Source organism: Bufo bufo, chromosome 1 (assembly GCF_905171765.1).
Source record: "Bufo bufo chromosome 1, aBufBuf1.1, whole genome shotgun sequence".
Classification (NCBI taxonomy): Eukaryota; Metazoa; Chordata; class Amphibia; order Anura; family Bufonidae; genus Bufo; species Bufo bufo.
This window is the reverse complement of record NC_053389.1, coordinates 559,030,077-559,174,255: the sequence shown is the minus strand read 5'-3', so window position 1 is coordinate 559,174,255 and position 144,179 is coordinate 559,030,077. Positions and strand designations below refer to the sequence as shown.

At 45.0% G+C, this 144,179-nt stretch overlaps 1 protein-coding gene across 1 annotated transcript; it reads right to left on the bottom strand.

Moving 5' to 3' along the window:
• Nucleotides 1-41,948: 41,948 nt before the first annotated feature.
• Nucleotides 41,949-122,777, bottom strand: GNAI1 (G protein subunit alpha i1). The gene is made up of 9 exons (XM_040413100.1): nt 122,253-122,777; nt 80,967-81,009; nt 80,741-80,882; nt 78,169-78,326; nt 62,165-62,293; nt 52,286-52,415; nt 46,902-47,055; nt 44,129-44,334; nt 41,949-43,019 (listed from the first exon to the last, which is right to left on the bottom strand). The coding sequence occupies exons 2-8, from the start codon at nt 80,969-80,971 to the stop codon at nt 44,144-44,146; spliced, it is 909 nt and encodes a 302-aa protein (XP_040269034.1). The 5' UTR covers nt 80,972-81,009; nt 122,253-122,777; the 3' UTR covers nt 41,949-43,019; nt 44,129-44,143.
• Between the last annotated feature and the right edge of the window lie 21,402 nt (nt 122,778-144,179).

Genomic DNA, 144,179 nt, shown 5'->3' with positions numbered 1-144,179 from the left:
TGCTCCAGTTACTTTGCTGGATTCTCTTCAGTCGGGCAGAATAGAGGGCATGTCCTTTCTCAGATTGGGCAGGTAGTAGTTGAAGTATGGAACTGAGCATGTGTGTCCAGTAAGAGAAATGAGCAAAAGAACAAACAGCAGGTGGCACTACAGATACATTTTACTACACAACTCAGTGGCTATACTACATTTTCAATGACATGCAATTACGAAATTATTTAGATCCTGGTGCGGGTTTGCAAAATATAGAATGTTTTTGTTGGGACAACTCATTTATTCATCGACCTGTCTAAATGGATATTTATACCCATCCAAACATCTGGGCTCAGGTACATGCTCACTGTTCTAGACTCAGTTCCAGGGTTTTGTTCACGCATCTGGACATATGCTAACTCACATCATATACGTATATATTCATTGATCTACATAAACACAATGATATACATACAAATCCATGTGCACTGTATTGTCACTACTATTATCATACATATACTGTACAAAATAAATTGTAGCCTCAATGCATTTTGAAATAGTTGAACAATAAACATTTAATGCAAAAAAAAAACAACACAATTTAAGGGCCCTGTTCACGTCTCCACAGTCCACATAATCGACTCCACCTTCACCCGATTGTACAAGTAAATGACTTAAGCCTCAGTTCACACATCAGTGTTTGGGGGGGGGGGGGCAAGTGAAATTCCTTCGGAGCAATTATGAGCCAAACCAGGATTGGAGCCTCACAGACATAAGGTAAGGGAAAGTATCTGCACCTGTTCTGTGTTATAGAGCCGTACCTTGGGTTGGCTCAAAATCACTGATGGAAATCACAACACTGACATGTGATTGAGGCATTGTAAGAGGTCCTTTGGTTCCACTAGTGTCTGTCTTTTGCATGCATCACCATTGTGCCATTAAAATTTTACTGACTCTCTGATGAAGCCTCCAAAGCAGATGTGAACACAGCTTAACAATTTTACATTTTTATGTGTTAAACATAAAAAATAATTTTATCATGTTATGCTTTTACGCTGGACAATTATTGCATCGATTCTTGGAACACTTAAAAATAAAAAGGATAACTGATATGCATAAGCATGCCTTTATACAACTGATCAATAAATACATAATGCATACCTATTTATACACATACAGTGCCTTGAAAAAGTATTTATACTCCTTAAACTGTTCCACATTTTTCATGTTACACCCACAAACAAATGTATTTTATTGGGATTTTATGTAATAGATCAACACAAAGTAACAAGTATGTGTGAAGTGAAAAGAAAATGATACACGGTTTTCAACATTTTTAATAAATAAAAATCTGAAAAGTGTGGCATGCATTTGTATTTAGCCCCCTGTACTTTGATATCCCTAAATAAAATCCGAGTGTGACCAATTGCCTTCAGAAATCACCTGATATATTCTCAATATAAGTACAGCTGTTCTGTGAAGGCCTCAGAGGTTTGTTAGAGAATATTAGCAAACAGCATCATGAAAACATAGGAACACACCAAACAGGTCAGGGGTAAAATTGTGGAGTTTTAAAAACTTTTTCAAGACACTTAAAAGCACAAAGTACTTATCTATCACTTATCTGTTGACCACCCACAAATCAGTGGTCCAAAATTTTCTAAAGACAGCAGATACAAAGGGATGAGAGGTTAGAGGGAAGAAAAACTTATCAAGAGACATGGGGCTGCAGAAGGATGCCAGGGAGTGAGGAAGAGAAGAGACTGACTATAAGACTGTTTAAAAGATTACACTGGCTGTCCTTGTTAATACTCTGCTGAGCAGTGGGCCTCGCTGAGTACAGTAAGCCCCAGCATCTGCCCAGCTTTGCTAGATGCTGATGCTGGCCCTGCTTTATGCACTTATCAGTTTTTCTCCCTGCCCCCACATTCCCAAACTAAGATTCACTCTGAATTATCTGATAAATCCACCTGGAAAGGCCAAGATGGACTGTCAGGTCACTGAAGGATCTAATTACAGCTGCCTATAGAAGTCTATGGAGAGTTGAGGAGGAAAGAGTTAAAGTGAGAGAGACACAAGTACAGACACAGGCACTAGTAGCAAATAATAAGTATTTACTGTCTTACTACAAGTGCTTTATTCATATCTATACTGGTCAGAACTTCAATATACTGTTGTTCATGCTCTTCTGCTTCTTTGTTTCCTCCATATGAAGTTCATGGGATACATCATATTAGATAGTCTCCACCCACCAGCTCAGGAAAATCTGAGAATTAGAGATCAAGCCTACAGAGTTGAAAAATGCAGAATACGAGACATATAATGGCCAGACACAGTGTTATCACTCATGCAGCTTATTCTGAGAAGTCATTTCAATGCTGCTTGTTTTACCATAGAAATCAATGGAGAAAACAACAGCAAGATTCCCAAATTTTGTGGAGTAGTAATGGTGGGGAAACAAATAAAATATACAATGTTTATTCATTTTCTTTCTACTTATCATACTTATTTTATACAATATGCATATTGGTTCTCATTTGGTACCCAAACAAAGCCATAATCTTTAACATATTGTAGATCAAGAGGAGTTGAAGTCTGAAAAAAAAAAATCTGGTGATGAATTGGTTAACACAATCATGTTCATAAACAAAATACCATGGATAAGTGCAAAATTTGCGTTGCTTAGGATACATGTATACCAAAGCGTTTTTCTTTCAAAGGCTACAGCTGGGCAGAAAAAGGGGATATTTTTAGAAATGAATCTTGAGTATTCACTGCTGATGTCAGGGCCAATGCAGTTTGGTTGAGACAAGATCTCTTGAAAAAAGGAAAACAGATAAATTGAGAGACAGTGCTCTTTATTACGTGGAGACGTGTGCTGAATTCTTTCTGGCTGTTGTCTTCCAGAAATATTTCCAAGCAAGCAGCAGTAATAATTAATGTCAAGATGTGAAGATGTAAACATGCTGTAGCATGGCTGTAGAAATATGTATTTCTATGGGCTACATCCAAATGTATGGCAATACCTCCTGAAAGGAAATGGCATTACAGCCACAGCGTAATACTGTGTATACCAGAAGTACAAAGGGAAAAGCAGTTTCAGCGTAATGTAACAATTTTCTGCATAATATAAAACATCATCAGTCTTTCAGTTGTCAGCTGGGTAACAACCATTAAAGCCAACATTCTTGTTCCTAAATGAGCTGAGCTGTGCAGCCATATGGGAGTGGAAAACGTAACACTGCATGTTCTGTAGTCAGTAGTCTGGAAAAGCTAGGTGATGACCTATACAAGAACTATAATGGCAGCCGTAGAGTTAAGGTAGGTTGATGGTTGAACAACTGTTGAAGGCAGGGGCGTAGCTACAGGCTCATGGGCCCTGGTGCAAGAGTTCAGCTTGGGCCCCCCTTCCCTCAGTGCTTTGTGGTCAGGGACAGGGAAGCACATAGCCTTCGTGCTGCCTGAGGAAAAATCAAAAGCCCCCCCATGCCAAATTCTTGACCTTACCCCTTCCCTCCAGCCAGAGGTGTAACTTGGCCAGCATGCACCTTCTATAATACCAGTGTCTTCTTATGTGGCACAAGGGTCTTTGGGTCCCCTCAAGCTCCTGGGCCCAGTAGCGACTGCTACCTCTACACCACCTATAGCTACGCCCATGGATGAAGAATCATTTAAAACACACACTTTTTGGTCCATATTGGTCGTAAGAGTCGTTCTAATGGGCCATACATTTGCCAGAGATGCTAGGCAAAAAAGGAATAATCTTATAGAACAATCTTTAGTAAAAAAATTTGTCAAACAATTGGATGAAAGTTTCAAACACAATCTTTTCAGATGATGATGGTCTGTCATCAGTTGGCTATAAAAAAATATTTTTAAATTTAACCAGAGGAACAACCGCTTCAGATGAAAATTTCTCTTTTGATCAACTTTAGACTAGTGTGAATGATGAGTACCTTTAACCCCTTAAGGACACAGGGCGTACCGGTAAGCCATGATGTCCCAGGACTTAAGGACACAGGGCGTACCTGTACCTCCTGTGTAATTCCGATCACTGCCGCGCGGCGGGCGGTGATCGGAACAGAGTGCTTTCTGAAATCATTCGGCAGGCACTCTGGCACAATGCCTAGGGGGATCCTGTGACCCCCCCCCGCATCGGCGATAGCAGCAAACCGCAGGTCAATTCAGACCTGTGGTTTGCTGCGTTTCCGGGTTATTCGGGTCTCTGGTGACCCGATAACCCCGAATAGGATGGTGATCGGTGGTGTGATAATACACCACCAATCACCATCCTTAGATTCTGTGAGGTGATGGTGACATCACCTCACAGGATCTCTACTGATTGGCTGCACGGATGGGTGGGGGTTAACTCCCCCGTGCTCTCCTCTCCTCCTCCATTCAGCCGTTGGAGAGAGCAGAGATCCTGCACCCCTGATCTGTGCCCAGCACCCCCTCTTTTGATCCTCCACAGTGCCATCTGGCACTAAAAGGTAGGTTAGGGACAGGGTACGGAAAGGTTTAGTTCAGGCAGGGAGACTTTAGGGAAAGTTGAGTTTTTTAGTGTTGCATCATCCTCTTAGGGTGTCTGGGGTCCACAGCACAGCTGTGTGCCCTAGACCCCCCAGGGGTGCTGCAGCTTGCCACCTTGCTCCCCCTCACCCTTTTTTTTTTGCGTACACTGACAGTGGCCGGCACTCTTTAGCGTCCGGCCACTGTTAGTGCATCGCCCACCCCACAGCTGATCAGCTTCGGACGACTGATCAGCGAGTTAGAATTTTTTTTTCTTTTTCACATTTTTTTGGGCTCTTTTCTTTTTTTTTTATTTAGTTTTTTTTTTGTTATTTTTCCCTGTTAGATTTAGGGAAAAGTCCGGGAACACCCGTGCCCCCACACACACGCACACCAAATAAAGATTTACACGCACGCACACACACACACACACACGCAGACACACACTCCCCTATGGCCCGCTGGACGTTCTCGGCCGAGGAGGCATACACCATCCTTGCCTCCGAGTACGAGAGTCCCAATGAGGACGAGGATGACCCCACGTTCCTTTTGTCATCCGCGTCCTCCTCATCATCAAGCGATGATGAGCCCCCAAGGCGGCGGAGACGCCGCCAGGCGGATCGAGGGGACCCCCATGCTAGGGTCCCTGTGGCCCACCCTAGTATGAGCAGCTCTGGGGCTCGTACTAGTTTTCCGGCCCACCAGGTCATTTCACCTGACCCCCTGCAGGTGAACTTGGCTGGTGTACCCCAGAGAACTTTGAGCCCGCGATTCCTGATTTTGTTGGACAACCAGGAATCCAGATTTACACAGTGGGCTTCACTGAATACGACTTTATTAGTCATTTTTTCAGTGACCAACTGGTAAATCTAATGGTGGAGCAGACGAACCTGTACGCCCAACAGTTCGTCGCTCAAAATCCAGGCTCCTTTTTGGCTAGGGCCGGTGGCTGGACTCCGGTCAGTGCAGCTGAGATGAGGACGTTTTGGGGGCTCGTGCTGCACATGGGCCTAGTCAAAAAACCTGGCTGTACTGGAGTGGGGACGTCCTCTACCAGACCCCACTCTACAGTACAGCCATGACATGCTCCCGGTTTGAGGCCATCCGGAAATGCCTGCATTATGCAGATAATGCAGCATGTCCCCCCCAATTTTTGGAGGCCTACGTACCTGGAAGGGAGGTCGCCGTTGATGAGTCTCTCATTGCTTTCAAGGGGAGACTCATTTTCCGCCAGTATGTTCCCTCAAAGCAGGCGAGGTATGGCGTGAAGCTGTACAAACTTTGTGAGAGTACCTCAGGGTACACTTACAAGTTTCGTGTGTTCGAGGGGCGAGATTCCCGTATTCAACCCCCAGTATATCCCCCCACTCTGGGTGTTAGCAGGAAACTTGTGTGGGACCTTATGCACCCACTGCTAGATAAGGGTTACCACCTTTACGTGGATAACTTTTATACTAATATCCCCTTGTTCAGGTCCCTCGCCGAAAAATCAACGCGGCCTCCATACCCACCCCCTCCAGGGGTGAGACCCGTGCCCTTACCAGTGGAAACCTGCTGCTGGTCAGATATAAGGACAAGAGGGATATCCTTGTACTGTCCACAATTCACGGTAACGGCATCACCCCTGTCCCTGTGCGAGGTACCATGGCAACGGTCCTCAAGCCCACTTGTATCGTCGACTACAATCAGTATATGGGAGGAGTTGATCTCTCTGATCAAGTCCTCAAGCCATATAACGCCATGCGCAAAACGCGGACATGGTACAAAAAAGTTGCGGTCTACTTGGTGCAGTTTGCCATGTACAACTCTTTTGTACTGTTCCAGTGCGCTGGCAACACAGGGAAATTCCTGCAGTTCTATGAGGCAGTCCTCAAGGCCCTGATCTTTTCTGACTGGGAAATAGCAGGCCAGAGTACCTCGGGAATTGGAGGCGCCCGGATCGTCCCTGGCCAACACTTTCCAGGTGTGGTCCCCCATACTGGAAAGAAGGGACCGGACCCCAAAAAAAAGTGCAGAGTGTGTCACAGGAGGGGGATACGGAAGGACACCACAACTCAGTGTGACACGTGCCCCGATCATCAGGGCCTCTGCATTGACGGTTGCTTCAGGGAGTACCACACTTCCATGGAGTACTAAATTCAGAATCCCCTTTTCCATTTAGCCACTGACAATCGATAAAAACTATCGTTCTCAGACTTGAGACACCAAAAAAAATTTGTTCAAAAAGATTGTAAAACTAAAATAATAAAAAACAGTAGACAAATTAGGTATTGCCACGTCGGTAATAATCTCCTCTATAAAAATACCCCATGACCTAACCCCCCAGATTAACAAGGTCCAAAAAATAAAGTGCAAAAAAAGGATTTTTTTTGTCACCTTACATAACAAAAAGTTTAATAGCAAGTGATCAAAAAGTCATATAGCCCCCAAAATAGTGCCATTAAAACCGTCCCCTCATCCCGCAAAAAATTAGCCCCTACCTAATACAATTGGCTAAAAAACTTTAAAAAAAATGACTCTTAGACTTTAGAGATACAAAATATTATTTTTTGTATCAAAAAGTATAATATAGTCTAAAACCTAAATAATTGTAAAAAAGTTGACTTATTAGGTATCGCCGCGTCGGTAATAATGTCCTCTATAAAAATACCCCATGACCTAACTAGTGATGGACGAACATCTGCCGGGGCGGTTCGCGAACGCCCATTCATTTTAATGGCAGGTGAACCTGAAAAACCTTCAGCTCATATTTGCAGCCAAGAAATAATTACTAGAAGTGCACAAATAGTCCCACAACATGGACAGTGACATACCAGATGTATTATTCAAATTTGCGATCGCCATTCATTTTTGTTTTCAATGAGAAATATCGGCAATATAATTTTCGCGTACGCGCATGCGCAAATGCACTATGCAGTACCCAAATGCACTATAAAGAAAGTATATTGGTATATAACACCCCGCTTCAATCAGTTTTTTTTGGGGGGACTGGTATTTCACACCAGTAGAAATTATTTGTTCCAATAACATTTGTCCCTCTATATACTGCAGTATCGCAGTAGAACCGCACACAACTGCCGCACAATACAAATACACTATAATATACTTTCTAGCATAGAAAGTATATTATAACATTGTACAAGGAAGGCAATCCATTAGAATATACATGAAGATAAAACATAACCTTTAATAATTTTACTATGAGGGTCCATTCACACATCCGTAAGTGTTTTGCGGATCCGCAAAACACGGACACCGGTAATGTGCATTCCGCAATTTGTGGACCGCACATCGCCGGCACTATAATAGAAAATGCCTAATATTGTCTGCAATTGCAGACAAGAATAGGACATGTTCTGTTTTTTGGCGGAAACGGAAGCACAGATGCGGTAGTGCGGATCCGCGGATGCGGACAGCACATTCCGGCCCCATTGAAAATGAATGGGTCTGGACCCGTTCCGCAAAATTGCGGAACAGATGCGGACCCATTTTGCAGACGTGTGAATGGAAAAGATATCCCTCAAAATGAAAATAAATGAAATTATTAAAGTTAACCAAAAAGCATAGATGTGGTAGGCAATAACAAGTGCTCGGCGGCATTAAATCAGGTGCTCGGCGGCACCAAATCAGAAAACATATGTCCTACCACAATCCAGTGCACATCGATGAATCCAGGAGGGAAAGCAAAAAAACATCCATCCCTGGGCTAGATGATGATGTGGTATTGAAGGACAGGGTGGGCAAAGAACTGTCCCTGATATTGCCCTACAGGGGGTGCTATTCTGGCCCTGATATCCTAACCACAGACCACCCGCCCTGATAAGAGCGACCCCGTCACGAACCTTACCCTATATAAAAATGGCCCTAGTAAGCCCCTAGCCCCCTGACTTCGAGGTGATCACTATATAGATCTATGTGTTTTTGACTCATTATAAAAGTATATTATAAGTATATCGCACCCCTCTGTGTATCACACATATTGATAGCACACCTATACTAGTGCTTAAAATGACTTTTGTGGCCCTATTAGCTAGCGTTTGGTGTCCCTAACAGCCTGTCCCTGCTCCACACAGCAACCTCTCCCTACACTGGCAAAACACTGAATGTAAAATGGCTGCCAGATCAGGTTTATTTATAAGGTAGGGGGTATGTCCATGTGCTGAAATGTCTCAATTGGCTGTCCTGTACAACCTGATGGATGTGTCATGGGTCAAAGTTCTTCACAATGTAAAAGAATATGGCGGGCGCAAATTTCTCCATATGTTCGAATGTTTGGCAAATCACGAACACGCAAAGTTCGCCGCGAAACGACTGCCGGGCGAACCGCAAGGCCATCTCTAGACCTAACCCCCCAGATCCAAAAAAAAAAAAAAAACAAGGTGCAAAAAAATAGCAAGCGATCAAACAGTCATATAGCCCCCAAAATAGTGCCGGCTAAAAAACGGAAAAAAAAAATGACTCTTAGACTGTAGAGATACAAAAAAATTTTTGGGGTATCAAAAAGGATAATATAGTCTAAAACCTAAATAATTGTAAAAAAAAGTAGACTTATTAGGTATCGCCGCATCGGTAATAATCTCCTCTATAAAAATACCCCATGACCTAACCCCCCAGATTAAAACGGTCCAAAAAAAAAATGCTATTTTTGGCACTTTTCCATTTCAATCCGTTTTTTCCGGTAACAAAGCAAGGGTTAACCAAACAAAACGTAATATTTATTACCCTGATACTGCAGTTTACAGAAACGCCACATTTGTGGTCGTAAACTGCTGTATCTCAAAAAGGCAGGGCGCAAAAGGAAAGGACCGACATGGTTTCTGGAAGGCCGATTTTGATGACCTTTTTTATTGACACATGTCCCTTTTAAAGCCCCTCTGATGCACCCCTAGAGTAGAAACTCCCTAAAAGTGAGCCCATCTAAGAAACTACACCCCTCAAGGTATTCAAAACTGATTTTACAAACTTCATTAACCCTTTAGGTGTTCCTCAACAGTTAATGGCAAATGGAGATGAAATTTCAGAATTTTAAATTTTTGGTAGCCTTACCTCACAAAAATGTAATATAGAGCAACCATACGTACCCTAAAAATAGTACCAACAAAACCGCCACCTTATCCCGTAGTTTCCAAAATGGGGTCATTTTTAGAGAGTTTCTACTCCAGGGGTGCATCAGGGGGGCTTGAAACAGGACACGGTGTAAATAAACCAGTCCAAAAAAATCAGTCTTCCAAAAACCACACGGCGCTCCTTTCCCTCCACGCCCCGCCGTGTGGCCGTACAGTAGTGTACGACCACATATGGGGTGTTTCTGTAAACTGCAGAGTCAGGGCAATAAAGATACAGTCTTGTTTGGCTGTTAACCCTTGCTTTGTTAGTGGAAAAAATGGGTTAAAATGGAAAATTTGGCAAAAAAATGAAATTATTTGCCAATAACTCTTATGGAGCAGCTAAAGGGTTAACCACGTTTGTAGAATTAGTTTTGAATACCTTGAGGGGTGTAGTTTCTAGAATGGGGTCATTTTTGGGTGGTTTCTATTATGTAAGCCTCACAAAGTGACTTCAAACTTGAACTGGTTCCTAAAAAAATGGGTTTTTAAACATTTCTGAAAATTTTCAAAATTTGCTTCTAAACTTCTAAGCCTTGTAACGTCCCCAACAATAAAATGGAATACCCAAAATGATCCAAACATGAAGTAGACATATGGGGAATGTAAAGTAATAACTATTTTTGGAGGTATTTGCTCATTTATTTTTGGAGATATTTGCTAATTTTTCCCAAATTTTGGTAAATTTTGTATTTTTTAATAAATAAAAATGCATTTTTTTTACTCCATTTTACCAGTGTCATGAAGTACAATATGTGACGAAAAAACAATCTCAGAATGGCCTGGATAAGTAAAAGCGTTTTAAAGTTATCACCACATAAAGTGACACTGGTCAGATTTGCAAAAAATGACCTGGTCCTTAGGGTGAAATATGGCTGTCTCCTTAAGGGGTTAAATAGGCTGTCTGGTTTCATGATATTGATGACCTAACCAAAGGATCGGTCATCAATATCAGATCAATGTGGGTTAGAATCCCGGCCAATCATCTGTTTGAAGGGCATGGTGCTCTTGAAAGCATTGCGTCCTCTTCAGTGTTTAACTACACACAGTCTACAGTATAGTGGAGGCTCAATGTAATTACAGCTTCCTCTCCCATTCACTTGAATAGGAGAGTAAAATGCATCTACCCTGCACCACCACTGAAAAAAAGCATAAAGTTGATGACAGGTTCCCTTTAAGTCTTAAAATCATGCTAGGTTTAACCATTGTATGCATTAAAAGAATCCATAGCCTTAACAATTTGACAGCTGGAGAACACTGTGTGTTGGGTTATGTACTGGGCCCTCCAAATTTAGTACATTGTGGCAGTATGTTTTTAGGGTGTGTGGACTGTTGGGGTGTGATTTATGTTTAATTTGGAGTATAAGTGGAAGGTGAGTGCAATGCTGAATTAGACTGAGCCCTTACAGTTGTGTGTATCATATGATGGGACTGTGCATGTGTACTAATAAATAACAAGTATCTTTGCCTTTGAGTTTTCAGAATACAAATCTGATTTGTTCATCTCAGAACTGGTAAATTCTACCATTGCAAATTACTGATAAAGAAAAAAAATTTGAAAAGTTAAAGGAATAGTAAACATAGAAAATAAATATCCCTTTGTATATTTAAAGTGTACCTAAACTTTCAACAAACATTGCATTAATCAACATTACAGAGTGTATACATGAGGAATAACAATATGTCTAGCCATCATTTGACTTGGTTCTGGCAATTAAAGCAGTTTTCCCTAATGTGTGCTGAATGTCTAGTTTGCAGTTCTCCCAGAGATGGTGGCTGAAGACTAGCTGTCATCCACTGCACATAGAAAGTAGAGGAGAATCTACTTCCTAACCTTCTCTTATTTAGAATCAGCCCCAGGATCATGGTGGACATTACAGAGAAGTACTTACCGGCATGGTTGTGACTAAAGCGCTTGGGCTGAGTTATAAATGTCATATTGAGCTGCAGCAGTCTCTTTAATGTCTCTTCTGGAGTCCTGTCTCAGTCTACTCCTACCTACTCTCCACCCCCTCCCCTCTCAATAGACTTGCATTAATGTGTATTTTGATCCTTCAATAGGAGCTGATCCATCCTAGATGGATTCGAAGCATGTTTCAAAGAGAAAAGCATTTAGCGAAGGTGTGACATTACTCTCTGAGAAAAAAAAATAGTTTCTTATGATCGCTTTTGATTTATGCAAAGTTTTGTGTAACCCCTTCCTGACATAGCGATTTTCTATTTTTGCATTTCCGTTTTTCACTCCCTGCCACCTAGAAGCCATCATTTTTTTTTTTTTTTCTGTTAACATAGCCATAGCCACGTTTTTTGCGGGACAAGTGGCACTTTCTAATGGCATAATTTTATATTACATACAATGTAGTGGAAAGCTGGAAAGAAAAATCCGAATGGGGTGGAATTGGAAAAAAATTACCTGCAATTCCGCCGGTTTTATGGGTCAGTACGATTACAGTGCTACCTACATTTAGATAGTGTTTCTTGTATTTTAATACTAAAAACTTTGCATCACCATATTCTGACCCCCAAAATTTTAAGGATTTCTGTGAGGACTATTTTGGATTGTGTATGCCTTAGGTCTCATTTTGCGACTAAAACTGTAGAAACTAGAAATATATAGACAAATAGGGTCACCACCAGAAACTGGTGTAAAGCCCTGTTTTGTGACTTTGAATGCCTGTGTGCCCGAATTTAGGCAGACATGGCAGTTTTATGCTGCCCTAGCCACTGGAGAGGTAAACACCAGTGTTTGATAAATGACCCACAAAATCTTTATGTATCCCAGCAGGTCAGCCATGTAATTCTTCTGTTTTCACACTGTCCTGTGTCTGTAAGACATCTGGTTGCAGCAGGAGCCTCCCCCTTGCCCTGTCTGAATTAGATCACATAAATTGTTAGGCCTCAACCCTTTAGAAAGTTTATGCGATCAGCTGAAAATTAAAATATTTTACACTTACTTTGCACATAAAAAGAAAATACTTTGAAGATATTTATTTGCAAAACATTTTATTTCAGTTAACACAAAGATGAACAGTTTGCTTTTGCTCCTTGGAATTTAAAGATGAGAAAGCCCAAATCCTTTACAGTTATGTTATAACAAAGGCATGCTTTGCATATTGCTGAAGCTAGCAAAACACTCCTTGAAGGAAAAATAACCAAAAGCCACTTCTTCACTAAAATGTGTTTAACAGCAGTTCTAACATTGTTATTTCTGTCTAAGCTGAAAGTTCAGGGCCTGTTCTATTCAACTTACAGATGAGGACAGACCCCACAAATTCCAAAGTTAATTTATTGTAAGAGGATTACTAAATCTCAAAAGGATTAATAGAACTTTTATGGGTGAGAAGAAAAGGTTAGTTACTATTCTAATTATTGAGCGATGTATGTTACATAGCGACAGTGTTTCTGTTTCTTACAATTTTCAAGAATATAATTTTCAAGAATATTATTTATAAAATGTGTTTGCTGTCAATAAATCTTCACAATCAGAGAAAAAAGTGAATACAGACCTAGTCCTGATTACAGCTGCAATTATATCCAGGTCAAAGTAACTCTCTTAATTAAAGAGGACTTTGACACTGATTTCCTATCCTCAATATCAGATCGGTGGGGATCTGACTTCCAGTGGGTTGAAGAGACTTTCTTACAGCTTAACAAGCACAGCGATGTACATTATATAGCGGCTGTGCTTAGTCTTGCAGCTCACATGAATGTGACCGAGTTGCGCCTAGGCCATGTGACCGATGACATGATATCACTGGCCTAAGAAGCTGCAGCCTTTACCAAAACCTCTTTAAACAGCTAATTGGTGGGGATGGCGGTTGTCCTTAGAATAGGCCATCAATATCAAAATCACAGACAACCCCTTTAAAAGAGGGGTCCCAGTTCTCTGTGTGCACAGCAGTTTCCATCACAAACACCTGCCGCACCATTTAAAGAGTCTTTCATTTCCAAAATCAGTTTCAAAGTGAGCATATGGCTATATAGGGCAGGTACCCCCAAAAAATAATCATAGCTTTCTTGAAAAATCCATCCTCTGATCCTGACAAACTCTTTTTATTTTGATGCAAATAAGGTTGGGCTCCTAAGAAGAACCTGGCTTCCCTCACGTCATTGACAGTCCCAGCGATTTCGGAACTGGTATCAATCAAACAAGGTAGGGAGGCAGTGGCTGGTGTTACAGACAGAGCAATCGTGCACTGCACAGAGCAGCTCTGCCCATGGTGCACCGAAAACCTTATTTGCATACAAATAAAAAGTTGCATTTCTCAGGATCAGAGTACTAGATTTCACAAGAAAGAAATGGTTAATGTACTTATGCTTACTGTGAAACTGATTTTGGAGGTGACATACACCCTTTATCTTCTTTGCCCTGTGTGTCTGGTGGCTCTAACGATTGGTGGGGAGCTCCAGTTGTCAGACCGGCACAGATGTAGTATTTATCTCCCATCCCTAGCGGATAGCTGACAAATGTTTTAGGCTATATGAATAGGTACATTTCGCACATATGATGAAGCTTAAAAAGGAAATGCCCTAGATTCCCATTTAACTTACACTTGTAAGCAAGAAGTGATGTCACTGCTCTAGTAATTTTCTGAAGAAGCAGATATGAATGTGCCTGGACCAAAAAAATAAAAAAGATCCCAAAAACATAGTGCAACGTATGTAGCGCCTGTACTTGGTATTAAGCTCATCCCCATTCACTTCAATGGGACTGAGGGCGATACCAAGCACGGCTGCTATACAATGTACAGCGCTGTACTTTGTGAGCTTCGAAAAGACTGCAGTGCTGGTGCCTTCTCAAACAGCAGATTGGCGGGGATCCAGGCAGTCAGACCCCCACCGATCAGATACTGATGACCTATCCTGAGAATAGGTCATCAGTATCAAAATCCTGGAAAACCCCTTTAACTTCCTAATAAATGCTATTTGCCAAAATGAGACAACCTCTTTAATATTTAAATCTTTTTATAAACTTAGTAGAATATGGAATTAGTAGCGGGATAAAGTGAAGAAATAAAAGAACTTAACAGAAATACAATCTTGTCACTGATACTTAACAGATGCTCTAGTTTTCACATTATCTATGTAGGAAAAGAGTAACAAGTGTCAAACTGACTGATAACAGGAAGCAAAAGATTGAGAATAAATGACAAAGGTTAATTCATATCCAAAAATATATTCAAGTTAGAAATATAAGAAATGTAACTGATTAGACGTTCTCCTTTAACACTTCTCTACACTGCACCTACAGTATATGTTCAGGCAAGGGATTATCTTTTAAATACACTAGTAACGATGGGAGGGATTGTAGGGTTTTGTGAAGAACATCCTGTATCTCTTATTTAAGTAATGCTATTTTCTATAAGAAATACTTGAAGGAATCATCACTGCAAGTAAATAAATCATATTTCTAGGAACAATCAGAATCTCATATTAATTGGCTGTGGCAGTGGATGCGTGTCTGCTGCCTCCTCCTTCAGTACTAGCTGGTGTGCAGCTGTAATAAACTGAAGTTTTACGTGTCTAAGTGATTGTTTACAGGGAAACATTTAGTCTCTAAGGGACATTTCTGTGTATCTTGTATCTCCAAAGGGACCAGAACACTATCATCATGTCATTTTATATGTAAAATTAAAGACAACTGTGCATCTACAGATCCCAGAATACACAGTGCACATTTTATAAACAAGATAGCAGTTAGCACTGTGTTCTCTTATCTGCTACATGTAGCCCGAGTAAAGCCTATTTCCTCTTCCAACAAGTTTCAAGACAGTAGTAGTATGATGAAGAACCCATATACAACCCCTGTAGCTTGCAAGCACAACTGATAGCCCCTTGTGAAAAAGTCATACATTACTTAAAGGCTATGTACACCTTCAGAAGCAATTTTACTCATTTTAGACTAAAAATCTTTTTTTTTTCAGTTGGTCTTTATTAAAAAAATATTGAGCCGTTCTGTCACAAAGGGCTATCTGTCTAGCTGTGTGAATCCTACTTTATACTTTCACTGTGTGCCATCTAATAACCCTTATCTCTAATTTACTAAGAGGTCACAAACACTTATAAACACTCATTATAGCTCAGTTCTTATCTTACTGATAAGAATGTGGCTTAAATAAGGTTAGAGAGCAGAGATAAGGAGCCAGTCAGGTGATCTGGCTGAAGGGGCAGAGAGAAAATTCTGATCCTGCTACTAGAGCATCTCAGCCCTGTACAGAAAAAAGGCTCCATATGTTTAATAAAGACCAATTAAAAAAAATATTTTTAGCTCATAATGAGTACAAAAGAATAATAATAAAAATGCCCCCTAAGGTGTACATAGCCTTTAAAGTGCCCATACAGATTAGAGTTTTTATGAAGAGGGCACAGTGTGCCTTATATCACCCCTGGACCCTGAGGACACCAAAGTTTTTGGCCTATTTTACCTTGAAAATGACATTTCAAACATGAGAGAGGGAAGTACTCTAGAACAGTGTTTCCCAATCAGCGTGCCTCCAGCTGTTGCAAAACTACACCTCCCAGCATGCCCGCACAGCCAAAGGCTGTCCGGGCATGCTGGGAGTTGTAGTTTTGCAACAGCTGGAGGCACGCTGGTTCGGAAACACTGCTCTAGAAGGCCTATGGGCCACAGGCAGATTAAAAGTAACAACAGTCAAGGTCGCATTGAAGCCACATGCTGTTCTCCCATACAAGCCGCAGTACCCTCTCTCTATAGCCCAGACAGACTCCATATCAAGACAACTTAAGGCCTACCTTGCTGTTGGTGCCATCATCCCTACAAAGTCACCTTGTAACACTCCTCTGTTCCCTGTGAAGAAGAAAACCAAAAAAGGAGAACCAGCAGCATACCACATGGTACAAGGCCTTCGGGCTGTTAATGAGGCTATCATTTTGGATACTCCAGTAGTGCCTAACCCTCACACCCTGCTGGCATAAATCCCCTCTACTGCAACTTATTTTACAGTGACAGATTTGGCAAGTGCATTTTTCAGCATTGTTCAGTGGGACATGACTTTGATGCAGTGTTATGTGTATTCGTGTGTCCTGACTCTTCCCCAGCAGCAGGTGTTGGGGGAAAAAAGAATCAGGCAGATTTGAGTTAGCATTAGTGTTGGGCGAGCATGCTCAGCCGAACACTAATTTTACTCGAGCATCGCGATGCTCGGCACATCGTGGTGATTGGTCAAATACCGCGTGTGCTCAAGCGCGATGCTCGAGTCTCCTCCCCACATGTTTGTTGGCTGCTGCGCAGCCAATAAACGTGCAGGTAAGTACTGCCATTCACTGTAATGCCGTAGCCATGATTTTAGCCTTGTTATAGACCCAAAAGTCCTTTTAAGGACTATTGTTGTGTGTGGCAGAAATATATATTTTTAGCGCTAAATTGCTAAAACTTGTTAGAGACCCAAAAGTCTTTTTAAGGACTATTGTGTGTGGCAGCAATATACACTGCCCATCCAAAAAAAAGTCGGCACCAAAAATATTTAGTTGGACCGCCTTTAGCTTTGATTATGGCACGCATTCGCTGTGGCATTGTTTCGATAAGCTTCTGCAATGTCACAAGATTTATCTCCATCCAGTGTTGCATTAATTTTTCACCAAGATCTTGCATTGATGATGATAGAGTCTGACTGCTGCGCAAAGCCTTCTCCAGCACATCCCAAAGATTCTCAATGGGGTTAAGGTCTGGACTCTGTGGTGGCCAATCCATGTGTGAAAATTATGTCTCATGCTCCCTGAACCTACTTCTTTCACAAATTGAGCCCGATGAATCTGGCATTGTCATCTTGGAATATGCCCGCGTGCCATAAGAGAAGAAAAAATCTATTGATGGAATAACCCTGGTCATTCAGTATGTTCAGGTAGTCAGCTGACCTCATTCTTGGAGCACATACTGTTGCTGAAACCTAGACGACCAACTGCAGCAACCCTCAGATCATAGCACTGCCCCCACAGACTTGTACAGTAGGCACTATGCATGATGGGTGCATCACTTCATCTGTCTCTCTTCTTACCCTGATGCGCCCATCACTCTGTAACAGGGTAAATCTGACCTCACCAGACCACATGACCTTCTTCTATTGCTCCAGAGTCCAATCTTTATGCTCCCTAGCAAATTGAAGCCTTTTTTTTCTGGTTTGCCTCACTGATTAGTGCTTTCCTTACGGCTACACATCTGTTCAGTACCAATCCTTTGAGTTCCCTTCGCATTGTGTGTGTGGAAATGCTCTTACTTTCACTATTAAACATAGCTCTACTGTTGTTTTTCTTCGATTTGATTTCACCAAATGTTTAAGTGATCGGCAATCACGATCATTCAGGATTTTTCCCCTGCCACATTTCTTCCTCGAATACGATGGGTCCCCTCTATCCTTACAGTTTTTAATAATGCGTTGGACAGTTCTTAACCCAATTTTAGTAGTTTCTGCAATCTCCTTAGATGTTTTCTCTGCTTGATGCATGCCAATGATTTTACCCTTCTCAAACAGCCTAACATCTTTTTCACGACCACGAGATGTGTCTTTCGACATGGTTGTTTAAGAAATGAGAAGCAACTCATTGCACCAGATATTGAATGAAAACAGGCAGGGCCAGCAGAGAACGATTCCGTTCCCTGGCCCTGTCAATCACAATGCGGAGGGGGCGTCATTAGGATCGGAGGATGCGGCTGCTACCAGCAAGTAGCCGCCCTACTTGCTGGTAGCAAGGTAATTTACATATTATAAAAATAGCGTTTTATCAAATTCTACTAAACGAAAATTATTATTTTACTTATGTATGCAGAGATCGCAGTGTAGGGATTATTATTAAACAAAAAAAAAAAAAACGGTTTAGTGGGCTGACAGAAGCCCTTTAACCACCTCAGCCCCCATAGCTTAAACACCCTTAATGACCAGGCCACTTTTTACACTTCTGACCTACCCTACTTTCACCGTTTATTGCTCGGTCATGCAACTTACCACCCAAATGAATTTTACCTCTTTTTCTACTCACTAATAGAGCTTTCATTTGGTGGTATTTCATTGCTGCTGACATTTTTACTTTTTTTGTTATTAATCGAAATTTAACGATTTTTTTTTTTTGCAAAAAAATGACATTTTTCACTTTCAGTTGTAAAATTTTGCAAAAAAAAACGACATCCATATATAAATTTTTCTCAAAATTTATTGTTCCTACATGTCTTTGATAAAAAAAAAATGTTTGGGTAAAGTTATAGCGTTTACAAACTATGGTACAAAAATGTGAATTTCCGCTTTTTTGAAGCAGCTCTGACTTTCTGAGCACCTGTCATGTTTCCTGAGGTTATACAATGGCCAGACAGTACAAACACACCCACAAATGACCCCATTTCGGAAAGTAGACACCCTAAGGTATTCGCTGATGGGCATAGTTGAGTTCATAGAACTTTTTATTTTTTGTCACAAGTTAGCGGAAAATGATGATTTTTTTTTTTTCTTACAAAGTCTCATATTCCACTAACTTGTGACAAAAAATAAAAACTTCTATGAACTCACTATGCCCATCAGCAAAATACCTTGGGTGTCTTCTTTCCAAAATGGGGTCACTTGTGGGGTAGTTATACTGCCCTGGCATTCTAGGGGCCCAAATGTGTGGTAAGTAGTTTGAAATCAAAAATCTGTAAAAAATGGCCGGTGAAATCCGAAAGGTGCTCTTTGGAATATGGGCCCCTTTGCCCCACCTAGGCTGCAAAAAAGTGTCACACATGTGGTATCTCCGTACTCAGGAGAAGTTGGGCAATGTGTTTTGGGGTGTCATTTTACATATACCCATGCTGGGTGAGATAAATATCTTGGTCAAACTGCCAACTTGTATAAAAAAATGGGGAAAAGTTGTCTTTTGCCAAGATATTTCTCTCACCCAGCATGGGTATATGTAAAATAACACCGCAAAACAATTCCCAACTTCTCCTGAGTACGGCGATACCACATGTGTGACACTTTTTTGCAGCCTAGGTTGGCAAAGGGGCCCACATTCCAAAGAGCACCTTTCGGATTTCACCGGCCATTTTTTGCAGATTTTGATTTCAAACTACTTACCAACATTAGGGCCCTAAAATGCCAGGGCAGTATAACTACCCCACAAGTGACCCCATTTTGGGAAAGAAGACACCCCAAGGTATTCCGTGAGGGGCATGGCGAGTTCCTGAAATTTTTTATTTTTTGTCACAAGTTGCGAAAATGCTGATTTTTTTTTATTTTTTATTTTTTTCTTACAAAGTCTCATATTCCACTAACTTGTGACAAAAAATAAAAAACTTCCATGAACTCACTATGCCCATCACGATAATACCTGGGGTGTCTTCTTTCCAAAATGGGGTCACTTGTGGGGTAGTTAGACTGCCCTGGCATTCTAGGGGCCCAAATGCGTGAGAAGTAGTTTGAAATCAAAATCTGTAAAAAATGGCCAGTGAAATCCGAAAGGTGCTCTTTGGAATGTGGGACCCTTTGCCCACCTAGGCTGCAAAAATTGTCACACATCTGGTATCCCCGTACTCAGGAGAAGTTGGGCAATGTGTTTTGGGGTGTCATTTTACATATACCCATGCTGGGTGAGATAAATATCTCGGTCAAATGCCAACTTTGTATAAAAAGGGGCCCACATTCCTTTTATGAGGGCATTTTTAGACATTTGGATCCCAGACTTCTTCTCACGCTTTAGGGCCCCTAAAAAGCCAGGGCAGTATAAATACCCCACATGTGACCCCATTTTGGAAAGAAGACACCCCAAGGTATTCAATGAGGGGCATGGCGAGTTCATAGAATTTTTTATTTTTTGGCACAAGTTAGCGGAAATTGATTTTTAATTTTTTTTTTCTCACAAAGTCTCCCTTTCCGCTAACTTGGGACAAAAATTTCAATCTTCATGGACTCAATATGCCCCTCAGCGAATACCTTGGGGTGTCTTCTTTCCGAAATGGGGTCACATGTGGGGTATTTATACTGCCCTGGCATCCTAGGGGCCCTAAAGCGCGAGAAGAAGTCTGGAATATAAATGTCTAAAAATTTTTACGCATTTGGATTCCGTGAGGGGTATGGTGAGTTCATGTGAGATTTTATTTTTTGACACAAGTTAGTGGAATATGAGACTTTGTAAGAAAAAAAATTATAATTTCCGCTAACTTGGGCTAAAAAAATGTCTGAATGGAGCCTTACAGGGGGGGTGATCAATGACAGGGGGGTGATCAGGGAGTCTATATGGGGTGATCACCCCCCTGTCATTGATCACCCCCCTGTAAGGCTCCATTCAGACGTCCGTATGTGTTTTGCGGATCCGATCCATGTCTCAGTGGATCCGTAAAAATCATACGGACGTCTGAATGGAGCCTTACAAGGGGGTGATCAATGACAGGGGGGTGATCAGGAGTCTATATGGGTGATCACCCCCCTGTCATTGATCACCCCCCCTATAAGGCTCCATTCAGATGTCCGTATGTGTTTTGCGGATCCGATCCTTTTATCAGTGGATCCGTAAAAATCATACGGACATCTGAATGCAGCTTTACAGGGGGATGATCAATGACAGGGGGGTGATCAATGACAGGGGGGTGATCAGGGAGTCTATATGGGGTGATCACCCCCCTGTCATTGATCACCCCCCCTATAAGGCTCCATTCAGATGTCCGTATGTGTTTTGCGGATCCGATCCATGTATCAGTGGATCCGTAAAAATCATACGGACATCTGAATGCAGCCTTACAGGGGGGTGATCAATGACAGGGGGGTGATCAGGGAGTCTATATGGGGTGATCACCCCTCTGTCATTGATCACCCCCCTATAAGGCTCCATTCAGATGTCCGTATGTGTTTTGCGGATCCGATCCATGTATCAGTGGATTCGTAAAAATCATACGGACATCTGAATGCAGCATTACAGGGGGGTGATCAATGACAGGGGGGTGATCAGGGATTCTATATGTGGTGATCACCCCTCTGTCATTGATCACCCCCCTATAAGGCTCCATTCAGATGTCCGTATGTGTTTTGCGGATCCGATCCATGTATCAGTGGATCCGTAAAAATCATACGGACATCTGAATGCACCCTTACAGGGGGGTGATCAATGACAGGGGGGTGATCAGGGAGTCTATATGGGGTGATCACCCCCGTCATTGATCACTCCCCTGTAAGGCTCCATTCAGACGTCCATACAGTTGTGTTCAAAATTATTCAACCCCCAATGCTGTAAAGGGTTTTAGGGAATTTAGTGTACATTTGTAATTGTGTTCAGAATGAAATCTTACAAGGACTTTTTAAAGAACCAAATGCAACTAAAATGACATCAATTGTTTTTGTATTACAGTATTAAATGTTTTTTTTGTGATTTCTTCATTGACACAATTATTCAACCCCTTAAAGACTACCACTCTTAAGAACAGAGGTTCATTCAAGTGTTTTCGATCAGGTATTGAAAACACCTGTGGATGTCAAGGAGCAGCAATCAAGCATAATAAGCACCAATTAGGTTGATTTAAAAGGACTGTGATACTCAGCTCCTTCTAGACATTTACTGGTGTGTTTACAAACATGGTGAAGTCAAGAAAATGGTCCAGGAAGACAAGAGAAGAGGTGATTTCTCTTCACAGGAAGGGCAATGGCTATAAGAAGATTGCAAAGATGTTAAACATACCAAGAGACACCATAGGAAGCATCATTCGCAAATTCAAGGTAAAGGGCACTGTTGAAACGCTACCTGGTCGTGGCAGAAAGAAGATGCTGACTTCGACTGCTATGCGCTACCTGAAGCACAAAGTGGAGAAAAGTCCCCGTGTGACTGCTGAGGAACTGAAAAAAGATTTGTCAGATGTGAGTACTGAAGTTTCAGCTCAGACAATAAGGCGCACACTGCGTAATGAAGACCTCCATGCCAGAACTCCCAGGCGCACCCTCTTGCTGTCTCCAAAGAATAAGAAGAGTCGACTGCAGTATGCCAAAAGTCATGTGGACAAACCACAAAAGTTTTGGGATAGTGTTCTGTGGACTGATGAAACAAAATTAGAACTGTTTGGGCCCATGGATCAACGCTTTGTTTGGAGGAGGAAGAACAAGGCCTATGAAGAAAAGAACACCTTGCCTACTGTGAAGCATGGCGGGGGGTCAATCATGCTTTGGGGCTGTTTTGCTTCTACAGGTACAGGGAAGCTTCAGCGTGTGCAAGGTACCATGAATTCTCTTCAGTACCAGGAGATATTGGATGAAAATGTGATGCAGTCCGTCACAAACCTGAGGCTTGGGAGACGTTGAACCTTTCAACAGGACAATGATCCCAAGCATACCTCCAAGTCCACTAGAGCATGGTTGCAGATTAAAGGCTGGAACATTTTGAAGTGGCCATCGCAGTCACCAGACTTAAATCCGATTGAGAACCTCTGGTGGGACTTAAAGAAAGCAGTTGCAGCGCGCTAGCCTAAGAATGTGACTGAACTGGAGGCTTTTGCCCATGAAGAATGGGCGAAGATAACCCGTAGATCGCTTGCAAGACACTTGTGTCAAGCTATGCTTCACGTTTAAAAGCTGTTATAATTGGAAAAGGATGTTGTACTAAGTACTAAGATTGAATGTCACTTGGGGGTTGAATGAAACCTATAATGATGTGAGCACAGAAAAGACATTTGTGGTTATTTCATTATAAATGTTATGTTATATTTGTCTGACTTACAAGTGCCCTCTTTGATTTAATGTAAAACAAGATGACTGAAATGATCAAAATCAATGTCAAACTGGCCAAAACACTCAATTTCAGTGGGGGTTGAATAATTTTGAACACAACTGTATGTGTTTTGCGGATCCGATCCATGTATCAGTGGATCCGTAAAAATCATACGGACGTCTGAATGCAGCCTTACAAGGGGGTGATCAATGACAGGGGGGGTGATCAGTGAGTCTATATGGGGTGATCACCCCCCTGTAAGGCTCCATTCAGACGCCTGTATGTGTTTTGCGATCGTTCCATGTACCCGTGGATCCGTAAAAAACATACGGACATCTGAATGCAGCCTTACAGGGGGGTGATCAATGACAGGGGGGGTGATCAATGACAGGGGGTGATCAGGGAGTCTATATGGGGTGATCACCCCCATCATTGATCACCCCCCTGTAAGGCTCCATTCAGACGTCCGTATGCGTTTTGCGGATCCGATCCATGTATCAGTGGATCCGTAAAAATCATACAGACATCTGAATGGAGCCTTACAGGGGGATGATCAATGACAGGGGGGTGATCAATGACAGGGGGGGTGATCAGGGAGTCTATATGGGGTGATATGGGGTTCATAAGTGACAGGGGGGGTGTAGTGTAGTGTAGTGGTGTTTGGTGCTACTTTACTGAGCTACCTGTGTCCTCTGGTGGTTGATCCAAACAAAAGGGACCACCAGAGGACCAGGTAGCAGGTATATTAGACGCTGTTATCAAAACAGCGTCTAATATACCTGTTAGGGGTTTAAAAAATCGCATCTCCAGCCTGCCAGCGAACGATCGCCGCTGGCAGGCTGGAGATCCACTCGCTTACCTTCCGATCCTGTAAATGCGCGCGCCTGTGTGCGCGCGTTCACAGGAAATCTCGCGAGATTACGCATATATGCGTGACTCTGCGCAGGGCTGCCGCCTCCGGAACGCGATCCTGCGTTAGGCGGTCCGGAGGCGGTTAAATAACTTTTTGCTAGCTGAAAGATAATCGCCCATGCAGTAATTATCCAATAGGAGGCTCATAACTATTTGCTTAGTTAAATCCAGGTGGCGACTTTTTAGTGCAACCTGCACCAAATTGCTAAAACTTGTTAATGACCCAAAAGTCCTTTTAAGGACTATAGTTGTATCTGGCAGCAATATATATTTTTAGCGCAACCTGCTCTAAATAGCTTGCAATTGTTTGGCCGCTGCAGAAAGCGACATTATCTGCGCTACATCCCCTGTCTAAAGTGTACGCAGCCTAAAAATATCTGCGACATCCAATGTACTTTTTCTGGAGACGGTGACCGCAGCGGACAGTTACATTACCTGCGCTACATCTCCTGTATAACGTTTGTGTATCCGAAATATCAGTGACATTCATTCAGTGTAATTTGATATTAGGAGGTGGTGACGGCGACATTACCTGCGTTACATCTCCTATATAATGTTTGCCCATCCTAAATATCAGTGACATTAAGTGTAATTTTTTATTAGGCGGTGGTGACGGCGACATTACCTGCGCTATATCTCCAGTACAACGGTTAGCGCAATCCGAAATATCAGTGACATTCAGTGCAATTTTTTTGCTGCTGGTGACAGCGACATTACCTGCGCTACATCTCCAGTATAACGTTTGCGCATCCTGAAATATCAGTGACAGTTTTTTCGCTGGTGATGACAGCGACATTATCTGCGCTACATCTCCTGTGTAACGTACGTGCAGCCTAAAAATATCTGTGACATCCAGTTTACTTTTTCTGTAGACAGTGTCTGCTGCGAACAGTTACATTACCTGCGCTACATCTCCTGTATAACGTTTGCGTTTTTGAAATATCAGTGACATTCAGTGTAATTTTTTTGCTGCTGGTGGCAGCGACAATACCTGCGCTACATCTCCTGTATAACGTTTGCCCATCCTAAATATCAGTGACATTAATTCAGTGTAATATTTTATTAGCCGCTGGTGACAGCGACATTACTTGCGCTATACCTCCTGTATAACGTTTGTGCATCCTAAATATCAGTGACATTAATTCAGTGTACTTTATTATTAGCCGCTGGTGACAGCGACATTACTTGCGCTATACCTCCTGTATAACATTTGTGCATCCTAAATATCAGTGACATTTATTCAGTGTACTTTTTTATTAGGCGGTGTACTTTATTTGAGTATTCACTTACAAAACCTGCGCTACTGTACGTGTGACATACTTGCAAGCATATACAGTATATGCCATTTAATATGCGCAAGGCGAGCAGTAAGGGACGGGGAAGTGGCCATGCTGCTGATGCTGCACGCAGAGGCCGTGGTCCTGAGTCTTGGCAAACAAGTGATCCCACACTCGGATATTCCGAGGAGCTGTTTTCATCACTATTCCTTAATTTGGGCCTCTCGCCAAGCTCACTTGAAGAGGGACATGAGGAGATCTTGTGCCCTGATTCCCAAACTCTGGAGCATCCACAGTCAGAAGAAGATGACGGTGGGGAACGGCAATTAGTGTTTCACAAGGTGGATGAGGATGATGAGACACAGTTGCCAATAGGTCAACCGCAATTGGTGTCTCAAGAGGTTCTAGATGAGGATGAGACACAGTTGTCAACAACTGAGGTTGTTGTTAGGTCAACAAGTTGGGAGGATGACCAGAGTGAGGAAGTGGAAGAGGAGGTGCTGGACGATGAAGTCACTGACCCAACCTGGGAAGGTGGCAAGCCGAGCGAGGACAGCAGTACAGACGCTGGAAGAGACAGTAGGGTGACAAAAGGGAGAAGGCGGGCCACACCAAACAGGCCCGCAACTGTTCCCCGGAGCACCCCCTTGCGGCAATCTTCCTTGCCATGGTGTAGGTGTTCCGCAGTCTGGTGCTTTTTTGAGGAAAGTGCAGACGATAAAAGAATTGTCATTTGCAACCTGTGCCGTACCAAAATGAGCCACATGGCATCAAAGCACCCTAATAGGTGGGCCTAATGCCTGGGTCCACAACCAGTGTTTGCTGATCACATCACCCCTTCTCCTCCTCCATCTCTGAATTATCATCTTGCAGCACCAGTCAGTAGCTGGAAGCAATGAAGCACTGCAGTGGGGAAGCGGCAACAGGCCGTGCTTAAACTGATCTGCTTAAGTGACAAACAGCACACCGCCGCAGAGCTGTGGCAGGGAATAATGGACCAGACTGAGCTGTGGCTCTCGCCACTCAACCTACAACCAGGCATGGTTGTGTCTGATAATAGCCGTAACTTGGTGGTGGTTTTGGAGCTCGGCAAGCTCACACACATACCATGCCTAGCCCACGTTTTTAACCTAGTGGTTCAGCGGTTTCTCAAAACCTACAATTTGCCTGAGCTACTGGTGAAGGTGCGCCGCGTGTGTGCCCATTTCTGTAAGTTATCGTCAGCTTCCGCCGGTTTGGCAACGCTGCAGCAGTGCTTGCAATTGCTAGCTCACCGACTCTTGTGCGACGTGAGCACGCGCTGGAACTCGAAGTTCCACATGTTGGCCAGACTTTGTAAGCAGCAGAGGGCAGTAGTGGAATACCAGCTGCAACATGGTCGTCGCCTTTCCATTCAGCTTCCGCTCTTCACAAGCGACGAGTGTTCATTGATGTCTGACCTCTGTGAGGTTTTACGCAACTTTGAGGAATCAACACAGATGGTGAGCAGCGATAACGCTATTATCGGTGAAACTATCCCACTTCTGTGTCTACTCAAACGCTTGCTGCTCACAATTAAAGGGATTCTGTCACCTCGTATAACACAAATTCAGATTTTAAACCAGTCATGTTCCACAGCTTACCTTGAATCGGCTGTGCTGTTTTTTATTGTAATCCGTCCAGCAGTTTTGCAGAAAAAACGACTTTTATAAAACCCTGAAGGTGCCCAGAGGGGCGTTATGTTCCCCTTTGTGTGCCCAGTAACGCCCCTCTTACAGTGCCCAAAACGCCTTCCTCCAGAATCCCTAACCGCCCACAGCATCTTATCCCTCTCCTCCCCCTCCCTGACGGCCGAGCGAAGTCTCGCGCGAGCATCGGACGTCACTGGGCTCGGCGCATGCCCAGTGACGACGATGAAGCTCCTGCCCTCAGTCTCCAGCAAATCGCACTGGCGCAGCCCTCAGTGGGTACTGCGTCTGCGCGAGACTTCGCTCGGCCATCAGGGCCGGAATGAGACGCTGTGGGCGGTTAGGGATTCTGGAGGAAGGCGTTTTGGGCACTGTAAGAGGGGCGTTACTGGGCACACAAAGAGGAACATAACGCCCCTCTGGGCACCTTCAGGGTTTTATAAAAGTCGTTTTTCTGCAAAACTGCTGGACGGATTACAATAAAAAATAGCACAGCCGATTCAAGGGAAGCTGTGGAGCATGACTGGTTTAAAATCTGAATTTGTGTTATACGAGGTGATAAAATCCCTTTAAGGTGGACGCTTTGCATGTGGAAGAGGTGGAAATGGGGGAAGAAAGTACACAGGGTGATATCCAGACCACCCTCAGTTCGTCTTCTCAGTGCGAATGGGATGATGAGGAGGAGGAGCAGGAGATGGTTGCCTCTGCTACAGAGGGAAGTTTTATTCCATCTTTTCAGCGTGGATGGGTAGAAGAGGAGATTGAGAGTCATCCTCCTGATGAGGACAGTGAAGTCTTGCCTGTTGGGGCTCTGACACACATGACTGACTTCATGTTAGGCTGCCTTTTCCGTGACCGCGAACACCGATGGTTGTTCAACCTTCTCGACCCCCGCTACGAAGAGAACTTCTCATCTCTTATTCCTGTGGTGGAGAGGACCAGCAAAATTGTGCAATACCTTAAGGTCCTTGTGGAAAAATTGCTCCAAAAATTTCCAGCTGACAACGCTGGCTGCAGAGTACGTAGTTCCTTGGCCAACCGAGGAGGGGAGACGAGGGGAACACACAGCAGTTCCAACACAGGCAGGGCAACACTTTCCAAGGCCCGGGACTGTTTTATGAAACCCTGCCAGCACCCTTAACCTGATGTGCGGCCTAGTGTTGCAAGAAGGGAAAAATTTGGTAAGATGGTGAAGGAGTATGTAGAAGACCGTGTCAGCGTCCTCAGTGATCCCTGTGTGCCTTACAACTATTGGGTGTCCAAGTTGGACATGTGGTACGAACTGGCGCTCTATGCCTTGGAGGTGCTGGCCTGCCCCACCACCAGCGTTTTGTCAGAGCGTGTATTTAGTGCTGCTGGGGGGCATAATAACTGATAAGCGCATCCACCTGTCAACTGAAAATGCTGACCGGTTGACTCTTAAAAAAATGAACAAGGCCTGGATTGCCAATGACTTCTCTACTCCACCAGAGGAAAGCGGCTGAACATAAAGGCACTCTAAATGTGGCTTTTATGGTGTATTAAATACACTGTATTCCCATGCACCCCTTTCACCACTAAAAAGGGCATATGGTTCAATCTCCCTTTTCTCATCCTCCTCCTCCATCATATTATTATTATTAAAGCACCATTCATTCCATAGCGCTGTACATATGATAAGCAGTGCACATACATAATACAGACAATTGCACTAATCATAAACAAGACAAGTTACAAACTGGTACAGGAGAGAGGGCGAAGGACACAGTAGGTGCGGGTTAAGTTGGTCATGGCGGTATAGAGGCAGCAGGGTCACTGGTTGTAGGCTTGTCTGAAGAGGTGGGTTTTCAGGTTTCTTTTGAAGGATTCCACTGTAGGTGAGAGTCTGATATGTTGGGGTAGCGAGTTCCAGAGTATAGGGGATGCACGGGAGAAATCTTGGAGGCGATTGTGGGAAGAGGCGATAAGAGGAGAGGAGAGAAGGAGGTCTTGTGAGGATCAGAGAGTGCGTGTGGGGATGTATCGGAAAAGTAGCTCAGAGGTGTAGGGAGGGGACAGGTTATGGACGGCCTTGTATGTATTTGTTAGTACTTTAAAGTGAATTCGCTGGGCAATGGGGAGCCAGTGAAGGGATTGGCAGAGGGGAGAGGCAGAGGAGTAATAGGGTGAGAGGTGGATTAGTCGGGCAGCAGAGTTGAGGATAGATTGGAGGGAGTGCTCGATGGAAGGCCACAGGGGAGAATGTTGCAGTAGTCTAGGCGAGAGAAAATGAGGGCATGTACAAGAATTTTCGCAGATTCAAAGTTTAGGAAAGCGCAGATGCGGGAGATGTTTTTGAGTTGGAGGCGGCAGGTGGTGGAAAGGGCCTGGATTTTCGGTCGGAAGGAAAGGGCAGAATCCAAGGTCACTCCAAGGCAGCGGACTTTGTTGACTGGGGAGAGTGTGCAGCCATTGATCATGATAGGTAGGTCTGTTGGGGGGGGGGTTGAACAGGATGGGGGAAAGATTATGAATTCTGTCTTATCCATGTTAAGTTTTAGAAAGCGAGAGGCGAAGAAGGATGATATAGAAGATAGACATTGTGGGATTCTTGATAGTAAGGTGGTGACGTCTGGACCAGAGAGGTAGATTTGTGTGTCGTCAGCGTAGGAGTGATACTGAAAGCCATGGGACTCTATGAGCTGCCCCAGGCCAAAAGTGTAGATAGAGAAGAGCAGGGGTCCTAGGACAGAGCCTTGCGGGACACCAACAGAGAGGGAATGAGACGAGGAGGTGGTGCGAGAGTGGGAGACTCTAAACGTCCGGTCTGTGAGGTATGATGTGATCCAGGAGAGGGCCAGGTCAGTGATGCCCAGGTCAGTGATGCCAAGAGATGAGAGAGTTTGCAACAGAAGGGAGTGGTCAACAGTGTCGAAGGCAGAGGACAGGTCAAGGAGAAGGAGGACAGTGTATTGTTTCTTGGTTTTGGCTGTCAGTAGGTCATTGGTTACTTTGGTAAGGGCAGTCTCGGTCAAGTGGTGGGGTCGGAAGCCAGATTGTAGGCGTCAAAGAGGGAGCAGGAGGAGAGGTGGGAGGACAGTTCTGAATGGACATGTTGTTCAAGTAGCTTTGAGGCATACGGAAGAAGTGATATGGGGCGATAACTGGACAAGGAAGATGGGTCAAGTGAAGGCTTTTTGAGGATGGGTGTAATGGTAGCATGTTTAAAAGCAGAGGGGAAGACACCAGAGTTTAGTGATAGGTTGAAGAGATGAGTTAGGGCTGGGGTAAACACTGGTGAGTTTAGGGATGAGATTGGGTCAAGTGCACAGGTGGTCAGATGAGATTTGGAGAGTAGAGTGGAGTGTTTTTCTTCTGTAATGGTGGAGAAGAGGACTGAGCAGTTGTGTAGAGGGTCTGTGGGGACTGTGTAGTAAAGCTTTCCCTGATGTTGACTATCTTTTGTTAAAAATATTTGGCAAAGTCCTCAGGTGAGAAGAGAGGGTGGGGGCGCTGGGGGACGGAGAAGGGAGTTAAAAGTGCTAAAAAGTTGTTTAGGGCTGTGTGACAGTGAAAATATGAGAGATGAGAAGTAGGCCTGTTTTGCATCAGCGAGTGAGGATTTGAATATGAGGAGGGATTGCTTGTATGCAGTGAAATGATCTTTCGAATGGGATTTCTTCCATCACCGCTCGGCAGCCCTGGAAGCTTGTCTGAGTTTTTTGGTCAGGTTGGTGTGCCAGGGTTGTCTGTTGGATTTTCTGTTTTTTTTTGTTTGTGAGGGGGGCAACAGTGTCCAGAGCTGTACTTATTGTGGTGTTATATAGGGTGGTAGCAGCATCTGGGTCTTGGAGGGAACAGATGGTAGAGAGTGGGAGAAAAGAGTCAGAAAGCAAGCGAAAGTCGATATGTTTAAGGTTCCTGCGGGGGTGTGCTAGTGTGTGGACCGGGGGAGCAGCAGAAGAGACTAGTGAAGAGAAGGTGAGTAGGTTGTGGTCGGATAGGGGGAGAGGCGAATTAGAAAGGTTAGATAGGGAGCAGAGGCGGGTAAAGATCAGATCCAGAGTGTGGCCATCTCTGTGGGTGGGAGCTGAAGACCACTGTGATAGGCCGAAGGAGGAAGAGAGTGACAAGAGTTTAGAGGCGGCCGAGTGGCATGTGTCAATAGGGATGATGAAGTCACCCATGATTATAGTGGGGATGTGACAGCCACACAAAGTCCAGGGAATGCAGGTGCAGCATGCACGCCAAGCACACTCTGCTTTTAACCCCGTCCGGTGCCATTACAGCTTTCATCGGATCCAGGGATGCAAGTACCAACATGCATGCTGAGCCCACTATATACTTCTCCTGGAGCCAAATGGCTACTGGTAGGTGCTATATATGCAGACTCAGTTTTATACTGACTTTAAAACCAGCCTCCAGGACAGATTGACTGGTCAGGTGTGCATGACTGCATGGAGATCACCACGCCTCCAATATATACTACAAAGAAAAAATGTGGGGGATTCAATCAGCACAACCCTATATGTAGGTGCACATTGCTATGGCGAAATACATATACAAAGAAAAAGACACAAATGCAATGGCACTCTGCAACCAGCATTCTGCCCTGCCTCTATGTTGGATGAGGCATTGGTGTACATTTTGGCCAAAGCGTAATAAGCCACTCACCACGTCAAGGTCGCCTGTATGGAGTGGTCCCTAACACTAGTTCCTACCTGTTTGTGGGCCATGACAGCCACACAAAGTCCAGGGAATGCAGGTGCAGCATACACGCCAAGCCACCTGCATTCCCTGGACTTTGTGTGGCTGTCATGGCCCACAAACAGGTAGGAACTAGTGTTAGGGATCACTCAGAGGCGACCTTGAAGTGGTGAGTGGCTTATTACGCTTTGGCCAAAATGTACACCAATGCCTCATCCAGCATAGAGGCAGGGCAGAATGCTGGTTGCAGAGTGCCATTGCATTTGTGTCGTTTTCTTTGTATATGTATTTCGCCATAGCAATGTGCACCTACATATAGGGTTGTGCTGATTGAATCCCCCACATTTTTTCTTTATAGTGGGGATGTCGGCAGAAAGAAAGTGTAGTAGCCAGGTGTTAAAGTGGTCAAGAAAGATGGTGTCTGGGCCTGGAGGGCGGTAAATGACTGCTACTTGAAGGTTGGAGGGAGAGTAGATGCGAACAGAGTGTACTTCAAATGAGGTGAGCGTAATGGAGGGTGGCAGTGGAATTGGGCTGTAGGAGCAGGTGTCTGATAGGAGAAGACCAACTCCTCCACCATGGTTGCAGCCATGGCGGGGGATGTGAGTGAACTGAAATCCACTATAAGAGAGTGCAGCAGGGGAGGAGGTGTCTGAGGGTGTCAGCCATGTTTCTGTGAGGCCCAGAAAGGAAAGGTTTTGAGAGATGAAAAGTTTGTGAATGTACAACAGTTTGTTACAGACAGAGAGCGCGTTCCATAACGCTCCTGCAAGAGGAACCAAAAGGAGCAGGGGTCAGAGGAATGGTTATTAGGTTTAAGGGGTTGCAGAAATTTGCAGAAGGAGATTTGTAGTGGGACATGGAGGGGATAGTGGGGATTTGCTGAGGGGGTCCTGGATTTGGAGAGATATCACCAGCAGTAAGGAGAAGCAGAGAAAGTGTTAATAGATGAGAATAAGAGAGGGCATGAGGTGTCTGTGTGTGTTTGGGAAGGAAGTGTTTTATGTTGGCAAACAGGTTTGTGCAAGCGGTCAGATGAGAAGGTAAAATGTAGGAAGAGATGAATAGTTCCTTGGTGGGTGAATGGATGAGGGGGTATTTCAGGAGGTGTTGGAAAAGTGGGAAGAGTAAGAGGAAAAAGTAAAACATTGTTAGCATTGACTATGTCTGTAGTTACCTGTGGTCCCCTTCTGGTATAATTCAGTATGTGCACTTAAGAGTTGCACTTGAGAGATGTTGCATTTGGATAAGACCAATCATATCAACATGCTTATTAGGCTGCCCTCGCTCCTAATGTTTGAGGGTCAGCTAAGCAGCGGGCCCTCACCTATAATGTTTTAAAGGGTCACCAGCAGGCCCTTATCCATAATGTTTTTGAGGGTCACCAGCAGGCCCTCAACCATGTTTTAGAGGGTCAGCTCAGCAGCAGACCCTCACCCCTAAATTTTTATATGGACAGCTCAGCAGCAGGCCCTCGACCACAAAATATTTTGATAGCTCAGCAGCAGGCCCTCGTTCACAAAACTTTTTAGATGGTCGGCTTGGCAGGTCCTCGCCCACAAAATGTTTAAGATGGTCAGCTCAGCAGCAGGCCCTCACCCCTAATGTTTTAAAGGGTCACCAGCAGGCCATCAATCATAATTTTTCAAGGGTGTGTATGATGCCCTCCTTTATGTGTTAAAAGGGGTGTATTGAAGTGCTGGTTCCTTGCAATTTTTGGCAGCCCTTTCCTTTAGTGCATAGGCTCTATGAGTGTAGGAGTCCCACTACCTGAACAATTTTACCACAATGTGAATGAGGCCCTTCTTTATGTGATATACAGGTTGCATCGGAGTGCCTCTTCCTTGTAGTTTTTGGCAGCACTTGCACTTTATATACAAGTAAATATACAGGAAAGAATGTTTCCAAATAATTTTTCCTCTAAAATCGATCTTATCTTCACTTTTGTGAGTATTATTGTCAGTCTGTAAAAGTGGCATACTACTTGGACAACATTGTTCCCAGCAGCGACCTGGGAGTCCAAGATACATCCAGACATCCTCCCCATGCTGTTCCTGAACCATTTCAGTGGTTTTCCATCAATTTCTGACCTTTTCCTATGAACCAGACACCCTCCCCTCTTGAGAGCAGGGGGGTGCCTGGTCTAATGCTCGGGTTCTCCCATTGACTTCCATTGTGCTCGGTAGAGCGCCCGAGCTGCTTTCATATGTGTCTGACAGCAGCTTATACCCTTTTGCCTACTGAAAACACATGCCTATGTCTGGGCCCACTCTTACAGTTATGGGAGGAGATTTATCAAGACCGGCGCTTTCCATGCTGGTCTTGATATCCCCTGCACTGCCAGAGGATGCTCCTAATTTATAATGAGGTGCACACTTCGTCATAAAGTATGTGCACCTTCCGGCACTCCGTGCGCCTAGACAAATCTACGACAGCTCAGAGCTGCAGTAGATTTCTAGCTTCATTACACCAGTTTTCTGGTGCAAAATTAAGATACATTTGTCATAAAAAGTAGTAGAAAAAAGAAAGGCGGCACTCAATTCGTAGCTTTATTCGGGTTAAAACATAGGGTCACAATTTGCGGAAAAGAAAAGCCGGCTTGACAAAGCGCGATTGTTGCGCGAAACGGCTGTTGCCTTTTCCTTCCACAAATTGTGACCCACACCCGCTATGTTTTAACCCGAATAAAGCTACGAATTGTTGAAGATTCGGTGAGTGCCGCCTTTCTTTTTTTCTTCTACTTTTTATGACACCATTGGTCTATTTGTTCTGGCTGAGCACCACTCGATTAACTGCATGGTTGCTGAGAGATACGTTACAGACACTGTACTGCATGTAGCAGTGCCAGCTGTGTTTTCTTCTTTTTACTGTAAGATAAATTTGTCTTGGCTGTTGGTCATGCCCCTTTCTTGCCCCCTTTTGGAAAAGTGGCAAGTGTGGCGTAAAAAGAGGCACTTGAGACTTTTTTTCTCCAAAAAAATAAATAAGCATTTAAAAAAGACACAAACTGTCACTAGTGGGGTACCTCAGGGGTCAGTATTGGGCCCTATTCTCTTCAATATATTTATTAATGATCTTGTATAAGGCTTGCACAGTAAAATATAAATTTTTGCAGATGACACTAAACTGTGTAAAGTAATTGACACGGAAGAGGACTGTATACTGCTACAAAGGGATCTGGATAGATTGCAGGCTTGGGCAGAGAAGTGGCAGATGAGGTTTAACACTGACAAATGTAAGGTTGTGCACATGGGAAGGAATAATGCAAGTCACCCGTACATACTAAAGGGTAAAACACTGGGTAAGACTGACATGGAAAAGGACTTAGGAATTTTGGCGAACAGCAAACTAAGCTGTAGAAACCAGTGTCGGGCAGCTGCTGCGAAGGCCAATAAGGTAATGGGTTGCATCAAAAGGGGCATAGATGCCCATGATGAGAACATAGTCCTGCCACTTTAGAAATCATTTGTCAGACCACACATTGAGTACTGTTTACAGTTCTGGGCAACTCTGACCAAGGCAGACATAGCAGAGCTGGAGAGGGTTCAGAGGAGGGCAACTAAAGAAATAACTGGAATGGATGGACTACAGTATCTTGAAAGATTATCAGCATTAGGGTTATTCACTTTAGAAAAAAGATGACTGAGGGGAGATCTAATGACACGTGTTGATTGCGAATATTCTAATTGCTAATTTTTATTGCGAATATTGGCACTTCGAATATTCGCGAATATCTAGAATATAATGCAATATCTTCGTTATCACGAATATTCGAAAAAAAATTTCAGTACCCATGATCCCTCACTGCTTCTTGCTTGTGGGCCAATGAGAAGGCTGCAATATCTTTGACTTTAGGAGTAGTGTTGATCGCAAATTTTCCGATTGCCGCTTTTTGCAATCAAGAAAATAATGACTGGAGATCACGAATTCTCGAATATATGACAAATATTCGTCCAAATATTCCCGAAATATTGAATATTGCCCCTGCCGCTCATCACTGCTAATGACTATGTATAAACATATCAGGGGTCAGTACAGAGATCTTTCCAATCATCTATCCCCAGGACTGTGACAAGGGGACATCCTCTGCGTTTGGAGGAAAGAAGGTTTGTACACAAACATAGAAAAGGATTCTTTACGGTAAGAGCAGTGAGACTATGGAACTCTCTGCCTGAGGAGGTGGTGATGGCGAGTTTACTAAAAGAGTTCAAGAGGGGCCTGGATGTATTTCTGGAGCGAAACAATATTACAGGATATAGCTACTAGAGAGGGGTCGTTGATCCAGGGAGTTATTCTGATTGCCAGATTGGAGTCGGGAAGGATTTTTTTTTTATTTTTTTTTGTCTTTCTCTGGATCAACTTGCAGTATAACAGGCTGAACTGGATGGACAGATGTCTTTTTTTCAGCCTTATAAACTATGTTACAAACTCACAGCTTGTGACTTTTAGGCCTCTTTCACACTACCATTTTTTTTTCCCGTTTTCCGGGGCATTTTTTGCGATCCGTATACGGAACCATTCATTTCAATGGTTCCGCCCAAAAAAAAACGGAATGTACTCCGTATGCATTCCATATTTCCGTTCAAAGATAGAACATGTCCTATTATTGCCCGCAAATCGCATTCCGTGGCTCCATTCAAGTCAATGGGTCCGCAATAAAAATGGAACACATACGGAAATGCATCCGTATATATATTCCGTATCCGTTCCGTTTTTGCGGAACCATCTATTAAAAATGTTATGCCCAGCCCAATTTTTTTTCTATGTAATTACTGTATGTGCCATACGGAAAAACAGAACCGGAAACAAAAAAACAGACTGCAAAACACTGAAATAGCCATACGGTAGTGTGAAAGAGGCCTCAAAGTCACTTTTCTGGCGCAATGGAGATGATTTATCTCCCCCATTGCGTTATAGCAATCTAGATGCAGATTTTTCTCTTGCCTTAGGATCATGTTGGTATATTGACAGCATATTTATCACACAAAAACCACACGTAAATTGGATCCCTTCTGCACACCAACCTCCATGCCACTGAAAAACAACCAGCTCTCCAGCTTGCCCTTATTGGTGAGCAGATGAAGGACATCCCATGCAATTATGAAGGGAAATATATATTATTATATTAATCCATTGGAATTTTATTTTTTTGGGTGATTTTAGGGTGGTACAGCATAGCGTGCCATATAAACTAGCATAAGATGAGCAGCACTCTAAGCACTTATATGTAAAAAGGTTTAAATCATTATACAAGAAAATTAAATTATTCCCCATTTCTATTGTTCTGCATGATGTCTGAATGGAAACAAACATTCTTGTAAAAATACAGAAGATTAAAACCTCTACAGACCTAAGGTACCAGCCTTACAGCTTTTATTGTGAATAAATCCAATTCTGGCATCCCGGTGAGCTAAACAGTCATCACTCCAGGCTTATGCACTTTACCTACACAGATACATTGTAGCAAATTATAGTTAAAGCAGAAAGATTTTTTTTTTTAATCTTTATTCATTACTCAGGTAATTGCCTAAAATGGCTGCAATTTCTCAGCTGTATATTCACATGTGGAAGAATTGTTTCAGAGATTTCCAAGAATGAAAATCTGTCCCATACCTGTGAATGGGGTTGTTTTTGACAAACCCATGTATTTCAACAAGTGACATTCAAATGAATGAAGCGGACACAGAAATTTCTGTGCCGTGTGTATTTACTTTCCACATTCAGGTTTTTGATGCAGTATTTGAAGGCAAAGACAGGAAAGGATTCAAAAACAGGATTTCCTTTACACATGCCCTATGTTTATCATCCTTTCTTGGCTTTGACTTCAAAAAATTCTGAAGGTGAAAACCCTGACTAATGGTTTCCATTCAGGGATGGCAAACAGTTCTAGAAATCAGTGAGGAACTGAAACAAACTTTATTAGAAAGAAGAAGAAAAAAAAAAAAAAGACAGCTATGCATAGGACACTATAAGAAAAGTAGTTCTTTGACGGAAAGAGGAGTTCATGGAGCTGTTGGGAAAATGTGGACCTATATTTCCAGTTATAGGGGGAGATTTATCATCACCCTATGCCATGGATTTGAAGGGGGGGGGGGGGGGGGGAAAGCAAAACCCAGTTTTGTAACTTTTTAAATTCCACTGCGATTAGATTTAGTGATAACTGGCCTTCTTACGCCAACCTGGCCATTTTCTGAAAAGGGAGTGCGATAAAGGCAGGTGTGGGCAGAAACTGTAATGGGATGGGGGGGGCACAGAATGACTGCAGCAGCTACAAGCTTGAGTAGATTTCAGTCTGGCGCATGGACTGGTGGTGGAGGCATTTAATTTATGACAGGGCCCATCAAGACCGGCGAAGCACACACCAGAGTAATGCCTCGAGAGCAAAAAGCCATTGTGGTACGAAACTTCCCAATTGTAGCTGCATCCAAATAATGAATGCCTTAAACGGGTTGTCTCAGTTCAGCAAATCACATTCATCACCTAGACAAAAGTTAACAAAAGGCACTTACTAATGTATGGTGATTGTCCATATTAGGGCCGCAGTAAACTATTATTTTAGGAAGAGTATTCTATCGATTATTTTTTACTATTAATTGAATAATCTAATAAGAAAACATGAATTAATAGACAGTCCAACACCCTTCGTTCCCCACTGTGCGATCAGCCCAAGTACATCAGGTCCCCCCCCCCCCAGCACCATCAGCTTTCCCCCATGCCACCAGGTCCATTCCCCCAGTGCCATCATCTCTCCCCCCCCTTGTGCTATCATCTGCCCCCCCGTTGTGCCATAGTCTCTGCTGCCCTGCTCCTCCTGACACCCGGATTGCACAGCGCCATTGGTTGCTATGACGCTGTGCACTCCAGGTTCCTGGCTTTAGTCGATCCCCCACCCCCTCGGTTTCACCAACTTACCTTTCCATAAGGCGCGCCACCAACACTCCATCGTTCCGCGCTGCTCTGCACCTGACGTCACACAGCACGGCAGGTCATGGTGTGCGTATGCCAGGAAGTCAGTGCAGCACGGGACCATGGACGTGCTGTGAAGTGTCCGGAGGCCCCCTGCTGGAGAGGTGAGTAGTCCAAGTGCAGCGGGAGACCACGGAGAGGGAGTAATAGCAAGCACTTCACTCCCGCTCCGTGGTCACCTGACACAAATGAATCTTCGATGCAAAAAAATTGCATCAAGGATTTTTTGTGTCAAATTACTCTATTTAAATCGAGTAATCGTTTCAGCCCTAGTCCATATTGCCTCCCCTGCTGGCAATGCTCATTTCCATGGTTACGACCACCCTGCAATCCAGCAGCGGTGATTGTGCTTTCACACTATAGAAAAAAGCTCCAGCCTATGCACACTTCCAAGGACCCGGTCACCAGAGAGGTTGGCACTTTTTCCTATAGTACGCCTACTGCTGCTGGATTGCAGGGTTGTCGTAACCATGGAAATGAGAAGTGTAAAATGCAATGGAAAAATCAATCAAGCCAGCAGAGAAGGCTGAATTGAGACAGCCCCTTTAAAAATGACAACAAAAGAAACATTGTAAAAATTTATTATAAGAGGTTACGTACCTGCTGCTTACTGTGCTTAATATAATCAAATGGGACAAAAAATTATAAAATAATAATCATATAAGAGAATATAATGCTGAGTGGCCTGCAAAAAACAGACAGTTTGCAGGTGCCCCATGTGTTGATATAGTGAGACCTAGTAAAGGAGCACTAAACTAGAAAGGAATAATACATGCAAACAATACATAGAATGGCAAAATCATCATATCTTACGGATCTGTTCCACCTCCAGATGGAGAAGGCAGGGTTTAATTCTTCTTATCCTGCTGCACATGGGGACAGCAGAGAGGCTCCTACTTCAGAAAGTTGTCTTAGGTCTCCTGCACACAACAGTAACAGTTTTGTGGTCCACAAATTGCAGATCCATAAAATACAGATGTGATTCGTGGGCATCCACCAATTTTAGCGGGACCTACTGTAAAAAAAAAAATAATAAAAAAAATTGTCTGCAAAATGGACAAGGATAGGACAGGTTCTATAATTTGTGGCTCAGCACAAAAAATGCGAATCGGACACTGACAAAAAATATGGTTGTGTGCATGAGGCTTTACAGACCGTGAGGAGGACGAGAAGGAGTGAAGGACATGGCTGAGCTCTTGGGACACAGATATTTCTTTGTTTCTCAGGTGTAATTATAATATTAGGCGTAATAGGATCAAAGAACAAGAGGAGATTAAGAGGGGAATTGCTGGGATTTTTTTTGTTCTCCTGTTGATCCAGCCTTAAAGACTCATTAGCATTCTTGACATGTATTTTTTTAAGTAAATATTTAGCTTCTGAAGCTTTTATGACAACTGTTTTATGCCACTCTCCTGTTATTGGTCCTAAAATTGTAGGAATACATTCACAAAAATATTTTACCACTTTGGTGTGTGTCCCTACGCCGATGCTGACAATGCCAGAGTGTGTAGAGTTCGAAGAAAATATGATCAAAAATTATTTCATGGGGAATGCCAGTATTTACTAAAACGGATGCCAGGAGAGTAGACAGATTTAGTATTCCCCCTTCCAATTTACACAAAGCGCGGACAAGAATAGGACAGGTTATATTTTTTTTGCAGACCACGGAACGGAGCAACGGATGCACACTGAGTGCTGTCCGCATGTTTTGCAGCCCCATTGAAGTGAATGGGTCCGCATCCGAGCCGCCAAAACTGCAGCTCGGATGCAGACCAAAACAACGGCCGTGTGCATGAAGCCTTAATATGTATTCTGGGGCTGTCAGGTTTAAAGAGGAGGAGGAAAAAAAATTAGGGTATCGATCTGTAACAAAGAACAGGCTTACTTACCTAACAGATCCTGCATCGCAGCTTCAGTTCTCCCAGCAGCACACTGGTTTCCCAGCTACAGTGGAGATGTCGCGCTGACATCTGCAGCCCATGACTGGCCTCAGAGGGGCACTGAAGTGGTCAGTGAGTGGCTGTTGACGTGATGTCATCGCTGCAGCTGACAGGATCTGTCAGGTAAGTAATTGTCTATTCTTTATTACACCTTGTGAGTTGTCCTGTTTGTTCTTCAAACCAAACCTTTGGTGGTAATAAACCTGTTATGAGATTGCTCATAAAGGTCCATTATGTTCAGCAAATAAGACATTTTAGAAAAGGTAACCCATAAAATGGTTATGAATTGGTTAATCTCTGTTTTTTTTTATTTCATTACTTACAGTTTACTTACATTAGCTTCTTAGAATCTGAAACAAAAATACCTCTCTCAGCTTATGTTCTTATAGTCTGGGGGGAAAAAAATTACACTAGTTTCCCAAGGCAGAAAACCAGCATAATTTCTAGACGACTACTTTCAACAGAGGTCAGCACTACTATGACAGATTACCTACAGGGCACGGATGAGGTCTCGGTATAGGATGCTGCGATCTACTCTTGTAGACATGCTATAGAAAAAGCCAGAAGAAGCACCACAGACTTGACACCATGATTTCTGGTACGTACACAGATAGCAAAGTATATTATATATATATATATATATATATATATATATATATATATATATATATATATTATATATATTATATATATATCTCTGAGTTCATGCAACGCTGTCATATCATGCCTCAAAACAAAATCTAAAGATTAAGATCAGATCTAAAATCTGAAAAACTGCAAGGTTTATTGGGATTCATTAGCAACATGGTTTTACATGAGAAAGTCAAGGAACCCATCAATAATGTTCAACAAAGCTGTGCTCTATTATATACATTGTGAAGATGACATGATTTTTATCAGTACATTGTTACAAATATGTATCAGGATGTTGCCAAATACTTTATTTAAATAAATGTTAAAATAAAAAATCATTCAAGGCACAAAGAATTCAGCTGTAACCTTAGTAATTATTAAATCACCAAGAATTCATTCCATACAGTGAAGTACAAAAACTTTAATGAAGAAGGTAACAACGAGTACAATTTATTTATTTTTTTACATGTTCCGGACAACACAAAAAAGAAAAAAAAAAAAAAAGAAAAAAAAGTTACTTGTGAATTTTGAGGAAATATGAAGCAACACAACTTTAATGGATTTACCCACAGTGAGGTCAAAAAAAAAAAAAGTGTTCCATCAAGATTTCTTAGTAACCACGTAAAATTAGAATGGCTAAAAAGGTGCAAAAATATTTCACCGCTTGAAAAAAAAATAATAATAATCTCACACTTTTTAGGGATATCTTGATTTCCAGTGGAGGGCTTACAACATAACCACTCAAGATATTTGCAAAGATGAAGGAATGATAGGATTTGTAAGACGAAAAGTGACAGTAAGGCAATTACAAAGACTGCATCACAAAGCCAAAACGGAATATAATGGAGAGTCATCCAGCGGCAACGTTTCGATGGAAAAGCTGAGGTGTACTAAAATGTAGCACGTATGCGGAATTGCAAGAACGCCAGACTGACTCATCTATACAAAGTACTGCCATGGTCAGCATGCCAAGGACATGATTCCTCCAACAACAATAAGGTGATCGGTCCCATTTCAGCAGCCCACAAAATGTTCTGGACAAAAACACCTGGAAAAAATCTATTTACAACTAAAAGATTACTGGATTCTTAAAATGTATAAAAAAATGCAGTTTTGGCACCACCTGTAAGGCAATGCGCAAGAGAAGTATTATATAAGAAAAATGCACAGTGAAGGCTCAGGCCGACAGGATGATTCTGTGTTACATGCCCCAGGATTGTGCAACTTTAAGGAGTCCAGATTTCATTCTGCTTCTTTATATATAGATTTATATCTTACAGGCTTGCAAGGAAACATTGCAGAACACAGAATAAGGCAGCATGCATGCTTAAAAGGGAAAAAAAAAAAGAAAATATACATTAATTTCCTTAAATAACCTAAACAGGCGAGAAAAAAAAAATGTCCTCTAACTGCATTTCATAAGAGGATTTTTTTTGCGTTTTTTTTTAAACTATTCAAATTATTAAAATAGTCTGTCCAATGTCTGTACAAATAACATCCCTACAATTACAGTATACATACAATCAAAATACCTTCTCCATTGTGTGGCCTAGCAAATAGCAGTGACTTTTGAAAAATTTACAAGACATGAACATAAATAAAGCTAATAAAACTGGCAAAGTACAGTACTGGTCCGCCGTTCATTGAGGGTCTTAAATCACTCCAAAAGCCATCAAGCTATAACAGGGTGAAGTCAAATGCAATCTACAGGAGAGAGTAGATATAATCAGCGTTAGGCCTACGAGATACTGGAATTTATTACAAAGTGAATGTGCACTATGAAATTATTTTCTAAAGCGGTTTAGGGCAAAAAAGGGAAGTATTTAAAGGCGTATTCCCACAGTCAAAATCTATCACATATTCCCAGCCCTAGCCTATCTTCACCAGTGCCACAGACTTTAAATGGTGCAGCACCACACATGCCTGACCACCGCTTCCTTCAAACTCATCCTGCAGTGGAGAGGAATAGATAGGTTGGGACCCTCGATTCTGGTGATATGGGGTGGGGTACAGCAAGCAGACATTTATCACCCATCCTGTGGATAGGTGATAAGTGTTCATTGTAGGAATCTCTATGTGGACACAGCATTTTTGAAGGGGTGAAGTTTCAAGCAAGCTCCTCAAACAAAGCTGGACCAGCAGAGGGAATCATACATGCTTGATCCTCGCTGCTGGGTTCTGGCTCCTTTAAACCCCCACCTCCACTGCTGCTCTCTGGTCTCCTCGCTTGTGACGGGACTGGGTCACGTGATGCGTGGGGAACACGTCACCAGTCATTGGCCGCAGCGGCGGTGGGGGAGCGAAGGAGCCAGAACCCAGTGTGTGTGTGTCCGATAAAAGTATGAATCCCTCTGCAGGTCCAGCCAAGTTGGGGAGGGTCTGCCTAAAAGGTCCCTACGGGTGAACAACCCTTTTACGGTATCATGTGTGGCAAGTGGGTCATTTTATTTTGGCAAGCAAGTGACAGTCTGAAAGTATAAAGGGAAAATAACATTACATTTTCAATAATTAGTTTGCAAAACAAACCCAAAACACTATTGTTTTAAAATAAACTGCCAGTATGGCCTCATATATTACTTTATACAATAGTAGCTGATCTGACTATATATCATACCCAATTATCAAGGGGTCCAGATAAACCTGAACGGTAAGCTGCAAGAGGCTGGGGTTTTCACTTTGGGCTCAGGTGACTGACACATGAGCTGAACTCACAAGCTCTTACGATTCGGGCCGATGCAGACTGGCGACAGGTTGGTTTGTTTTAATGGGGAAACATTTTGCATGGTTGCTTCTACCTTTAGACATCATCTTACCATATAATGACATTTTTAGAAAAGGCCACAGTCTTTGAGATTGTTTTTTATGATGACATCAGTCACTGCATCAAATACAAACTGCACGTTCTTGGTATCTGTCGCACATGTGAAGTGGGTGTAGATTTCCTTTGTATCCTTTCTTTTGTTCAGATCTTCAAATTGACACTGAATATATGCTGCGGCTTCTTCGTACGTATTTGAACCTGTTTACACAGACAATAACTTATTTTAATAGATTTGCTACAAAATAGCATATATATCTTAAATGGGCATCTGGAGAATGGGGGTCTTCAGACCCCTGGCCTGTGACTGCATCTACTTCTACAGGAGTCGGTCTATGTTTCCATGACCTGCCTCTATTAGACATCTAGGTCATATCTGGTGGGTGTGCCACAAAGGTCTAAAGATGGGAATGCCCCTTTAACGTTCTGGCGTACTGCTAGGATACCACCATGATCATTTCTATCTCCGAGACCCTCATCAACTTGTAGAAACAAAACTTCAGCATTTTTCCGGCAGCGTGGGGCTCCTGACCACTGACTGTACATCAGTGAAGGAGTCTTCAGTCTAAGGACTGTGGGGTCCACACACCACATTCACAACCCATCAGTAATTGATGGCATATCCTAGTGACCGGACCCTACTTACTATAATGGGAAAAGCCTTTATGGAGGTGTGCTTTCTTATTAACCATGTTCTGACCGCTTCGGCCCCATTGACTATAATGGGGGCGGTCTGGCCGCAGCACGACAAACATGCAGAGAGGCGGCCGGAATAAAACGACAACATGCCCAATCCTCCTTCTTGCAGGTGTATATACCCCTCTCCCTACTGTAAAATAAATCCAACTGGCCAATCCAAGCTTGGGCATCTGAGAGCGGTTCTACCTCCTCATTTTGTAAGCATGCTTGCTATAGGTAAATAAATGCAAAATACTAAAATGAGTCAGTGGGCTCCCACAACGTGCAGGCGCCTCAGTCTCTCTATATAGAATCCTCTGGCATAGTCAGAAATGTAAATCTCCAGCCCCTACTGAGGCAACATCACTAATCCAGTGGTTTTAGGCTGGAATATCCATTTCATATGAAAAAGTATGAAATGCTTTGCCCTGGGTATCAAGACCTCGTAGCCCACTCCTGTCTATTTTAGTAACTACTTGCATTCCCCATGTAGTAACAATTCTGGAGCATCTATTCGTATGACTATGTTGTGCCATTCATCTAGTATTCCTGCTAGAAGTATATGAATGAATTGCCAGCAGTCGGCAATAAAGGTTGAGGTAAGTGTCCCTGCACAGAATGACTGGACAATGTAAAAGGGACATCACCAACTGGTTAAAGGGGTGTTCCGGTTACCATAAATATAACTTATGTTTTAGACTAATTCATTATCAATAATTACCTAATATAATGTAAATTTCACATATTTACTGTTCACTAGTTATAAAAGTAGTTTTCTTCCTCTGCTACCCACTGTTTCCTCATAAATTACCATGGCATCGACCTCTAGTTCTGAGCCTTTGTTAGGTCGAGCATGCTCAGTGTGCTGCTATCAATTCTCTAGCTAAATGTCTTGTGAAACAAAGGGCGTGTCAGTGTGCTGGTGATTACTGAGCAGAGGGGGCGTGACCGGACTGTGTATCAGGCAGCCAATCAGTAAACATCAACACTAACAGCAGGAAAGCTAGGGATTGTGGGGATTGTAGTTTTGTGAGGGAAAATCAGGCGCCATGATACTCTGTGTGTTGCAGACTCACACAGGAGCTAGACAAATAGATTGCAAGGTAAAATGAAACTGGTTATATGTATAGGTATGGGTTCTGGTTGGGTCACAGCTTGCAGCCTTAAAGGGATTCTGTCTCCAAGTTTTGGGCTATAGAGCTGCGGACATACGCGGCTAGATCGCCGCTAGCTTTTATTGTGCTTAAAAAATGATATATATACCTTGTAGGGAGCCCAAGGGTCTGTATGAACCTTCCTGGTGCCCAGCCACGCCCCCCTGTGAAGGAGCCCAGCACCGCCTATGTCCTCCGAATCTCCTCCTTTCAGCACCAATAGATTGCCGTAATCTCACGATGCGCGAGGTCGCGCATGCGCAGTGCCGGTATAGTGTTCCTTCCCTGTGCTGGCATCAGCCTCAGGGAAAGAACTGCGCATGCGCGAGATTACGGCAATCTATCGTTGATGAAAGGAGGAGATTCGAGGGACGCAGGCGGTGCTGGGCTCCTTCACAGGGGGGGCGTGGCTGGGCTCCAGGAAGGTTAGTACAGCCCCTTGGACACATACAAGACTCATTTACATATATAAAAAATCTTTTTTTAAGCACAATAAAAGCACACAGCTTTATGGGACCAGTATATTGCAGACATGCTAGCGGCGATCTAGCCGTGCATGTCCGCAGCTCTATAACCGAAAACGAGGTGACAGAATCCCTTTAATGCAGTTTTTAAAAATTAGGTTACTTTACGGGAATACCCCTAACACCCAGTTGGACCTTCAGTGTACACTGCAGGCAATTCAATCATGAGCTTCTAGAAGGAATTCTACAGGAATGGCCCAACACAATTATAATAGATGCTCCAGAATGTTTACATCTTGGAGAATGCAATTCGTTACTAAATCAGAGATGTCCGGAGAGGCGGCAGGTCTTCTTTAAAGCGTCGCCGTTTCATAGCATGGGTTGGTACAAATGGACTGAACATTTGTCTAATAGAACATTTAGTAAAATGCTGTATATAAGGCAGTGGATTATACAGAGGTAAGACACCTACCTGCATATTCTGGGTAACAAATTGTTAGAGGACTTCTCTTGATTTTTTCTTCAAAGAGATCTTTTTTGTTTAGGAAAAGGATAATGGAGGTGTCTGTAAACCACTTGTTATTGCAGATGCTGTCAAATAATTTCATGCTCTCGTGCATTCGGTTCTAGAGAGCAGAACATGAAAATCAGAACGGCAATCTCCTTTTCATGCTGTGACATATAAGGCTATTTTCACACTAGCGTTACTTGCGGATCCGTCATGGATCTGCAAAAAACGCTTCCATTACAATAATACAACCGCATGCATCTGTCATGAACGGATCCGGTTGTATTATGTCCTCTATAGCCATGACGGATCCGTCTTGAACACCATTGAAAGTCAATGGGGGACGGATCAGTTTTCTATTGTGCCAGATTAAACGTATCCATCCCCATAGACTTACATTGTGTGTCAGGACGGATGCGTCTGGCTCAGTTTCGTCAGACTCCAGAGCGGAATAGAGACTGAACGGAGACAAACTGATGCATTCTGAGCGGATCCTTATCCATTCAGAATGCATTAGGGCAAAACTGATCCGTTTTGGACCGCTTGTGAGAGCCCTGAACGGATCTCGCAAACGGAAAGCCAAAACGCTAGTGTGAAAGTAGCCTAAGCTATAGAACTTTTACTTCACGCATAAGAGACTGTTAGCTAACGGATATTCACAGTTATGACTCTGGCAATGACCCTACTCCACATCTTGACCGATGAGTAATACAGTCATATGACCATACGCTCTGCCCTATTCGTCTTAATGGAGCTGAACTGCAATACCAGACACGACCCATAGAGGCGCTGTTTCTGGAAAAAGGCAAAAAAATCTTTTTTCTGTCACCTGGGACAGTCTCCACGATTTACATTACAATATACTAGTATTACTGCCCTGTGTCTTGTAATTTGGCTAGAAAACCGCTTTTATTAATATGCTAATTACCTCAATAAGGAGCCCAAGCGGCTGTCCCTCCGGCCGTTGGAGCCCAGCCGCGCCCATTATCTTGGAGCCCAGCACCGCCCCACTGCTAATTTATTCACTGCTCATCACCGACGTAATGTGTCTGTTGCGCCCGAAATCTCTCGCATTTCCGAGTCGAGCGAAGCTGGTGTATGTGCACTTCGTTCTGTGAGGCCGATGCCAGGACACCGCATGGCGATGAGCAGTGAATAAATTAGCAGTGGGGCGGTGCTGGGCTCCGAGATAATGGGAGATAATGGGTGCGGCTGGGCTCCAACTGCGGGAGGGACAGCCCCTTGGGCTTCTTATCGAGGTAATTAACATATGATTAAAAGCTATTTTCTAGACAAATGAAAAGACAAAGGGCAGTAATTCTAGTATATTTTAATATAAATCGTGGAGACTGATGTGGTGATGTTAACGGCTCAGTAAGTGAAACCCTTTAAATTCCACAAATCTCTGCAGGTTTGTAAGGGACTGCCCACCATCCCAGAGAACGTCATGGAAATAATAGCTCCTTGCATATTCCGATTCTTTCATCCTTGATCACGTTTGATGTTTCAAAACACATTAAATTCTATTACATGTCATTTTGAAGCCTATGATCTTAATGTGAAATAGCAGGTGTCTTCCAAGTCGCTGGGAAATCTAGTGATGTTACATAAGACCGATAGAAATATGGAGCTGCGAAGGAGCAAAATCACTCCTTTCAAATGAACCAGCTATGCCTTGTGGGGCACAGCAGCTAATTCCTTAGCAGAGGCTTACGTGTCCACTAGGCTCATGACATTCAGCATGAGGAACGAGGGACTGAAGCGTCAGCATACACCGAAAGTGAAAAGGTCACATAAAATCCCTATGACTACTACAACAGCGGATTCTCATTTTATAACTGAAGATCCGGTAAGAAGCCTTCAGAGTAAATAGCCTCTTTGCAGGTTGTCATGCGGAGTCGTATGCTCTAAACTGTGATTAACGTCCTCGTCACCAAAGTAATTCATACAAAAGGTCAGACGAGATGAGAAATACGCAGCTGGCAGTACTATCCACTGACCCAACCATACTGTTTAAGCTCTGCTCACAAGGCAGAAGACTTGACACTTATTCCGTGCCAAATCCGCTTGTATACTGCCTTCCCAATGAATGGGACAAGGATTCGCGGCACAAGAAATGGCAAATTTTGTGGTCAGCCTCAGATTTCTTCTGCTCATGTTCCAGATGGAAAACTCCACTCTTAGGCCCCTTTCACACGGGCGAGTATTCCGCGCGGATGCGATGCGTGAGGTGAACGCATTGAACCCGCACTGAATACCGACCCATTAATTTCTATGGGGCTGTTCAGATGAGCGGTGATTTTCACGCAACGCAGGCGTGAAAATCGCAGCATGCTCTATATTCTGCGTTTTTCACGCAACACAGGCCCCATAGAAATGAATGGGTTTGCGTGAAAATTGCAAGCATCCGCAAGCAAGTGTGGATGCGGTGCGATTTTCACGCACGATTGCTAGGAGACGATCGGGATGGAGACCCGATCATTATTATTTTCCCTTATAACATGGTTATAAAGGGAAAATAATAGCATTCTAAATACAGAATGCAAAGTAAAATAGGGCTGGAGGGGTTAAAAAAATAAAATAAAAAATTTTTACTCACCTTAGTCCACTTGATCGCGGCGTAGCCCGGCATCTCCTTGTGTCTCCTTTGTTGAATAGGACCTGTGGTGAGCATTGAATAGTTACAGGACCTTTGATGACGTCACTCCGGTCATCACATGGTACGTCACATGATCTTTTACCATGGTGATGGATCATGTGATGACCGGAGTGACGTCATCAAAGGTCCTGGAATGAATGCTCACCACAGGTCCTGTTCAGCACAGAAGGAGACAGACGAGATGCCGGCAGCGCCAGCAAGTGGATGAAGGCGAGTTAAATTATTTTTTATTATTTTTGTTCAAACCCCTCCAGCGCTGTTTTACTATGCATTCTGTATTCAGAATGCTATTATTTTCCCTTATAACCATGTTATAAGGGAAAATAATACAATCTACAGAACACCGATCCCAAGCCCGAACTTCTGTGAAGAAGTTTGGGTACCAAACATGCGCGATTTTTCTCACGCGAGTGCAAAACGCATTACAATGTTTTGCACTCGCGCGGAAAAATCGCGGGTGTTCCCGCAACGCACCCGCACATTTTCCCGCAACGCCCGTGTGAAAGGGGCCTTAGACATTCAATTCCCCACAAGATTAGTGAGCCTCGGACTCTCAGTAGTCCTAATACTTTAGGTCGCTACGTCACAATCGTGAACCATGGGTGACGTCACACACTCACTCAGCCACTTCTGTGAAGGCCTGCACTTTCTACTCACCATTTACATACAGTTGCAAGAAAAAGTATGTGAACCCTTTGGAATGATATGGATTTCTGCACAAATTGGTCATAAAATGTGATCTGATCTTCATCTAAGTCACAGCAATAGACAATCACAGTCTGCTTAAACTAATAACACAAAGAATTAAATGTTACCATGTTTTTATTGAACACACCATGTAAAAATTCACAGTGCAGGTGGAAAAAGTATGTGAACCCTTGGATTTAATAACTGGTTGAACCTCCTTTGGAAGCAATAACTTCAACCAAACGTTTCCTGTTGTTGCAGATCAGACGTGCACAACGGTCAGGAGTAATTCTTGACCATTCCTCTTTACAGAACTGTTTCAGTTCAGCAATATTCTTGGGATGTCTGGTGTGAATCGCTTTCTTGAGGTCATGCCACAGCATCTCAATCGGGTTGAGGTCAGGACTCTGACTGGGCCACTCCAGAAGGCGTATTTTCTTCTGTTTAAGCCATTCTGTTGTTGATTTACTTCTATGCTTTGGGTCGTTGTCCTGTTGCAGCACCCATCTTCTGTTGAGCTTCAGCTGGTGGACAGATGGCCTTAAGTTCTCCTGCAAAATGTCTTGATAAACTTGGGAATACATTTTTCCTTCGATGATAGCAATCCGTCTAGGGCCTGACGCAGCAAAGCAGCCCCAAACCATGATGCCCCAACCGCCATACTTCACAGTTGGGATGAGGTTTTGATGTTGGTGTGCTGTGCCTCTTTTTCTCCACACATAGTGTTGCGTGTTTCTTCCAAACAACTCAACTTTGGTTTCATCTGTCCACAGAATATTTTGCCAGTACTGCTGTGGAACATCCAGGTGCTCTTGTGCAAACTGTAAACGTGTAGCAATGTTTTTTTTGGACAGCAGTGGCTTCCTCTGTGGTATCCTCCCATGAAATCCATTCTTGTTTAGTGTTTTACGTATCGTAGATTCGCTAACAGGGATGTTAGCATATGCCAGAGACTTTTTTAAGTCTTTAGCTGACACTCTAGGATTCTTCTTCACCTCATTGAGCAGTCTGCGCTGTGCTCTTGCAGTCATCTTTTCAGGACGACCACTACTAGGGAGAGTAGCAGCAGTGATGAACTTTCTCCATTTATAGACAATTTGTCTTACCGTGGACTGATGAACAGCAAGGCTTTTGGAGATACTTTTATAACCCTTTCCAGCTTTATACAAGTCAACATTTCTTAATCGTAGGTCTTCTGAGCGCTCTTTTGTGCGAGGCATCATTCACATCAGGCAATGCTTCTTGTGAAAAGCAAACCCAAAACTGGTGTGTGTTTTTTATAGGGCAGGGCAGCTGTAACCCACACCTCCAATCTCATCTCATTGATTGGACTCCAGTTGGCTGACACCTCACTCCAATTAGCTCTTGGAGATGTCATTAGTCTAGGGGTTCACATTCTTTTTCCACCTGCACTGTGAATGTTTACATGGTGTGTTCAATAAAAACATGGTAACATTTAATTCTTTGTGTGTTATTAGTTTAAGCCGACTGTGATTGTCTATTGTTTCGACTTAGATGACGATCAGATCACATTTTATGACCAATTTGTGCAGAAATCTATATCATTAAAAAAGGGTTCACATACTTTTTTTTGCAACTGTATATGTATATACTGTAGGAACCCATGTCTGCTGATCAGCGAGGGTCCTTCTGGTGGGACCCACATGGATGAGACCATTTATCCCATGGTTCCAAAGGCATACCAACTACAGGACTCTCAAACTGCAGTCTATAAATGCACAGGTACATAGGAAGTACATAGGGCAGCAGAGACACCTCAGCTTCAGCACTATAATGGTATAGTATCATTGCAGTTAACTTTCATTTTTCCATTTTGACTTATTTTAAAACTGGTTGCTCAATAAAGAACAGAGATTACAGTGAAATGGTAAATTATAAAGACCTGAAGGTGTTTAATAACTTAGTATAAGCCATAAAAGCCGGAGCAGATTTCTGTTCATGCAGATAGCATCGTCTGCCCTTTTTAACCTTCAGTACTTACCATCTCTTCATCTTCAGCTAGAACCAAATCGTAATCGCTCAGTGCCACACAGAAAATGATGGCAGTAACTCCCTCAAAGCAATGAATCCACTTTTTTCTTTCAGATCTTTGACCGCCGACATCAAACATCCTGAAAAGAACGCAAGGAGAAAATGATCAGCACAGTCACCGCTAAATGTGCTGATGAATCGCGGAAAAACAAAATGATTTCTATCAACCTTTGCCAGAAACACATGACTATTTTCAAACATCTATGTGATTAACGGGCAGCATTTTACACTACAGACTAGATCTTTGAAGTGGACATGTCAGTGTAAGTGCCCGATCAAATTAAAACTGGTCAATGTTATCTGAGTTGTTTGCATTCTAAGGCTACCTTAACTTTGGCGTTTTTGCGGGATCCGTCACGGATCAGCAAAAATGCTTCCGCGATGACAACACAACCGGCTGCATCCGTTCTGAACAATCAGTTGTATTATCTCTAAAATAGCCATGACGGATCCGTCTCTAAAAGCATTGTAAGTCAATCAGGGACAGATCCGTTTTCTTTTGTGTCACAGACAACGGATCTGTCACCATTGACTTACATTGTGTGTTATGATGGATCTGTCTTGCTCCGCATCCCAGGACGCACTCAGAAACGCTGCTCGACAATGAATGGGGACAAAACTGAAGCGTTTCCTCCGCTATTGAGACCTTATGACAGATCTCAATAGCGAAAAAGGGAAAACGCAGGTGTGAAAGTAGCCTAAAAGGTAGTCATAGACATAAGACAAATGGTGACAGAACCTGCCGACTTTTCCAGCACCAGCCAACCATATAATGTTGATGTGGGCCTTCCGACTATCATATCTTTTTAGCGTTAACCAATATTTTTTGTTTGGAAAGGTGGCAACCCTACTAGCACCCCTGCTCAGGACCTCTATAGGCCCACTCACTGCAGTAAGCCCAGCCTCAGTAAGCCTCATCAGGACTCACTTTATAAAAAATAATAATATCTTATCGCAATATTCTGTCTCTTCTTTTTATAGTTATGTCTACGGAGATGTGTGGGAGCTTATTTTTTGCAGCACAATCTGTTTTTGACAATACCATTTTGGGGGTGAATGATAATCACTTTTTATTCAATTTTCTTGGGAGATAAAGTGATGAATAAACTGCCTTATTAATTTTTTTTGTTACGCCATTCACCATTACTTTTTGTTAGGTCCCCAATCATCAGATTGCAACTTATACAGAATAATGGAAATTTCTCCATTAGTCTGTATAGAAATCACTGTATCACAGTTCAGCGCTGCCATCTAGTGGCCTGAACTGGGATTTAACAATGAGACTGAAAGGGAACCTGTCATATTCCGTAATATGTTCTGACATAAAACCAAATGTACCTTAAGAAGGGAACCTGTCACCGGGATTTTGGGTATAGAGCTGAGGACATGGGTTGCTAGATGGCCGCTAGCACATCCGCAATACCCAGTCCCCATAGCTCTGTGTGCTTTTATTGTGTAAAAAAAACGATTTGATACGTATGCAAATTAACCTGAGATGAGTCCTGTCCCTGACTCATCTCACATACAGGACTCATCTCAGGTTAATTTGCATACGTATCAAATCGTTTTTTTCCCACAATAAAAGCACACAGAGCTATGGGGACTGGGTATTGCGGATGTGCTAGCTGCCATCTAGCAACCCATGTCCTCAGCTCTATACACAAAATCCCGGTGACAGGTTCCCTTTAATGCTCGTTTACCCTGATAGTTCCCAGCGATCAATCCATAATCTTCTCAGGACTAACCTGTCCTATTTTATCGCCATATAATGCTTTCCCGCCGTTATGCTCATTAGCATACATTATTCCTTCCCCTCACACCATCATAGCCTATTTTCCTCCCCCTAGACTTTGATTGACAGCCAATTTCTGCCCTCACTGCTTGTAATCTCGTCCGAAATAGCACATATGCGCACTTGCCCTTTTTATGAAAGACCAATCAGCTTGCTTAGTGTATGTCCCCTCCCCCTCAAGCCACTACGTGCAGAAGTAAATAAGGAGTGCGCATTACGGAGGGAACTACGTACATCACGTGGTAATGTTGCGATACTTGCGTGCATGCGCAATATTTTATCTATAGGGGTGTTTCTTAGGCGGAGCTGAGGCGCTTGACTCGGAGAAAATATGACTTCTCTGGTCAAGCATGTAAGATATGACTCTTTTCTGCTAATTAGCATAAAGGGTGGGAAAGCGTTATAGGGCGATAAAATAGGACAGGTTAGTCCTGAGAAGATTATGGATCGAATGCTGGGAACTATCAGGGTAACAAGCATTAAGGTACATTTGGTTTTATATGTCAGAACATGGCGACAGGTTCCCTGGAAAGCCTAGTACAGGCTATGGCTCATTTTTAGAACAGGGTGCTTTCCCCAATCTCTGCTGGGGAAAAGCACGCCTGAAGAGGAAGCCCATGCTTCCGGTTTTTAACACTCTTAGGGTCCATTCAAACGCCTGTGTGTGTTTTGCGGATCCATGGATCCGCAAAACACGGACATCGGCGAAATCTGTGAGGGAGGGCCGGAATGGACATCATATAAATGTGGTGTTAGTACATTATTACAAGATTTGGGGCCCCACTTTTGATTTTGCCCAGGGCAACATTTTTGTCTAAAGCCGGCCCTGCTGAGTAGAAATGGCAGAACTGACATACAGATGTGGATAAGCACAGTACTAATTCCCCTAAAATTATGTATCAATCTGCTCAGTTCTGCCTGCTCTATATCATGCTGTTCAATGTGACAGGTTCCCTATAAAAATACCGCTACAAGGTCATGTGCCGCTTGGGGACACATAACCGCTGAGGTCAGTCATTGGTTGCAGCGGTGATAGAATGGGAACAGAAGTTCAGTGAGGGAGCCGGAACAGCGGCAGACAACGGAGATACATTCCACTGGGTGAGTACAGATAATGATGGTCCTCCTCACCAGGGCTCATTTAGGACAGATCCTCTTATTACAGAACAGTTTATGCACTGATAACAGGTCCACTTCAAAAGGGAAGATTTGATTTAATCCTAAAGGATCAACGTGAGGACTATGGCTAAAATGAACAACCTAAAAGCAGGAATTAAACCATTGAAACCAAACATACTTTCATACTGGAGATTAGTCTGAGAAAGAAAGAAACAATAGAAACCAATCATTAATAGACAGCAAATGTGCAGAAATTATAGAAATAAATTAAATATAAACTATGGCTTCCATAACACAAGAACTGCATTTATGGTAAAATTTGCAACAGAACGGGGGAGATTTATCACACTGGTGTAAAGTAGAACTGACTTAGTTGCCCATAGCAACCAATCAGATTCCACCTTTCTTTTTCCAAAAGAGTTGTCAAAAATGAAAGGTGGAATCTGATTGGTTGCTATGGACAACTAAGCCAGTTCTACTTTACACCAGTTTGATAAATGACCCCCAATATGTCAAAGCCAAACAGATTTTTTTTTTTCTGTTGTGTGAGCAATTCCCCCCCCCAGTTGCATGCAGTAAGAGGAGAGCATGTAACTCAGGCCATATAGAGACAGATGTAGAGTAGAACTGACTTAGTTGCCAATAGCAACCAATCAGATTCCACCTTTCATTTATCACAGCTTTCTTGGAAAATGAACGGTGGAATCTGATTTGTTGCTATGGGCAACTAGGCCAGTTCTACTTTACACCAGTTTTATAAATCTCCCCCATAGTCTAAGCACAGCACAAAAGGAATTGTGCCTACCCAACACTGGGTTTAAACTCCATAATACAGTGTCCTTTTCACAAGTAACCTTGGTTCAAGAGAACTTGTCCCCTCTGCTGACATCTGTATTCCACAGGTAATCTAAATGCGAGCGCGCCTTATCTCCCTATGCTGTGCCGCTTCTCTATTACTCCTAAAAAGTTTTAAAATAAAGGTCCAGCTGGGCGTTACCAGCTGGGAGTGTGATACCGGCAACGCTGATAGTATAAATGTCAGACGGTGCAGGAACACACCCACAACTGGTAACACCCAGCTGGACCTTTATTGCAGCCTACTGGCACGTCATTTATAGCTTCTAGCTGGAATAAAAAGGAAATGGCACAACATAATCATAAGAATAGATGCTCCAGAATTATTATTACATGGGGAATGCAAGTAGACACCAAAACAGACAAGTCAGGAGAGATGACAGGTCCTCTTTAAAGGGATTCTGTCATGAGATTTTAGCCCTATAAGCTAAACATATGCCCATGTCCGTACTAATAACATGAATCCTAAACTGGCCTTATTAAACCTGCTTGTGGCTTTATTAGCCCAAAAATACAGGTTTTTATAACCGGTCAATCGCCTACCTAAGGTGCCCAAGGGGACGTCCGTTAATACAGGGTGCCCGGGGCCTTCTTCCCAGTCTTAATTGCCGCCCTCCCTGTCTACATTGCCGCCTCCGCCAGATCCGGCGCCTGCGCATTATGCTCAGCCTGATGCGCCGCAGACTCCTGGCAGCGGCTTCGTTGAGCGAAGTGCGCATGTGCACCAGGCCGGGTGCATGCGCACTTCGCTCAACGAAGCCGCTGCCAGGAGTCCACGGCGCATCAGGCTGAGCATAGTGCGCAGGCGCCGGATCTGGTGGAGGCGGCGCTGAGGTGAGGAAGGCGGCACTGTAGACAGGGGGGGAGGCAATTAAGACTGGGAAGAAGGCGCTGGGCACCAGATGGCCGGGCACCCTGTATTAACTGACGTCCCCTTGGGCACCTTAGGTAGGCGATTGACCGGTTATAAAAAAACATTTTTTTTGGGCTAATAGAGCCACAAGCAGGTTTAATAAGGCCAGTTTAGGATTCATGTTATTAGTATGGACATGGGCATATGTTTAGCTTATAGGGCTAACATCTCATGACAGAATCCCTTTAAATGAACAATAAATTTAGAATTTTAAAAAATAGCGTTGCCCTCACAGTCAGTAACACTTTCTGTATGAGCCTGACACAAGCAGTCTTGAAGAAACCCTGCTGATCCGCGCCATATTCAGCTGAAGGTGGGAGACAATCTACCGGCTGACAGAGCAGAGGGGGAGGCTGCTGCCAGCTGTCTTACAGCCAGACACAGGACAGTGATAACCTCCTGAGAGACACAGATTTCATTGCGATATGAAACAGAACAGAACAGAACCAAAGGAAAGAAGAAGATGAATTAAGGCAACTTATCACCTATCCACAGGATAGGAACTGCACTGATCAAGAGAACAGAGGGGGTTCATGTTTGAACGGAGAGATGGCGCTACAATAAAAGTCTACAGAATTTTCGGAGACCGCTGAGTGCTGTACGCTGCTCTCTGACAGTCCCATAGGCATTAAATGGGATGCAGTGCGGATGCTCCCTTCCTCTCCATCTAAATAAGGGACGGGGAACTTCTGTTCTTGTGATCAGTGCAGGTCCAAGCAGTTGAATCTCCACATTCTGACACTGATCACTTAGGGCTCCTGCACACAGTCGTGGACCGCAGATAACACGGGCACTGACCGTGGGGCAGCTGCCTGCGGATCGCAGACCCATTCACTTAAATGGGGTCCGCAACCCGCACATAAAAAAAAGTAGTGCATGCACGGTGTGGAGGCACGGACAGAAAACCCACAGAAGCATCTGTAGTGCTTCCGTGTGCATGAGCCCTAATCTTATAGGTCAAACTGTCATTCTGGGACACCCCTTAACTTCACTGGTTGTGGGTACTAAACACCATTATTACTATGCATAAGGCTACATTCGGCAAGAAGCTCATCACAACAGCACTGAAGCAAAAAATATATACAAAAAAAAAAAAACACAAGTTACAGGAAATAATAATCAACAGCAAAAATGCCACATGTGAAGACGGCCTAAGGAAGGTTATACTTTATCAGGAGTCAACAACCTCCAGCACTCGTAAAACTACAACTTCCAGCATGCACACTTGCTCCCACAGACGTTAATGGAGCATGCTAGGAGTTGTAGTCTCACAAAGGTGGCTAACCCCCGATGGTTACGAACAGATACCTCTTCTGAAGCCTACAAGCTAAGGCAGGTTTAATAACAAATCAGCAATTCAGCAGCGAAAGAGAACTCCTTGCATCTCCTATTGGGATATTCTCTAGAGACCCATCTACAGCGTGGAATATGCATTTGGACTAATCGAAATATATTTTTAGTAAGCAATTTGACTCGAGCAATTCTGGCTGTAATCCTCCACACAGATTACAGCTTGCTGTGCTTCTTAATGCAGATTTTACTTTCCTGCCGGCCTTTCAAAAAGCCCTTTGTCCTGCTCTTCCTCCAAAGTTGTACACACTTCATTGGAATTAAAACCACAATAGTTAAAGCCTAAAAAAACAAAAACACTACTGTGGTTTTAATTCCAATAAAGTGTGTACAACATTGGAGGAAGAGCAGGACAAAGGGCTTTCTATCTACTGAACCCTGCTCTGCATATTCTCCAACTTTGGATCGTGTTCTGTTCCGTTGCAGTGCGGTGCCCGGGTCCAGCTGGCAAGCCTCTCACCTCATGCTAATGGACATCCATGACTAATTACACCACCAGTAGCGGAGCATTTTTTCACCCTGATCCAATTCTGTCTCTCTTGGGTATCACCCTATATGTGCGCCCCTTCAGTATTTCTCCTAGTTTTACTGGCTTCTTCCACACCCAGTCACCTGGGTGCATGACCGTGTGGTGCACATATAGTTAAATCCATTCAATACTGTATCTCTCTTACTATATTATAGGATCTCAAAAGCGGAAGAAAACACTTCAGTTTTGTCCCTATTCATTGTCAATGGGGACAAAACTGAATGAAACGGAGTGCACCAGAATGCCTCCCGTTTTGTTTGGTTGCGCTCCCATTGCAGACAAAACGCTGCAAGCAGGATTTTTCTGTCCGTGATGTGGTGCGGAGCAAGACGGACCCGTCCTGACACACAATGTAAGTCAATGGAGATGGATCCGTTCTCTCTGACACAATAGAAAGGGATCCGTCATGGCTATAGAAGACTGAAATCTCTGCGCACACAATGGCCATTCTGCTCCACTTCAAGTAACACCCTACAAAAATAGCACTAGATACGTGGGGGACACAAGGCTGCAAGTCGGTGTCTAATTTAAGGAAAATGGACCATCTACATTGAGGGAACACCTACAATGATCATTATACCTGGATCTGTGTGTGAAAATGAAGAGGTCTCTGCAGGGATCAGAGCTCAGGGGCAGAATTTTAGTCAAAACCTGCATAAGGTGGGTGGGTGAAAGGGGAATGAGATAAAATTATAAATAACGCAGTGCCCACCTGGTAAATCCCCCTGCCGCTCCAGCACCACTGCTACGACACTCTTGCTTACTCGGCTGCAGTGAGGACGTCATGTTGACAACACATTACATCCTCAAGGCAGAAGAGCAAACAAAGCTCAGGGAGATTTACCAGGCGAGGACTGCATCTCATCATTTTATCCCACCCCACCTTCCAGATTTAAGAATTATATGCATTCACACTGGCATATTACAGATACATATTAATTCTGTTTTTGTAAAAAGTTGCAGATGCATTTTTGCAGCATCTTCCAATGGACCTTTATGGGTACCATTTCATATAGAAGTCAATTGGCTGAATTTAAAGAAAGATACAATAAATAACAATCAGCAGAAAATCTGATGAAATGATACGCAATGTGCATCTGTATTTTGATTCACAAGTATGAATGAGCCTTTAATGTGGGGACTGGACAACGCAGCTGTTGTGGTGGCATGTGAATAAGCCTGCTGAATGCAGTGACCCAGGTTCTACAAGGTGGTTATTCAGGCTGCTGTCTCAGGGGCTTGCCCAGCACAACCTGTGAAAGAACGTCCTCACATAGGAGACGGATCATCTGGATATTACTGGAAACGAAGAAATAGAGGACATATAAAGTCTGCACTTTGGGAAGATCATCCACAATAAGGTGGACACCACCAAGGTTCCATTGTTTGCTGAAATATACTTCTAGGAAATGCCGTAGCATTCTGTACATTCTTAAAATGAATCTGTTAAAGGGCAGTGTATCATTGACACGGTCCATGTGCAAGAATACAGTGGATAGTTACGACCCCCCCATATATCCCTCCCACCAGTGACCATTTGGCTGTCCATGTCAATATGTACACACAGCAGCCATCAATCACTGGGCATGGGAAGCAAGGCAGAAAATGAATACACCTCATAACGCTCAGTTCCCAATTTTTTTACTTACTTTTTTTGTGCTTTTTGGGCTACTAGTTGAGTGGATCTGTCCTCATACTATGCTTTTGATAAATCTAACTAGTGCTGCGACACCTTCATTCTGGGGATTGCAGTTGATTCAGAAGATAACAGATGACATATCCTATAGAAAATCCCTTTAAAGGGTTTCTGTCACCCCATTAAACCGTTTTTTTTTCTTTTCTTTACTAATAATCCCTATAGTGCGATCTCATGATACATAAGCAAAGTAATCATTTTGGTTCAGTAGAATTTGCTAAAAATCGATTTTTAAAATATGCTAATTACCTTGCTACCAGCAAGTAGGGCGTCTACTTGCTGGTAGCAGCCGCATCCTCCGATGGTAATGACGCCCCCTCGGCATGCTGATTGACAGGGCCAGGGAAGAGAATCGTTCTCTGCTGGCGCTGTTAGAATTTGAAATCTCGCGCCTGCGCCGTACCTGTCTTCAATCGGCGCAGGCGCACTGAGAGGCGGCCGCTCTCTCGACCGCTCCATCCTCAATGCGCCTGCGTCGATGACGTCATCAAGTGATTGCCACAGGCATATACTGTCCAGATACCACTGGTATTGTTTCACATTTTACATTGTTAAAGGGGTATTCCCATCACATGTATGGCATACGCCCCCATCTGGGTATATGCACAGGATATGGCATATATGTCTAAGGCTACTTTCACAGTAGCGTTTTTTCTGGATCCGTCATGGTCCAGCAAAAACGATTTTGTTACTGATAATACAACCATCACATCCGTTATGAACGTATCCGGTTGTGTTATCTTTAACATACCCAAGACGGATCCGTCATGAGCTCTATTGAAAGTCAATGGGGGACGGATCCGTTTTCTATTGTGTCAGAGAAAACTGATCCGTCCCCATTGACTTGTATTGTGGGTCATGACTGATCTGTCTTGCTCCGCATCCCAGTACGGAAAGCAAACCGCAGCATGCTGCGGTTTATTCTCCTGTATGAGAACGGAACAGAATGCATTTTGGAGCATTCCGTTCTGTTCAGTTACGTTTTGTCCCCATTGACAATGGATGGGGACAAAACTGAAGATTTTTTTTCCAGTATTGAGACCCTATGATGGATATCAATACCGCAAAATAGAAACGGTAGTGTGAAATTAGCCTAAGTGATGCAAGTCCCACCTCTGGGACTTGCACAAATCTCCAGAACGCTACTGCAACATCACCCCCAGAAGCATTGGGGCAGACAATGAAGGGTAGCTGAACACATTCGGGTCTCTCTCCATTTACCGGAGACTCACAGAGACAGACAAGTGTACTGCTTTGTTATCCCCGATTGAAGTGAAGGGAGAAAGCCACACATGTGCAGCCACCTCTTCATTCACTACCTACCTGTCTGACCAGCAACTGTTTTACCAGGTGGGTTGGGGGATCCTCATTCTAAGAAATAGGTGTGGGACCCGCATCCATCAGACATTTATGGTATATGCTGTGAATATGCCATAAACGTGCAAGTTGAGAACACCCCTTACAGAGATAAAAATGCATACTCTAGCAGATTGAAGTGTATCATAAGAATAAAGAAATTGTAAAGTGATAGTAAATCTTTTCTCTATAGAATAAAAAAAAAAGATACATTCTTACTTAAAATGAAGATCTTTAAAAGTAAAATGTGTTTCCACTATGCCAGTGGTCTTCACTCTGGTCCTGAGAACGTCCTGCTGCGTAGGAATGTAACTGTTCTGAGCTATCCTGTCCAAGTCGTTGAGGTAACTGTAAGCAAAAGAAGAAAAACTAAATTCAAACAAACAATCTCAACAGGGGCATACTACTCATCATACCCAATGAGGTATAAATGTCATAGTCCTGGCCTGTATCAATGAGACATTCTCAACCGGTGCACCACAAGTGAGCAAGATTTAGATATCTTATTATACTCTTCCACTGACATACAGACCTTAGTACATTGGTAAAGAAAGCCTTGATTCTCAGTCTCTGTTATCCATTATCAAGTTCCTAAAAACAAAATGTACGTGGAAAAGGTTTTCTTTAGATCAAAAGTTTAGTGTGAAATTCACTGCTAGACCAGGCATAATGCTTCATTCTGGAGAAAAAGTACTTTTAATCGATATCTAAATGAGCAGTTAAGTGCACTGAGGGTGGTCTCTAGCCACTCTGTGCACCCGTGCTTCCTCTGCCTGCCCATCCCTCTCATGCTTGATTGACAGGGCCAAGTGAGAAGTTTGCATATCCACCCAGTACTGAAATTGCAGGAATAGTCATGGAATTATGGAAGTCACACGATCGATAGAAACTTTAATGATAGTCAAATAATAAAAAAAAATTAAATAATTTTCACAACATCTTCATTTATTCAGTAACTAGTATGAGCGCCACGTGGAAAAATACACACCTTGGCATGCTATCAATTTATTAACTGTTGTCTGAGGAAACGTTCTGCCACGCTGAATCCAATGACATCCCAGATGTGCTTAATGAGGGACAAGTCCGAAGATGCTGCAGGCTGTGGTGGCACATTTAGGCCATGCAGGCTGTTCACAGAAGCACGAGTAACATGCAGCCTGGTGTTGTCCTGAAAAACAGCTCCTAGGACATTTTGGAGAAGCTGCACCACTAGTTCCACAACCAAATCAATGTAAAGCCCAGCTGTTCGTGTACCTAAAATGAAGACTAGAGGGGCCACATTATGCCACCCCAAACCATAACTACGGGAGTAGGACAGGTGAGATGTCCCCTTGTGAAAAGGCCTCTTCATGGTGTCGTTCATATGGTCTCCAGACCAATCTTTGGCTATCGCCGTTTCTGAGACAAAAAGGAGACTTTTGTATTACTTACCAGTAAAGTCTCTTTCTCGCTCTTCCTTGGGGGACACAGGAAACCATGGTATAGCTCTGCTCCCTAGGAGGCGTGACACTAAGTGAAAGCTGTAAGCCCCTCCTCCATCAGCTATACCCTTCAGCCTGGAGAAGAGACTGCCAGTTGCGTGTCCAAGTAGTGAAAGATAACCACCAACCGGAAAAAGAACCGTCAAGCCCCAACGGGGGCAACCAAGCCGGAACCACAACTGTAAACCCAAATGAAGGGCGGGTGCTGTGTCCCCCAAGGAAGAGCGAGAAAGAGACTTTACTGGTAAGTAATACAAAAGTCTCCTTTTCTCGCCCATATTCCTTGGGGGACACAGGAAACCATGGGACGTTCCAGAGCAGTCCCAGAAGGGAGGGACCAGAACAAACTAGACCAACACCGGAGGCATCAATCAACTGCCGCCTGCAACACCAGACGGCCTAAAGCAGCGTCAGCCGACGCATGAGTATGCACCCTGTAGAACTTGGTGAAGGTGTGCAAGGAGGACCAAGTGGCCGCCTTGCAAATCTGCTCCGTAGAAGCCCGATTTCTCTGAGCCCAGGAAGCCCCGACCGCTCTAGTGGAATGAGCGGTAACACCGAGGGGCGGAACCTTGCCCTTGGCGAGATAAGCCTCAGTAACAGCCATCTTGACAAAACGGGCGATAGCAACTTTGGATGCCGCCAACCCTCTGCGCGACCCCTCCGGAACCACAAAGAGCGAGTCAGTACGCCTGAAAGAGCTGGTTACCTCCAGGTAAACCTTGAGCGCCCTGACAACGTCCAGGCGATGAAGTTCCCTCTCCCTAGGGTGGGAAGGGGAAGGACACAAAGAGGGGAGAACGATGTCCTCGTTCAGATGAAAGGCGGAGACCACCTTAGGAAGGAAGGAAGGGACCGGACGAAGAACTACCTTGTCCTGGTGGAACACTAGGAAAGGTTCCAGACAGGAGAGTGCAGCCAATTCGGACACCCTCCGAAGAGAGGTGACGGCTACAAGGAAAATAACCTTGCAGGACAGAAGTCGCAAGGAAACCGTCCGCAGAGGCTCGAAAGGAGAAGCCTGGAGCGCTGAGAGAACCAGGTTCAGGTCCCAGGGCGGTACCGGAGGCCGGTACGGGGGAACCGCGTGAGCCACGCCCTGAAGGAAGGTCTTGACAGGACCAAGGGGGGCCAGTGGGCGCTGAAACAAAATGGACAGCGCAGACACCTGACCCTTCAAAGAACTAAGACCCAGACCTTGGGCAAGTCCGCTCTGCAGGAAGGACAAAACGGTGGGGAGAGAAAAGCGGAGCGGAGGAATCCCTAGATCGGCACAGAACCCCAAATAGGTCCTCCAGGTCCTATAATAGATCCTAGAAGAGGACGGCTTACGGGCGCGGATCATGGTGCGGACGACGTCCGCAGAAAAACCCCTACGTGTCAGGACGGTGGTCTCAACAACCACGCCGTCAAACGTAGGGACCTTAAACGCGGGTGGAAGATCGGTCCCTGAGAGAGAAGATCTTCCCTGGCGGGCAGCGGCCAGGGCGCGTCTGCCAGGAGCAGCATGAGGTCGGCATACCAAGACCGGCGGGGCCAGTCCGGAGCGACCAGAATCACCGAGACGCCTTCCGCCGCGATCTTCCGAAGGACCTTGGGCAGGAGTGGGATGGGAGGGAATATGTATGGACGCGCGAAGCCTCGCCAAGGAAGAACGAGGGCGTCGGCTCCGCAAGCTCCCGGATCCCTGGCCCTGGACAGATAGGCGGGGACCTTGTGATTGAACTTGGAGGCCATGAGGTCCACGTCCGGTATGCCCCAACGAAGGCAAATGGCCTCGAATACCTCCGGGTGAAGAGACCACTCGCCGGGGTCGACAGTGGTGCGACTGAGGAAGTCCGCCGCCCAATTGTCCACCCCTGGAATAAAAATTGCCGATAGGGCCGGGACGTGGGCTTCCGCCCAACGGAGAATGCTGGAGACCTCCCTCATTGCAGCAGCGCTGCGAGTGCCCCCCTGGTGGTTTATGTACGCCACAGCCGTGGCGTTGTCCGATTGTACACGAACTGGATGACCCTTCAACAGATGAGTCCAGTGTCGTAGAGACAAAAGGGCCGCTCTCAGCTCCAGGACATTGATCGAGAGTTTGGACTCCAATGGAGACCAAATGCCCTGGACGGATCGGGGAGGAAACACGCCTCCCCAGCCCAAGAGACTGGCATCGGTTGTAACCACCAACCAGTTGAGTGGCAGAAAAGACCTGCCCAGAAGAGGGGACTGTAACCACCAGCGGAGAGATGACCTCACCGGAGGCGATAGATGGAAGGGATGATCCAGAGACTGCGGCGATTTGTCCCAGGAGGAGAGGATCGCCCGTTGGAGAGGGCGGGAGTGAAACTGCGCAAACGGGATCGCCTCGAAGCAGGCAACCATCTGCCCCAAGACCCGCATGCAGAAGCGGAAGGACGGTCGACGGTGGAGAAGGAGACCCCGAACCGCCCCACGGAGGATCAGACGTTTTTCCGAGGGAAGACGTACTTCCGCCGCTCCCGTGTCTAAAAGCATTCCCAGGAAGACCAGTTGTCTGGAGGGGGGAAGGGAGGACTTGGGGAAGTTGATGACCCAACCGAACCTCGTCAGAGTCTCTAGAGTGAGATCCACGCTGGCAACCGCTTGAGAAAGGGACGGAGCCTTGATGAGGATATCGTCCAAGTACGGTAGCAGAAAAACACCCCTGGAACGGAGTAAGGCCAAAACCGGGGCCAGGACCTTGGTGAACACCCGGGGGGCTGTTGCCAGCCCAAAGGGAAGGGCGACAAACTGGAAGTGGAGGTCCCCCACGGCGAATCGGAGGAAGCGATGGTGACACCGGGCTACCGGAACATGGAGGTAGGCATCCTGTATATCGATGGAAGACATGAAATCTCCCTGCTCCAGGGAAGCCACCGCGGAACGGAGGGACTCCATCCGAAACCGTCGAAGGAGGAGAAAACGGTTGAGCTTTTTGAGGTCCAAAATGGGCCGCATGGAACCTCCCTTCTTGGGAACTACAAAGAGGTTCGAGTAGAACCCTTGGAACCTTTCCTCTAGAGGAACGGGGGTAATCACCCCCCTGTCCAGTAAGGCTTGAACGGCCGCGGAGAACGCAACCGCGCGTTTCGGGTCCCGTGGCGGGCGGGAGCGAAAGAACCGATCTGGAGGGAAGGATGCAAATTCGATTTTGTATCCGGAGCACACAATTTCGAGGGCCCAGGCGTCGGAGACGTGAGCCAACCAGACGTCCCTGAAAAGGAGGAGCCGGCCCCCCACCCGGGTGGGTGGGGGCGCGCCTTCAGGCAGAGGATTGCTTTGCTGCGGGTGTGCGGGCAGCCTGCGGCTTGCGCCAGGAGGGCTGAGCCCGAAAAAAACGGCTTCCTATGCTTGTCCTGGGGAGGAGCCGAAGCGGCAGCTGTGGTGGGAGCCCCAGAGGCCCTGCGGGAGGACCGAAAACGAGACGCACCAGGGCGTCCGCGGGGGGCGCCCCTGGCTTGGGGTTGAGGAAGATGGGTGCTTTTACCACCCGTGGCCTCCGAAATAAGTTCGTCTAGGCGGACCCCGAAAAGGCGGGAACCCGCAAACGGTAGCCCCGCCAAGGAACGTTTGGAGGCAGCGTCCGCTTTCCAAACCTTCAGCCAGAGCTCCCTCCTGACGGAAACTGCCAGGGCGGAGGAGCGTGCAATAAGGGCTCCCGCATCAAGGGAGGCCTCACAAACAAAATTCCCGGCCCGAACAATAAGCTGGGCCAAGGAACGCAGGTCCTGGATAGGGACGTCCGAGTCCAACTCCTGTTCCAGCTGCGCACCCCAAGCAGAGATTGCTTTCCCTGCCCAAGCAGAGGCAAAAACCGGTCTGAGAGCAGAACCGGAGGCAGCAAAAATGCCCTTAGAAAGGGTCTCCATGCGACGGTCCTCCGCTGACTGAAGAGAGGACCCGTCGGGAACAGGGATGGCCGTGTTCTTTGACAGCCGGGCCACAGGGGGGTCCACCTTGGGTGGGGAAGACCATGTGGCCACGACATCTGCTGGAAAAGGATAGCAAATGTCCAGCTTCTTGGGGTTGACAAAACGGGCGTCCGGGCGAGCCCAAGCCTTAGACACCACAGAGGAGAAATCAGAGTGGATTGGAAAGACTTTTGAGACCTGCCTGGGTCTGATAAATGAGACGCTAGCTGCGTCCGAGCTAGGGGGATCATCCTGCACCTTAAAGGTGTCACGAATATCAGAGATGAGTTGACCCATCGCTGAGGCTAGCTTGGACGGCAGGGCCGAGTCCATTTCCAAATCTGAAACCGCCAATTCACCTTCAGAGAGCGAATCCTTTGGAGAGGAGAGGCTCGTCTGGGTGCGCACGCGTGGCGGGGAGAGGGAGGCATCCGAGGAGGAGGCTCGCTCTACTCTAATACGCTTCTGAGAGTGCCTAGCTCGGGAGGGGTCACTAAAGGAGAGTGAACCCGCTGCAGCGGCAGAAGCGGTGGACCCGGAGGGCGCGACAGTAAGAGTGGCGTCCTGCGGGGTAGGCGGCCTGTCTATTAGGCGGCCCACGACATGAGTGAGGCTTTCCACGGCCTGGGACAGGGATCTAGCCCAGTCAGGCGGGTCAGAGGCAGCAGGGAGCGACACAGCGGGCGACTGAGGCTGCGGTGGAGCCCGGCATGCAGTACAGTGCGGATCAGACTGCCCCCGGGGAAAGGGTTCCCTACAAGCAGTACAGGCATGGTACCACGATGTAGCAGTGGCCATGTAGTAACAGTGGCCATGGGAGCCCAGGAGGCCTGTAGCAGCGGTGGGAGGGAGGAAGGGGAGGCTGGAGCAGCCTGTCTCACCATACGCTGTCTTCACCCTCAATCCATCCAGCGGGGTCGCCCCTTCAGCTCCTGGCACCGCAGTGGCAGGAAGCCGGGGGAGGGACTTGGCGTGCGGGCGACCCTGAGCTGGCGGGACGCAGGGGAGCGAGGCTGCCCTGGTCCACCTTGTCTTCTGTGGGGGAGGCGGCAGTGCGGAATTACCGGCACTGGCGCAACTCAACCCCGGGAGAAACAGAGGGGTCTAATGCGCCTCTGTTGTCCCTGTAAGTAGAAAAAAACCGAATTAAAAACAACAAATAACGCAAAAATAAAAAATCATAGGAAAACAACCCTGCATAAGCAGGGGGTGTCTTGCCTCCTTGGACACTAAGCAAAAACTGGCAGTCTCTTCTCCAGGCTGAAGGGTATAGCTGATGGAGGAGGGGCTTACAGCTTTCACTTAGTGTCACGCCTCCTAGGGAGCAGAGCTATACCATGGTTTCCTGTGTCCCCCAAGGAATATGGGCGAGAAAGCAGGATTCATCGGCGAAGAGGATAGACTTCCATTGTCATCCTGCTGTGCACCATGGCAGCATTTCAGAACAGTGGCATGAGGTCAATGGAACACCTGTTGCTTGATGTCTGGCTCCTAGCCCAATATCATGCAAACGTCTTCTGTTGGTTTGTGTAGACACTGTTTGCCATCCTAAGTGTGGGATGTGATGTCCAATTTCACAGAATGGATCAAAAAGCATCATTTCTGTAATCAGACAACTTGTCCAAGCAGAGGTTCTCCTATGTGCACCTCTTGCTGTCATTCCAGTTTGTCGTTGTTCTCCCTACCACCAGTACATGAAACACTGAACATTGCTGACATCTTGGCCTAGACACAGATTGGAGCTAGGTGCTTAAAATGTCATCATATGTAAGATCTTGTTGACACTTGCTACTTCCTTGATTTGCATAACCTTACGGCTTGTCCTTCTTGATGTTGCAATTTCAATGTTGAAGAGTGTTTATTAATAGAACTTCTTCAGAATGAAGCAATGGATCGTTAAGTTAACGGTATCATTACATTCAGCTGACCCAGCCCTACATGGAATTGTTCCTGGTTTAACAGGGAATTTCCTGGGAACACAGACTCCCTTTAAAGCTATACTTCTCAACTGCCCCTCAGGGGGATGTCCCAGAATGCAAACATATTGCCCAACAGGATATTCACTCTTCTATAAATAAAAACACATCAAAAGTTATGTAAACTAGTCCATAGATTGCATTCATTTACTTGTACTGATTCTATAGCACAAGCCAGTTTCTCACTATCCATTCTGCAGGCTTTGATACTCCAATTTCCCAGTATTCCCTGCTTCTTCTGCATTTCGCGAGTGGTCGTCTTTACATTAAACACTGCACAGTAGATCTGAAGATGAAAAGCCTGCTTGCTAACTGCAGCAAACAGTATAGATCAGAACCATGAACTAGAAGGGTATGTTCATCGTTTCGGAAGCAGATTTTGGTACATTTTCATTTCATTGCTAAAATCTAACACAAAAATGTTTCATATAAGCACTGCCTCCACATTGTGGGAAAAAAACGAACAAAAAAACTAAACAAAGCCCCTTTCACATGTCTGTGTTGACATCCGTGACAAGATGTCTGAAGGATCCGCGTGTCATCCGTATTCCACAGACACGGCTAGCCTGAAAAAGAGTTTCCAGAGCATCTCCTACCAATGGTCAATGAAAATCACAGACTATTATGCATGTGAGAGATCAGTTACCACGGACAAAATGGAAAACCACTGATGTGTGAAATAAATCCAATGGATACGGGAGGGGTCCGCGGAGACCAAACAGCACATATCCGTCATTCACTGATGCGTGTAAGAGGCCTTAATCCTTGCTGTGGTTTCCAGCGGAAAAATCTGCCTTGTGAATAAATCCTAATACAAGCTGTAACTCAGCATCGGGTATGTCGGCAACTAGCCGTATTTCATCGTCTCCAAGGCCTTCCCCTGGAGATGGCGGGGATTCTGGCAGTAATTATGCCTGGTCAGCCAGACGCAAGTCCGTTATGTGTGCGGCTGTTTTATGTAGACTGTAGCATTACTGCTCTTACAACAGTACTATTCTTGTATCTATATACATCAGCGTGGACAAGCACAAATATTTAAGGCATTCCCACGAGACATAACATGGCCTTTGTATGCTTCCTCTCAGACATGTTCTCTCTCTTGCAGGGCTGGAATATTTCAGACACTTATTTTTGGAAGCCGGGAATAGTGCATCATGCATCAGCCATAGGAATAAGGCAGTGGGTGGACATGAGCACTCCAGCTATTTACATCAGCCTCTGTCTCCGCTCGGCTTTATTTTTTCCTACAACAGGTTGGTGGACTCCTAGATTATACAGAGCTGGTATGTCAAGTTCAGAGCTAAGTGGTTTTCTAATAAAGCCACTGTGGATGCCGGCTCATCTGTTCTGTACGTGTGCTGACAGATGTGTTCGTCATTAGCCTGCCAACAATACAAGCCATGCTGCTGAACGGACCATTAGATCGCAGTTATTTGCTACTCTCTTACCTTCAAACTACCAGGAGAATTGTTTCTTACATTTTCAGAAGACATAGCACAGGCTACATCTCAGGTCTCATGGCAAGGTCCGCAAATTGCGGATATCGGCCGTGTGCATGCCACATTCTTCCAGCAAAATAGAAAAGAACAGGACATGTTCTATAATTCACGGAAAGGCCACACAGATGCTGACAGCACATGGATGACATCCATTTGCTGTCCGCATTTTTTTTGCAGACCCAAGGAAATGAATATCTCAGTGTATGATCGGCCGAAGAACAAAACTACGGCCGTGGGCATGAGGCTTCAGTGGAATGATTACCCACTGGGTTGTAGTTTAAATTCTAGACTTGCCCTATGCATTAGACTGTCAGCCGAACCCACCGATTTGAGCTGAACCCTCACCTGTGTGCACCCAATCAGTGCAGGGGCCTGAAAGTGACTGACAACCGGGCCCTGCTGTATCCTATACTTGGAAAATAAAAAGAGTAAAAAAAAGTGTTTTTTTTCCAATAAAAAAAAAAGTTTTTTTTTTTTTTAAAGGACCCCTTTTTTAATAAGATAAATATAAAAAAAAATTAGACATAGTTGGTATTGCTGCATCCATAAAAATATGATCTACCCTATCAGGTGAACTCTGCAAAGAAACAAAAAAAAAAAAAAAAAAAAACATGTACGCCAAAATGGTACTAATATAAACGTCAACTCTTCCTGAAAAAAATGGCACCTGAAAATTATCCCAGCGAAATCTGCCGTCCAAAATTCATATGTTGCTCCTTCCCTTCTAAGCCTTGCCGTGTGCCCATAACAGCAGTTTATGACCACATATAGGGAGTTTCTGTAAGTTGCAGAATCCGAGTAAGGCCTGTTTCACACTTGCGTTGTGGCTTTCCGGTTTTGAGATCCGGCATTCATTGTCAAAGGTGACAAAACTGATCAGGATGAATTTTCGTTCCAGTTTGCTGCGTTGTTTGGCCAGATTCAAAACCACTACAAGCTGCTGTTTTGTGTCTGGTCTGCAAAACGGAAGAAACCGGATCCGGCATTAAAATCAATGTAAGTCAATGGTGTCGGATGCGTTTTTTTTTTTTGTTACCTAAAAAAATCTGATCTGGCGCAATTGACTTACAATGATTTTCTTACTAGTGCATCTGGACGTATTAAATGGCACGTATCCGTTTAATTGCAGATCTCAAAACTGGAATCAGCAATGCAAGTGTGAAACAGGCCTAATAAATATTGAGTTTTGTTTAGCTGTTAACCCTTGTTGTACAGTAAAAATGGATTAAAACGTCAAATGTGCAAAAAAAAAAAAAGTGAAATTTAGACATTTCTCCTCTATTTTAATTTAAATGTTGTGGGACACCTAAAGGGTTAACAGAGTTTGTAAAATCGTATTTGAATAACTTGAGGGGTTTAGTTTCTAAAATTAGGTCAGTTACGGGTTGTTTCTATTGTGTAAGCCCCGCAAAGTGACTCCATAACTGAATTAAAAAGTAGGTTTTGGAAATTTTCTTAAAAATTGCATCTAAAATTCTAATAAAAAAAATAAATGGCGGATCCGCAAAACACACACGGACGTGTGAATGGAGCCTTAGGGCTCTTTCACACTTGCGTTCTTTTCTTCTGGCATAGAGTTCCGTCGTCGGGGCTCTATGCCGGAAGAATCCTGATCAGGATTATCCTAATGCATTCTGAATGGAGAGAAATCCGTTCAGGATGCATTAGGATGTCTTCAGTTCCGGAACGGAACGTTTTTTTTGGCCGGAGAAAATACCGCAGCATGCTGCGCTTTTTGCTCCGGCCAAAAATCCGGAGCACTTGCCGCATCTACGGATCCGGAATGAATGCCCATTGAAAGGCATTGATCCGGATCCGGCCTTAAGCTAAACGTCGTTTCGGCGCATTGCCGGACCCGGCGTTTAGCTTTTTCTGAATGGTTACCATGGCTGCCGGGACGCTAAAGTCCTGGCAGCCATGGTAAAGTTTAGCGGGGAGCGGGGGAGCAGTATACTTACAGTCCGTGCGGCTCCCGGGGTGCTTCAGAGTGACATCAGGGCGCCCCAAGCGCATGGATCATGTGATCACATGGACACGTCATCCATGCGCATGGGGCGCTCTGACGTCATTCTGGAGCGCCCCGGGAGCCGCACGGACTGTAAGTATACCGCTCCCCGCTTAATAGCGTCCTGGCTGCTATAGTAACACTGAAAGCATTTTGAAGACTGATCAGTCTTCAAATGCTTTCAGTACACTTGCGTTTTTCCGGATCCGGCGTGTAATTCCGGCAAGTGGAGTACACGCCGGATCCGGACAACGCAAGTGTGAAAGAGGCCTTAGACGCAGATTTACCAATAACATGAAGTACAATGTGTCACAAGAAACCAATCTCAGAATGGTTTGAATAAGTAAAAGCGTTCTGTAAACCGTCCGTTCAGGAAGGTGAAAAATGACCCAGGAAAGAAAGGGTTAAACATTTTGATATGCAAGTAAAAAAGTTATGGCTATAAATCAGGTTTAACTCTTGGCTGCCAGACACTTCCTACAGGTGGACAGAACGTAGCTTATAAACTTGCCTCCTACACCCAAAATGACAGTAAGTGAATCATTCCTTACGACTGCAGAAGACGGTGCAGACAGATCCCCACTGATCCATTTGTGTCTTTAATCCCTCGCTTGAGACAACAGACATAACCAGCTTCTCTTAAGCTTGTAAACTGAAGCAGAGGAAGCGCTGATATAGCAGTCAGAGTTAAAGGAGTATCACTGAGATAGCCACCCATCACGAGAGCCCCATGCCATGTGGAGCCCCCCAAAATGAACGGAGCGGCAGGTTGGGCACCCACATGGCCACTCCATTCATTTCTATGGGGTTTCCGAAGATACCCAAGTGGATAGAGGAGAATTTCATAGAACCAGAATACCTCTTTAAAATGAACACAACGTCCAAAACCATGAAAAAATAAATTCTTGAATAAAAATGCCTCCGACAGTTAAAGGATAACGGTCATATTTTTTTATTTGCTAGTTTATTAGAGCTAGGCATGTATACCTGAGTTAGTCTGTCATTGATTGTCAAAAGATCTGTAATTTCCTTATAATAACAGCTTTCATTAATGTCCCCTGTCCCTTTCCACTGCTCCCTTAAAAGACCGTTGCTATAGCTTGTCTGTCAGCAAGGAAAACAGAGGGGCGGTCCTTAACACTGCATGCCTGCATTAGGCTTCAGAGTGAGGAGGCGTGTCTCTCAGTAATCCAATCTGATTGGCTGGCAGGGAGCTGCTGGCTACAGCAAGTTTGTATGTGACCTGAGGGAATGCAGTTTTGGCCTCAGAGAACATCTTGAAAAGAGCCTCATAATGTAGGATTCAAAACAGCCGTAACTAAGGGGAAAACTCAAGGAAAACAGTGGTAAGTGAAGAAACTAAAGATTACTTTATGCATAATGCTGCTGCAGCAGTAACATATGCTAAAATGGATTTTTTGATGAAAATATGGCAGTCATCCTTTAAGCAAGAGCCATTTCTGCCTAGCCTCCTCCATCTTCGGCTGGAGACTGACTAGGTGCACCAGCATTACATGGATAAAACCGGAGTTTCGGAGAAAGAGGAAGGGCTTAGCTCCCATCAACTATAATGGTGCCTGTAAGCCATCATGCTGAACGCTGAAAGGCCTGATGCAAATCTATGGAGCACCAGGCAAAAAATACAACTGGAATAGGTGAATTTTATGTTTTCTACAATTTGCAAAATAGTAAACGATATCCAGCTTTTCCAAGTTCCTGCAAGGCAACTGTGGCTAACCATGGGAGATGTACACTGCTCAAAAAAATAAAGGGAACACAAAAATAACACATCCTAGATCTGAATTAATTAAATATTCTTCTGAAATACTTTGTTCTTTACATAGTTGAATGTGCTGACAACAAAAATCACACACAAAAAAAAAAAAAAAAATGGAAATCAAATTTTTCAACCCATGGAGGTCTGGATTTGGAGTCACACTCAAAACTAAAGTGGAAAAACACACTACAGGCTGATCCAACTTTGATGTAATGTCCTTAAAACAAGTCAAAATGAGGCTCAGTAGTGTGTGTGGCCTCCACGTGCCTGTATGACCTCCCTACAATGCCTGTGCATGCTCCTGATGAGGTGGCGGCCGGTCTCCTGAGGGATCTCCTCCCAGACCTGGACTAAAGCATCTGCCAACTCCTGGACAGTCTGTGGTGCAACGTGACGTTGGTGGATAGAGCGAGACATGATGTCCCAGATGTGTTCAATTGGATTCAGGTCTGGGGAACGGGCGGGCCAGTCCATAGCATCAATGCCTTCGTCTTGCAGGAACTGCTGAGACACTCCAGCCACATGAGGTCTAGCATTGTCTTGCATTAGGAGGAACCCAGGGCCAACCGCACCAGCATATGGTCTCACAAGGGGTCTGAGGATCTCATCTCGGTACCTAATGGCAGTCAGGCTACCTCTGGCGAGTACATGGAGGGCTGTGCGGCCCTCCAAAGAAATGCCACCCCACACCATTACTGACCCAAGGCCAAACCGGTCATGCTGGAGGATGTTGCAGGCAGCAGAACATTCTCCACGGCGTCTCCAGACTCTGTCACGTCTGTCACATGTGCTCAGTGTGAACCTACTTTCATCTGTGAAGAGCACAGGGCGCCAGTGGCGAATTTGCCAATCTTGGTGTTCTCTGGCAAATGCTAAACATCCTGCACGGTGTTGGGCTGTAAGCACAACCCCCACCTGTGGACGTCGGGCCCTCATATCACCCTCATGGAGTCTGTTTCTGACCGTTTGAGCAGACACATGCACATTTGTGGCCTGCTGGAGGTCATTTTGCAGGGCTCTGCCAGTGCTCCTCCTGTTCCTCCTAGCACAAAGGCGGAGGTAGCGGTCCTGCTGCTGGGTTGTTGCCCTCCTACGGCCTCCTCCACGTCTCCTGATGTACTGGCCTGTCTCCTGGTAGCGCCTCCATGCTCTGGACACTACGCTGACAGACACAGCAAACCTTCTTGCCACAGCTCGCATTGATGTGCCATCCTGGATAAGCTGCACTATCTGAGCCACTTGTGTGGATTGTAGACTCCGTCTCATGCTACCACTATAGTGAAAGCACCGCCAGCACTCAAAAGTGACCAAAACATCAGCCAGGAAGCATAGGAACTGAGAAGTGGTCTGTGGTCACCACCTGCAGAACCACTCCTTTATTGGGGGTGTCTTGCTAATTGCCTATAATTTCTACCTGTTGTCTATCCCATTTGCACAACAGCATGTGAAATTGATTGTCACTCAGTGTTGCTTCCTAAGTGGACAGTTTGAATTCACAGAAGTGTGATTGACTTGGAGTTACATTGTGTTGTTTAAGTGTTCCCTTTATTTTTTTGAGCAGTGTATATAAGCAGTTCTATTATTCCTCAGAACTCTATTATAGCTTCCCATTATTTTCTCCCCAGCTTTCCCAAGACCCCGAAAGGCAAATTGTCTAGCTATGGCACAATTTGGTTGCGAGATGGAAATGTATCTAGGTAGACATGGTAATCAGCAGATCCATAGCACTCGACATAGGACCATTCAGGATCCCAGGAAAGCTGGGCAGCAAACAATGTGGAGCTGCAATAGAGATCCGATTAACACTGTAACTACCTACATAAATCTCTCTCGCTACAGAACTGTGTCACAGCTTGCTAGATTTGCCTTTCAGGGTCCCAGGAAAGCTGGGTAGCAAGTTATGGATCAACTGGAAGGTGATTAATCTAGTTTGATATAGTACTCAGCAGATCTCTATTACAGCTCCGCATACTTTGCTACCCAGCTGTCCCAGGACACTGAAAGGCAAACCTGCTTAGCAATGGAAGAATTTAGGAGCGAAAAGGGGGATTTACTCAGGTATACTTCATATTCAGCAGTCCCCACTACAGCTCTACCTTCTTTGCAAGTCTACTTTCCCAGGATGCTGAATGGCAAATCTGCTTAGCTATACCACAGCTTACAGGATTCGTCACTGCAAGGCTTTTCAGATTTGCCCATCACAGGGATTCTTACCCAGCTTTTTCAAGCTCCTGGATAGCAAATCTGACTATGTATTTTACAATGTGAGATTTGGGAATATATCCATGTATACTTAGTCAGGTTTAGTATTCAGCAGTCTGGGAAAGCTGGGTAACAACCTATGGTGGTTTGGTGATGGAGGGCATATTGGTTGTATAAAATACAAACCATGCTGCTATGATACACTGTTCATCATTGAGTATATGCCACCTACCCAGTTTAGACTGTGGCGTTACCCAACTTTCTGATGCTCCTTAAAAGGCATATTTGCCTAACTATGTATTTACATGAAATGGGCAATTTTCACTGCATAGCTAGGCAGATCTGATGTTCTAATTTCTAGGAAAGTTGGGAGACACTCCTTTTTTGCTCGTTCATTGGGTAAATCGGTGGAATTTACAGCACCAGATAATCGCTAACGAGAATTCGTATGAACGCTTGTTAACGATTACCTGGCTGCTTCTCCTGGCCTTAGGGCCTCATGCACACGAACGTATTTTCATTCCGTGTCCGTTCCGTTTTCTTTGCGGACTGTATACGTAATTATTCATTTGAATGGGTTCACAAAAAAAAACGGAAGGTGCTCCGTGTGCATTCCGTTTGTCCGTATTTCCATTCTGCTAAAAAGTAGAACATGCCCTATTATTGTCCACATTACAGACAAGGATAGGACTGTTCAATTAGGGGCCAGCTGTTCCGTTCCGCAAAATAAGGAATGCACACGGATGTCATCTGTATTTTTTGCAAATCAGTTTTTGTGGACCGCAAAATACATATGGTTGTGTGCATGAGGCCTAAGGCCTCTAGCACACGAACGTGCCGTGTTTTACAGTCCGCAAATTTGTGGAACGGAACAGACGGCCCATTAAAGAAATGCCTAGTCTTGTCCACAAAATGGACAAGAATAGGACATGATCTATAATATTTGCGGGGCCCCGGAACGGAGCAACGGACGCGGACAGCACAGAGTGCTGTCCACATCTTTTGCAGCCCCATTGAAGTGAATGGGTCTGCACCCAAACCATAAAAAATGCGTCTCGGATGTGGAACCAAACTAAGGTTGTGTGTAAGAGGCCTAAGAGTGAGACATCAATATCAAAGTGCCTTCTATAAATTCTTTTTGAAACCATTACCTTTTCCAAAAAGTTAAACTGTCATAAGGCCCAGCTATTTTAGACATTGTGGCTGTTGTGTGCAGTCACTGAGCAGAAGGTTATGTATACAACACAGATAAAAGGGCCAAATTGCAAATACCCAGTCTAGACCAGAGAGCTGTACATACTGTACTTTCTAGTAGTGTAAAAGATAGTAAACGTGTGCCTATAAATGGAAAATATATACTCACTAGGCTGCAGAGTCATTGAGCTGGTATTCTCTCGATCTGTTAAAGCAGGCCTGTACTCCACCATCTTTCCATAAACGCTTGATGACTCCGGCCAGCTCAGCCGTCATAAAACCTTCCTCTGCAGCTCCAGCTAAGACAAAAAGCTGACGAGCATCATCCTGTAATAAATTACAAGATAACGATATTTATGGCTCATCTAAGGTGCACAACTTATTTACAGTAGTCCGCAATCCACATCACCCTAGCAATGGCTGTCACCTTTAGGGTTTCCTTAAAGAGAACATTAATCATCCCAGGTCCTAATTGGTCTTATATTAAAGGGGTTGTCAAACGTCAGTAAGTAGCATTTATCATGTAGAGGAAGTTAATAAAAGCACTTACTAATGTATTGCGATTGCCCATATTGCTTCCTTTGCTGGTTGGATTCATTTTTCTATCACATTATACACTGCTCGTTTCCATGGTTTCAGACCACCCTGCAATCCATCAGTGGTGGTCGTGCTTGCACTCTATAGGAAAAAGCGTCAGCCTCTCTGGTGGCCGGGACCATGGGAGCGCACATAGGCTAGTGGTTTTTCCTATATTGTGCAAGCACAACCACCGCTACTGGATTGCAGAGTGGTCTGTAACCATGGAAACGAGCAGCGTATAAAGTGATAGGAAAATGAAACCAGCCAGCAAAAGATACAATGTGGATAATAACAATACATTAGTAAGTGCCTTGTATTAACTTTCTCTACATGATAAATGTCACTTACTGAAGTGAGACAACACCTTTAAACATAAAAACTAAGAAATATACACTCACCTAAAGAATTATTAGGAACACCATACTAATAGGGTGTTGGACCCCCTTTTGCCTTCAGAACTGCCTTAATTCTACGTGGCATTGATTCAACAAGGTGCTGATAGCATTCTTTAGAAATATTGGCCCGTATTGATAGGATAGCATCTTGCAGTTGATGGAGATTTGACGGATGCACATCCAGGGCACGAAGCTCCCGTTCCACCACATCCCAAAGATGCTCTATTGGGTTGAGATCTGGTGACTGTGGGGGCCATTTTAGTACAGTGAAATCATTGTCATGTTCAAGAAACCAATTTGAAATGATTCGAGCTTTGTGGCATGGTGCATTATCCTGCTGGAAGTAGCCATCAGAGGATGGATACATGTTCTCATTCTGTCTACGCCAAATTCGGGCTCTACCATTTGAATGTCTCAACAGAAATCGAGACTCATCAGACCAGGCAACATTTTTCCAGTCTTCAACAGTCCAATTTTGGTGAGCTCGTGCAAATTGTAGCCTCTTTTTCCTATTTGTAGTGGAGATGAGTGGTACCCGGTGGGGTCTTCTGCTGTTGTAGCCCATCCGCCTCAAGGTTGTGCGTGTTGTGGCTTCACAAATGCTTTGCTGCATACCTCGGTTGTAACGAGTGGTTATTTCAGTCAACGTTGCTCTTCTATCAGCTTGAATCAGTCGGCCCATTCTCCTCTGACCTCTAGCATCCACAAGGCATTTTTGCCCACAGGACTGCCGCATACTGGATGTTTTTCCCTTTTCACACCATTCTTTGTAAACCCTAGAAATGGTTGTGAGTGAAAATCCCAGTAACTGAGCAGATTGTGAAATACTCAGACCGGCCTGTCTGACACCAACAACCATGCCACGCTCAAAATTGCTTAAATCACCTTTCTTTCCCATTCTGACATTCAGTTTGGAGTTCAGGAGATTGTCTTGACCAGGACCACACCCCTAGATGCATTGAAGCAACTGCCATGTGATTGGTTGACTAGATAATTGCATTAATGAGGAATAGAACAGGTGTTCCTAATAATTCTTTAGGTGAGTGTATAAAGAATACTTTACCAGCATGTCTAGTTTTTCTGTTTGGCTGTGAATAACTTTTTCCACTGATATGAGGTATAACTCATGTCATTTGTACGCTAGTATTTTCTTGATTTCTTTTTTTTATACATGTGAAAATAGGGAAAAAGTTGTTCCCATTTTTTTAATTTATTATTTTTTTAATAGCCCAACGTGCAACTAAAGTAAAGTACTTTTCTTTTTGATTATGTCCCTTTTCCAAAATTCTTGTTTTGACATAGGGCAGTGGTAAGCAACCTCCGGCACTCCAGGTTTTGCAAAACTAGTATGGTTAACATGCTGGATGTTTTGGCTTTGGATAGTTTTTTAGTGGCAATTTTTTCTTCATACCTTTTCCCCATTTCGCTATAGTACTGAAGAAAAAAAAATGCAGGTAAAAAAATTGCTGACTAAAAAAAATGCTACCCACAACACACTTACTCGACAAAAAAATCCTTCTTATAATTATTGCAATTGCAAGGAGACTGCTCCCATAGCCTGACTGGAGGTCACCATACATGAAATGATGTATGAAGCACAAGAGCTGACCAACCCAGAGTGGCCACCTTTATTCTAGCTATAAAGCTCTCCTTAATTTGCTGATGACTACATATTACCAGCACATCTCCAGACTGCAGGTGCTGATCATCTTTCCATGTTCTCTTGATAGCACCAATATGTACGGCTCCACTGACACAAATACATACCGCTCTTGTTGGGTCTCCAAAATCTATCTTCAATCTGCCCATGGCTCTAATAATGGCGATGATGGACTGTATAGTGTTACTGTATACTACTGCTTTGTACTGTTTGCATTCCTCTTCTGAATAACCCGCCTCATGGATAATCCTGGAATGGGAGAATAATGTTACCAAAAGTCCCCACACATTGTACAGAAAGCAGGAGATGATTGCAGAATGCAGTCACACTTACTTCATCTGTTTGACGATTGTACTTTTCCCTGATTCTCCAGCACCTTAAAAAAAAAAAAAAAACATTAAAGAGGAAGATGAAAGACATCATTATTCAAGTTCCTGAGTTTGTAGTTATGTCACTAAAGTTTAAAAGGGAATCTGTCAGCAGTTTTAACCATCCTAAACTGCTAACAGCACTACACAGGAAGAGCAGGACATACTCGTAGTGGAGGTATCATCAGGAGTGAGAATAGAACTATTTATTTTCTGCTAGATTCTACTCCTTAAGGCCTCTTGCACATGACCGTATAGCTTTTTCAGTACTTTGCGGCCAGCAAAAAACAAATCTGGAAACAATACGGATGTCGTCCGTGTGCATTCCGTTTTTTGCGGAACGGAACAGCTGGCCCCTAATAGAACAGTACTATCCTTGTCCGTTATGCGGACAATAATAGGACATGTTCTATATTTGAACGGAACGGAAAGCGACACCATCATTAACCCCATATAGCTAATTATATGGCGACATGATAGGTTCACTTGCTATTAATATGAGCCACGTGGAGGTACTAATGTAATAAAACCACGAGCCTCACATTAATTCAGGCACACAGCATAAGGCCTCCTGCACACAACCGTTTTTTCCCCCCGTTTACTGCCCGTTTTTTGCGTTCCGTATACGGAACCATTCATTTCAATGGTTCCGCAAAAAAAACCGGAATGTACTCCGTATGCATTCCGTTTCGTTTAAAGATAGAACATGTCCTATTATTGCCCGCAAATCACGTTCCGTGGCTCCATTCAAGTCAATGGGTCCGCAAAAAAACAGAACACATACGGAAATGCATCCGTATGTCTTCCGTTTCCGTTCCGTTTTTGCGGAACCATCTATTGAAAATGTTATGCCCAGCCCAATTTTATCTATGTAATTACTGTATACTGTATATGCCATACGAAAAACGGAACAGAAACGGAAACACAATGGAAACAAAAAACGGAACAATGGATCCGTGAAAAACGGACCGCAAAACACTGAAAAAGCCATACAGTCGTGTGCAGGAGGCCTAAAGCACATACCTGTAAAACTGCAGGAAACCTCCTGCAGCAAGATCTCCCTGGATGCTGATAAGTTAAAGGACCTTTGATTATGTCATCACCATGTGACCAGTAACAAGTGGATTTTATTGGTTACTTGGCGATGACATCAAAGGTCCTTTACCTTATCAGCATCAAGGAAGATCTTGCTGAAAGTTAACAGACCTTTGATGAGGTCATTCCCGTGTAATCACCAACAAGTGGATGTTATTGGTCACATGACGATGACATCAAAGGTTATTTACTTTATCAGCAAGCCACTGGGCTTTTTCATTGGTGTAGTGGCCAGCTGCATCCCAGTGAGGAGGGCTCTCCCTCCTTCTCCGCTATGTGACCGCGAAGTTTAGAGGGAACACTGCCTCCCAGTCACAAAAAACGGCATCGGCAAAGTGCAGTCGGTTAATCAGGCTGATGGTCTGTTTCGTATTTTTTTTCCCCAATTATCGGCCCAGCCCTACTAATAATCATAAACCCCAGCTTTGAGGCAACAGTTCAGAACTGCCAGGTCAGGAGATATAAGCAAAGTAAGCAACCACATCTGGAGGAACATCGAAAATTCACACTAGATACAATAAAGGAACCTTTATATGGGTCGAGAATCAAAGATGAGATCCTATGAACGCTCGTTAATGATTATCTGGTGGTGTAAATGTACCCGCGATAACCTGATGAACATGCAAAATCCAATTGTTTGTGCTCACACAAAATTGATTGTTTACTGGCGGCAGATCTTTCTGTGTAATCACGATCTGCTGCCGGCAAACAACGAGTCAGTATGGAGAAGAGCAATGGCATTAGTGATCACTCCTCCCAATACTGTGGAGGAGATCGCTGCATGTAAATGTTAAACAAGCAGCAGATTGTTGGGAAGGAAGCGTTCCTTCCCGACAACCTGCTGCTCTGTCGTCCCATGTAAAGGCACCTTAAGACCTGAAGCAAATACAGGTCCAATCTGCATAGGAGTCAAGCACTGGACAATGAACGGCTCTTCACCAGCTTCTTACTGTATATTGGAATGAGGAGTGAAGAGAAGGTCCTGGCTGTGAGACAACCCACACGAGCAGTTATGCATTTGTTTGAAAGGAATTCTTATCCCACAGAGAACAATGACAACTAGAAGCCATCAACAAACCACAAGTAGAATCTTACTACAATAACCATAAGCCACAAAAACAAAGAACAAACAAGGGGAATACAGCAGCTATTACAAGAAAAGACAAAAGGTCTCTTGTATATATATAAAAAAATAATAATCATAATAAATGCCCAATCAGATTGAGGATTTCATTTTTTAACAATCACTGAAATTAAATATTTGTTGCTACGATAAATATTTTTTCCCCCGAATACAATGTATAATAGGCCGCAGCGATAAATGCTCAACTGAACTTTAGCCATGCAGTTTTCTACACCAACGGGGTTTGAACTATCACCATTTTCAGCTTGATTTTTTTTTTTTTTAAACTAAATGAAAGGTGTGGTGTGATTGGCTGCTCTGAGCAACCAAGACCATTTTTCTTTTTATACGGCAAAGATATATACATATATCTATATAAATGTCAGGTCCTTAAATATTAGGACATCGACACAATTCTAACATTTTTGGCTCTATACACCACCACAATGGATTTGAAATGAAACTAACAAGATGTGCTTTAACTGCAGATTGTCAGCCTAAGGGCTCTTTCACACTTACGTTCTTTTCTTCCGGCATAGAGTTCCGTCGTCGGGGCTCTATGCCGGAAGAATCCTGATCAGTTTTATCCTAATGCATTCTGAATAGAGAGAAATCCGTTCAGGATGCATCAGGATGTCTTCAGTTCCGGACCGGAACGTTTTTTGGCCGGAGAAAATACCGCAGCATGCTGCGCTTTTTGTTCCGGCCAAAAATACTGAACACTTGCCGCAAGGCCGGATCCGGAATGAATGCCCATTGAAAGGCATTAATCCGGATCCTGCCTTAAGCTAAACGTTGTTTCAGCGCATTACCGGATCCGACGTTTAGCTTTTTCTGAATGGTTACCATGGCTGCCAGGACGCTAAAGTCCTGGTTGCCATGGTAAAGTGTAGTGGGGAGCAGTATACTTACCGTCCGTGCGGCTCCCGGGGCGCTTCAGAGTGACGTCAGGGCGCCCCACGCGCATGGATGACGTGATCGCATGGATCACGTTATTCATGCGCATGGGGCGCTCTGACGTCATTCTGGAGCGCCCCGGGAGCCGCACGGACTGTAAGTATACTGCTCCCCCGCTCCCCAATACTACTATGGCAGCCAGGCCTTTAATAGCGTCCTGGGTGCCATAGTAACACTGAACGCATTTTGAAGACGGATCCGTCTTCAAATGCTTTCAGTTCACTTGCGTTTTTCCAGACCTGGCGTGTAATTCCGGCAAATGGAGTACACGCCGGATCCAGACAACGCAAGTGTGAAAGAGCCCTTAATTTGACGGTATTTACATCCAAATCAGGTGAACGGTGTAGGAATTACAACAGTTTGCATATGTGCCTCCCACTTGTTAAGGGACCAAAAGTAATGGGACAATTGGCTTCTCAGCTGTTCCATGGCCAGGTGTGTGTTATTCCCTCGTTATCCCAATTACAATGAGCAGATAAAAGGTCCAGAGTTCATTTCAAGTGTGCTATTTGCATTTGGAATCTGTTGCTGTCAACTCTCAAGATGAGATCCAAAGAGCTGTCACCATCAGTGAAGCAAGCCATCATTAGGCTGAAAACACAAAACAAACCCATCAGAGAGATAGCAGAAAAATTAGGCGTGGCCAAAACAACTGTTTGGAACATTCCTAAAAAGAAGGAATGCACTGGTGAGCTCAACAACACCAAAAGAGCCGGAAGACCTGTGGTGGATGACCGAAGAATTATTTTCCTGGTGAAGAAAACACCCTTCACAACAGTTGGCCAGATCAAGGGCACTCTCCAGGAGGTAGGTGTATGTGTGTCAAAAATCAAGAGAAGACTTCACCAGAGTGAATACAGAGGGTTCACCACAAGATGTAAACCATTGGTGAGCCTCAAAAATAGGAAGGCCAGATTAGAGTTTGCCAAACGACATCTAAAAAAAGCCTTCACAGTTCTGGAACAACATCCTATGGACAGATGAGACCAAGATCAACTTGTACCAAAGTGATGGGAAGAGAAGAGTATGGAGAAGGAAAGGAACTGCTCATGATCCTAAGCATGCCACCTCATCAGTGAAGCATGGTGGTGGTAGTAGTGTCATGGCGTGGGCATGTATGGCTGCCAATGGAACTGGTTCTCTTGTATTTATTGATGATGTGACTGCTGACAAAAGCAGAAGGATGAATTCTCAAGTGTTTCGGGCAATATTATCTGCTCATATTTAGCCAAATGCTTCAGAACTCATTGGACGGCGCTTCACAGTGCAGATGGACAATGACCCAAAGCATACTGCAAAAGCAACCAAAGAGTTTTTTAAGAGAAAGAAGTGGAATGTTATGCAATGGCCAAGTCAATCACCTGACCTGAATCCGATTGAGCATGGATTTCACTTGCTGAAGACAAAACTGAAGGGAAAATGCCCCAAGAACAAGCAGGAACTGAAGACAGTTGCAGTAGAGGCCTGGCAGAGCATCACCAGGGATGAAACCCAGCGTCTGGTGATGTCTATGCGTTCCAGACTTCAGGCTGTAATTGACTGCAAAGGATTTGCAACCAAGTATTAAAAAGTGAAAGTTTAACTTATGATTATTATTCTGTCCCATTACTTTTGGTCCCTTAACAAGTGGGAGGCACATATGCAAACTGTTGTAATTCCTACACCGTTCACCTGATTTGGATGTAAATACCCTCAAATTAAAGCTGTCCCAATATTTATGGACCTGACACACACACACATATATAATATATATTATATGATTTGTTACCAAGAGTAACAAATCACACACAGTACATCTTTCATTTCATATTCTGCTTCTTTGACCTATACAACAAATCAGATATACTGTACTCCAGATGTCTCATTGTGAGACAACCTTCCACAGAATAGCCCGACAGTTGGACGATAACAGAAGGAAAAGACAAAAAAAAAAAAAAACCACCACACAAATGAAGTTCAGGATGGGTCATCAATATTCAATCGATGGGGATCCAATCGTTTGAATGGGTCGCAGCATAACTTTGTGCATCTGTGCAGGAAATTTACATGTGGGGACCAGAAGTGCTGTGGGGACAGGTCGGGACCCACAGAGTTAGGAGCGAGCAGGTCCAGTGGGGTGAGGGTGCAATTGGGACAAACCTTTTAAAGTGTAACGGTCATTCTTTATTTTTGTTATGTGTAGGGGCAGTGATACTGACCATTTTTGTAATATACTTTTTCTGTCAGAAAAATAGCTGTAAAGTGGTCCATTTTGAGCCTTAGCAACTCTCCTCTGTCTTCTGTACAGATAACACAGTCAGTGTTTAGCAAGTCTCCACAGTTATGTAAACAGAAGACAGAGGGGTGTTGCTAAGGCTCAAATTGGGCCAGTTCAGAGCTATTTTTCTAATAGAAATTAAAGTATATTACAAAAATGGTCAGTATCACTGCCCCTACACATCACAAAAAAAAAAAAAAAAAAGATTGAGAGAGTTACACTTTAAGGCTACTTTCACACTAGCGTTCAGAGCGGGTCCGTCTGATGTCTGCTCAGACGGATCCGCTCCTATAACGCAGACGTTTGTATCCGTTCAGAACGGATCCGTCTGCATTATAGTTTGAAAAAAAAACTGTCTGAAAGTAGCCTGAACGGATCCGTCCAGACTTTACATTGAAAGTCAATGGGGGACGGATCCGTTTGAAGATTGAGCCATATGGTGTCATCTTCAAGCGGATCCGTCCCCATTGACTTCCATTGTAAGTCTGGACGGATCCGCTTGCCTCCGCACGCCCAGGCGGACACCCGAATGCTGCAAGCAGCGTTCAGGTGTCCGCTTGCTGAGCGGAGGCTGAACGCCGCCAGACTGATGCATTCTGAGCGGATCCGCGTCCACTCAGAATGCATTAGGGCAGTACGGATGCGTTCGGGGCCGCTTGTGAGACCCTTCAAACGGAGCTCACGAGCGGACACCCGAACGCAGGTGTGAAAGTAGCCTAAGGCATGCTGGCCTGCACAGAGAACCCTACTCCACTTGCATAGGTAGAAGACATAAATAAATAAATCCGGTACACAGCCCTTACACCTATAGCTGAACCAAGTAGTAGAACTGACTGATTATGATGCTTCACTAGCACGGCTGTCTAGTTATTAGGAAGAAATGCTATACAAGATCCGCCCGCATGACACAACCGATTGAGCAATGTATCAACAAACCGTACATGCCATAACCTATTTATAACATTAATTACACCTGTACGTTCAGGAATCCCCAATATTATACAATACACAAGGATATTTTCAAGCGTGGTCAACACTGGTTACAAAACAGGAAATGACAGCAGCAGTTCCAAGAAAATTACATCCACACTTCGGCCCGTCCAATGTACCTAAAGAAGTACACAAGGCAAGTGGTAAGACAATAAATGAACAAGAACTGCACTGAAAATGGCTAGATATAGAATAGCGAAAATGTAGCTTTTTCCCATCTTTCTTTTTAGGCAATAGCACCTCTCTCGTCTACTGGGAGTGTCTGGTATTGCAGCTCATTAATGTTAAGCTGCATCATCATACATACCCTATTCACAAGAATAGTGGTACATCTGAGAACTTCACCACTACACACCGTAAAACCTATAACAAAACCTTGTCTTACAGCTTTATTGCCTCTGTATCTTGTTTTTTTTTTTTTTTTAAAAACAGTAGAAAATGAGATTTTTCTTATCAAAGTCAATACGTAAAAAACAAAAATACAGAAAATAGGCCATAACTAGGGATGAGCGAATAGACTTTGTATGAAACGATTCGCATAATGGTTAGTTTGAATACTGTACGGAGCGAGCGCTTTGTACAGTATTAGAATGTATTGGCTCAGATGAGCCAAAGTTATTACTTCGCGAAGTCTCACGAGACGTCGCATAATAACTTCATAAAGTAATTTCTACTGTAAAAAAAAAAAAACATTTCCCAAACTCTGGTACCCTGGAACCGAACCTGGATCGGATTACTTTTTTAATAGCATGCAATTCAGAATTTTGTATAGCCACTTCTGTGGTCGCACATGCTTCAATGTGACAATTACAGGGATAGAAAGACACGTCCACTGAAGTATATCTATCAGGGAAACTGAAGCACTGAATGAGGAGATCTCTGGATCCAGGTGAGGTACAGGGCTGGTTATAGCTTTGTTAGAAAGAGATTGTCATGTGCTATATGATGATTTTTCTCATTAATCATAGGGTAACCGCTTTAAAGGTCTGCCTCTCAGATCCAAATGATCCCCAAAGTGTGTTGTGGGGATCACGTGTTCCAATGCATAGCAGGCTGCAGAATGCCATTCATTGTGAAATCAGTCCGCGGCTCCTGTGAGCTCAGACACGCAGGCTGCAGAACAAAAGCCTTTTAGAACAGTTAATAAAAAATAAAAAAACAATTACGATTATTTTTGGACAGAAAAAAAAATAATGCAATAAGAAAGCCCCAAAAGGTTTCCATAGCCATTCTGTGTGATAACCTATCCTAATGGTCCATAAACACAGGCAATTCTAGGTAACAAACCATTCAGTCCTGATAATTGTCTTATTCCCTCCCCTCTGTATGAGGATGATCAATGCTGCTATCGCTCATCCCCATACAGATTCATTGGTTATGGTTCCCAACCATGATCTGATATTGATGACCTATCTTAAGAATAGATCATCAAAACTTAAAGGGGTATTCCAGGACTTTGCTACTGATCATGAGGATAAGCTATCAATATCAGATAGCACTACAGTATCCAGCTCTATGAGTAGTTCCGGCTCTGATCGGCAGTGGTGTCGGACCCCCACTGATCAGATGTTAGAGACCTATACTGAGGATAGGCCTTCGATAGTAAACTCTTGGAATATTGCATGTGGTGATCGGAGATGAATAGAGCCGGCCTGAATATTAGACATTCCTCTGAGACTAGTACAGAATGCTGGCCCAGGAAACGTAACGCTTATTCAAAAGTGCTTACTACGAGGAACACCACAGTGACATTGAACGCATGCCATGGAAATTTCAGAGAGCACTTGCTGAACTCGGCCAAATACAAGTGACTACAAAGAACATTGTGTCGTGTCATTTAAGATGTGCATTCTTTAGGCTGCGTTCACATCTCTATTTTGTAGATCCGGTCCAAATGCATGCAGAGTCTTTTGTCCAGCTAGAATCTGGCATTTATGCCGAAAGTCGTCCGGCTCACCGGAGATCTTCCATATTGCCATGCAAATATATACGTGACCAATCCCCACCCCAAAATAAGATAATCACATTAGTAGACCTAGATGTTCCCGCTGGTTTTCCCAGCGGGAATAAGTGGGATCTGTAATTCACCATGGCTGTAATACGGTCTAGTATAAGGTTTGCCTCCTCACAGTGATTGGCTGCAGCGGTCACAGGACCAAGCTACTTGCAGTCTGGTGGGCAGGAACAGGTCAGCAGCACAGAAAGGGCAGCTAAGCCGCACAACCCCTCTGAGCAAGTAGAGATACAAATGGATTACTGACCTTACACAAATCCGGAGTTCTCCGGGCATTTCAGCTAATCCGTAGCTGGCACTAACCTGTGAAAGGAAGCTCTTTCAGACAGTACTTACTAGGGTCGGGCGATATCAAAAATATTCAGACGATAACTATATTAGGAAATTTATTGCGGTAGCGATATTTATTGCGGTAACGATATATATTGCGATAAATACCAGTTTAAAAAGAAAAAAACCACAAAGGAGATGTTGTACTGTATGGGGGCAGCAGCCACAAAAGGAGACATTACAGTGGGGGCAGCAGCCACAAGGTGCCGCCCCCCCCATGTCTTATGGCCACCTGTGTGACCTGCCTGCCACCACCATACAGAATTCCTTCTTGTTGGTCATGGGGGAGGGAGGGACTCGTGATGGGTCATTCCCTGCCTGCCTGCTGGCTGCTATTTCAATGTGCAGTGCGGACGACTGAGAAGGCCAAGGTCGGACAGAAGACATATAATTGGGACATTACACCTTTAATAGCTGCCCGTCCGGCAGCTGTGATAAAGTTCAACTTCTGACTGACTTTCCCGTCACTCGCTCGCTGCTACTGCGCTGCTCAGCCTGGGCGTCATCCGATTCCGATGTTAGACGTCGGTGGGCGGAGACTGCACCATGGGAGCAAGCGAGGAGGAGCCTGGTCGGCCGCTGCGGGAGGCAATTGATGTGTAATGATGCAGGGGCGGGCGGACGCAGTTTTTTGAAGCGATGACGTCACAAAATACTGCGGTAATTAGGAAACAACGATATCGCAATTTTTTTTAATAACGCGGTATATCGTGATACCGGTATATCGCCCAACCCTATTACTTACCCATCCCACGCTCTGCGGATGCACTGGCAAAGGTTCTTCTGGATCGGGCCAATTCTTTTCGTGTACTACTCTGCCCTGGACAGGAAAAGGAGGGGACACAGCCAGTTGGGACCCAGGCGTAAGAGCCTGCAGCCTGTGTCAGCCAGTATCTCGGCAGAGCGTGGGACTGGTAAGTACTATCTAAAGGGAAGTGCCAACTGTGGCTTAGCCAAGATGGCTGGAGAACCCCTAATATCACATTAATTAGATTACTTGCCCAGAGCTGCATTCAGAATTCTGTTTGGTTGCTATCAGAAACAAAATTGTTGACGACGCGCTCGCTAACAGCTAAGTCATGCTTCTACAATGCAGAGCAACGGTCTATTCTACACGGCACAAAAAATTAACCCCTAAAGGGCATCTGTCAGCAGATTTGTACCCATGAAACTGGCTGACCTGTTACATGTGCACTTGGCAGCTGTGTTGGTCCCATGTTCATATGCAGAGCCCAAGGAGGGGGGGGGGGGGGGTGTCTCTTCATCTTCTCTAATCGCATGTAAATCAACAACAGTATTCCAAACCTGTTCAACCATCAAGTAACTTGTATCTAATGAGTATGGCCAGCTACAAACTCCGGGGACAAATCTGTTCATTTTGAATCAATCTCGTGTAAATGAAAGTGAGGACAGGGGCACTGGAGGGGTAACCGCAAGACAGCCCCAAAAAGAGAATGGATTTGCAGGTGGTGGCCACAGACATTGCGGGTCATCTTTTGGCAGTCTTTTTCGTACATTTTAGGCTACTTTCACACTCGCGTTTGGTGCGGATCCGTCATGGATCTGCACAGACAAATCCGTTCAGATAATACAAACGTCTGCATCCCTTCAGACATAGCCAAAACGGATCCGTCTTGAACACCATTGAAAGTCAATGTAGGACGGATCAGTTTTCTATTATGTCATAGAAAACGGATCCGTCCCCATTGACTTACATTGTGCGTCAGGACGGATCTGTTTGGCTCATTTTGGTCAGACGTACACCAAAACGCTGCAAGCAGCGTTTTGGTGTCCGCCTCCAAAGCGGAACGGAGGCAAACTGATGCATTCTGAGCGGATCCTTTTCCATTCAGAATACATTAGAATACAAACTGATCTGTTTTGGACCGCCTGTGAGAGCCCTGAACGGATCTCACAAACTGAAATCCAAAACGCCAGTGTGAAAGTAGCCTTACGCAGACGCTGCCGGAAGATGTGCAAGTTATGACGGGGCGAGTGCCTAGTCATAAATTAGGTGCATCTTTGGCAACCCTGGCTGGTATAGTTTTTCTGCAACTTTTACGCCTTTTCGTCAGACGTCAAATTAGCAAATATCCCCGGCCCCTGCCAGTACCTTCGAACGCGCCATAAAAACGTCATTAAAAACAGGCGTTTAAGAAGTCACAAAAAAGGAGTTGTGCGATAATTTTACACCAGAGGTGTTAAACTCTTTGACAATCACCCCTATTCACTCTTTCCTTATCCCTTTTGATTGATTCTTCTCTAGTCCTGCTAGTCTCTTTGTCACTAGAGGTAGCATGAGGCGGTACCTACAGCCCAACCAGGTTGCACAGGTAGTCCTACTCCTCCAGTATGACACATTCATAGGTGCGGCCGTGTCTGGGAGATTTCAGATCAAAAGCAGACTATAAAGCCACGTTCATGCTTAAAGGGGCTGCTTCACCTCAGACGGTGGCATATCGCTAAGATATGCCAATGTCAGATAGGTGCAGGTCCCAGAGGTGGGACCAACAACTACTTCTAAAAAGGGGCTTCCAAAGTGAACAGGAGCGTACTTGCACATGCACGGAAGCCCTCCATTTATTTCGATGGGAGTTCCAAAAATAGCTGAGTGCACTTGACTGGCTATTTTCAGAACTCCCACAGAAGTGAATAGAGGGGACAACGCGCATGCACAGATTGTTAGCTCTTTCACCTAGGGGGAAAAAAAAAATCACACATCCCTCAATAACGACCAGTAAAAATAGGACAATCCCTGAGCTGTGGAATGGTAACTCAGAAATAAAGTTCTGCTGAAACATGAGCTAGTGAAAACTGCAGCATTCTGGACACACAGACCTCCCATCCAATATGTATTACAGGGGAAGGAGGGACAACCCACATTCAGCGTGAAACTGGTTGCAATCTGCATATCATGAAGAAAATGAATAAAGGAAAAAGGAGTACAGCATGAAACTTAGGTCAGTTTTAGTCATTCAAGGTAACCACTACAAAGGTAAAATCATTTTCCATATTAAACGGGTCCATTGATCTTGCAAAATGGTGTAAACCGTGAAATGGTGAGTAAACACTTTGAAGAAGAAAAGGTGAATAACACAACAGGTTTTCTCTTGCTTTTTCAACCATATAAACATATCAAGCTGTAAAGAATTCCAACAGCCCAATAAAAGTCACTGGACTGCAGAAAGAGCAACAAATTAGCTGGAGCAAAACTGCAAAGGGCAGTCAAGCCTCTCTAAAAGCCTCCACTACAGGAGGGACAGGTGACCTTGGGCGACCTCCTCCCAATCTTCCAGAAGACAGGTTTAATACAGCTGCGTGTGGTGGTGAATCCCACCTTTCTGAGCAGAACTTTATATGAACAGCAGGTTTCACACATGGTCAGACACTTACCGCTATGTTCACATTAGGGATCGACCGATATCGATAATTTGTGAACTTTCAGGCCGATAGCCGATAATTTATACCGATATTCTGGGAATTTAAATTTTTGAGAAAAAAATAATTTCCTACACAAATCTGCTGAAAATTAATATGTTTATTGTTAACGTGTATTTTTTTTTTTTTTTTTTGTAAATCTTTTTCATTTATACTTAATATTTTTGTGGGTTTTTTTGTTGTTTTTTTTTTTTTACCAACTTTTAGCCCTCTTAGGGACTAGAACCCTTGTCCTATTCACCCTGATAGAGATCTATCAGGGTGAATAGGAGCTCACACTGTCCCTGCTGCTCTGTGCTCTGTGCACACAGCAGCATGGAGCTTACCATGGCAGCCAGGGCTTCAATAGCGTCCTGGCTGCCATGGTAACCGATCGGAGCCCCAGGCTTACACTGCTGGGGCTCCGATCGGAGGAGGAGAGAGGGGATCCTGTGGCCACTGCCACCAATGATTAATACTGGGTGGGGGGGGCGCACTGCGCCACCAATGAAGATAAGTCTCTCAATCATTCATATACAGGAGGCGGGAGCTGGCTGCAGAATCACATAGCCGGCTCCCGACCTCTATGAGCGGTAGCTGCGATCCGTGGCACCTAAGGGGTTAACTACCGCGGACCGCAGCTACCGCTCAGAGGTCAGGAGCCGGCTATGTGATTCTGCAGCCAGCTCCCGCCTCCTGTATATGAATTAATGAAAGATTTATCTTCATTGGTGGCGCAGCAGCCACAGCCCCTCCCCTCCTCTTGTCTTCTCTCCTCTCATTGGCGGCAGCAGCACAGGGGGAGGGAGACACTGCTTCCTTCTCCCCTGTGCTGCTGAGGGAACACAGAGAGCGCTGAGAGCTGCGCTCTGTGTTCCCAATACGTTATCGGAATATCGGCAAAATAAATGCCTATACCGATAACGGTCAAAATACTGAATATCGGTAAAACCGATAATCGGTCGATCCCTAGTTCACATGGTTAAAATCCGCCACGGATGCCGTTGCTATGAGAACGCCACCAACGGCCTCTTATGGGCTTTAATTTAAAAAAAAAATGCCACCAGGTAGTGTTTTTCTTTTCCAATGCAAATTTCAATACTTCAGAAGTGCCGTGTTATTTCTTTGGAGCAGATTTAGGCCTCATTCACACGACCGTTTTTTTTTGCGGTCCGCAAAAACGGGGTCCGTAGGTCCGTGATCCGTGTCAGTTTTTTCTTCCTTGATTTTTGGAGGATCCACGGACATGAAGGAAAAAGTCGTTTTGGTGTCCGCCTGGCCGTGTGGAGCCAAACGGATCCGTCCTGATTTACAATGCAAGTCAATGGGGACGGATCCGTTTGACGTTGACACAATATGGTGCAATTGCAAACGGATCCGTCCCCAATTGACTTTCAATGTAAAGTCAGGAGTCCCTATTATACCATCGGATCGGAGTTTTCTCCAATCCGATGGAATATTTTAACTTGAAGCGTCCCCATCACCATGGGTACGCCTCTATGTTAGAATATACCATCGGATTTGAGTTAGAGCGTGAAAACTCATATCCGACAGTATATTCTAACACAAAGGCGTTCCCATAGTGATGGGGACGCTTCAAGTTAGAATATACTACGAACTGTGTACATGACTGCCCCCTGCTGCCTGGCAGCACCCGATCTCTTACAGGGGGCTGTGATCCGCACAATTAACCCCTCAAGTGCCGCACCTGAGGGGTTAATTGTGCGTATCATAGCCCTCTGTAAGAGATCAGGTGCTGCCAGGCAGGAGGGGGCACACCCTCAGTTTTAAATTCATTGGTGGCCAGTGCGGCCCCCCCCTCCCTCCCCTGTATTACTGAACATTCATTGGTGGCCAGTGCGGCCCCCCCTCCCTCCCCTGTATTACTGTACATTCATTGGTGGCCAGTGGGCTCCCCCTCCTAATTAAAATCCCCCCCCCCCCCCCCCCATCCCCATCATTGGTGGCAGCGGAGAGTTCCGATCGGAGTCGCAGTTTAATCGCTGGGACTCCAATCGGTAACCATGGCAACCAGGATGCTACTGCAGTCCTGGTTGCCATGGTTACTTAGCAATTTTAGAAGCAATATACTTACCTTCGCTGTCTATGACCGGCCGGGCGCTCCTCCTACTGGTAAGTGAAAGGTCTGTGCGGCGCATTGCTTATAGCACAGACCTGTCACTTACCAGTAGGAGGCGCGCCCGGCCGGTCACAGACATCACAGGTAAGTATAATGCTTCTAAAAATTGCTAAGTAACCATGGCAACCAGGACTGCAGTAGTGTCCTGGTTGCCATGGTTACCGATCGGAGCTCCAGCGATTAAACTGGGACTCCGATCGGAACTCTCCGCTGCCACCAATGATAGGGGGGGGGGGGGGATTTTAATTAGGAGGGAGGGGGGGCTGCACTGTCCACCAATGAATGTACAGTAATACAGGGGAGGGAGGGGGGGCCCACTAGCCACCAATGAATGTACAGTAATACAGGGGAGTAATACGAAGTGAAAACTTAGCTCTGAAAAAGCTTTTATGCAGACGGATCTGCGATCCGTCTGTGTGAAAGTAGCCTACGGCCATGGATCACGGACGCGGATACCAATCTTGTGTGCATCCGTGTTTTTTCACGGACCCATTGACTTGAATGGGTCCGTGAACCGTTGTCCGTCAAAAAAATAGGACAGGTCCTATTTTTTTGACGGACAGGAAACACGGATCACGGCCGCGGATGAACAACGGTGCATTTTCCGAGTTTTCAACGGACCCAGTGAAAGTCAATGGGTCCGCAGAAAATCACGGAACACGGAACAACGGCCACGGATGCACACAACGGTCGTGTGCATGAGGCCTTAGGGTGGTTTTGCATTGAAGTCAATGGGAAAGCAGAAAAAAATTGCAGTTTTAGAAGCCGTTTTCCAAGAGTTCTAAACCTCTTCCAAAATCCTGAACCAAAACCTCTTCTAAAACGCTTGTAAAATCTCCTCTAAAGCCGCAAAAAAAAAATCTGTTTTCAGCTACTGAAGAGTACCTATCAGCAAAATCAACCCTGGTAGGGTAGATGCTGCGGATTAAAATGATACTCGTCGTGAAAAAAACGGTTGTGGCATTCCCAAGAAAGAACTCCTATTTTTTTCATGCAAATGAGGGATTCAGTGCACAGAGGAGCGGGACTAGCCACTGAGTGCACTTCAGCTTTCACCCTCGATGCACCAAAGCCCTCATTTGCACAGGGAATAAAGGTCTTTTTTTGATCAAGAATGTCACAACTAGAGATGAGCAAATTTCATATTTTGAAATTGGTTCACACTTCGTTTGTTGGTTAAAGGTGAATTGCATTATGGATTCCTTTACCATGGACCATGCCCTACTGGCAAATTCAATAAATTCGGTCTATTCGTAGATTTGAACACATTCACTCAGAAACTAACGCTACACAGGCACTTCAAGATCCAAACTCTAAACTAAAATTACACCAGATACCACACCAGAAAATACTGCAACCCACTCAGATGGGACACTAAAAGCCATCAATACGGGACTAAAACTGAAGTCCACATTTAACCCCATACATCATAGGGGAAATCACGTAGAGACATTCTCTGCCCTTGTTACTAAAGATCTCAGAACCATAAACAGAGACTTGGACATCCCCAACAACCTTAAAGAATAACGGTCATATTTTCATTAAAAAAACTATTTTAGCATATGTTAGTGCTGCAGCAGCATTATGCATAAAGCAATCTTTAGTTTCTTCACTTACCACTGTTTTCCTTGAGTTTTCCCCTTAGTTACGGCTGTTTTGAACCCTACATTATGATGATCTTCTCAAGATGGCTCCTCTGCAAGTTCTGAGGCCAAAACTGCATTCCCTCAGATCACATACAAACTTGCTGTAGCCAGCAGCTCCCTGCCAGCCAATCAGATTGGATTACTGAGAGACACGCCTCCTTACTCTGAAGCCTAATGCAGGCATGCAGTGTGAAGGACCGCCCCTCCGTCTTCCTAGCCGGAGACAGATGAGCCATAGCAACGGTCTTTTAAGGGAGCAGTGGAAAGGGGCAGGGGGCATTAATGAAAGCTGTTATAAGGAAATTACAGATCTTTTGGAAATCATTGACAAACTAACTCAGGTATACATGCCTAGCTCTAATAAACTAGCAAATAAAAAAAATATGACAGTTATCCTTTAATATAGGTGGGAAAAAAAATGCCCTAAAAGATCTTATGGCCAATGAGTCCATCACCATCAGAAGTGTGGATAAAAGGAGGAGGCATCGTGATTCAGGAGAGAAACGACTATCTAGCTGAGGCTCACAGAATATTGAAGGATGAAGATTACTACCAAATCCTAACCGAAAATCCAACAAAAGAGGACACCAAAATATTTACACGTCTGCTGGAAGAAGCCAAAAACCAACATATTCTGTCAAAAAAAGAATATATCACTGTGTAGATCATCCAAATTTAGCTTTATTTTATAATCTACCCAAGGTATACAAATCTATCAATAATGCACCGGGAAGACCAATCATCTCTGGCATCTCTTCTCTGACCTGCAACCTGTCATTTACGTAGATGTTCTACTACAGAAATGTGCCCAACCTCCCCTCATATCTAAAGGACTCGGCAAGCATAATATCACTCCTCAAAGAGGTGGAATGGGAAGAATCATATTTGGATAACAGTAGATGTCTCAGCTCTGTATTCTAACAATCCTCACAAAGCATTTCCTCCAACAGGACGTAACTTACAAGGCCAGTTTATATTAGATGCAATAGAGTTCATGCTAAATCACAATATATTTACGTTTGAAAACCAAATATACAAACAGACAAAGGGAACTGCAATGGGCATGCGTTTCGCGCCAAGTTTTGCCAATTTATATATGGGACTATTCGAAAATCAATATATTTACGTGGTGCAATAAACTGATATTCTACAAACGTTACATCAACGACCTACCGTTGATCTGGAACATTGAAGATGTTGTCAATTTTACCGCACATTTGAACAACAACACCTTCAACCTCACTTTTACAGCTAATTATTCCACTGTGGCTATTGAATTCTTGGACCTGGTTCTTTTCTCCAAGGGAAGATGTATAGAAACCAAGACGTTTTTTTAAGAAAGTAGACAGTAAAAGATACCTAGATTATCAAAGTTCAAAACCATAAAAAAATGGAAATATAATATCCCATTTAGCCAATTTAAGCGGATCTGTAGGAACTGCACAAATGATGAAGATTTCAACCAAAGTCAAACCATAAAGTGCAGATTTGAAAACAAAGGATAATCCGGTAAGATTATAGAGGCAGCCTACCAGCGGGCAAAAGATCACACTCGGGACGAGTGCCTCACATCACGAAAAACTAAATTAGACAATCTGAAAGCATCTAGAAATTTCTAATCTACATTCATCACTACATACAACACGAACCACAATATATTGCGGAACATCCTGACTAAACATTGGCCCATCCTGCAAGCAGATCCCTTTTTAAAGAGACACATTACATCAAGACCCCAGATAACCTTTAGGAGGGCCTAATACACCACACCCAACTACCTTATTTCCCCAACTCTTCGGAAGTTACAAATGTGGACACTGTCGGTGCAAATGTTGCCTACACATTTCCACACGAATCTCCAGATTCACAAGCAATGTCACAGGAGAACAATTCAATATCAAATACTTCCTAAACTGCTCCTCAACTTACGTTATCTACGTACTGGAATGTACATTCGAACCTCATCTACAGGTCCCTGCCTTTTATTTTCCCAACTTTTACAACATTAAATTTACAGATATAATCCAATGTGTAAATATAACTACAAATATTATTCCATGTTTCTTCCTAATGCGCACAGAGGTTTTGCCACTTATGTATCTATTTACCCATTTATTCATGTTCTTTCTGTTATGAAGCCGTCTGCTTTGAATTTATTTATCATTTCTATTGTTATTATACATCCCTATTTCTTATATAAATGTAATACTATCATGATTATTACATATATATTATGAACTGAACGGAGACAAGAAGATAGTATAAATTATACGTACTTTCCATTTCACATTGAAATGCGTACTATGAATTATACACTTTTAATATATAATCTTAAATTATAGGAGCCCTTATATTACCATGGCTATAGCGCTAATATATATATATATTTATTTTTTTATACATCTTCTATTGCATTTTTATTTATTTGGTGAATTCTGACGATTGTGTTTTAGACTTGAGAAAGGAGCGTATCAGCTCCGAAACACGTCGTCACTTGTGTGTCTGTAAAGGGGAGAATATTAATTACCAATATTTGCAGATATCAATAATTAATATTCATAAATAGGAGGAGCCGTCTACCGATGACACTGCCTATTTATACCTACAGTACACAACGCACTAACAATACAGTACTAAAAATACAGTACTAAACTACACTACACAATCCCAAATTCCACCCACAAACTAACTATACAATACATCAGGGGTAATAGTATAACAGGGGTAGGTAGGGGCCGGTATAGGGTTAAATCTTTGGTGGTATAGGGAATAGGGGTATATATGTCCGTGGGGGCTACAGATATAGGGTAGATATTCGTTGGTGGGATAGGGTGGTTAGGGGTTAATGATACTTATGCTCGTTTTCCACGGGGAAGGTTGCTCGTCTCTAGGGGGGTCCTTCTGGTCCGGTCTGCAGGCTCCGTCTCCCTGAGTGCAGGGCTGCCGGACATTTATATCCCGCAGCCCACACTCCCGGACCGCCCGCGCTTGTGGCGCATGCGCTGTGCGCGCGCCATGGCCAAAGACACATGGCACACGCCCAGCAGGGCCGCGCCACTTGCTGACAGGCGGGAGAAGCCTTTGATCTCCCGCCTGCAGCACTTTGCATTCCGGACAGCGCGATAGTAATCGCGCTGCCGGAATGCGCATAACAGAAGGAGGGGAGGTTTCTCCCCTCGTCCTATTATGCATGAGTATCTCCAGCAGAGCTGGATCGGAGCTCTTTGGAGCATACAGGATGACCGGTCATTCTGATGCAATTAGTCAGATGGCATCAGTGTGAATGCTTGGGGCACATTCACACTGATACATCTGGCTTCAGGTGAACCAGGGGACATCACATATAATATACATGGATATGGATGCTCGGGGCACATCCATACACATGTATACACCATGGCCATGATTTTGGGGTATATATCTATGAGGGGACACATAGGGGGATATATATACCTATTAGGGGGCACATATTCCCCACAGGGGCCGCAATGAGTCCCTGTGGACCACTAAGGGCAGATGTGCGCAGATGGTGGGCACATCATCCTATAATGTGGCTATTGATGCATGCATATATATTATACATGCCTGTGTTTGTGTGTAATATATATATTTATATTTCAACAGTGTCAATAAAAAAAAAAAAAAGACTGATTATCTATCCACTGAGGTCGTGTCTTTGCGCCAAGAGGTATCGTTCCCTGTGTACTATTATAGTGCACACCCCCCCAGCCCCCCATTGGCAATTCTATGACCGAATGCATAACGGAATGCCTTTAGAGGCATTCCGTTATTCATTCCGTCATAATAGAAGTCTATAACGGATCCGTTATGCATAACGGAAACAGAAGTTTATGGGCTGCCAAACGGATCTGTCCTGTTTCCGTTATGCAGGAGAGGACTCCCCTGCATAACGGAAACAGGACGGATCTGTTTGGCAGCCCCATAAACTTCTATTATGAGAGAATGAATAACGGAATGACTCTAAAGGCATTCGATTATGCATTCCGTCATAGAATTGCGTTATGGTCCGTGGTAACGGAAACCATAACGCTATTCACCTTTAACCAACAAACGAAGTGTGAACGAATTTCAAAATATGAAATTCACTCATCTCTAGTCACAACCAATATTCACAAGACAAGTACAGTTTTAAAACTAAGATCCACCCCATCAGGCAACATACCTGTTTTAATAGCTCTGGTCCTGCTGACAGGTGCTTGTTAAAGTAGTTGTAGGGATTTTAATGGGAACTTGTCATCTGTGTTATGCTGCGCTCACTAAGTGACAGACCCAAGGATTTCATGGTGCTAGTATTGTGACACGCCAAACCCCACAGCGTGCGCCAGCTCTGAGGAAGATGTCCGTTAAGGCTTTGTGTCTGTGCCCTCCTGTGGTCGATGACTGGCAGGTGGGATCTTTCCTGAGAGGGAGAGTTCACATCACCATTTTTTTTCCTTTCTTTGATCCAAAAGGGGGGGGGGATCCCTTTTGACTTATACTTTTCTTTGAATGAATTATGCAAACGGATCCGTTATGAACGAACACAAGCGTTTGCATTATCGGTGCGGATCCGTCTGTGCAGATGCAAGACGGATCCGCACGGAACTCAGGTGTGAAAGTAGCCTAAGGCCTCATGCACACGACCGTATTTTTTTGCGGTCCGCAAAACGGGGTTCCGTTTTTCCGTGACCGTTTTTTCGTCCGTGGGTCTTCCTTGATTTTTGGAGGATCCATGGACATGAAAAAAAAAGTAATTTTGGTGTCCGCCTGGCCGTGCGGAGCCAAACGGATCCGTCCTGAATTACAATGCAAGTCAATGGGGACGGATCCGTTTGACGTTGACACAGTATGGTGCAATTTCAAACGGATCCGTCCCCCATTGACTTTCAATGTAAAGTCAGGAGTTAATATACCATCGGATCGGAGTTTTCTCCAATCCTATGGTATATTTTAACTTGAAGCGTCCCCATCACCATGGGAACGCCTCTATGTTAGAATATACCGTCGGATTTGAGTTACATCGTGAAACTCAAATCCGACAGTATATTCTAACACAGAGGCGTTCCCATGGTGATGGGGACGCTTAAGGTTAGAATATACTAAAAGAACTGTGTACATGACTGCCCCCTGTAGTTAACACATTGGTGGCCAGTGCGGCCGGCCCCCCTCCCTCCCCTGTAGTTAACTCGTTGGTGGCCAGTGGGCCCCCCCCTCCCTCCCCTGTAGTTAACTCGTTGGTGGCCAGTGGGCCCCCCCTCCCTCCCCTGTAGTTAACTCGTTGGTGGCCAGTGGGCCTTCTCCCCTCCCTCCCCCTCCTAATTATAATCTTCCCCCTATCATTGGTGGCAGCGGAGTGTAGCGATCGGAGTCCCAGTTTAATCGCTGGGGCTCCGATCGGTAACCATGGCAACCAGGACGCTACTGCAGTCCCGGTTGCCATGGTTACTTAGCAATTTGTAGAACCATTATACTTACCTGCGCGAGCTGCGATGTCTCTGTCCGGCCGGGAGCTCCTCCTACTGGTAAGTGACAGGTCCGGCCGGGAGCTCCTCCTACTGGTAAGTGACAGGTCATGTCACTTAACAGTTGGAGGAGCTCCCGGCCGGACCTGTCACTTACCAGTAGGAGGAGCTCCCGACCGGACGCAGACATCGCAGCTCGCAGGTAAGTATAATGGTTCTACAAATTGCTAAGTAACCATGGCAACCGGGACTGCAGTAGCGTCCTGGTTGCCATGGTTACCGATCGGAGCCCCAGCGATTAAACTGGGACTCCGATCGGTACTCTCTGCTGCCACCAATGATAGGGGGGAGATTTTAATTAGGAGGGGGAGGGAGGGGAGAAGGCCCACTGGCCACCAACGAGTTAACTACAGGTGAGGGGGGGGGGCCACTGGCCACAAATGAGTTTACAGGGGAGTGGGGGGCCCACTGGCCACCAATGAGTTAACTACAGGGGAGGGGAGGGACGGCCGCACTGGCCACCAATGAGTTAACTACAGGGGAGGGGAGGGACGGCCGCACTGGCCACCAATGAGTTAACTACAGGGGAGGGAGGGGGGGGGGGGGCGGCCACACTGGCCACCAATGTGTTAACTACAGAGGGGGGGCTGCCCCCTGCTGCCTAGCAGCACCTGCCAGGCAGCAGGGGGCAGTCATGTACACAGTTCTGTTAGTATATTCTAACCTGAAGCGTCCCCATCACCATGGGAACGCCTCTGTGTTAGAATATACTGTCGGTTCTGAGTTTTCACGAAGTGAAAACTCAGCTCTGAAAAAGCTTTTATGCAGACGGATCTTCGGATCAGTCTGTATAAAAACTAACCTACGGCCACGGATCACGGACATGGATGCCAATCTTGTGTGCATCCGTGTTCTTTCACGGACCCATTGACCGTTGTCCGTCAAAAAAATAGGACAGGATACACGAATCACGGTCTCGGCTGCAAAACGGTGCATTTTCCGATTTTTCCACGGACCCATTGAAAGTCAATGGGTCCGCGAAAAAAAAAACGGAAAACGGCACAACGACCACGGATGCACACAACGGTCGTGTGCATGAGGCCTAACTCATAAGAAAGAAACCTGCCTGCCATGTCAATATACTAAAAGTACTGACTGCCATCGCAGAAGTGACAGACCTCTGAAATCAGCGCGGGCTGCATAGTACAGGTGCCCTTTATCTATATATAAAGAAGGACGTATGTATGTATGTATGTATGTGTGTGTGTTTGTGTGTATGTTCCGCTATCACTCAAAAACGCAACCATCGATTTCAACGAAACTTGGTATACACATCACTTGTTACCTGGAAAGAAATCTTGTGGGGGGGGGGGGGGGGGGGGGGGGGGGGGGGGGGGAGGGGGTCATACGCCCCTACACAGCAGCTGCATGGAGATATTCCCCAAAAATGACCTGCATTAGCCAATACAAGCCTGCAAGTCCCTCTTTATATCCCAACTGCCATACACACGGTCACATGTCCCTTATCAGCCAATAGAAGCTCACAGGCCCTTAGTCGCCTCATACACACAGTTTTACTCCAGGTTTCCATAACAACCCAGCCATATTTCTCCACTGCTGTAGTTCAGCTTCAGGCAGTGATGGCCAACCTTGGCACTCCAGCTGTGGTGAAACTACGACTCCCAGCATGCTCCATTTATTTCTACAGAGTTCTGAGAGCAGCCAAGCAAGGATGGCATCTTGGGAGTTGTAGTTTTCCCACAGCTGGAGTGCCAAGGTTAGCCATCACTGGTAGGGCAACACAACGACATGTGTCGCGCAACAATAGGTCTCACAACACATAGGGCACTCCTGCACTGCTACATGTGTTGCACCAATGTCACGCGACAATGATAGTCTATGGTGTTGCACTGCGACATGTGACATTCTGCGACAGTTGCAGAAAAATCCATCTTGGATGGAATTTTTGCGACTCATGTCGCAGTGCGGCACCATAGCCTATTATTATAAAAATTGTTGAGACAAAATGTCGTGCGACACATGTCCTTGTGTAGCCCTAGCATTAAAAGAGGCAGGGCGCTGTGAAGGTCACTGTTAAGGCAGCAGGGTACTGTGGAGGACAGGTGACTGTTAATGGAGCGGGCCCCTGAGGAGGTCACTGTCAAGGGAGTGGGGTGCTGTGAAGGTCCCATTTTAAGGTGGCGGGCCAGTGTTGAGGGGTGGGGGACTGTAGAGGTCACTGTTATAGAGGATACTGTCAATATCTTTTAACATACCCGTGCGAAGCAGGGTCCTTCTGCTAGTTACTATATATATATATATATATATATATATATATATATATATATATATTTATATATGGGTCTGTTTATCAGGGCTCTGTTTATTGTGCAGTGGATGGTACTTGTGAATGGAAGCAGCGCTGCAGTTACTTCAATAGGAGCAGCGCAGAGGTTACCAGCTCCATCTACAACCCAGTGGTGAGCTGTGTAGTATTAATGAAGGATTCTCAATGTCATCACCTGCATGTTCAGCATTAGGAGAGATCCTGACAGTCCAGCTTTCCCCGAATTGCCCATTCCTAACTCACAAACAACGTTACAGAGCTGGGTCAACCATGTATTGCACAGCAGAATGCGTCTCCGAGGTTCTGGGGCCCGAAGACGTCAATGGGTAACATTGTTTTCTCAGGGTATGTCATGTGAATACCTTCTTTCACAATAGCCATCAATATAAAATCTAATTAAGCCGTTCTAACCGCAGGGCATGATACTGACACAGAAGAATTGGTGTGTTTGCCTATACAGGATTTAACTCTATACCAACCACCACAATGAGTGTCCACTTATCGGAAGGTGAAAACTAAGCCTCCATCCCTTCTTTACCAAGAGGCCAAACTGGCCGGACAGCAGGACACCATGCAAGCTCCTAGCAGTGCAATACACAAGAAGTGAATCTATTCTCACAAAACCATGCATCAATCTATAACATGCTGCCTGCAGACTGCTCTGCATTTCGCGGTGACAGCTTCCCGTTACAGATGAACCCGTCACCTCTCCGGACATGTCCGTTTTAGTAACTACTGGAGCGCCTATTCTTAGGACTCTACATCGTGCCATTCTTCTCTTACTCCTAGCAGTTTATGGATAAAGGTATAGATGGGAGTTACCGGTTGGGGGTCTGTCCCTGCACAGTATACCACTTGCAGCACTGATTGGATTGTCTCAGACTGTGCAGGGGCACCCCCCCCCCCCCCTCAACAGGTAACACCCATCTGTACCTTCACCCATACACTTCTAGCAAGAATAGAAGAATGGCAAAACATAGGCATAAGACAAGTCAGCCTTTTGCCAAGGGTCTCTGTCACCATACATAAGGTGACGGATTCCCAATACACTAGAGAAAGCACTACAGTAAATACAATCCCCACTTCACAACAGACCGGCTCATATCAAAATTGTAGAATGTGCAACAAAGTAACTGATACTTTCCCAGCAACCACAGCACAACAGTAGAGAGGGTGAAGCACAAGGTAAAGGCGGTCTCTCTCTGCTCATGACAACATACAGTGCAAATACTTCTGTAAAGCCCAACCCCGCACACCTACAGGTACACAATGTCTGGAAAATAAGATCTAGTTCACACTCACGTAGACTGACTTTAATAATAAATCATAGGTTGCTGTGTAAGGACAACGCAGGACGTCTTCCTAACCTTTCAGGAGCAAGACGAAAATTACAACTGTAAAAAAAGCCTCTTTCTTAATCAGAAATAATAATTACATTCATTTTATTTTTCCAAGATTCTGTGATGAACTTGAAGGGGTTCTGCAGTTTTTTTTAAACTCTGGATAGATCATCAGCATCTGATCGGCAGGATCCGCCGCGGCCTTCGGGCTAAGCTCTGTTCACTTGAATGGAGCTTAGCCGCACCCAGGCCAATGATACTAGTCGTGACGTCACTGGGCCTGCGGTAAACAGCGAGAAGGCTGCGGCGCTACTGCCAGTGCTGCTGCCTTCTCAAACAGCTGATTGTCAGGGGTCCCGGGTGTCGGACCCCCACCGATCAGATGCTGATGATCTATCCAGAGGATAGATCATCAGTTTAATAAAAACTGCAGAACATCTTTAAAGAAGAACTTTCATATATATATTTTTTTTTACTTGCAGGTTACGCTCCGCTGAGGACATCATTGTTGTTGTTTTTTTAAATACTCCTCACTTGCCCTGCAGTTTTTTGTGCCCACTAGTTAATACTAAGCATCGGTACAGGGAGGAGGAGACCCCAGGGTTTCTCAGTGGGTGTCTCCTCCTCCCTGGCTACGCCAAGGTCTATCCGCAGCAAAGAGCATTTTTGCACAACCCCTTTACATTAAAAATAATATCGAGACTTTTCTTTGCAAAACCGCCCAGTTCTGCCACTGCATTACAGTATCCAATAGGCATCAGCCTATTTGTGAACGCAGTTCAGGGCTATAAAACAAGCTACAATTCAAGATCAGCACATGATAACCAATGCAATACATTACTGAGTTGCTCAACTTGTTATGCAGATTATATCTTTATATAAAACTGTAAAAATGTGTGCAAAGGCCAACATACAAAGAAAACATCACTGTCACAAACAAGAGCGAGTTCAATGCACAAAACTGGCAGCGTGTGGCACAGTGGCAGTGACCTCTGCTCCTCCGAGCATCTTGAAAATGGCAGATCTTTTGGGGGAGTTCCCAGTATATAGTACTTAGCAGCAGGACCTCTATGGGTAGAAGGCAAGCCAGTGGAGGCAGTGTGATGCTCCTGGAAACTTGGTGTGGATGTCGATATGAACTACCTACCTAAAGACTGCTGCAAAGCGGTTCACCCCTTTGTTGCAAAAATACTGACTAAGGGTCCATTTACACGTCCGTAAATGTTTTGCGGATCCGCAAAACACGGAAACCTGCAATGTGCGATCCGCAAATTGCGGACCGCACATCACAGACACTATAATAGAAAATGCCTTTTTTGGTCCGCAATTGCGGACAAGAACAGAGCATGTTCTATTTTTTTTCAGGAACGGAATTGCGGATCCTGAAAAAACGGATGCGGATCCCCAAAATGCGGATTCGCATCCGTTCCAGCCCCATTGAATGTGAATGGGTCCGCAAATTGCAGAACGAATGCGGACCCAAATTACGGACGTGTGAATGGACCCTAATGGCGGTGGGCTTTTTCAGAAGGAGTAATGCCCCTGCCATAATGCAAAAATTGCTCATGTATGGTTTGAGGAACATCAAGAAGTTAAAAGGTGCTGTCATGGCCTCCAAGTTTGCCAGATCTCCAAGTTTGCCAAATTTTACTGCGGTATTCTGGTAATTTGAAGTTATAGGCGAATAGTGGATACAGAAAAACTATTTGATTAGTGGGGGTCCCACGGGTGAGAGCCTTAGCGGTCAAAAAAACGGGGTAACCATACCTGCAGGGCCCTCAAAATGAACAGAGAAGCAGGTCAAGCATGTGCACTTCTGCTCTATTCATGCCATAGATAGCAGAATACAGCACTCCGCAGGTCCCATAGAGATGAATGTTGTGGCAGAGTGCATGCTTGACCCAGAATACTTCTTTACCACAGGTGGCTTTAATGTTATGGCTGATCAGTGTATTCCTATATTATAGCCAACTTGCTTTTGACTTTTCCAGCCTTCCATTTAATGGTCATCTGAACATGTACCTAACACTTTCCCATTGATGATGCCCCTTGTAAGACAAGAACAGGGCTTAAAGGGGTTATCCCATCTTAGACAATGGGGGCATATCGCTAGGATATGCCCCCATTGTCTGATAGGTGCGGGTCCCAGAGGTGGGGACACGCACCTACAAGGAGAACGGAGCCGGGAAGAGTTGTGGCTGGAGGACCCCGGGTTTTCCGGGGGCCGCCCACCACCAGGCGCAGCTCCCCGCCTCCCCCATTGAAGTGAATGGGAGCGCAGTGCGCATGCGCGGCCACCGCTCCCATTAATTTCTATGGGGCCGACGAAAATAGCCGAGCAAGCTCGGCTATTTTCGGTGGCTCCGTAGAAATGAATGGAGGGCGGCTGCGCATGCGCAGTGCGCCCTCCTCAACTTTCTCCACTCCATTCACCTTGTAGGTGCGGGTCCCAGGGGTGGGACCCGCACCTATCAGACAATGGGGGCATATCCTAGCGATATGCCCCCATTGTCTAAGATGGGATAACCCCTTTAAAGGGAACCTGTCACAATGAAAATGCAATGTAAGCTACAGACATCAGGTTGTAGAGCATGAGGAGCTGAGCAGATTGATATATAGTTTTATGGGGAAAGATTCAGTAAAACTTGTATTTTATTCATTTACATTTCTCCTCGTTCTGGGCTTTGAAGTCAAGGAGGCGGTCCTATCAGTGATTGACAGCCTTCCTCTATGACTGTGTATACACAGATAGCTGTCAGTCACTGATAGGACCGCCTCCTTAAAGGGAACCTGTCACCAGTTTTATGATGTCCTAACTAAGGGCAACATAAATAAGTGACTGATTCTCTTAGCACAATGCTGGGTCACTTTCTTTAATTGACCCAGTCAATCTGCCAACATCTTGTATTGAAAAGCTCCAGCTGATAATGATGAGTCATGAATATTCATGAGCTCCTGACAATCCCCGCCTACCTGCTGCTGAATGACAGTTTGTTTCCATATGAATCAGCAGCAGGTGGGCAGGGGAGTGGCTATAGCTCTGAATTAAATAAACGCTGGACTCAATGACATCACACTGGACTCCAATCAGCTCATTAGCATGCGGCATCTTTGTGTGTATATTATGAGGTAACCATCTGTCACACCAGTAAGTGAATACATCTAAGGTACTTTTTAGTAGTTAATGATTGTATATAATTAGTTAGATTATAATCAAATATCCACATGACAGGTTCCCTTTAACTTCAAAGCCCAGAACGAGGAGAAATGTAAATGAATAAAATACAAGTTTTACTGAATCTTCACCCATAAAACTATATATCAATCTGCTCAGCTCCTCCTGCTCTACAACCTGATGTCTGTAGCTTACATTGCATTTTAATGGTGACAGGTTCCCTTTAAAAAAGTAGAATTGAAACAAATACCACACAAGATACAGGGGGAGATCAAACTGGTGCAAAGTAGAACTGGCTTAGTTGCCCATTGCAACCAGATACCTCAGTTCATTTTTTACAGCTCAACTAACTTTACACCAGTTTGATAAATCTCCTCCAAAATCTTTATCTAACACGCTAGGTGATAAGTGCCTGGTCAGTCAGGGGTCCGACTGACTACAAGAATGAGGGTCTGGTCTCCTCCGTTTGAATGAGGTGACAGTCAAGCATGCGCACTGCTGCTGGATTGAACTAATGGCTGTACTCGGCGATATATGGTAGTAGCATAAACTCTGAATGGAGCAGTAAGACATGCTCGGCCACAGCTCAGTTCAAATGGGTGACATGGGACCTCCTGATCGGTGGGGGTCTGACCACTGGGACCTGTGATATATAAAAACAGGTCTCGTCTGCACTGGATACGTGCGGCGAGCCAATGGACTTAAGGCGCAAATCACAACCCGAGCTTGGATACGAGATTTTTTATTTAGAATAGACAACGCGTTTCGGGGTACTCAGGACCCCTTTATCAAGTCTGTATCCTTGGCACCGTGAGCCCGCTGGTGCACTCTCCTGGATGTCCTTTTCAGAAGGAATGCTGATGATTGATACTGGAGAGTGTCCTGTTGTTGCGGCGCTGCTGTGCTTGCTGCACGTGTAGTGGACAGGCAATACATGGTCACTCTAGGACAGCCCCTTTAAATTCAAGTGTACGAGAACGGTACAATACACATGCAGGATGAAAGCAGCAGCGCAGGAATGTGTCACAGCTTGCACAGTAACCTGAATTACTGGAAACGTTTACTCAACCCCAACATGGAAAATTTCTGACACTCATCAGTAAAGTGGCGGCTGCGGATCATACAAACAGTCCGTGGCAGAAAACACATCTAATTATTATTTAGGTTTCTCACTTGCTGTCCCAAGAGACAGCTGCAAGAGCAATGTGATGTTCTTCTGATACTGGTGAATACATCAGATCTATAACCACAACTAGCCCGGTGTGCTCAGATGCTATACGCTGGCATCAGCGCGGGCATGGTATGCTGCTTAGTTACAATTTATAACGGGGATATTGAAGAGGAGTCTCCTCTCCTGCATTACTGGTTTAGAAAACTACTGGCATTGCCCATGTGGTAACAATTTTGAAGGATCTTTTCTTACAAATGTATGTTGTGCTATGCCTCTATTATCCCTACTATAAATTGCCAACCAGGTGTTACTGTTACCCTCGTTAAAAAGGTTCAGAATATTTTTTTTTTTTTTAACAAGGAGTACAATTTGTTACTAAACCAGACGTGTCAGGAGAGGTGGCGGGTCCTCCTTAAATCTACGAATGCAAAGGTTGGGTGTTCAAACTGGTAGAAATGATACTAAATGCAACAGTATGCAAGAGAAGGTTCTTGGTGCCAAGGCTAAATCAGCGGCAGATCAGTAGCAGCTTACTAGCTGAAAACAGGATGTTTTAGTGGCAGATTTGCAATTTAGGAGGTTTTAGAGGAGCTTTTACAAGAGCGTTAGAAGAGTATTTGGTTGAGGTTTCTCTGCTTCCTCACTGACTTCTATGAAATCCATAATCAAATCTGCTTCCAAGTAACAAGTCACTTCTCAGGCATTTCTCAATCAGCTACTGAACCTGTCTACCATTTTACACTGCGTGCACACGGTGGAGATTTTAACCACCTCCGGACCGGCCTAAACGCAGATTCGCGTTCCGGAGGTGGCAGCCCTGCGCTCAGCGACGCATATACGCGTCATCTCGCGTGAGCCGGGATTTCCTGTGAACGCGCGCCCACAGGAACGGAAGGTAAGAGAGTGGATCTCCAGCCTGCCAGCGGCGATTGTTCGCTGGCAGGCTGGAGATGTGATTTTTTTAACCCCTAACAGGTATATTAGACGCTGTTTTGATAACAGCGTCTAATATACCTGCTACCTGGTCCTCTGGTGGTCCCCTTTGTTTGGATCGACCACCAGAGGACACAGGCAACTCAGTAATATGTTGCACCAAGCACCACTACACTACACCCCCCCCTGTCACTTATTAACCCCTTATTCACCCTTGATCACCCCATATAGACTCCTGATCACCCCCCTGTCATTGATCACCCCCCTGTAAAGCTCCATTCAGATGTCCGCATGATTTTTACGGATCCACTGATAGATGGATCGGATCCGCAAAACGCATACGGACGTCTGAATGGAGCCTTACAGGGGCGTGATCAATGACTGTGGTGATCACCCCATATAGACTCTCTGATCACCCCCCTGTCATTGATTACCCCCCCTGTCATTGATCACCCCTCTGTAAGGCTCCATTCAGACATTTTTTTGGCCCAAGTTAGCGGAAATTATTATTTTTTTCTTACAAAGTCTCATATTCCACTAACTTGTGTCAAAAAATAAAATCTCACATGACCTCACCATACCCCTCACGGAATCCAAATGCGTAAAAAATTTTAGACATTTATATTCCAGACTTCTTCTCACGCTTTAGGGCCCCTAGAATGCCAGGGCAGTATAAATACCCCACATGTGACGCCATTTCGGAAAGAAGACACCCCCAGGTATTCCGTGAGGGGCATATTGAGTCCATGAAAGATTGAAATTTTTGTCCCAAGTTAGCGGAAAGGGAGACTTAGTGAGAAAAAATAAATAAAATCAATTTCCGCTAACTTGTGCCAAAAAAAAAAAAATTCTATGAACTCGCCATGCCCCTCATTGAATACCTTGGGGTGTCTTCTTTCCAAAATGGGGTCACATGTGGGGTATTTATACTGCCCTGGCATTCTAGGGGCCCTAAAGCGTGAGAAGAAGTCTGGGATCCAAATGTCTAAAAATGCCCTCATAAAAGGAATGTGGGCCCCTTTGCGCATCTAGGCTGCAAAAAAGTGTCACACATCTGGTATCTCCGTACTCAGGAGAAGATGGGGAATGTGTTTTGGGGTGTCATTTTACATATACCCATGCTGGGTGAGAGAAATATCTTGGCAAAAGACAACTTTTTCCCATTTTTTTATACAAAGTTGGCATTTGACCAAGATATTTATCTCACCCAGCATGGGTATATGTAAAATGACACCCCAAAACACATTCCCCAACTTCTCCTGAATACGGCGATACCACATGTGTGGCACTTTTTTGCAGCCTAGGTGGGCAAAGGGGCCCACATTCCAAAGAGCACCTTTCGGATTTCACAGGTCATTTACCTACTTACAACACATTAGGGCCCCTGGAAAATGCCAGGGCAGTATAACTACCCCACAAGTGACCCCATTTTGGAAAGAAGACCCCCAAGGTATTCCATGAGGGGCATGGCGAGTTCCTAGAATTTTTTATTTTTTGTCACAAGTTAGCGGAAAATGATGATTTTTTTTCTTTTTTTTGTTTTTTTCTTACAAAGTCTCATATTCCACTAACTTGTGACAAAAAATAAAACTTCCATGAACTCACTATGCCCATCAGCGAATACCTTGGGGTGTCTTCTTTCCAAAATGGGGTCACTTGTGGGGTAGTTATACTGCCCTGGCATTCTAGGGGCCCCAAATGTGTGGTAAGGAGTTTGAAATCAAATTCTGTAAAAATGACCAGTGAAATCCGAAAGGTGCTCTTTGGAATATGGGCCCCTTTGCCCACCTAGGCTGCAAAAAAGTGTCACACATCTGGTATCTCCGTATTCAGGAGAAGTTGGGGAATGTGTTTTGGGGTGTCATTTTACATATACCCATGCTGGGTGAGAGAAATATCTTGGCAAAAGACAACTTTTCCCATTTTTTTATACAAAGTTGGCATTTGACCAAGATATTTATCTCACCAGCAGATTTATAACAAAAAAAAGTAAAAATGTCAGCAGCAATGAAATACCACCAAATAAAAGCTCTATTAGTGAGAAGAAAAGGAGGTAAAATTCATTTGGGTGGTAAGTTGTATGACCGAGCAATAAACGGTGAAAATAGTGTAGGTCAGAAGTGTAAAAAGTGGCCTGGTCTTTCAGGGTGTTTAAGCACTGGGGGCTGAGGTGGTTAAAGGGAACCCGTCACCAGGATTTTGTGCATAGAGCTGGGGACATGGGCTGCTAGATGGCGCTAGCACATCTGCAATACCCAGACCCCATAGCTCTGTGTGCTTTTATTGTGTAAAAAAAACGTTTTGACCCATATGCAAATGAACCTTATATGAGTCCTGTGTCCGGAGATGAGTCAAGCGGAAAGGAGCCCAGCACCGCCCCGCGTCCTCCGAATCTCCTCCTTGCTGGCTGACGTCAGAGCTGGAGCACCGAAATCTCGCGATGCGCGAGCTAGCGCATGCGCAGTGTCGGCATCATGTTCATTCCCTGTGCTGGCATCAGCACAGGGAACGAACTACGCATGAGCTAGCTCGCGCATCGCGAGATTTCGGCGCTCCAGCTCTGTGACGTCAGCCGGCAAGGAGGAGATTCGGAGGACACGGGGCGGTGCTGCGCTCAGAAAATTGGACTCCTCTCCGGACACAGGACTCATATCAGGTCATTTGCATATGGATCAAAATGTTTTTTTTTAACACAATAAAAGCGCAGAGAGCTATGGGGACTGGGTATTGCAGATGTGCTGGCGGCCATCTAGCAGCCCATGTCCCCAGCTCTATGCGCAAAATCCTGGTGACAGGTTCCCTTTAACATTAAAAATCAAAAGGCAAACTGTTGGCAAGTTTTGGTTGTGGATTTGGCAGCTGAAAATGACCGCTTTCCGCTGCTGAATCGGTGGCAGATTTTAGCCATGTGAACATACCCTCCATGTGTCCTAGTAATGTTCCTCATCAGGGTACTTTCACACTAGCGTTCTTCTTTTCCGGCACAGAGTTCCGTCAAAAGGGCTCCATGTCGGAAAAGAACTAATCAGTTCTTTCCCCATGCATTCTGAATGGAGAGCAATCCGTTCAGGATGCATCAGGATGTCTTCAGTTCAGTCTTTTTGACTTATCAGGCAAAAAGATAAAACCGCAACATGCTACGGTTTTATCTCGGCCCAAAAAAAAGAACACTTGCCTGAATTTTTCCCCCTAGGAATGTATTAGTGCATTCAAAATACCAGAAAGCCAGAATCCGTCCTTCCAGTCTGCGCATGCGTAGACCGGTAACAATGTGGAAAATAATAATAAAAATAAATAAATAAATCGGGTCCCTCGCGGGAAAATCGTGCAATTTTGCCTGCGAGTGGGGTAGTTTTGTATGCGATTGCGTTGCGTTCTTCAGTATTTTGCATGCGCGTGAGAAAAAACTGAATGTGGCACCCCAGACGCTGTGTAGCATTACTGCCATAGAAATGAGTGGGTTGACAACATGACTCACAAGCTGCCGCAACCGCAGAATCATGGAGAAAAAATTCGGCAGGGTTTGCACGACACGTCGCAGCCAAGATCGCCATCTACCCCAGGGGATAAACTATTAGATTGGTGGGGATCCTGGCGGTAGAACGCCCCACCTATCACAAGCCCTCAGGGACATTGAAATGAACGAAGCAGCAGGTCAAGAATGCGCACTGTCGCTTTATTCATCTCTTCGGGGGTTCTGGAAACAGGTGAGTGTTGTACGCGGCTGTCTCCGTGCTCCTGTAGAGATGAATAGAGCAGCACTGCCATTCCGGACCCTGCTGCTCCCATTACTTGAGTGAGGTCCCAAAGAGGTACTGGGCCCCATAACTACAACCCTCACAATCTAATGGTTAGCCCCTATTTTGCAAATGGGGGATAACTTGTCACAAATGGAATATCCCTTTAACGCTCGCATTTAGGTTTTTGATGGGTTTTTTGAAGCCACAGCTAGACAACAACAACAAAAAGAAAAAGAAAAAAAGAGAAGACTTAGCCTTTACTTTATGTGTGTTCTCGGTTTATAATCATTTCCTGGCCTTTTTTGTTAAAAACTACAATAAATGAAAACCTGAATGTAGAAACCCAATCTTACACAGGCAGAATTTTCTGTAACAAAGATCAGTGCGCGTTTATTTTTATTTTCACTGGGCAATTATCCAGAGGGGGTTTAATCAAATCTTTAAGCTAAACTTCATTCTAAACTCTTCCTCAGAGTTATATCTAGGGGATGGATAGCGTTTTAGCTGCCTAAAAGATGCAAACTAGCTGGCTTGTTGGCTGACTGACATGCTTTCAAGGGGCAATGATCAGAGTCTATCATCAGCCTGTGTAAATTACTTTAAAGGAGGAGTTCTCTGGTTTCATTACGATTTTTTTTTTTTTTTATCTACACAGAGTACCCCAAACCCTGCATGTTTTTGCCCCATATACCTGTTTTTCATGTCAGCACTTTCCTCCCTCTTATCTCAGCTTCACTGCATCCTGGCAGGATGTTACATGCAAAACTTCCTGTTCCCATCAGGAACTTGTTCCACGTGTCTCACTGTTTTCTCTGCTGTAGTCAAGCCCCCCTACACCGCCCCTCTCCATGTTAGGTGGATCAAGCCCTGCCAACGTTAAAGCAGAGCATGCTGGGACTGAAAACCTAGCAGGAAGCAGATGAAAACAGGAAGTTTGTCATGTAAACATCCTGCCAGGATGCAGTGAAGATAACAAAAGGGGAAGGTAAATGCTGATAAGATGAAACAAGTATATGGGGCTAAAGGCAGTGTTTGACGTAAGCTGAACAGACAAAAAATTATTAAATCAGAGAACCCCTTTAACTTTTTGGGTTATTTTCAAATCATTTCAAGTCCATCTGTCTATGCTTCCAAATCTTCACACTTAAAGTTTTACTACGTTTCAAAAAAAATGTTTGATATGTCAGAGTGCTGAGACCCCACAAATCTCTAAAAGGAGAGAAGTGCACACATATCGCGCGTGTGATATACCGCTATGGCCGCTGCAGCGGATAGCTTTTTCTATGCTCACTGTCGTACTAGCCACACACTGATGCCAACTCATAACATCTGTTGCATCTTCAACATGTGAGAGAAAAATAAGCTGTTCTAACACATTCTCATCTTCACAAAACATTAGGAGGACAATGCCCAAGAGCCAGAAAAATGTACAGCTAGCAGCTACATTCATCAAAGCGCAGATTCCACAGTACAGCCATCTCCCGTTCAGTTCTAACAGCATGACTATCACTCCCATCATTCCTGCCTTACAATAACCACATAGGAGTGAAGGCGTTTAACTGGTGCCTGCGTGGAGGATTGAGTGTGTCCAAACATCTTTACTACAGTTTATCTGTGGAATATACAAGTCAGCGGGTGAGAGCGTTCCTGCCAAGAAGACGGAACAGAGCAGATATTACAAACACCAGCCTTAGTATAAAGTCTGTCTGCGCACAATGCGGCAAGTTTAATAAAAGGCACAGGCATTTCCAGGCAGTCCGTGGGCCAGAAGTTCAAGTCTACATCAGCTATGAGCTGACGTAGATATGAAACAGTTTATGGTGTAAATGACAGTGAATCTGTCAGGCCACAACCCTGAGCCATACCTAAGCCCCAGCCATGCAAGAAGTGAAATGTCCTAAATTATGGCGTGCTCCCTAATTTGCAACAATACTGGCGTAAAAAAGTTTCAGAAATGTCTTCTAAAGTTAATAGTTCTGAAACTGAGGCCTGTACAAGGGGACAGTCAAGAAATGTCATGTGACGATGCCTGCCCAGAGAATCGTAGTTTTATTTCATCCGCCTCTCGGCATGTGTGCAGTGCTGCCGCCGGAACTCCGGCCCGCCCCCATTATAGTCCGGGGGCACGCGTGCGCTAGCGGCAGGCTGTTTCGGAGTTCCTTGCCGCTAGTGTGAAACTAGCCTTATGTGGCCCAGCGTGGTTTATTCAAGGGGTTTTCTGAGTTCAGGGCTGAACCCGGACACAAGCTATTCTTTTGCTATATATGAGCATTTTCTTGCTCCAACGTAAACCCCTTGCCTTGCAAGTATCAAAAGTAAAGGGCATGTTAAAATACTAACAGAATAAGGCCTCCTGCACACAACCATAACTGTTTTGCGGTCCGCAAAATGTGGATACGGTCTATCTGCATCCGACAATTTTTGGGGGGCCCATTGTAAAAAAGCCTATTCTTGTCCGCAAAACTGACAAAATATGACAGGATCTGTATTTTGCGGCCCAGCCTAATGGATGCAGACCGCTCACAGATGACATCCATGTGCTGTCCATTTATCCATGTGCTGTCCCCAGTATTAAAATCATTGGTGGCAGTGGCCACAGGGTCCTCTCTCCTCATTGGTGGTGCAGTGGCAGCTTCTAATCGGAGGCCCAGCAGTGTAAGCCTGGGGCTCCGATCGGTTACCATGGCAGCCAGGACGCTAACTGAAGCCCTGGCTGCCATGGTAACATCCCTGATGCTGTGTGCACTGAGCAGCAGGGACAGTGTAAAGTCCTATTCACCCTGATAGAGCTCTATCAGGGTGAATAGGAAGGGATGAAAAAATCCAGGTTTAGCCCCTAAGGGGGGAAATAGTTACGGTATTAAAGAGATTCTGTCACCAAGTTTTAGGCTATAGAGCTGCGGACATGCACGGCTAGATCGCCGCTAGCATGTCCGCAATATACCTGTCCTATAGGGCTGTGAGCTTTTATTTTCTTTAAAAAAGGATTTTAGAGATATGTAAATTAGTCTTGTAAGGTGCCCAAGGGTCTGTACGAACTTCCTGGTGCCCAGCCACGCCCCCCTGTGAAGGAGCCCAGCACCGCCTCCGAATCTCCTCCTTTCGTCACCGATAGATTGCCGCGAGCTCGCGCATGCGCAGTTCCTTCCCTGGGGCTGATGCCAGCACAGGGAAGGAACACTATACCGGCACTGCGCATCGCGAGATTACGGCAATCTATAGGTGACGAAAGGAGGAGATTCGGGGGACATAGGCGGTGCCGGCTCCTTCACAGGGGGGCGTGGCTGGGCACCAGGAAGGTTCGTACAGACCTTGGGCACCTTACAAGACTAATTTACATATCTCTAAAATCCTTTTTTAAGAAAATAAAAGCAGACAGCCCTATAGGACAGGTATATTGCGGACATGCTAGCGGCGATCTAGCCATGCATGTCCGCAGCTCTATAGCCTAAAACTTGGTGGACAGAATCCCTTTAAATAAAAAGTGTAAAAAAAATTAAAAAAAATAAAAAAAAGTTCAGAAGAACCGCCAAAATATTAAGTATGACTCACCCCCTTTTCAAATTTCACATATAAAATGTATAAACAATAAATAAACATATTACATATCGCAGCGTCAGAAAAGTCCAAACTATTAAAATATTAAAATATTCTATGCGGTGAACGTCGGAACAGAAAAAAGAAATAAAAACAGTGGTTTATTTTTTCGCGTGGTATCGAGTATCGCAATACTTTTTTATGGTATCGAAACAGAATCAAAAAATTTGGTATTGCAACAACTCTAATACAGGGTGCACTGTGGTAAAGTGCAGATGCTATGTGAACACATCCATATAGCAGAACACACAGACCTCCCAACTGGGGGAAGTACTGTAGACTTCAGAAGTCAGGTCGACCACTCCATGAGCAAGACGCTAAAGCCGCTTAGATATCAGAGGTTACCCAAATGGTTAAAGGGGGTGTTCCACGACCAATAGTTATAACCTTTAACACATGAGAGATGATAAATGTAAGATTGGTGCAGGTCCGACCACTGGGACCCCTGCAATCACTACCACAGTGGTCCTGAACCCATGTTCTGGAGACATCTGAATTTAGCGGTGGTCGAGCCCTGCCCCCTCCATTCCAAGTCTACAAGATGACGGCCGAGTACAGGGCCACTTATCTGCCGTCACAAGCCTACAATAGCTCCTGATTTGCAATAACTAATACAGTGGTCCTCAAGTTACAATAATAATTGGTTCCAGGACGACCTTGGTATGTTAAAACCATTGTAACTAGAGTAATCGGTTCCAAAGGCCTAAAATGTCATCCAAGATAAGAGAAAGGGAAGATTTAAGAAAAATAAGCAGATAACTAAGACAGATAAAGCAAGTCCTTACATATAGCAGTCAGGAACCCAGCTATTTTACCAGAGAAGTGACCTTGATTGGTTGGATCTGAGTCTGAGGCATAGTGGGTTGTCTTGTTTCAACTTATGATGGGTCAGAAAAGACCATTGTATGTTGGAAACATTGTATCCTGAGGCATTGTATCCTGAGGGATCACCGTATTACAAATGCTAGATAAATAGGTACGTTCTATAGCTGCAGATGCTACATTACTGAAAGTCCCTGACAACAGGGGACATGGTTCAGAGAGGACAAGTTTACATATGGAAACATATGGCTAATGTGTCTGAGGACATGACGCAGGAAAAGGAGAGGATTTTCACAACCCCGGGCAGGTAAATGCGACCCCCCCCCACCAGGAAAAGAGGCCATTTGGTGCTGTCTGCAGGCGTTAAAGGGCCAGAAAATCAAAGAGTAAAGTGAAGGACAATGCTGGAAATAGTGCTGCCTGGTCACACAGGAAATGTGCTGCTGGCGATTTCCCAAGAAGCCTCCACAAACTCCTGGAAAAACAGTGGCACAAGGGTGGCAATTACCCAAATCAGTTCGTATGTCCCTGGCAGGCGGCACCTGTCATAACGTGATGGCATTGGCTTCCCTACATGTTCTCACAGGATCTCCAGCTTCTACTTCATCAGTACGACACAATCTACGCTGATCATGATGAATAATTCAGTCCATAGGACTAGCAGCTAGTGCTCACAATTCTGCCGATTAACTATACTGATAAGCTGCCCATCAAGTACAGTACTCCAAGGAGGGGTCTCATGGAGCCAACCCCCTGTACATAAGCCTATATCATAGAGGGGCTCCTTCTGGTGGACTTCAGGAACCTTTGTATTAGGGCTCGGTCACAGAATGTGTGATGCTCGTGATGTGCAAATCCGGTCCCCATAATATGACAACGGCATCACACGGATGTTCACTATGTAATCCTATATTTCCCCTCCAGAAGCTTCTTATAGATATAAAACCTGGCTGGCTGCAACTTCTCCAGGTAAAGTCAGCTGCATTCTGGGGCTGCCGGGGCAAGAGTCCTGGGAAGACTAGCTCATCTTCCTCAGGCCTTCATTCTGAAGGAGTTGGTCTAATAATCCAGGAGAGGACTGTACAAAGATAACCAACTATAAAGGTCAACGACACCTTCAAGGGGTTTTCTAGGCATGCTCAACCTGCGGCCCTCCAGCTGTTGAAAAACAACAACTCCCAGCATGCCCAAACAGCCTACAGCAGGGCATTGTGGGAGTTGTAGTTTTACAACAGCTGGAGGGCCACAGGTTGAGCATTCCTGTTAAATCTAGGACATCAAGATAGGTGATCAGGTCAGTAGGGGTCTGCAGGTGGAGGGGCTACTTACTACACAATGCGCGGCACTGTGCCTGGTATAGCATGAAGACTGGCGTGGTCTCGATATTCAAGGGAAGCAGAAGTCAGCGGCCCACTGATCAGAAACTGACCTGTACTCGGGATAGATCATTGATATCTAACCTCTTTAAAGGTTAGATATGGTATAAGAGCCCAAACTACAGCCACATTGCTGTTCAGATCCAAGGATGGAGATGAGCCACCAAGACGCTGGGACAGCCCTGACTGCTCCCAATACTTCACCACCAGTCTAGCAAGGTTTTCAGCAACTTTACTCGATGTGCAATGAAACACTCTGTAGTTTGTGTAACCATTTCCTCAGAGTTTAGGATCTCTGCTTGTAGCCACTGAATGGAAACTTATCAAATATCAAAAGTACAACAAAAGAGCCCAACATCAGAGACGTGAAGAAGGAGAACCCTTTACCTAGCAACCTGCCTCCTACCCACATGAAGGAGAACCCCTTTACCTAGCAACCTGCCTCCTACCCACATGAAGGAGAACCCCTTTACCTAGCAACCTGCCTCCTACCCACATGAAGGAGAACCCCCTTTACCTAGCAACCTGCCTCTACCCACATGAAGGAGAACCCCTTTACCCTAGCAACCTGCTCCTACCCACATGAAGGAGAACCCCTTTACCTAGCAACCTGCCTCCTACCCACATGAAGGAGAACACCTTTACCTAGCAACTGCCTCCTACCCACATAAGGGAGAACACCTTTACCTAGCAACCTGCCTCCTACCCACATGAAGGAGAACACCTTTACCTAGCAACCTGCCTCCTACCCACATAAGGGAGAAACACCTTTACCTAGCAACCTGCCTCCTACCACATGAAGGAGAACACCTTTACCTACCAACCTGCCTCCAACCCACATGAAGGAGAACACCTTTACCTAGCAACCTGCCTCCTACCACATACCACATGGAATATAAGTCAATCAGTTACAGCTCTATTCAGACTAGTTGACACCCAGCTTTTCCTGCTCCCTGATGGCCGATCTGTGGACCAGGACTTTAGGACAGCGGACTGAAGTGTTGGCGATATGGGTTGTCACCCACTTTTTTAAGCTTGCTGACTCTGGTCCTGGGTGGCACCATTCTCAAGACCCTAACACTTTCTCCAAGCAGTTGTCAGTCTGATTCAGCATCACAACTGGATGTGACAGCGGGGGAGGGCCCCCGAGAAGCCCCTCAGCACCCCCGGGGCCACCACACCCTGTCTATCCAGCGGCAGAGACAATGCCGCACCCAGGCAGTGCACATAGCTGTCAGGAAGAGGCCCGCACAGGGTGGGATGGATGGATGCGGGCCTCCCCGACAACAATGGCTGCGGGAATGCGGGAGAGCACCTACCCAGAAGCAGCAGCTGACCTCCCGGGCGGCTTTCTCCCCGTCCTCCCGCAGGTTCCTGTCGATCATCTTACTCCTCTCCACCGCCGCCTTGTCCTCCGCGCTCAGCGTACATCCATGGCGACAGCGCTGCGGGACACTCTGCGCACACACAAAGCCGGGAGCGGCGGCGCTCACCGAGGATCAGGGGGCTCGGGGTGGGCGGAGGCCAGCAGGCGACACGGCTCTATGGAGGCGGAATGTGCGCGCGGTCTCGGGGGGAGGCGCTGTGGTAAATGAGGGCTAATGATGCTGAGGAGCCAGCCAGACGCTCCCTCCCCAGGCTCCGGCTTCCACAGCTGCTTCTCCCCTGAGCTTCTTTCCTTCTACAGTACAGAGTGATGAGCACGCGCAAACCTTCTGGCTACACCCCAAGGGTAAAGCTTGCCACTCTCCACAGTACCCGGATTGAGCAAGCGGACGTTCCCCGCCTCTGGCTCCTTATTGGATGTCGACGTGCAGACGGCCCCCGTTTAACCCCCTCCGGACCAGAAATGTGCGCTGCCCGGATGCCGTGATGAGGGCGGGCGGGGAGTGATCGGGTACGAAAGGGTTAAAGGGATCTGACGTCACCACGCTGTGTGTTTATAAAACAGTCAGCGGAGGAAGCGTACTTGTTGTATTTGAATGTCAACGGCTGTGAGTGTGCGGCTCAGTGCGCTCCCGGTTCTGAGGTGAAGGTCACACGGTGCTGCCTCCCAGACGGTGCAGCTTGTTACTTGTATGCCACGTACAGTCTTCAGTTTTCTCCATGTTTTACTTGAGAGTTTGAGTATTAGTTGTGTCTGCACTACCGTGTCTGTATGTGTGTTGGTGTGCCATAGTTAGTATATGCAGGCTCGGACTGGCTTACAGGGGAGGCGGGGGATTTGTTGGTAGGCCCCCAATCTTCTGCACCTGGAGATAAGACAGAGGAGTCATGATTTGTTTCTCAGGAGAGATAATTATTATAGCACTAGGTGGCAGTATCGCACAGTGATGCAGCCTCTACTGGTGTCAATTGTACAGGAGGCCTCACAGTATCTTCTAAGTTTCCTGTGCTGCTGGCAGTGAAGGAGGAGAGAACATGTCTGGCCATCCTCCTGCTCTCCGAAACTGGCTGCTGGAGAGGACTCTTCCTCTGTGGTGCTGGGCTGATTTCTTAGGTGTGTGACAGTAGTGAGCTGTAGGAGACTGTAAGGGGGAAATAGGGGATTTGTTTGTAGCTCATACAGGTCTATGAATGGGCGCTGCTCTCTGCAGAGTGGCATTGGGGGGACTCTGCCCTAGGTCCCCACAATGCCTCTGCTTTAGGTGCACCCTTGTAAGTGCGCTAGCTCTCTAAATGACCCCTAATATTGCATCTTTTCCAGTTGGCCCCCCTAATACTCTGCTCAGGATCACAACTATTACCCTGCCTTAGGTGCACCTCTATTAGTGCCCCAGCTCCCAGATGCCCCCACTCTAAATGCACCTCTAATATTGCCTCTTCTCCAAGATCCACACTACTACCCTGCTCAGGTGACCCTAATGCCTCTGTTTCAGTTAAGTACTAGGATGAGCTAATTACTTTGTCGATTTGCATAAAACTTAGTTCTAATACTATAAGGAGCAGGAGCTCTGTGCAGTATTAGAATGTATTGGCTCAGATGAGCGAGACTTCGTGCAATAACTTCATAAATTAATTTGTACAAAAAAAAACATTTCCAAAACTTGGGTTCGGTACAAGGTAAACTCAGTTGGCGGTATTTCACTATGTTGGGGCCGTCTCTTCTTTGACTTTAGATTTGAGCATTGACTTTAGTGGGAACCAAAACTGAGAAACTACATCGATAGATACCGTTTTGTCTCCCTCAGTGTGAACTGCACTCAAGTTGAAGCGGCGCGGTTTTCTATATTATACACAGATGTGACAGGAGTTGCGGTGGCTGTGTGGTGATCTAGAGCAACGTGCGTGCCAGGAGCAGGTAAGTATTTTCAGTGGAGGCGCCTGGGCATTCTGGAGGTTGTTATAGGGCTTGTAGACCCCTTTTTAATGGGAACATGTGGTAACTTTTATGTGACATGTTGGGATTAAAGGGCTTCTGTCAGCCCACTAAACCGTTTTTTGTTAATAATCCCTATACTGAGATCTCTGCATACATAAGTAAAATAATAATTTTCGTTTCTGTAGAATTTGATAAAACGCTATTTTTATAATATGTAAATTACCTTGCTACCAGCAAGTAGGGCGGCTACTTGCTGGTAGCCAGCCGCATCCTCCGATCCTAATGACGCCCCCTCCGCATTGTGATTGACAGGGCCAGGAACGGAATCGTTCTCTGCTGGCCCTGCCTGTTTCATTCAATATCTGGCGCCTGCGCCGCTCCTGTACTTATCTACAATCTGCGCAGGTGCACTGAGAGGCGGCCACTCACTCGGCCGCTAGCTCCTCAATGCGCCTGCGCCGGGGTGTAGATGTGACGTCATCGGCGCAGGCGCATTGAGGATGGAAGCGGCCGCCTCTCAGTGCGCCTGCGCAGATTGAAGATAGGTACGGCCGTGGCGCAGGCGCCAGATATTAAATGAAAACAGGCAGGGCCAGCAGAGAACGATTCCGTTCCTGCTGTGAGTGTCATTTTTGCCACCACATTTACTACTTTTTAGCATTTTCTGACACGACACTTTTTTACAAAAGATGGGCAGGCTATGTGTGGGAGCCCTGGGGCATAATTAATTTTGTGTGCCAGCGATCTACTCCATCTCCTGTCTAGGGTAGACTTCTGGTGCATGGACAGCAGAAGATGTAACCAAATTTGTTAACCACCTCAGCCCCCCTAGCTTAAACACCCTTAATGACCAGGCCACTTTTTACACTTCTGACTACCCTACTTTCACCGTTTATTGCTCTGTCATGCAACTTACCACCCAAATGAATTTTACCTCCTTTTATTCTCACTAATAGAGCTTTCAATTGGTGGTATTTCATTGCTGCTGACATTTTTACTTTTTTTGTTATTAATCGAAATTTAACGATTTTTTGGCAAAAAATGAAATTTTTCACTTGTAAAATTTTGCAAAAACAACGACATCCATATATAAGTTTTTCTCTAAATTTATTGTTCTACATGTCTTTGATAAAAAAAAAATGTTTGGGTAAAAAAAAAAAATTGGTTTGGGTAAAAGTTATAGCGTTTACAAACTATGGTACAAAATGTGAGCACCTGTCATGTTTCCTGAGGTTCTACAATGGCCAGATCGTACAAACACCCCACAAATGACCCATTTCGGAAAGTAGACACCCTAAGGTATTCGCTGATGGGCATAGTGAGTTCATAGAACCTTTTATTTTTTGTCACAAGTTAGCGGAAAATGATGATTTATTATTTTTTTTTCTTACAAAGTCTCATATTCCACTAACTTGTGACAAAAAATAAAAACTTCCATGAACTCACTATGCCCATCAGCGAATACCTTGGGGTGTCTTCTTTCCAAAATGGGGTCACTTGTGGGGTAGTTATACTGCCCTGGGATTCTAGGGGCCCTAATGTGTGGTAAGTAGTTTGAAATCAAAATCTGTAAAAAATGGCCGGTGAAATCCGAAAGGTGCTCTTTGGAATGTGGGCCCCTTTGCCCACCTAGGCTGCAAAAAAATGTCACATGTGGTATCTCCGTACTCAGGAGAAGTTGGACAATGTGTTTTGGGGTGTCATTTTATATATACCCATGCTGGGTGAGAGAAATATCTCGGCAAAAGACAACTTTTCCCATTTTTTTTTTATACAAAGTTGGCGATTGACCAAGATATTTATCTCACCAGCATGGGTATATGTAAATGACACCCCAAAACACATTCCCTAACTTCTCATGAGTACGGCGATACCACATGTGTGACACTTTTTTGCAGCCTAGATGCGCAAAGGTGCCCAAAATCCTTTTAGGAGGGCATTTTTAGACATTTGGATCCCAGACTTCTTCTCACGCTTTAGGGCCCCTAAAAAAGCCAGGGCAGTATAAATACCCCACATGTGACCCCATTTTGGAAAGAAGACACCCCAAGGTATTCAATGAGGGGCATGGCGAGTTCATAGAAAAAAAAAAATTGGCACAAGTTAGCGGAAATGATTTTTTGGGGTTTTTTCTCAGTCTCCCTTTCCGCTAACTTGAGACAAAAATTTCAATCTTTCATGGACTCAATATTCCCCTCAGCGAATACCTTGGAGTGTCTTCTTTCCAAAATGGTGTTATTTGTGGGGTGTTTGTACTGCCCTGGCATTTGAGGGTCTCCGCAATCATTACATGTATGGCCAGCATTAGGAGTTTCTGCTATTCTCCTTATATTGAGCATACGGGTAATGAGATTTTTTTTTTTCGTTCAGCCTCTGGGCTGAAAGAAAAAAATCAACGGCACAGATTTCTTCATTCGCATCGATCAATGTGGATGAAAAAATCTCTGCCAAAAAAGAGGGGAAAGGCGTCTGCCAGGACATAGGAGCTCCGCCCCAACATCCATACCCACTTAGCCCGTATGCCCTGGCAAACCAGATTTATCCAATCGATGTGGATGAATAAATCATTTCCGGGAATCTATATATACATACATACATACATACTGTTTGCCAAAGCATATGAACACCGCCGCCTCCTCAGCTCATATGCCTCGGCAAACGTATCTTTTACTGCAGAGGAGAAATCTCGTCTTGCAGCGCCGCATACAGCGACTTGGGTGTAATCTGACAGCAGCGCAATGCTTCTGTCCGAATGCACATCAGTGCTGCAGCTGGTCGATCGGTTGGTCCACCTGGAAGGTAAAAAAACAAAACAAAAAGAAAAAACAGGCCGCAACGCAATAAATTTTATTAACTTTATAATAACTTTTGAACAGAACATATAAACTTTTTTTTTTCTTCTTGAACTGAAAGTACACTTTTTTGCTTACTGGTGTCTTTTTTTTTTTTTTTTTACCTTTTTATAGGACAAACCTATCCTTCCCCATGGGACAATGTGCAAAGTGCAAATCGCCAAAGATGTGGCGAAGTACATTATGCACTTTATCCAGGTGAAAGGAGAGGTTTGCAGCAGCTGTGAGTTGTAAGGGCCATAATAGCCCTGTGTACCTGTCCTGTGAGATGCAATCCCTATGCTAAGTGTACCTGTGTGTGGTACTTCCGGAAACACTCTCCAAAGCATAGGGCAGGGTGGTCAGGACAGAAATAGCGGGTGTCACGCCTTATTCCACTCCTACTACAGACACAACATCTTTTTCGGGGTGACTGTTGGGTTGAGGTACCAGGAACGACACTGGGGAAATGTCGCTCGTGTAGATGGCTAACTACACTGGTGGATGGGGCACGGAACCTCCTGCGCTGATCTCTTCCTGAAATTTGAGGAAGGATCCCGTTCTCCCTGCCTTACTGTAGAGAACAAAACTATTGTACATCGCCAATTGAATCAAATATACAGACACCTTCTTATACCAGCGTCGGGAAACTAAATAGGGAGCCAACATCTGGTCATTGAAGTCCACCACTCCCATGAGCGCATTTATAGTCGTGGACTGAGTGGGGCTTTTCAATGACACGGGTTGCCCTTTCAATTTGTATTGTCGTGTCTGTGTGAATGGAGGAGAGCATGTAAACGTCACGCTTGTCTCTCCATTTCACCGCGAGCAGTTCTTCGTTACACAAGGCAGCCCTCTCCCCTCTTGCAAGACGGGTGGTAACGAGCCGTTGGGGGAAAGCCCACGCGACTAGGTCGCACGGTGCCACAGCAGCCAATCTGTTCTAGGAACAAATGCCTGAAGAGGGGCACATTGTGTAAAAATTGTCCACATAAAGATGGTACCCTTGCCAAATAAGGGTGACACCAAGTCCCAGACTGTCTTCCACTGCTCCCAGGTAGTCAGGGCAACCGACCGCCTCCCAGGGTCTGATCTTTTCCCCTCATAGATCTGAAATTTGTGGGTATAGCCTGTGGCCCTTTCACAGAGCTTATACAATTTGACCCCCATACCGGGCACGCTTGCTTGGGATGTATTGTTTGAAGCCAAGGCGCCCGGTGTAAATTTGTATTAGGGACTTGTCTACGCAGATGTTTTGCTCGGGCGTATACAAATCTGCAAATTTCTGGTTGAAGTGCTCTATGAGGGGCTGAATTTTGTGGAGCCGGTCAAAAGCTGGGTGGCATCTGGGACGGGGAGGTTGCTGTTGTCGCTAAAGTGCAGGAAACGCAGGATGGTCTCAAAACGTGCCCTGGACATAGCAGCAGAGAACATGGGTATGTGATGAATCTGGTTCGTGGACCAATATGACCGCAATTCATGCTTTTTGGTTAGACCCATGTTCAGAGAAGGCCCAGAAAATTTTTAATTTCGGAAACTTGGACTGGTTTCACGGAAAGGCTGGGCAAAATAGCTTCCCAGGTTGGCGGATATAAATTGTGTGGCATACCGGTTTGTCTCTGCCACGACTAAGTCCAGAGCTCCGCAGTCAAGAACAGCTCAAAAAATCCCAGGGCCGAACCGATCTGAGCTGTCTCAACCCGAACTCCTGACTGGGCGGTGAATGAGGGGGAACTACAGGTGCGGCTGAAGTTGGTGACTGCCAATCAGGGTTTGCCAGCACCTCAGGGGCTCTACGGGCCTGTCTTTGCGGTGGCTGCGACGGGGTAACTATTGCACGTGCCACTGTACCAGCTTCAACTGCCCTTCTGGTATTCGCCACTTCACCATGTTGTACGGCAGTGCTGGTACTAGGTCCAGGGAGGGCTGCGCTGCTGGTGTATGCCTCACCACGTGATCCGACAGCGCCAGCCCCACTCTGCTGCCCTTGAAACGGATCCTGCACAACCTGTGGTCTAGCGACACGGGGCCGGGTACGCCTGCTGCTATCAGGGACCTCAACCTCCTCGTCCGAACTTTGGGGTCAGACTGCCACTGCTCTCTACAGGTTCATATTCTGACCCGCTAGATTCGTCAGATGAGGGTTCCATTCCTCACCCGACTGGGTCAGAAGCCTGTAGGCCTCTCAGAAGAATACCCCCATTTGACATTTGGACTACTAAAATTTAGGGGTATCCCTGAGACTACCCAAGAAAAAAAGCAAGCCTGTCTTACAAAGGGGAGGCTAGCGAAGTACCGGAGGTGCTGCGGTTGATAAGAAATATCAAACTGATTTTTTTTTTTATCGCTGCAGCGCTTTGGAAAGTGATTGTGCAGTGATCAAAAAATATAATATTTTTTGTCACTGCGGCGGGGCGGGCGTGGGTGAATGCACGTGTGGGCGACCGATCAACCCTGATCGGGCAAACACTGTGTTTTGGGTAGAGGGTGAGCTAAGGTGACACTAATACAATTATAGATCTGACTGTGATCAGTTTTGATCACTTACAGATACTATAAAAGTACAAATGCTGATTAGCGATACGCTAATCAGCGAATCAGTGACTGCGGTGCGCTGGGCGCTAACTGATGCTAAACTACCTAACCAAGGGGCCTAAACTATCTAAAACCTATCAGTCAATACAGTGGAAAAAAAGTGACCGTTTACACTGATCACTTTTTTCCTTTCACTAGGGGATTGACAGGGGCGATCAAGGGGTTAATTCGGGTGATGGGGGTGATCTGGGACTAAGGTGTAGTGTTGGTGCTACTCACTGTGATGTCTGCTCCTCTGCTGGAACCAACCGACGAAAAGGACCAGCAGAGGAGCCATTTAACACATCATATTTACTAATATAATGTGTTATCTGGCTTTTCATTTGTTTTTTTAAAATCATCAGCTTGCAGCGACGATCATTGGCTGGCAAGCTGATGACCCGACCCCCCTCTACTTTTGTTGGCCTGTGATGCGCATGCGCGGGCCGGGTTTGAGTGAAATCTCGCGTCTTGCGAGATGACGTGTATATGCGTGACTCTGCTCAGGGCCTGCTGCCTCCGGAACGCGATCCTGCGTTAGGCGGGTCCGGAGGCGGTTAAAAGTGTGGTCGGATCTTCACCAGCGGTGTGTGTTTTTTGATCAATGACGCCCATGGGGTGGGTGTTTATTAATGCCTCTTGTGACATCTAGTTGCAGGTTATGGCGCACAGAATAATGTGCTATAGGGTGTGACTATTTAAGCTTACCACTTTTGTCCAGTAGTAAGCTCAAAGGGAGCCAGACAAAAACCGCAGCGTGGGGCCTGGAGCAGATTCCGGTGGCACACGTGGGCCAGCGTTAGTACGGTTCAATCCTAACGCTAGTGTGAAAGAATCCTTAATCTCCCCAATGATGTCTTCATGTAAGTGGTTGCTGAGCATTTACAGTATAATGCTGGCAGTGCAGAGGTCTGGGTTCTTTATGCACTCCCCACCCTTTACTCACCTTCCTATGACTGACCGTTTTCTCTTTGGGATTGGGAAGGGTCCAGATTCTCCCCTGACAGCAGATGAGGATTCAAACAAATGAATTTTAACATGCTTGTTCCTTTTGTTCTTAGGGCGATAAGATTCAGGCATGGGCTGCTGGCAGTATTATAGGGAATCTCTCACACTGATTTTGGACTATTACTGCTATCAAAACCTACAAAAAATATACGAGTCTCCATCTCACGAACTGAATTAACACCTAATTCATATCAAAATGTATATTTATTAGTACATCATTTTAAGTTATCACTTCACATGATTGACAATTCACAACAATTAAAATATTAAAACACAAATGACTGGTGGTCCCATGATTGTAAACAGAAAAATACAGAACGTGCTAGTGCAAATGTATCATAGTCAGTAAATACACTGCTCAGTGCAAGATATACATCTAACTCGAAAGGTGCTGTGGGATATAACGATTGCAGCTGGATAGGGTGCCTAATAGATACCCACGCTACATCCATCCATGGTGAGAAGAATATAGCAATGAGTGAGTCATACATTATACAATTATTAAATAGCAGGAGTAGATACCTCAATGCCATATGATAAAATGTCCTCAAAGACTATCAAATGATAAGCGAGGGTTTAAGCTGAATACACAAAATAAATATAACGATGGTTATGACTTGCACCATTGTGTAAAACAGTACAGTTAAATGCATCAATGCCATATAGTAAAATCTCAGCAGAGACTATCAGGTAATAACAAGGATACACCAGGCTGAATTACATAGATAATATGTGAATAACTCACAACACTAGATGAGAGTACTGACAACATATAGTAAGTCATAATCATTATACTGACCAAGAGAGAGTATTCCACCAGAGACAGGCACCGCCAGTCCACACCCTGACGCATGTTTCGTGTTCTGCTTCCTCAAGGGGTTAATGGAGATAATGATGACACTGGATATAAAATAGGGCGAAGAAGGCAATCGCAATAGCATATCTGGCCAATCATAAACCAAACACCTGTGCCCGAAGAGCACCGAATGGGTTAGAGGGTGATTTAAAACAGGCATCACCTGAAAAGACTCAGTGGCGCCGTTCACTATATGGCGGCATGGACCTCCCGCCAAGCGATCCCGGGAAGCGCACGCCGGAGGAGAGGAGTCACTCGAGAGCTCGCGCGACGGCCATCCTCACGGAGCCTGGAGCGGTGCCGCAACCACGACGCATGCACTGGGAGTCCATGCACACCACGAGCGCCATATTGGATGAGGGCAACAGAGCTGGAAATAATCCAGTATGATAAAATATGTTGTGCCAGAAAAAGAATGGGGACAATGAGGTTAGCAATGATGTCAACCACTCCAACATGTATGATGCATACAGCAGGAATAATATATTATGTACGAATATTAGCATACCATGTCCCTTCGCCCCTATTTATATCCACACTCATTGCTATATTCTTCTCACCATGGATGGATGTAGCGTGGGTATCTATTAGGCACCCTATCCAGCTGCAATCGTTATATCTCGCAGCACCTTTTCAATTAGGGTATTTTCACACTAGCGTTTTTCTTTTCCGGCACTGAGTTCCATCAAAAGGCTAAATGCCGGAAAAGAACTGATCAGTTTTATCCCCATGCATTCTGAATGGAGAGAAATCCGTTCAGGATGTCTTCGTTCAGTCATTTTGACTGATCAGGCAAAAGAGAAAACCGTATCACACACTACAAACTAATGAAAGGTCCTCTTTAAGGGGGTATTCCGGTTACTATATATATAACTTATGTATTAGATTAATTCATCATCATTAATCACCTAATATAATGTAAATTTCACATATTTACTGTTCAGTAGTTATAAAAGTAGTTTTCTTCCTCTGCTACCCACTGTTTCCTCATAAATTACCATGGCATCGACCTCTAGTTCTGAGCCTTTGTTAGGTCGAGCATGCTCAGTGTGTTGCTATCAATTCTCTAGCTAAATGTCTTGTGAAGCAAAAAGGAGTGTTCGGCCCCTTTCACACGGGCGAGAATTCCATGCGGGTGCAATGCGTGAGGTGAACGCGTTGCACTCCCGCACTGAATCCAGACCCATTCACTCCAATGGGGCTGTGCACATGAGCGGTGATTTTCACACATCACGAAAATCGCAGCATGCTCTATATTTTGCGCGTTTTCACGTAACGCAGGCCCCATAGAAGTGAATGGAGCAAGTGCGGATGCGGTGTGATTTTCACGCATGGTTGCTAGGTGACGATCGGGATGGGGACCCGATCATTATTATTTTTCCTTATAACATGGTTATAATGGAAAATAATAGCATTCTTAATACAGAATGCAAAGTTAATTAGGGATGGAGGGGTTAAAAAAATAAAATAATTAAACTCACCTCATCCACTTGTTCGCGCAGCCCGACTTGTCTTTTTTCTTCTTTGAGGACCTGGGAGGAAAAGGACCTTTGATGACGTCACTGCGCTCATCACATGGTCCATCACCATGGTAATAATAAAATCTACACAACACCGATCCCAATCCTGAACTTCTGTGAAGTTCGGGTCTGGGTACCAAACATGCTGATTTTTCTCACGCGCGAAAACGCTTTGCACTCGCGCACAAAAATCACGCATTTTCCCGCAACGCCCGTGTGAAAGAGGCCTTAGGGTTCTGGTTCGGTCACAGCTTGCAGCCTTAATGCAGTTTTTCAAAAATTCTGTTACTTTACCGGAATACCCCCTTTTAACCCTTAGAGGACCTTGCGATTTTCCCATTTTTGCGTCCTAGTTTTTCACTCCCCGCCTTTCCCAGAGTAATAACTTTATTTTTCCGTTCACATAGCGTTGTTTTTTGCTGGACAAGTTTTACTTTCTAATGGCACCATTAACGGTTGCATAAATTGTAGTGGGAAGCAGGAGAATTCCAAATGGGGTGTAATTGGAGAAAAAAAAAAACACAGTTCTGCCACAGAATTATGGCCAGCTCGCTCAGCTATTTTCGGCAGCCCCATAAAAATAAATGAAGGGCGGCTGCGCATGGGCAGTTCGCCCTCCACAACCTTCAGGGATCCGTTCTCGATGTAGGTGCGGGTCCCAGAGGTGCGATCCGCACCTATCAGACAATGGGGGCATATCCTAGCAATATGCCCCCATTGTCTGAGATGGTTATCAGAAAATGGCTGTGCCAGTACCCCATAAACTGTTTGAAAGCAACAAGGCACTTGTAAACCATTAAAATCTGCTCTGCAAAAGCTAAAAAGTGGTCTTTTTCTGAACCCTGTAGCTTGCCCAGTGGCATAACAACAACTGACTGGGCCCCCACAGCAGATTGTTGAATTGGCCACGCACCCTTTCCTCCCCCTGCAACTTCTTTGCAACCCCCAACTCACTTGCAACCCCCACTCTTGTGGCTAGTCTAGATTGAGCTCTAAGACAAGGCCCAGCAGCCGCTCCCTCTGTTTCCTATTGTGTCACTGTATATAATGTCATTGTATAATACTGTTAAGGGGGCTTTGACAATAAAATCTTTTAGTCTTCCTCCTGAGGGGGCCCCTTGTGGGTCTGGGCCCCAAAGCAGCTCAAAAAGCATTTTACATCCACATTTCGGAATTTCTGTACCCAGTAAAACCTAACTATTTAAGGAGTGTGGTGTGTCTCAGATAGAACAAGCTGGACACCATATATTGGGCACTGAAATGCCATATTTGTGGAACACTTCTAATTTTAATTTTCCACCATCCCCTGCTAATTAATTTCTTCAAAATGCCTGTGGTGTTAAAATGCTCAGTTCACTCCTTGATGAATCCCAACCCTATGACCAGAAGCGGACTGGGAACTTAAAGTGGCCCTGGAAAAATACTAAAAGTGTCCCCGTTTTGTAGTTGGGTCCAAATTGATGGAAGGCAGGGCCAGGAATACCATATTGTGTTCCATTATACCACCCCAACAAAGCCAAATAACATAGTCTATCACAAAATACTGCCAGCAGCACGAAATACATCCCCAAAAACTTCCACTGGCTGGCCATGAGGAGGACTCAGGCGGCCCACTGGGTATCGGGCCACCAGGAAGTTTCCCTGTAAGGTCTACGGCCAATCCGCCCCTGCCTATGACTACCTGCTCACGTTGCGGATTATGCATGGTTTTTTCTATAGAGATTCTCGTGCGGAAAAATCGTAGAGTAATACAGTACCAGCAAAGTGTATGAGATTAGACAAATCTCATGTACATTTTACCTTTTAAATCTGTGTGTAAATTGACCTGACATGCTGATTTTGAAATCTGCATCATGTCAATTCTTTCTGCAGATTTCACACTTTTCAATGCAAGGGTGAGATCAGTGGCAAAACTGCATCGAATCCACAACAAAATCCACAGGTAACAAATGATTTGGTGCGGGAAATGCGTACGGATTTACTGCTTGTTTACTTGCACCCATGTGCAGATAGCCTAAGCCCGCATGAATTCCTGTGTGGAAAAACTGCAGTGTAGTACAGTATCAGCAAAATGTCTGAGAGTACACAATTCTCTTGTACACTTTTCAGATTATTTTTGTGCAGAAATTGACCTGCATTGTGGATTTCCAAATCCGCAGCATGTCAATTATGTTTACAGTTTTAGCCTAAAACCCGTAATTAGAAATTGCAGATATGTTGTACAAACTCACATACATTCATGCGGATTTTATGTTCGGTCACCCACATTGTGAGCAGGCGGTCGATGGGTGGTGCCACACATAACGGCTGAGCTGCAGTTTTTTATATGACAAAAAAAGCCTGCAGTTTTTGCAGCAACATACTTATATAGTGTTTTCTACCAGCAAAACTGAATTACATTAATTACAAAATAGTTACATTAAAGTGTAACCACCATGTTTTCATAAAAAAATCTATTTTAGCATATGTTACTGCTGCTGCAGCATTATGCATAAAGCAATCTTAGTTTCTTCACATACCACTGTTTTCTTTGAGTTTTTCCCTTAGTTACGGCCGTTTTAACCTCTACAATATGATGACCTTCTCAAGGTGGCTTCTCTGCCAGTTCTCTGAGGCCAAAACTGCTTTCCCTCACTTCACATACACACTTGCTGTAGCCAGCAGCTCCCTGCCAGCCAATCAGATTAGATTACTGAGAGACACGCCCCCTAACTCTGAAGCCGCATGCAGTGTGAAGGACCGCCCCTCCGTCTTTCTGTCTTCTTAGCTGGAGACAGACAAGCCATATCAACGGTCTTTTAAGGGAGCAGTGGAAAGGGACATTAATGAAACTTTTATTATAAGGTAATTACAGATCTTTTGACAATCAATCACAGACTAACTCATGTATACATCCCTAGTTCTAATAAACTAGCAAAAAAATGAATAAATATGACAGTTACACTTTAAGCCCATTTAAAAGGGTTTTCCAAGATCGTAAGTATCTGATTGGTGGGGTGCAACATACAGGACCATGTGTGCCATGTAACGATTATTGGCCACACCCATACATTTGTTACCCATGACTGTTTAAAGGGGTTTTCCCGCTAAAAATAATCAGGATAGGAAATGTCTGAACTTTGAAGTAAATGAGTACAAGTGTACCTACACACAAGCGCAGATTTTAAAACAGAAATCTTGAACAATTTTATTTTATTTTTTTCCTTTTTTTGTGCATTGCTGTGCTAAAAATCTCATGTTTTACTTGTGCTTTTTGGTGTGGATTTGATACGGTTTTACTGTTGATCTGTTGAATGGCAAAGGGCAGGTCAATTTCCGCACTGAAGAAAATTGCAAAGTTTACATGAGATTTTTCTAATCTTATACACCTTGCTGGTGCTGTATTAGGCTACTTTCGCACTCGCGTTTGGTGCAGATCCGTCATGGATCTGCACAAACGCATCCGTTCAGATAGTACAACCGCATGTATCCGTTCAGAACGGTTTTGTTTGTATTATCTTTAATATAGCCAAGTCAATGGTGGACGTATCCGTTTTCTATTGTGCCATATTGAGTCCGTTTGGCTCAGTTTCGTCAGACGGACACCAAAACGCTGCAAGCAGCATTTTGGTGTCCGCCTCCAAAGCGGAATGGAGGTGAAACAGAGCCAAACTGATGCATTCTGAGCGGATCCTTATCCATTCAGATTGCATTAAGGGCAAAACTGATCCGTTTTGGACCGCTTGTGAGAGCCCTGAACGGATCTCACAAACGGAATCCAAAACGCCAGTGTGAAAGTAGCCTTAGGCTTATTGCACACGACAGTATATGTTCACGGTCCGCAAAACGGGGTCCCGTTTTTCCGTGATCCGTGACCGTTTTTTCGTCCGTGGGTCTTCCTTGATTTTTGGAGGATCCACGGACATGAAAAAAAAGTCGTTTTGGTGTCCGCCTGGCCGTGCGGAGCCAAACGGATCCGTCCTGAATTACAATGCAAGTCAATGGGGACGGATCCGTTGACGTTGACACAATATGGTGCAATTTCAGACGGATCCGTCCCCCCATTGACTTTCAATGTAAAGTCAGGAGTCCCCTATTAATATACCATCAGATCAGAGTTTTCTCCAATCCGATGGTATATTTAACTTGAAGCGTCCCCATCACCATGGGAACGCCTCTATGTTAGAATATACTGTCGGATTTGAGTTACATGGTGAAACTCAAATCCGACAGTATATTCTAACATAGAGGCGTTCCCATGGTGATGGGGACGCTTCAGGTTAGAATATACTAAAATAACTGTGTACATGACTGCCCCCTGCTGCCTGGCAGGTGCTAGGGAGAGACGTTAGCAGGCGCTAGGGACAGTGCTAGGAAAGACTTGAAAACTTATATTTTGCTCAATAAAAGTTCAGGGAAAGATCATTAGAAGTGTAGGGAAAGGATAGGGAGGACTTATTCCACAGTATTAAAGCAGAACAGGGTCCAATAGGCGAGTGTACAGCCTGGGTAACAGGAGCAATCCTATTACACCTTGCTGCACTGACTGCGGATCCAAATTCCCCTTTTTAATTAAAATTAAAGCTCTTTTTTGGGTGTATTAGTGGGGGGAAAAAGGGGCTTATTAGCCATTGTGTGGTGAAGTGAGAAAATTAGAGCTCTTTTTGGCGTGTACTAGTGGCAAAAAAAATATTATTTGTTGTTCACGGCCACAGTTATACGTTCTAAATCCTTTTTTTGGCGTGTATTAGTGGGGAAAAAGAAAAAGGCCTTATTAGCCGTTGTGTTGTGAAGTGGGAAAATTACAGCCCTTTTTTGTATTAGTGGGGGGAAAAAGGGGCTTATTAGCCGTTGTGTGGTGAAGTGAGAAAATTAGAGCTCTTTTTGGCGTGTACTAGTGTCAAAAAAAATATTATTTGCCGTTCACGGCCGCATTTATATATTCTAAAGCCCTTTTTGGCATGTATTAGTGGGTGAAAAAAAGGGGCTTATTAGCCATTGTGTGGGGAAGTGAGAAAACTACAGCCCATTTTGGCGTGTATTAGTGGCAAAAAAAAATTATGATTTGCCGTTCATAGTTGCAGTAATATGCTCTAAAGGCTTTTTTTGGTGTGTATTAGTGGAGAAAAAGAAAAGGGCTTATTAGCCGATGTGTGTTGAAGTGAGAAAATTAAAACCCTTTTTGGCGTGTATTAATTTCCTTTCTATTTACTTATTTAATCTAACAGTATGTCAGACAGAGAAGTGACAGGCCCTGCACAGGGGAGTGGCAGAGGCCTAAATGTTTCTGGCGCAGGCACAGGTTGCAGCAGAGTAAGGGGGCGTGGCAGCAGAAGTCTCAGCAAAAGGCCTGAGCTCCCAGTGCCATCTAGCGGTCGTATCTTGACCTGTCCTTTTCTGTTCTCTCAGCCAGAGAAGTATTATATGCTGTGTTCTCAGCTCCACTATAAAGCGAGGACGGGCTACTAGAGAACAGTCAACAGCTACTGGCCAGCCAAGATGTGGAGGAGACATCCACCGCTTCCTCCAGTAGGCAGGCAAGTATTGATAGTGAGAGTGGCGTGGGAGCTGGAGTTGCGAGCGGTCAGGCTCCTGACCAGAGACCATTGAGGAGGACATCAGTGACGTGCCGACAGCACTCGATGATGTAGCTGATTGCACTTGGGAGCCGGATGAATTAGGGGATTCATCATCATCAAGAGAAAAGGGGGTGGCAGCTTGCGCGTGAGGCAGTTGTGGAGCAGCAAGTCGGTAGTGTGACCGGGAGTCAGGGTGGGAGGTCGGGAGCCAAACGTGCCCGGGGTAGACCACCCTCTTCGCAGGATTTCACGGAGGCAGTGGCAGTAGTGTGTAGTGTTAGGGGTAAAATCACCTCGGCGGGGTGGCAGTTTTTTGTTAAGCCACCGGGGAGGTAATCATGGCCATTTGTCGAATCTGTGGGCAGAAGGTAAAGCATGGCCAAGGTGCCAATGTTGGCACCATGGCCCTGCGCCAACATATGCAGCGTCACCATAAAGTGGCCTGGGAGAAACATGGCTCCAATATGGTGGTCCAGCCTGCCGCAGCAAACCGCTGCATCACCCAGTGGCACGCACCCAATTTCAGGCAGTGAAGGCTCTACCACCTCAGTCGAAGGAAGCTGTCTGTCCTTCCCAGCATCTGCTGGTCCTGATGCTTCTGCTCCTTCTCCTACTAGTCAGTCATTCCATCAGCAATTGATCACCAAAGCGATTGCCAAGAGACAACAGTATACGTGCACTCATCCAACGGCGCAGAAGCTGAACGTGCTCCTGACCAAGTTGGTGGTACTGCAGTCCCTCCCTTTCCAAGTGGTGGTCTCTGCATCTTTCAGAGAACTGATGGCTTGAGCCGAGGTGGAGAGTCCCAAGCCGTCATTTCTTTGCGAAAAAGGCAGTACCAGCCCTGCACACATATGTAGAACATAAGGTGGGCCAATCCTTGAGCCTGTCGGTGTCTGCCAAAGTTCACGGCAGCGCCAACGTGTGGAGCTGTAACTACGATCAAGGAAAATATACACTCACCTAAAGAATTATTAGGAACACCATACTAATACGGTGTTGGACCCCCTTTTGCCTTCAGAACTGCCTTAATTCTACGTGGCATTGATTCAACAAGGTGCTGATAGCATTCTTTAGAAATGTTGGCCCATATTGATAGAATAGCATCTTGCAGTTGATGGAGATTTAAAGGGATGCACATCCAGGGCACGAAGCTCCCGTTCCACCACATCCCAAAGATGCTCTATTGAGTTGAGATGTGGTGACTGTGGGGGCCATTTTAGTACAGTGAACTCATTGTCATGTTCAAGAAACCAATTTGAAATGATTTGAGCTTTGTGACATGGTGCATTATCCTGCTGGAAGTAGACATCAGAGGATGGATACATGTTCTCATTCTGTTTACGCCAAATTCGGGCTCTACCATTTGAATGTCTCAACAGAAATCGAGACTCATCAGACCAGGCAACATTTTTCCAGTCTTCAACAGTCCAATTTTGGTGAGCTCGTGCAAATTGTAGCCTATTTTTCCTATTTGTAGTGGAGATGAGTGGTACCCGGTGGGGTCTTCTGCTGTTGTAGCCCATCTGCCTCAAGGTTGTGCGTGTTGTGGCTTCACAAATGCTTTGCTGCATACCTCGGTTGTAACGAGTGGTTATTTCAGTCAACGTTGCTCTTTTATCAGCTTGAATCAGTCGGCCCATTCTCCTCTGACCTCTAGCATCCACAAGGCATTTTTGCCCACAGGACTGCCGCATACTGGATGTTTTTCCCTTTTCACACCATTCTTTGTAAACCCTAGAAATGGTTGTGCGTGAAAATCCCAGTAACTGAGCAGATTGTGTCACCTTTCTTTCCCATTCTGACATTCAGTTTGGAGTTCAGGAGATTGTCTTGACCAGAACAACACCACTAAATGCATTGAAGCAACTGCCATTTGATTGGTTGACTAGATAATTGCATTAATGAGAAATAGAACAGGTGTTCCTAATAATTCTTTAGGTGAGTGTATGTCCTTTACGGCCCACTGGGTAAATGTGGTTCCTGCCCAGCCAAACCAGCAACTTGGCCAGGTGACGCTGCTTCCCGCCTCACGTTCTCACGCCGTTGGTCCTGCAACAATGTCCGCCTCTGTCTCCTCATCCTCCACCTTGTTCTCAGCCTCCACTGCAGGGAAAATTCACAGTGCCCCTCCAGCATACCACAGGCACGGCGGTGTCACTCTGTCCTGCACCTAGTTTGCCTGGGCAAATAGATTAACACAGGGGAGGAACTGCTCCGCGTCCTTCATCAAGAAATCGAATCCTGTTTTTCTCCGCGACAATTTAAAATCGGAACCATGGTGACCGACAACGGGAAGAATATGGTGTCGGCGCTGCGTCAAGGAGGGCTGAGCCATGCACCATGCATGGCGCATGTGTTCAATCTGGTTGTCAAGTGTTTCCTGAAGTCTTCCAACCATCTGCAAGACATCCTAAAAATGGAAACTTTACATGCACTTCAGCCACTCGTACACTGCCATTACTGCGGCAGAATGGAATTCTATCTATGATTCATATCCTGGAAAAGATTCTGGCAAATCTGGCTAGTCAGGGGACTGGAGACGTGGCGCCTACATCTCACGGCCATATGAGCCCTGTGGGGGCTGAACTGGAGGAGGAGGACATTGGAACACAAGCAATGTGTAGGGAAATGGGTGGTTTTTCTACACAGGTGACAGGAGAGGAGAAGCAGGAGCAGCCGGAAAAGCAAGAGGGACATGAGGAAGACGAGGCACATGACCCAGACACACCGTGGCAGTGTGAAGATGAAGGCAGGGAGTCCCTCCGAGTCACTTGTGCAATTTGCTCGAAGCATGCTCACTTGCTTGCGTAGTGACAGCCAAATTGTCACAATTCGGCAGAGGGATGATTACTGGCTTTCCACCATGTTAGACCCTCGCTACCGGTCCAGAATGGGGGCCTTTTTACACCCGTATGTAATTAGTTGGCCGCTGCCTACCTGCACCATTGTCCATCCTCTCGCAGGTCTGACCAGGGAGGCCCTCTGCACTCACGTTCCTCAGCTCCATCATCAGAAGCCTGAGTCTAGAGTCGCTGATGTGCAGCTTTCTTCACCCCGCATAGTAAAGAAAATACTCACCAGCATAGAGCAGAACCTGAACCAGCAGATGGTGGCATACTTGGAGTGCACGCAGTCATTGAAGATCCGCTAGACTACTGGGCAGCCAAACTGGATTTTTGGCCACAACTGGCAGAGTTTGCCCTGGAAAAGCTGTCCTGGCCAGCCAGTAGTGTGGCATCAGAGCGGGTGTTTAGTGCGGCGGGGGCCATAGTTACCACAAGGAGTCTCTCCAAAATGTGGAGAGACTGACCTTTGTCAAGGTGAATCAGGTGTGGCTTAGCCAGGATTTCCACCCACCAATGCCTGATGCTTCAGATTAGATCATCCATGCTGCCTCACCCAAACCTTGACAAAAGAGACCGGTTTCTTCTGGCTACCTTCCTCAGCTACTATTCTGATTCTGCCACCCGCCTGATGCCAAGTGCTCCTTCTTACACCCCCCATCGTCAGCGGGTACTGTTAGTGCCAACCATCTCCCCACTCTGTCACCGGGTCACTCTGTGGTCTCCTGATGCTGCTGCCACCTCCACACTTTGTCAAATTGCCACTCTGTGGCCTACTCATGCTGCTGCTGCCACCTCTATACTCTGTCATTGTGCCACTCTGTGGTCTCCTGATGCTGCTGTTTCCTCCACACTATGTCACCTTGCCACTCTGTGGTCTCCTGATGCTGCTGCACCTCCACACTATGTCACCTTGTCACTCCGTGGTCTCATGATGCTGCTGCCACCTCCACACTATATCACTTTGCCACTCTGTGGTCTCCTTATGCTGCTTCTACCTCAACACTATGACACCTTGCCACTCTGTGGCCTCCTCATGCTGCTGCTGCCACCTCCACACTCTGTCATTGTGCCACTCTGTGGCCTCCTCATGCTACTGCCCCCTCCACACTATGTCACCTTGCCACTCTGCGGTCTCCTGATGCTGCTGCTATCTCAATACTATGTCACCTTGCCACTCTGTGGCCTCCTGTCACGGCTGAGGATGGGGGAAATCCTCAGCCGTGCGATGCCTGATGGTGTTATGGCTGCTCGGCCAGGACAACAGGATTAGGGAGCAGGTCACCTCCTACAGCATCCCTAACCTGACCCTAACTCCTATCTGCATGGGCCGACCTTAAAGGTAGGAGGACCCATGCGCAGGAACCTAGGAGCCCTGACTTTCCCTCCGTCCGGTCCCTGGGCTAAGGAGCAGGGTAAGACAACCCACTCCTCCTAGGCACGGAGGAGCAGGAGTCTCAATGGCCAAGCTGCTGGAAAAGGGGGAACATAAACAGCTCTATGGATATGGCAGGTGAACAAGGAGTTCCACCTACCTGCCACAGCCTTGCTGACTGGATCCCTGTGCTGGCAGGGTGCAGATCACAACGCATCCCCACACAGGGACCCAGATCCATAGCTGCACAAAATCACAAGGAAACATCAAATAGACATCACACATAACTAGACATAAACTTAAATGTGACATTATGGTTATGACCACAGGGGTGGCTCTCACTGGCAGGTATAAAACACATGAGGCTGCTCCAGCTAAACATGACTGAAGCAACCTGCAGACCTGGGAAAACAGTGAGGCTTTATAGGCCAAGAAGCCACACCCCACAGTCGGACACACCCAGTGAAACACACACACACTGGGAAGGGAGTTAACCCTTCCAGCACCAAAGAAGGGAAACACACACTTAAAAGGAGAAGTGTCCAAACAAGACACACACTGTGGCTGTTGCCGCAGGCAACGGCATGGGTGGCACTCATGTCCTGGGAGTCAGCCCGAAGGCCGGGACACTGCCACCACATGTACACACAATGACCAAACGTTGCCACGGGCAACCACAGTGAGGGGAAGATGAAAGTGCACACCACACATAACACAGAGTGTACACAGACATACAAACACACACACCTAACAAAAGGATTGCTAGGTGCAACCGCATGCACAACATAGCAAGCTGCCATAATACAGCTCAGAGTGCTATGCTGCCACATACATACCATTGCCAGCGGCAACCACAGGTGAGGCAAATACCACAGCCCTCACCTGTGATTGACAATCAAACTAAACCGCTGACAACCGCATGCGGTTGAGGAGTCACGGTCATAGCCATGGCCGTGACACCTCCTCATGCTGCTGCCACCTCCACACTCTGTCATTGTGCCACTCTGTGGTCTCCTGATGCTGCTGCTACCTCCACACTATGTCACCTTGCCACTCTGCGGTCTCCTGATGCTGCTGCTATCTCAATACTATGTCACCTTGCCACTCTGTGGCCTCCTCATGCTACTGCCACCTCCACACTCTGTCATTGTGCCACTCTGTGGTCTCCTAATGCTGCTGCCACCTCCACACTATGTCATATTGCCACTCTGTGGACTTCTCATGCTGTTCCCACCCTCCCTACTTCATGACTGGGCCAGTATTTTGCCTTTTTGGCATGGTTGACATCATTATTTATTTGACCATTCTTCTGATCTTTCAGAAGGAAGGAAAAATGAGACACACAACGGATCCTGT

What these genes read in the sequence shown, in the direction of transcription:
- GNAI1 (XM_040413100.1), bottom strand. An exon ending in TAGCTGAAGATGAAGAGATG is followed by an intron (nt 47,056 to 52,285) that starts GTAAGTACTGAA and finishes TCTGCTCTCTAG; the next exon opens with AACCGAATGCACGAGAGCAT. An exon ending in TTGTTACCCAGAATATGCAG is followed by an intron (nt 44,335 to 46,901) that starts GTAGGTGTCTTA and finishes CTGTGTAAACAG; the next exon opens with GTTCAAATACGTACGAAGAA.